This window comes from Oculina patagonica, chromosome 7 (assembly GCF_052425735.1).
Source record: "Oculina patagonica isolate OP01 chromosome 7, crgOcupat, whole genome shotgun sequence".
Lineage (NCBI taxonomy): Eukaryota > Metazoa > Cnidaria > Anthozoa > Scleractinia > Oculinidae > Oculina > Oculina patagonica.
Window position 1 is genome coordinate 11295639 of NC_135764.1, and position 144179 is coordinate 11439817.

General features: G+C 38.3%; 6 protein-coding genes and 3 long non-coding RNA genes across 15 annotated transcripts; 5 read left to right on the top strand and 4 right to left on the bottom strand.

The window, feature by feature from the left end:
• Positions 1-4912: 4912 nt before the first annotated feature.
• On the top strand, positions 4913-49348 carry LOC144660748 (uncharacterized). 3 transcript variants are annotated; one of them, XR_013572137.1, is made up of 3 exons: positions 4913-5015; positions 12803-14710; positions 16179-16673. XR_013572137.1 is itself a non-coding variant. In XM_078521487.1 (2 exons), exons 1-2 carry the CDS (start codon positions 5490-5492, stop codon positions 48879-48881), a joined length of 393 nt encoding a protein of 130 aa, XP_078377613.1. In that variant the 5' UTR covers positions 5475-5489; the 3' UTR covers positions 48882-49348. The 3 variants fall into 3 exon arrangements, 1 of the variants encoding a protein (XP_078377613.1); XR_013572138.1 differs by lacking the exon at positions 12803-14710 and having other exon boundaries at positions 4931-5570; XM_078521487.1 differs by lacking the exons at positions 4913-5015; positions 12803-14710; positions 16179-16673 and adding exons at positions 5475-5570; positions 48570-49348.
• Positions 23585-30290, top strand: LOC144660764 (uncharacterized). Its single transcript, XR_013572148.1, has 3 exons — positions 23585-23718; positions 24267-24732; positions 30074-30290. It is a non-coding gene; the product is annotated as an uncharacterized LOC144660764 (long non-coding RNA).
• Positions 49349-59690: 10342 nt separating the features above from the next.
• Positions 59691-69693, top strand: LOC144660330 (uncharacterized). The gene is made up of 2 exons (XR_013572077.1): positions 59691-60354; positions 69477-69693. It is a non-coding gene; the product is annotated as an uncharacterized LOC144660330 (long non-coding RNA).
• Positions 69694-85941: 16248 nt separating this feature from the next.
• On the top strand, positions 85942-88611 carry LOC144659780 (uncharacterized). The gene is made up of 3 exons (XR_013571960.1): positions 85942-86060; positions 86609-87236; positions 87786-88611. It is a non-coding gene; the product is annotated as an uncharacterized LOC144659780 (long non-coding RNA).
• Positions 88612-99783: 11172 nt separating this feature from the next.
• On the bottom strand, positions 99784-101067 carry LOC144659207 (uncharacterized). The gene is made up of 2 exons (XM_078519642.1): positions 100897-101067; positions 99784-100369 (listed from the first exon to the last, which is right to left on the bottom strand). Exons 1-2 carry the CDS (start codon positions 101031-101033, stop codon positions 99784-99786), a joined length of 723 nt encoding a protein of 240 aa, XP_078375768.1. The 5' UTR covers positions 101034-101067.
• A 4152-nt stretch (positions 101068-105219) lies between these two features.
• Positions 105220-107291, bottom strand: LOC144659781 (guanylate-binding protein 7-like). Its single transcript, XM_078520284.1, has one exon. The coding sequence runs from the start codon at positions 107179-107181 to the stop codon at positions 105610-105612; it is 1572 nt and encodes a 523-aa protein (XP_078376410.1). The 5' UTR covers positions 107182-107291; the 3' UTR covers positions 105220-105609.
• Positions 107292-108944: 1653 nt separating this feature from the next.
• Positions 108945-111055, bottom strand: LOC144659857 (uncharacterized). The gene is made up of 2 exons (XM_078520380.1): positions 109522-111055; positions 108945-109475 (listed from the first exon to the last, which is right to left on the bottom strand). Exons 1-2 carry the CDS (start codon positions 110928-110930, stop codon positions 109178-109180), a joined length of 1707 nt encoding a protein of 568 aa, XP_078376506.1. The 5' UTR covers positions 110931-111055; the 3' UTR covers positions 108945-109177.
• A 1274-nt stretch (positions 111056-112329) lies between these two features.
• On the top strand, positions 112330-115123 carry LOC144660707 (guanylate-binding protein 6-like). Its single transcript, XM_078521428.1, has one exon. The coding sequence runs from the start codon at positions 112379-112381 to the stop codon at positions 114065-114067; it is 1689 nt and encodes a 562-aa protein (XP_078377554.1). The 5' UTR covers positions 112330-112378; the 3' UTR covers positions 114068-115123.
• Positions 115124-116412: 1289 nt separating this feature from the next.
• On the bottom strand, positions 116413-142794 carry LOC144660699 (integrin beta-PS-like). 5 transcript variants are annotated; one of them, XM_078521408.1, is made up of 29 exons: positions 142677-142794; positions 138969-139022; positions 136996-137071; positions 136145-136230; positions 134971-135081; positions 134533-134596; positions 133776-133901; positions 133052-133148; positions 132474-132567; positions 131362-131451; positions 129794-129880; positions 128273-128347; positions 127795-127890; positions 127157-127255; positions 126349-126422; positions 126008-126065; positions 125624-125679; positions 125466-125550; positions 124517-124587; positions 124175-124228; positions 123405-123474; positions 122508-122601; positions 121918-122018; positions 121678-121770; positions 120742-120877; positions 119798-119905; positions 118805-118914; positions 117939-117995; positions 116413-116783 (listed from the first exon to the last, which is right to left on the bottom strand). In XM_078521408.1, the coding sequence occupies exons 3-29, from the start codon at positions 137051-137053 to the stop codon at positions 116715-116717; spliced, it is 2319 nt and encodes a 772-aa protein (XP_078377534.1). In that variant the 5' UTR covers positions 137054-137071; positions 138969-139022; positions 142677-142794; the 3' UTR covers positions 116413-116714. The 5 variants fall into 5 exon arrangements, with proteins under 5 accessions (XP_078377534.1, XP_078377532.1, XP_078377535.1 ...); XM_078521406.1 differs by having other exon boundaries at positions 138965-139022; positions 142677-142793; XM_078521409.1 differs by lacking the exon at positions 142677-142794 and adding an exon at positions 139149-139282.
• Positions 142795-144179: the final 1385 nt, after the last annotated feature.

Genomic DNA, 144179 nt, shown 5'->3' on the forward strand with positions numbered 1-144179 from the left:
CAACAAATAACTAGCTTAGCTTTTCCTTTGAGAATTTCCTTTGAGCTTTTCCTTATTCGAATATGTTGTTCTTGTTTCAAGTTTGGTAGTATTTTGGCTACCTTCTGTTTGAAAACATTCAGCTCTAATGTGGATGATTTGTCCTTTATTCTCGAAGTTTCTCAATGTGTGATATTGCAAGATATCTTGCCAGTGACTTGATATCGAAGGATAACAGGACAATAGATACATCTTATTAAACACGATTGAGCTGCAAAGAATATAAACGTCTCTCCGTATAGTAGAATGGAAGAAAAATCAATTGATGTCTGTTTTCCTGATTCCAACTAAATAAATAGATAGAAATTTTATAAGCCTAGAAAGCCTTACAAACGTAGAAAGAAAGATGTAAATAAATTACAGATGGCTTTCGACACACGTCTCTGCGGGGCATGCAATTTTTCTTTCATTTCAGAGACGTGTGTCTAAAGCCATCTGTAATGTATTTACATCTTTCTTTCTACATAACTAAAAAAAATATTAATGATAATATATATGGCCATTTCAAACCTTGGTATTCTTCTTAAAGCAGTCGTCGTTGCTAAGGAGGTGAAAGTGTTTTCCCATAATATCTCCTGGCTAAAAATAAAAACGCAGAACTGGCAGAAGTCACATGCAATTTCAATGCAACCGACCACTAAACTCTTAACGCCATCCTCGAAAAGTATATTTTTGATGGCCGTATTGAATTTAAATCTAACATTTTAAAATTACACTTGCTAGAAATATATAACGGAACTTGCTGTAGAACATTAATAATAGTAAAATGAAATCTTATCGATCTAACGCTCTACCAAACTGTTTCATAAGCCGACCGGTTGGTAGAGCGCCGGACTACGGTGCGGGAGGTCTCGGGTTCGAGTCGCAGACCGGACCAACACTCAGGGTCTTAAAATAACTGAGGAGAATATGCTGCCTTTGCAATGACATCTCCAAATGGTTAGATATTTTAGTCTTCTCGGATAAGGATGATAAACCGTAGGCCCCGTCTCCTGCATCTTCAGTGTTATGGTCAGCAAAGGACGTTAAAGAACCCACACACTTATCGTAAAGAGTAGGGCATGGAGTTCCCGGTGTTGTGGTCTGGTCTTTGCCCATCGTGCTGTGTACTGCTGAAATGCTCGGAGATATTAGCTGTATAAGCTACTCTGAAATCCGAGGGTAAATAAACGTGATGTGATGTGATGTGTGATGTTAACTAAACTTTCAGTTGCAAAGTAATAGGCAATTGAACACTATTCAATTTACAAAGGCCATAAATTTTCAATTTCAAAGGATACATGACGGCGTCCCGTTAGACCAGTTAAAACGGAATAAATCTTTTAGTTTTTTGTATACTTTAAAAGCTTACAACACCTACTGTGAATAGCACATCACTGTTTTGTGAACTCGTCAATAGAAAACATCGAGATCGAAAGAATTTGCAAGGTTTCATAAAACCGGACCAAGCAAATTTGATCAAATTAAGAGACAACGCAATTTGCATAGTTTTCTTTCAAATCACGCAAAGATCGATACTGAAGAATTCGCAATTTTTTGCCATTTGATCGAAATGTTTTACAAGTTTTATTTGTGTCGCCTGTCTTGTATTGTCGACTTAGAATAGGGAAATCCCCCCAAAACAGTCGAAGTTTGCTTAACAATCTATTTTGCGTAATGTCTGCGTAAATTCGCAGAAGCACGAACAGTATTCCCTTTGGTAAAGCAAGATAAAAAGCGCAAGGTACTTTTATATTTCTATGCTTCTTAACATATGCTCAGTAAGATTCAGTCGGAATTTAGAATGGCCCAGTCTGTACGTGAAAAATAAAGGCCACAGAAGACAGGGTATTTTTGCTTCTTTACAAAAAGATAAGCGATCTAACGGGTGCTAATATTTAAATTTTCACGAACCTATAAGTCAAAACATATCAAAATTAACATACGTTTCCAACATTTGAAGGACCACTTAAGTTAAAAATAATATGTTTCGTGGTTTTTGAGTGGAAAGCTCGTGAACATGCAATTTTTCGTTCTGTCCACGCTCAAAATTAGACCTCTCCAGCATGGACTCTTGCGAGCTCTAAAAGGTATATTTTAACATTTTCCCAAAAACAAAAGTCGTTGCATTCACTTGTAAACTTGGATAGTTCACCTGGCAGAGCTTGAGTGAAAACGTTTTAACGACCCGAAATACGATGGACCATTTTTACAGAGACTGCCACTTAAATGGTTTTCAAACAAAGAAGAGGACTATTTTAGGGCTTCACAAAGGATTGATCAACATCTAGCATCTTGGGGCTCCTAGAAAGGATGATTAAAAGGGGGTTTGAGGTTAAAAGTAACCTCTCGTTGGGGAACAGGCAATAAAGAAAGCTTAAACACATTTGAACAACACAGACAAACTGGTGAAACGAATTTTACAGCAACATTTTAATTCGGTGAAAACACCACATTGTCTTGTTTAAAACATATGGAAATTTTACGCCTTGAGCGTTTTCTTAGTTCTTCAGAAAGGGAGGGCGGTTGTCAACGTTGCCAACTAATATTAGCATATTGTTGGGTTTCAAAAGACCCATGATGTAATCAACAACCATTTAATACAAAGAACACACTTTCAGTATATTCCAGGCCATTTTAACTCAAGCTCAGTGTTTACCACACAAAGTCAGGTAGGATAAATTTGAGGCTAAGTAGTCTTTCAAATTTGTTCTTTCTTCTAAAGCAGAAGCTGCAAATAAAACACGATCATTAATCAATGCGGGAGGGCCGTAACTAGCTAGAGGCAAGACGAGCCACTTGCCTCGTCTAGATTTTAAGCCAACTTAAATGAAAAAAAAAGGTTTAGGTGAGAAAATAATCCCCAGCCGAACCTGATTGATTTTTTTTTGAAGAAATACCTCGTAAAAGAGCTTAAAACGTTGTCCCAGAGCTTCTACCGACATTTAAAAATTTTCTTCCCAGACCCCGCTAATCGCTCGTGCCTTTGACACTCAAAACTTTTGCCTCGTCTATATCAAAAGTCTCGCTACGGCCCTGTGCTGGTTTTGATCACTAGAGATAGGATCCTATGTGTAGGAAACATTAATACACTTATTCAACTAATATCCCAGATCCCAGGTAGGAATACTCTCAGTATCTCCGAAAATACGCCACAAAGACCGCCGTTCACGGTTCAGGTTTTATACCTCTAATTCTTGGCGAATTTGGCATATCACAAGAACTTTCCTAGAAGTATGTTCAGATCTGTTGAAAAGATACATGTTTTTCTTTAGAAAGCGCTTAGTATAAAATTTGTACTTGATTGTGGGGAGCAAATTCAGTTATAAACTTACGCGTCGGAATATTTATCCTCTTGTTCAGCAGGTAGATTAATCATGTTTTAGCGCAATGCTTGAGTTTCTGTGCTAACAGATAGAATACAATCCTGCCTTGATGTTCATTTACAAACCGCGCCTCAACGGCTTTGGTAAAAAAATTATCGACGACGTTGATTCTAAAAATAGAGCGACATCGATTTTCCAATACCAAGGTATGTGTTTTCTGACGCAAACAAATCTAACGAGAAGCCGACACATCCGCGAGTTGGATGCGCGTCCACCATGGTGCAACCTGGGCCCAGTTGTTCAAAGAGTGGATAACGCTATCCACCGGAAAAATCGCTATCCAGTGGATTAATCTTAACAAAACATACTACGCTATCCACTGGATAGTGATTTATTCGGTTGATAGCGCTATCTACCCTTTGAGAACTGTTGTCTGGTGTTGAGCTTAAATACCCATGGCGAGCTGAGTCCAATCGATCAACAATATTTTCCGTCATCATTGTTTTGTAAACTCGTTGATAGAAAACATCGAGATCAAAATAATTTGCAAGGTTTCTAAAACCGAACCAAGCTGATGATGAGACAAGCAATTTGCTTAGTTTACTTAAAAATCACGCAAACTTGAAGATGGATACTAAAGAATTCGCCAATTTTTACCATCTTAAACGTTTTACAATTGCAAGTTTTATTTGTGTCGCCTGTCTTGTGTTGTCGACTTAGAATGGCGAAGTTCGTTGTAGCAAGGAAAGATAAAAGTGCAAGGTATTTTTTATATTTCTATACTTCACAACATCTGTTTAGTAAGATTCAGTCGTAATTTTAGAATGGCCCGCCCGGTCTGTACTTGAGAAATAAAGGTCAGCGAAGACAGGGTAAAGCGATCTAACGGATGCTAATATTTGAATTTTCACTAACCTATAAATCAAAACATATGAAAATTAACTTGCGTTTCAAACCTTTGAAGGATCACTTAACTTAGGAATAATAATAATAATAATAATAATAATAATAATTATAATAATAATAATTATAATAATAATAATAATAATAATAATAATAATAATAATAATAATAATATATTTTCTTGATTTTGGTGGTTTTTGAGCGCCAAGCTTGTCAACGTATTAAATTTCTCGTTCTGACCACACTCAAAATAATGCCTTTTGCAGCATTGAATGTTGCAAGCTTTATTTAAAACGTATTTTTTAACGTTTTTCCAAAAGCTGATAAAGGCGTTGCATTTACTTTTAACCTAAGATAGTTCATTGGGAAAATGAAATGAGATGAACCGTTTTACAGAGACTTCAACGACCTTATCAGCTTGAAAAATATCAGGCGACACTTCACAATTGATTGGGAGGAAATTTGCATTCTTTACACGTGAACAAGATATTTATGTTGTTCTCATATTATTAATGTAGATGCAGTTTCATACTCGCTATTTTAAATGTGTGGAGATTGAAAATAAAAGGTCTGCGGCTAGTATCTTCTTATCATCTTGTGATAAAGGCCCTCTTTCCTTTAATTTGGTGCAATTGTACGAGACGTAAACGGCTTGGTACAGCTACAGAAGCCAGATTTTTGGCGCAACAATTATCTAGCTTTTCCTTGGAAAAAGTCGCACACAATCTGCTTTCATTCGAATATTTTGTTCTTGTTTCAAGTTTGGTAGTATTGTGGCTACGTTCGGCAAATCCAGCAATAATGCACAGGATCTGTCCTTTATTCTTGACGTTTCTCGATGAGTGATATTGTAAGATAAGTTGCCAGTGACTTGATATGGAAGGATAACATGACAATAGATACATCTTAAACACGATTGAGCTGCAAAGAATATAAAAGTTACCAGGTCTCTTGGTAGAATGTAAGTAAAATCAATTGATGACTGTTTTCCTGATTCCAACTAAATAAATATTAATGATAATATATATGTCCATTTCAAACCTTGGCATTCTTGTGAAAGCAATTGTCGTTGCTGAGGAGGTGAAAGTGTTTTCCCATTATATCCCCTGGCTAAAAACGCACAAGTCACATGCAATTTCATTACAACCAATCACCAAACCCGAAACGCCGTCAACAAACATTAGGCAAGTTTGATTGGCTCGTAGGTTATAAGCGGGCCGTCAATCAAAAGTGACCATTTCAATGCAAACGCTCCTCAAGTTATTCATATTCGTAAGAATCAAGATACTAGATCTATCAGTGTGCGATCAACCAACATTAAAGGTAAGTTTTATCTTAGTATTAAATTAAGGCATATTAAACTCACACAGCGCAGATCATGGTTTAACTTTAAATCTATCAATTCCTGGCGAAACTAGCATGCTATAAGTTAAATGCAGAGGTGCATATTTCTTGGCGCATACAAATTACACGACAGGATGATAATCCGTGGGAGACCGCGCAGCTAAGCCTAGTCTTCGAATTTAGAGTGACTACACTTTTGCGGAAATTAATGAATCTGTTTGAAAATTGTTCTGCGGAAGTTATACCCTGCGATGGTCAGATTGGCAATAATTTCAAAATTTCAATATGAAGGAAACAATACAACAGAACATGATACAAAACGTTGCTCTTTAAAAAATAAAATGTTATCAAATTCAGGTCTGCGACCTGATCTATCTAGTCTTCACATTCTTTATGCGCGAACAAGATATTTCTGTTGTTCTCATATCATTAATGTAAATGCAAATTCATACTCGCTATTTCAAATGTTTGGGAATTAAAAATAAAATGTCTCTGGTTAGTATTTTCTTATCATCCTGTTATAAAGGCCCTCCTTCCCTTAATTTGGTGAGATTGTTCAAGACGTGAACGGCTTGGTACCGCTACAGCAGCCAGTTTTTTGGCGCAACAATTATCTACTAGCTCTTCCTTTGAAAAATTCGCATTTAATCAGCTTTTATTCGAATTCTTGGTTTTTATGTTACGTCATAAAATTCTGAAATCAAAATTCACTAGGCCTGCTAAATTTTCGTTGTCATTAGGCGAAAGATAAACTAAAAATATATATTTTTGCAAATTTCCAGATCGATAGTGTCATTCGTTTTTAAAACAGAGCATTTTGAATATTTGAGTTCTCCGTCGTATATGACATCAAGCTGAGTGCCGTGACAAAGCTGTTTTGTTTGAAAAAAGGCCTTTCCTTTTCATTTTGTGCAGAATGAAAATTTCAGATGTAATAAGTGGCGTTTATGTGAAAGTGTACTAGCTCTTAAGGCAAGGATGGCCGCTGTTGTAAACAGAATTGAGTTCCAGATGGCTCCATACTAAGCTTTATAAATTTGCGTGGAAAGGTTCGGAAAATAACTCGCGAACGGTACACCGCACAGACCCGAAACTTGGAGAAATTGTTTATCTATTTATCATCTATAATATTTGAAATTCATAGCTTCTGTAGTTGAATGTTTTCGAATTTATTTTTTGATTGCGTGACAGTTTTTATTTTTTTTTTTTCCTTTTTTTTTTTATTGCAATTACAAAAAAGAACATTAATTACACAGTAAAGTTACATACAATTTAGGAATAGGAAAAAAAGAGAAAAAAAAAATTATAATGAAAAAAAAAATAATAATAAAGTTAATTAATAAATATGATATAATTACAATTCACTATTACAATTCAATGGCGAAACGCAATTGATTGCGTGACAGTGAAAACCAGCAATATTTTGTTCTTGTGTAGGAGCATAGTTTGGGATTATTTTAAAAATATATTTCTTAGTACGTGCTAGAGCGTTCAAATTATATCTCTTAGGTTAGTTTCGCAGAATTCTTATTATATCTACTCATCTGCGGAAGGCAAGGATTTCATTTATGAGTTAAGTGTGAACTCGCGTTTCAACTAGGTGAGAACTCACGTCGCGGATTGCTTTAAGATTATCCTTCAGCTTTATCTACTTTTCCGTAGCCACTGAATGGTTGCTCATATTTAGCTTGTTAAAAGGAATCCTTGTTTCGACCTTTTACTTCATCTTTAACTTTAGAAATAATTTTCGGTTAACCACTATTGTAAACTTTAAGACTTAGGAAACACGAATACTTTAGAAAAGATATTTATCAAGCTTAAAATCTGCCTTTTATTGTAGCTTATTGTAAAACTTATTGCTTTCCGCAAGAGGTGTTTTTAGCTGCGATAACTAATTTTGCCGAAACGAACTATTTGATTAAGTTGCGGAATCGTTCGCACTTTTACAGCTCAACCTCGCATATTGATAAGTTCTGCAGTTCTCATTAAAAACTAAATTCGCTCGCAAGAGTTTACACCTTCGAGTTTTCTTGTTCACAGGTGATTTGCTTTTTGCTGAATTTCATATAGATTTTCGTTAGTAAACTGAAATATTTTAACAACACTAACTTCGTTGAGTTACTAGCTTTCGATCTAGCCGATTGTTTTTCAGTAAGGAGTTTTAGTTCCTAGGATATTTCTTACTATGCAAAAATTTTCACAAACAAAGAAAACATTACATCATTTCGGTTTTCTTTGTTCTCGGAAGTTGGAACATCTGAAAACACCTTACTTTCGCATATGAATAGCACGGAAACTTGTGAAAAGTAATTTATTTTAGTATTTTCCTTTAAATAGAGCTGCCTTGTAGCTCTCGAGGATTCATAATCAGTAACAATCAGAGTCATAACCAGAGATGTAATAAGAAACAACACACGACGAATGACTCTGGACACTCTCAAATACGCTAAAGTGAGAACTTGTAGCAGAAGAACAACCCAGAATTAAACGCTGTTGACCGAAGACCTTTGGCTCTTTCATCTTACTTAATCTGTCCTGCTACAGATCTGGTGGAGAATCCGGGTAGACGACCTCTGGTACCTCCCACAACGAGCAATCCTCCTCTCGACTACAAGCACATCAGCAGATCCACGTCAAGAAAATCGTACAACACTAAAAGATGGTTAGTACCTTTCCCGAAAGGAAACTGCAGGATGCTGTGAGTACAAAACTGAACTGTGTAATCATGGTATAGAAAATTCAAGCCAGAAAAAAAACTTAAAAAAAATAGAAAAAATAAGACAGTATAGATTTTGTTTCGTTAAGTAGTACTACCTTTTCTGCCAAATGTTCGAGTCATGCGTGCGTTTAGCGAGATTAATTAATAACAGAATGCCTACGAAGTTTCATATGATGTTGTTTCAATGCTCTTTTCAACGCCTGCATGCCTGTTTAGTTATCTTTATTTCTTTTCTATTTTCGTCTTTTCTTTCGAGTACCAAACTGTTTTTCAAACAAAAATCCGAAATCGCTTACGAAAGCTGTTAAGTAGTCAAGGAACATTTCGGCTAAGAATTGTTAGATTCGGAAAGCATGGCCGTGAGTTACGAAGAGTTCGAATTAGATGGTATCCCGATACCTTATTTTTCCGGTGACTCGGACGAAGATGTCAAACAATTTTTGTGGCAGTTTAATGGGGTAACAAAATTTTATCAGTATTCCGACGCACAGAAAGCCGAGCTGTTACCGTTATTGTTAATAGGAAATGCGAAAGTTTGGAGAGATTCAACTCCCGACTTAGCCACAATGACTTTCGAACAACTTTGCAAAGCGCTCGTTGAACATTTCCATACAGAGGCAGATATTTTGCTGTTAGAGCAGAAGCTTTCAGATAGGAAACAGTTACCGAGCGAAACTGTAGCGCAGTTTGCATGTGAGATCAGAAAGCTCTGTCTACGTTTGGATATATTAAATGATCGGAGTATGAAGCTTTATTTTGTGAACGGCCTGCGACCAGAATTAAAAAAATATGTCTTTCTACAGCAACCAAAAACCTTTTCAGAGGCAGAATCACTCGCCAGATTAAAAGAGGCGCTGCCCGAAGAAAGGCCAGTAGAAAGTACAATTGAAATTCTTAGGGCAATCGCACAATTACGGCAAAATGTTACACGTAAACAATCAGAAGTAACAGTTTATGATCCAACACCTTACAATGAAAGAAATGATAAAAGAGGACCTATTTTTCAGAATGATAAACCCCTTGGCAGGGAAGAGTTTCGTCAAATAATTGCTCAGGAGATACAAAATATGCGTGAAGAGAGTGGTCAAAACTACAGAAACATAAAATCCTTTAATGACAGGCCGATTTGCAATTATTGTGGGAAACAAGGTCATGTTTCTTCTGCTTGTTGGAAACGTCAATATGACGAGCAAAGTAGCGATTCCAGAACTAGACCATCTCAAAACAGGCAATACTACACAAACACAAACACAAGGCGCTCGCATCCAGTAGAGCGGCACAGGCGTAAGGAAAGGGTAAACGTGGAAATACCGCCAACTCGGCAGATGTTGTCCAATCATACAAAACTAGACAATTCAGCTACAAATTTGTCAAGTGAAACTGAACAAAAGATCGTTGACTTTAATAACGGAACTCAGAGTTCCCTTATCGAAAGTTCTGGCCTAGATAGAACAGAAATGATTATCAATTCTGATGACGCTAACAAAGATATTAGAGTTTCTAAGCTAAATGATGGTTCTGATAAAGATGAACAACAGCAACATAGCCAAACCAATTTGGATAATGAAGGCGCAGTTGAGAACACAAATGAAGGCCAAATACAAGATATAGCAGAGGAAATAACTGATGCTTACATCGAGAAAGAGAAAAACATTTCGGTTATAGACAGAGAAAGACAAGCTTATTCTAATACGATTACAGACAATAATATAGAGGCGAATATAAGAAACAATGAACAAATGAATGGCGTAAACGGCTCCTTTTATCATAAAGTTGAAATTGTGGAAAAGATTAAATCAGAAAACTCAGACACATTTAAGCTTATAGACGATGAACAAAAGGAAATCTGGTTTCTAGAGAATAATGAAAAAAATAAAATAGAGATATCAAAGGAAAATTTTTCAGAAGATTCAACAGATCATGATGAAGTCGAAGCTAACTTAAAAGAGAGCCATGAAGATTACCTACAGATTGAAGAACAGACATTAGATTTCGCAGTGGTACACCCTCTGCAAGTTCAGATTTACGAAACGAGCCAAATATTATATGAAGACCATGAAGTTTATTGTCGACAAATATCACTAGAGACAGCTGACACAGGTAAAAATGAATTTGTTACCGAATGCAACAGTAATCTTAGTATTAAGCAAATTGGTGCCAAAGATGTTTTCTCTCACGATGTAAATGGATTAACGTCGTTATACCTAAATTCCTTGAAATTCATTCATTTCTTTATTTTCTTCATGTTAAAATTCATGAAAGTGTTTCCACCACCTTACGAATTCAAGATACCCAGAAAACGAAAACCGCCTGATAAATTTTATTCAACTGACTTCTCAGTTTGGGCTAAAAGACTTGTTTGATTGACTCCAGGGTGTTCTCTTACTCGAAAGAAATTAGGAAGGCAAGAGATGCACTCTCGGAAACTCTTCATGCTTGCATTGTGACCCGAGCTGGTTGAGACAGAGCATAAGGATAAGCATCATGATAATATGAATTAGCATTCTTATGATGCATGATAATCATGATGACATTTTCCAATATAATTTTTCATATTTTATAATTATTTAGTGAAAGTAGTTACCTTCAGTTTAGCTAGTTCTAAACTTTCAACTGGCTTGATTTTCTCATAACCTTGATATTAAACTCACTTTACCGCCACGGATGTTAGCCAAGTATACTCACACCCTTTCAAGCTAACAAGTGCAAGGCGCAAGACTTATACTCGAAGCACACGTTTCGGACCTATACCACACAGTGGAACACTTAGTGAATTGAATTCAGCTCATTATCCAGGGGCAAAGTGGAAATCATTGGCACATACGCACAAACTAAGTCACAAATCAAGACTGGAAAAACCGCATGCGATGCTGAGGCTCTACATTCCTAGCCTTTTGACGCACATTTTGTCTCAAATAGCGATCTTGGTTGTAACATTATTGATTTGAAAAAAAAGAAGCTTCTCCAATGAATACTAAGAAGCACTTTGGAGCAAAACCAGCGATGAGAGGCTTTCTCAATCAGCAATTTCTTCACGTAAAACAAGCACGTCAACATTGAAGTGCGATAACAGTGCCTGCCTGCCTGCCTGAACGAGAGCGACCAACCACTAATTTTGAGGTGTGCATCTAAATCATCATTGGAGCCATAATGAAGAATCTCATGGACTTTCAAGTGAACAAGAACCTTCCAGCTGAACTTTGTAAAACTTAACTTGTATCTAGTTAACTACCTTAAACTAAATTATTGTATTTATTATCATTTATTTATTATTTCACTATGTGGTAGTTAAGACGTAATCGTATGTTTTTGATTATTCTAGTCGCCGGGAGGCGACTTACTTAAAAAGGGGAATAATATGTAGGAGCATAGTTTGGGATTATTTTAAAAATATATTTCTTAGTACGTGCTAGAGCGTTCAAATTATATCTCTTAGGTTAGTTTCGCAGAATTCTAATTATATCTACTCATCTGCGGAAGGCAAGGATTTCATTTATGAGTTAAGTGTGAACTCGCGTTTCAACTAGGTGAGAACTCACGTCGCGGATTGCTTTTAATAAGATTATCCTTCAGCTTTATCTACTTTTCCGTAGCCACTGAATGGTTGCTCATATTTAGCTTGTTAAAAGGAATCCTTGTTTCGACCTTTTACTTCATCTTTAACTTTAGAAATAATTTTCGGTTAACCACTATTGTAAACTTTAAGACTTAGGAAACACGAATACTTTAGAAAAGATATTTATCAAGCTTAAAATCTGCCTTTTATTGTAGCTTATTGTAAAACTTATTGCTTTCCGCAAGAGGTGTTTTTAGCTGCGATAACTAATTTTGCCGAAACGAACTATTTGATTAAGTTGCGGAATCGTTCGCACTTTTACAGCTCAACCTCGCATATTGATAAGTTCTGCAGTTCTCATTAAAAACTAAATTCGCTCGCAAGAGTTTACACCTTCGAGTTTTCTTGTTCACAGGTGATTTGCTTTTTGCTGAATTTCATATAGATTTTCGTTAGTAAACTGAAATATTTTAACAACACTAACTTCGTTGAGTTACTAGCTTTCGATCTAGCCGATTGTTTTTCAGTAAGGAGTTTTAGTTCCTAGGACATTTCTTACTATGCAAAAATTTTCACAAACAAAGAAAACATTACATCATTTCGGTTTTCTTTGTTCTCGGAAGTTGGAACATCTGAAAACACCTTACTTTCGCATATGAATAGCACGGAAACTTGTGAAAAGTAATTTATTTTAGTATTTTCCTTTAAATAGAGCTGCCTTGTAGCTCTCGAGGATTCATAATCAGTAACAATCAGAGTCATAACCAGAGATGTAATAAGAAACAACACACGACGAATGACTCTGGACACTCTCAAATACGCTAAAGTGAGAACTTGTAGCAGAAGAACAACCCAGAATTAAACGCTGTTGACCGAAGACCTTTGGCTCTTTCATCTTACTTAATCTGTCCTGCTACACTTGTTCCAAGTTTGGAGTATTTTGGCTACGTTCGGCTCGAAAAAGTCCAGCATTCTTGTTACAGCAAACGTTGTTGCTGAGGAGGTAAATGTGTTTACCAATAATTATTCCCTGGCTAGAAAGCAGGAGTCACCAAACACCGATCACCAAACTCGAAACGTCATCAACAAAAAATAGACATGTCGGATTTTCAGCATATTGCAAACGCTCAATAGCTTTGAATCAGCGTCGTCGTTTTCTTCGAAAAGTATTTTTGATGGCTGTATTTAATTTAAATCTAACATTTTAAAATTACGCTTGCAATTAATATATAACGGAACTTTCTGGAGAACGTTATTAGTAAAATAAAATGTTATCGATCTCACGGTCTACCAAACCGTTTCATAAACTGTTTGTTAAACTTCAGTTGCAAACTGAGTAATAGATAGGCAACTGAACGCTATTGAATTTACAAAGGCCATAAATTTTCAATTTCAAAGGATACATGACGGCGTCCCGTTAGACCAGTTAAAACGGAATAAATCGTTTAGTTTTTCCACTTTAAACGCTTACGACACCTACTGTGAATAGCACATCATTGTTACCTTTGTAAACTCGTCAGTAGAAAACATCGAGATCGAAATAATTTGCAAAGTTTCTAAAACCGAACCAAGCTTATAGAGAGACAACGCAATATGCATAGTTTACTTTCAAATCACACAAAGATCGACACTCAAGAAATCTTCAAGTTAAGCCACCTTAAACGTTTTACAAGTTTTATTTGTGTCGCCAGTCTTGCGTTGTCCACTTAGAATTGTGAAGTCTCCCAAAAACAGTCGAAGTTTGCTTAACAATCTTTTTTGCGGCCTGTTTAAAATTCGCAGAAGCACAAAAAGTTCGAATTCGCTCTGGCAAAGAAAGATAAAAAGCGCAAGGTATTTTTATATTTCTATGTTCCTTAACATCTGTTAAGTAGGATTCAGTCGGAATTTAGAATGGCCCCGGTCAGTACTTCAGAAATATAGGCCAGCTAAGACAGGATACTTTTGCTTGTCTACAAAAAGCGATCTAACGATTGCAAATATTTAAATTTTTACGAACCTATAAATCAAAACATATCAAAATTAACATACGATTCCAACCGTTGAAGGATCACTTAAATTAGATATAATACGTTTGGTGGTCTTTGAGTGGCAAGCTCGTCAGCTTATGCAATTTTTCGTTCTGGTCACCCTCAAAATTAAGCCTTTTGCAGCATGGACTCTCGCGAGCTCTAAAGGATATATTTTAACATATTCCCAAAAAACTATTAATTAAAAGTCGTTGCATTCACTCATAACCTAGGATGGTTCACCAGGTTCAAAGTTTGAGTGAAAACTTTTTAACGACTCGAAAAGCGATGGACCATTTTTACAGAGACTGCCACTTAAATGGTCTTCAACCATAGAAGAGTACTATTTTAGGGCTTCACAAAGGATTTACCAACATCTAGCACCTCGTGGCTCTGAGAAAGGATCATTAAAAGAGGTTTTCAGGTTAAGAGCTTTGAATTAGAAATTAGACCGTCGCATTTTATTGGTTTTGAACTGTTTTTATTGGACCGCTGGTTAGGAAACAGGACAATACAGAATTTTTTTACACAATTGAATAGCACAGACGTAAACTAAGTGTAACGATTTTACATCAATACTTTTATTCGGTGAAAACAAAATAATTTTCTTCTATTTTGTCATTTCTTGTTTAAAACATGGAAATTTTACGCCTTGAGCGCGGGAGGTCCGCGGGAGGGCGGTTGTCAACGATGTCAACAAATATTAGCATAAATATTATCGTTGCGTTTTAAAAAGAACCACGATGTAATCAACAACCATTTAATACAAAGAACACATTTTCAGTATATCCCACGCCATTTTAGCTCAAGCTGAGTGTTTACCACACAAAGTCAGGTAAGATAGATTAGAGGCTAAGTAGTTTTTCAAATTTGTTTCTTTCTACTAAAACAGAAACTGACACTGAAAGCAGATCGTTCACAATATGACGATCTACTTGAAGCAAAAGAGAAAAAAATTCTTTAAATTCTTTGTTAGACCACGTATAGGGGTGTTAAGGTAGCGCGTAAACTCTTTCGAGGGGTAGGTAAGGCAATTATCCTTTTGAGGACTAAAGACTGAGGCAAGTATTCCTTTTACCAATCCCCAAAGGTCTCTTGGTTCTCTATTGTGTCTGGCGGGGTAGTAGAAGGGATTTTTTTGTCGTAGTCCTCCGATCATGTGATCACAACAAACATGGCGGATGATGCGGTCCAACTTCTAAATTTTCAAGACGATAATTTTCCGTTTTTACATGCAATCACAATTTCAAAGAGTTCTAAATCGCAAGGAATGATTATAAAGAAGACTCGACTGACGAGAAAGAAACCAGTGATGGCTTAAAAGCATTGAAGACGTTCGTTGTGTGCAGCTTTGACTCCTTCGATGTCGTGTTTTATCTACTCAGTGTTTTTTTCCATCGGACAATTCTTGAGATGCTACAATACTGAATTCTCGTTATCAGGCTACCCTGTTTAAGTAGTAACTTTGGTTTTGTTAATTGTGCGATACTGACTTAAGAGAGGCTCTGCTTACAGGGTGTACTGACTTCATTTTAGAGATCAACAAGCTTTATTATTTTTGATGTGCATTTTCTCTGATATGTGCTCATAATCATTTCGAAGTCACAAAATCATATTTTAATGTAATCCAGCCGCACGATTGTGTTCACAATTTTTATGAATGTTTCCCGCAATTACTTTACTTAATTATTTATCAGTCATTTAAAATATTGGAGTTGCTAACAGCTATAAGCATTTAGTTTTGTTGCTTCAAATTACTGAAGCTCGAGGACTTTGCACTTACCGTTCGGAACCACTCGTTATGTAACGGACTAATAATAGATGGAAACTCATATTTTTGCAATCTTCTGAAAAGCAAACGTGTTAAATGTTTCAAAATGCCTTCTTTTCGAGCGCTTCGAATTCGTATTCTATTCAGAAACTGTTTTTTACTTCAGATTTAAAAGTTTTGTATGTCGTGTTAAGGCTGAGCGAAAACTTTTGCGTCTCGTGCCTTTAAGTTTCAGGTGTACACCCCGCCCTCTTTTAGGAACTCCGGTATTCAACAATTTAGCTTTAAATGACGACATCTTTTTTGCACTTTTGCATTCAGTGAGAGGGGTGTTCTGGCGTTCAACACACTTTAAATGTTAAAACAACAACGGCAACAAAGTAAATTATAAGTGAGGGGGAAATGTATTATCAATTTAGAGAACTAATTATATCAGCCGATAGAAACGTCGAACTTGAGTTTAATTGTTCTGTAGTGATCATCGTTCAGCTTTCATAGTTTGTTGATTACTGACGTTTATTTCGCATTCTAGCCAACCGAAGATGAACAAGTCATCATTTGTCGCCTTGAGTCTTGGGTTACTTGTTGTCAGTTCTTATTTGTGCCCTCTTATCAATGGAAAGCCAGCTCAGCCTGTGCCGAAGGGTTGCCCGTGCCTGCACATTTGCGGTTCGTGCTACTGTTGTCATGCACGCCGAGATCAAGCCGAAGAACTGAAATCGACAATTCTTGAAGAACTCCATGATGCGGGAACTGAAGTAGAACATCCAAAAGCTCTACCTATGGAAGAATACTACACCAGAGATTAATTCTGACCTTCCAATCCTTCAAAATATACGGAAATGTCAGTAATAAGCCGCAGGAGAGGGAACCTGCAATATCGCAATTAACTACTTTTTAAGGAATAAAAACTGCGGAGAGCACGCGATGTAAAACTGTTAAGACTGGGGACAACATTTAGTGTGTTTGATTAGTTGTTAGCGACCAGATTAATAATATTTCAGTTTAATTGAAGTATCAGTTAACGATAAGCTAGGTGGTTTTCTGTCACGCTGGAAAATTAATAAAATTTGGCAAAAATTTAATGGAAATAGAACCAAGTATCGACAATGTACTTTTCCGCACATTAACATTACAAAATATCCTTAAAGTCATTAAGTGGCCGAATATAATAGTGCCTTGCTACAACATGTAATAGCAGAGATACATTGCAAGGAACTGTAGAATACGCCGCGAATTTTGCATCAGCTGTGTAGTTACGTTGTATACGCGATTTGTGGTAGAAATGAATCGATGGAGATATGTATATTAAGGGTGCCGATATAATAAATTTAACACTGGGAAGGAAGTATGAAATGGTGATTTCACGACTTTACCGCCACGTTGTTTGAAAGGTGGTAGTTTGTGAAATTATATTACTTTTTGTAGTTTTACTGGAAAGACAAGAAACTTTGCAGAGATCGAATATATACGTGAACGAACTTTAATGTGGGAGTACGTCAAATGTCTACAAATATAAGGCCCGTGGCAGGATGACACATTTTTGAAAGGTGCGAAATCATATTTCTTGACATATCTTTTATTCTATTTCTTATTCTTTGACGTACTCTCACATAATTCTTGCTTAAAGCGATACATATAAATTTACCAAAGCTTATCGAAGTCCAAGCAATTCTCTTTGAGTTATATCGAAAAAAGTAAAATGTGAAGGTTTCGACCACACCCATAAAAGATCATATTACAGAAATTATTTTCATTCTTTTTGAAAAAAACTATTTTTGAGAGAATCAGCACAAAATTAATAAAAGATTCACCTGTGAAAATTTGATCCCGATTGAACAATTATTTTTACAGATTTTATGCATGTAAATTTGTGCTAAAAATGTTGAAATTAGCCTCCGGTACCATCTTCAATCAAACATGCCAGGATATATCTATCAAAAGTAAGCTACACGATGTTAGCAAGTAGCAGCAATCGGGAAAGGTATATCTTTTGCGCTTTCCACGGTTCAGAAATAATTTTTGGTTGTAGATACGAACGGCAAACACGTCGTTTTCTTAGTGAAGTCTCAAGATATTCTACGAACAACATTAAGACAAAAATGGCGCTCAAAACCGGGGCGACAGAAATTATCACGCGAAAATATATATGAAAGATATAATCGTAGGGCCCGGTAAAAGAAACCGTCAGTCGGAATCAATTTTGGTTGGCCACTTTTTCAAACACAAAATGAATCAACGAATTTAAATTGCTAATGTTTTACTTAAAAATGATTACCGATATGTTAAAGTTTTAAGTACAAAAGAAAGTTAGAATCAGATGCTGTTCTGATTCACGTTTCCTTTTCGTAAACAGTTTATGCCATTTTAGCGAAAAAAAAAATTCACTATCATTAAGATTTGTTCAAAAAATGTATGTCACCAATCAGGATTAAACTCAGTACGTCTTGCATGCTAACATCCCGTTTTCACCACCAGGTAATACAACACCATGTTGATACGCCAAACCCCGAAAAAATAACTAAATGTATATTAAGACGTCTTTCCTATCTGTCACAGCTAAAACGTAAAAACAGCTGATCCTGTTCCCATTCCTAATGTTAGCATGAATCGAACTTTGGTTAAGAGATAACCATATCTTGGACAACTATAAACTGACAATGGAATACTTGCAAACGATCGCAAAGAAAAGTAAAATGATGCCTGATAAATCTTTGCAACCATTTCGAGCCCAAAGCCCTGACCAAACGTTAACGCAAGTGGATGCTAGTAATAGCAAGTTGAAATTACCTATACAGGCGGATTAGTGGAAAACGCGGGGCCGAGGTCACGGGGTCTGTGAAAAATGCGGGCTGTTGGGGTACGGGGTCCCAGGTTCTGTTGAAAACGCGGGCTTCGGAGTTCTGTGGGGAACGCGGAGTCCGGGGTTTGGAAAACCGAAAAAATAATGAAAAAAATATCTTTCTGGCTAAAAAGACAAGTTTAATATTTGTCTATTAAAATGCATCACCAACTAACTCTTGATCTTCGTGAAACGTGCTTCTTTGTATCAAAAGCTTATAACTAAATGTAAACATTTCGTGAAGGAAAGATACTCAAGCGGGTGCTCCGGTACCCGGCCGCGTTTTCCACAAACCCCGGGACCACCCCGGGACCCCGTACCCAGGGACCCCGGCCGTGCGTTTTCCACAACTGATCCCGTACAGACTTAACGTTGGTGGCCAAACAAACGGACTCGCACGTTTACTTGCAAGGGCAAGCAAATTGTCAGAAAATCCATTTCAATGCTACTGCATGCGCTGCAATTCATTACTTGAATCAAACAGCAAGACTTGCGTTGGGTGGCCAAACGGTGAAAAACTTGCGTTACACATTTACGTGCAAATTTGATCCCGATCAAAGTGAACGCAAGTCATTGCAATTCAACGCAAGTGACCGCAAGTCCTGGCGGAACGGAGACTTCAAGTTGAAGCAAGTTAAAAACTTATGTCCACCTGCGTTGTCGACTCAATTTTTGTGATTTATAATTTTTAGGGGAAAATACCGTCTTCAGTTTTCCTTATATCACTCACTTTGTCGGTTATGACCGATAAATCTACCTGGGAAGGTTTCTCTTTTTAAGTGTGTATGGTAAAAATCCAATATTGTATTTATGTATCACAATAGAAAAAACCTGCAAGTAAAAACCTAATTTTTAAGAACCTGTTAGGCTAAAATTTGCCAGTTAGACACCCTCTATATAAGAACCACTTTAGCCTATAATTTAAAATCAGGTTCTTATTTTCTAATTTCGATTAAAATGTTTACTTTTAGGGAATAAGATAAGTCGACTTTCTGGATCGTCTTTGCGAGAAGACACCTAGGAGCCTTGTCACCTCAATTGCAATGTGAATGCCAATGTTGAAAATCATAAAATATTGTAATAGATACAATCACGTAAATATAAATAAAATGGTATGCAAGTTTCATAAAAGAAAAAGGCTGGATACTAGTAAAAATTCGATTAGCAACAATGTCAATTTTTTCTTCAGAAAATAGGAAAGCCTATTAAGAACCTTTATGTAAAAACTTGTTTAATAGGCTAACTTGAGAAAAGGCAGGTTCCTACTCGCGGGTTTTTACTCAATTTTTTAATCAACAGAAACGCCGGGGAGACTGTGCCCCAATGTTCGGCGCTAGGATTTCTGGTGAAGTTTGGCTAACCTCCAGGGGATATCACAAGTAAACGGTTTCACAAGGCAACCAAACTTAACAGCAAAAATGCAAATATCACTGACGAATAATCCATTGTAGTGATCGTTCAGCTTTCATAGCTTGTTGATCTTCAGTCACTGCACGAGTTAACTGTCGTTTAATTCGCAGTCTACTGAGCCAACCGAAGATGAACAAGTCATCACTTGTCGCCTTGAGTCTCGGAATACTTGTTGTCAGTTCTTATTTGTGCCCTGTTATCCATGGGAAGCCAGCGCAGCCTGTGCCGAACAACTGTTGTCGACTGAATTTGGCATGTTGCGAAGCACCCAGAGAGCAAGCCGTAGAACTGAAATCGACAATTCTTGAAGAACTCCATGATGCGGGAACTGAAGTAGAACATCCAAAAGCTTTACATATGGAAGAATACTACACCAGAGATTAATTCTGACCTTCCAATCCTTCGAAATATAGGGAAATGTAATAAGCCGCAGGAGAGGGAACCTGCAATATCGCAATTAACTACGTTTTAAGGAATAAAAACTGTGGAGAGCCCGCGATGTAAAACTGTTCAGTTATAGACTGTGGACAACATTTAGTGTGTTTTAGTTGTTAGCGACCAGATTAATAATATTTCAGTTTAATTGAAGCCTCAGTTAACGATAAGCAATAGAACCAAGTATCATCGACAATGTACTTTTCCGCACATTAACATTACAAAATATCCTTAAAGTCATTAAGTGGCCGAATATTATAGGGCCTTGCTACAACATGTAATAGCAGACATACATTGAGAGGAACTGTAGAATACGCCGCAAATTTTGCATCAGCTGTGTAGTTACGTTGTATACGCGATTCGTGGTAGAAATGAATCGATGGAGATATGTATATTAAGGGTGCTGATATAATAAATTTAACACTGGGAAGGAAGTATGGAATGGTGATTTCACGACTTTACCGCCACGTTATTTAAATCAAGCATGCCAGGATATATCTATCAAAAGTAAGCTACACGATGTTAGCACGTACGCAGCAATCGGGAAACGTATATCTTTTCCGCTTTCCGCGGTTCAGAAATAATTTTTGGTTGTAGATACGAACGGCAAACACGTCATTTTCTTAGTGAAGTCTCAACATATTCTACGAACAACATTAAGACAAAAATGACGCGGGGTGTCACGGGGTGACAGAAATTATCACGCGAAAATTTATATGAAAGATATAATCGTAGGGCCCGGTAAAAGAAACCGTCAGTCGGAAGGAATTTTGGTTGGCCACTTTTTCGAACACAAAATCAACTTGGAGAAGGAATTTGAATTGCTAATGTTTTACTTAAAAGTGATTTCCACAGTTACATGTAAAAATGCTCGAGGGAATGAAATACTGAAGCAGGAACATCAAACTAGAATCTAGCGCTCCCTCTCTGTCGAGTATGGCTCATAAACATTTCTGGAAATAGCTCTGCAAGTTCAGATATGTCCAGGATTGAACGCTACTAAGATTCACGTTCCTCATGACAGGCATCACAAAGTGTCCTCACTTATAATAGTTCACCAAAGCCCACCAAAATTTGTCAAATATGAAGTAATATGGAAATGTCAAATTAAACACAGTCAAACATAAAATACTCATTAAACAATACTTGCGTTCAATCCTGGACATAAGTGTATCATTAGTAAAAGGTTTTTAAAGACAACCATTCTAAACATTAAAAATGCAAGTATCACGTGAAATCCAATGAAGTAATGATTGAGGCACTGTTTACACGGACACGGTTTCATTTGTAACCGCATCGAAAGCGATGCGGTTACGCCTTTCGTTTACACGGCACCGATCGAAACGATACGACCGATCGATCAAAACGATACGGTTTCGTTGTCGTGTAAACGGTCAGAAACGGCGAAACCGCATCGATTTGAAAACGGCCATGTATTTTGGCACGAACTGGCTGGCTTGCGAAGGGTAAACATGGTGAAACAAGCATAGAGATCAGCGCTTGCTTATACAATCAGTTGTATGAGGAATTAAGTCCAGAATAGAAATACAAACTCGGAGGAGGAAGAGGCCTTCTTAAACGTTAAAAATATCATCGCGGCAACAATGTTGACAGATGGTTTTCCATTATAAACACAAATAGTGACACAGTTTTGAAAACAGCAAGTTGTGGATAGGGTAGCGAATTTCGGTGTTTGGCCTAGTAAAGGGTTTCGAAATCATTTGAACATGGTCTGGTATAGGGAAAGGGTTTCAGAGTCCCAGCGGCACACCCCCACCCAAAAATATATAGAGTACCCCCCCCCCCCCCCGGGATCAAAACAGTGCACTGTGATCTTTCTCAGTATAAGAACCTTTCTTTATAAGAACGTCGAGGCTGGAAAAGGCCAAAATTTAAGAAAGTCCTAAGAACGTGCCCAAGGCTAAAATTTGGTGAAGAACGAGTTTTATTTTTTCCCATTTGTTACTAACTAAATGAATAATTCTTTATTCAATCCTGACCTGTAACCAACATTGTCATCACTTATTGGTGAGGTGAGCATGTACATATCGGTTAGGAATGAATTACAGCAATACCACTTTGTTTTTAAAATTTTGAAAAAATAAGAACATTTTTAAAACATTTAGGCTAAAATCTTCGAAGAAGATGAGAACTTTCAGCATTGACAGAAAATAAGAGGTTCTAATATATATAAAGAAGTGTGTCACGTTGCACTTATCTCGATACTTTTGTACAATATTGCATCAATAGCGATACAAGTTGATAAATCCAGAGATAAACACTCAGTCCTTTTCGAAGCGTGCGTGCGACACGCACGTTTTTATCTATTTATTTTTGTCCACAGATTGAACTAGCCTTGAACTAAGAAGTGGTTGCATGAGCAAAAATCGCGAGGTCCCTGGTGGTTTTGTATCTGATATGACACTACCATACTTCAACGGAGTTAATTTATTTTAACTCATAATTTCAGCGCATGACAATGTTCGTAATCTGAGCTAACAGATTTTTACATCTAAAATCTTGTATATCATCACGGAAAGGTTGGCAGGGAATTTGGGTGTGTCCAAACAAACAGCTAACTGTGAACGAAAACGTTATTCCATCACGTATTTTCACACGCATCGCAATATCACAAGTTATTTGCAGACGTCCTTTACAATGGAATCTTACCGTTAATTTCGTTGGACGTCTTGCCAAGTTCTTATATTGACAAGTTATTACTAAATGCTGATAAAAATTAAATGGATCATGATAACAGGTCATTTACAAAGACATAAGCTGAGCAATATAGACGATCCGTTATCAATCAAGAAAAGAAAGTATGATACTCATTAGGGGCATTTGGAATACAAGTCAATCCTTGTAGATTTTACAACCTTGTATTGTATTGAAAGTGTTTCATTCCGTTCTGTTAATAAATTAATCAATAATTTCTTTTAAAACAGATATTGATATAGATGGTCTGGTCCGATTCGAAAGTCGTTTGTTTGATTTTAGTGGTGACAGTTTCCGTTTGTTTTGTATAATGTTTTTAATAAAAGACTTTGTAAGGTTCAAATTGCGTGCAGTAGTATATTGAAAGATAAACATGTAAAGATACTTGCGATAAGGGGTTCCGATCTGACTTCTTGAGGGCTGGAACGTGACATTTTAGAAGCAGCCTTTTAGTCTAATTTCATTCGCATACTCGCTTGATGATAGAAATCTTGATAACTTTGATAAAACACTTAAATTCTCCAGAGCCATTACTAGATTTTTAAAAGTGTCGGAAAACGACTCAGTTATCAGGTATATAAAGGAACAGTTGAAATATTACAAACTACCATTCCAATGCGACAGTGTTGAAAGATAGATTTGAGGCTCTCCAAGGAAGCAAAAATTCAGAGTAAGTAAACCAGTGTCTCTACATACTAGTTTTTATGTAACGGCGTAATAGTAGATGTCATTTCATAGTTAGTTTTTTGCAATCTGCTAAAAAGCAAATGTGTGCATTGTTTTAAAATGCCTTATATTCGAGCGCTTCGCCGAATTCGTGTTCCATTTAAAAACTGTTTTGCTTCAGATTTAAAAGTTTTGTATGGCGTGTTAAGGCTGAGCGAAAACGTTTGCGACTCGTGCCTTTAAATTTCGTGCCTTTAAATTTTACCGCGCTCTTTTTGGAACTCTGGTATTCAACAGTTAAACTTTAAATGGCGACATCCTTTTGCATTTTTTGCATACAGTGTTCTGGCGTACAATACACTTTAAATGTTAAAGCGACAACGGTAACAAAGTAAATTATAAATTAGGGGGCATTGTATAATCAATTAACAGAACTAATTATATCAGCCGATAGAAACTTCGAGCTTGCCGTCTTATTGTTAAGTAGTGATCGTTCAGCTTTCATAACTTGTTGATCTTCAGTCCCTGAGTTTACTGACGTTTAATTCGCAGTCTAGCCAACCGAAGATGAACAAGTCATCATTTGTCGCCTTGAGTCTTGGAATACTTGTTGTCAGTTGTTATTTGTGCCCTCTTATCAATGGAAAGCCAGCTCAGCCTGTGCCGAAGGGTTGCCCGTGCCTGCGCATTTGCGGTTCATGCTACTGTTGTTATGCACGCCAAGATCAAGCCGTTGAACTGAAATCGACAATTCTTGATGAACTCGATGATGTGGGAACTGAAGTAGAACATCCAAAAGCTCTACCTATAGAAGAAGACTTCACCAGAGATTAATTCTGACCTTCCAATCCTTCAAAATATACGGAAATTAAATAATCCGCTGGAGAAGGAACCTGCAATATCGCAATTAACTACTTTTTAAGGAATAAAAACTGTGGAAAGCACGCGATGTAAAACTATTTGTGTTATAGACTGTGGACAATATTTAGTTGTTAGCGACCAGATGAATAATATCTCAGTTTGATTGAAACTTCAGTTAACAAGAAGCAAATAGAAGCGAGTATCGACAATGTACTTTTCCGCACATTATCACTACAAAAGATCCTTTACGGTCGGCATTAAGTAGCCGAACTCAGTAACATGGCCTTACTACGACATCTAATTAACAATTAGATTATGAGCTCGAGATTCGGGCGAACATAGAAATCGAGAGCAAATAATCTAATTGTTTTAGTATAAATCTACTAGACGTTCAAAACTTAACAACAAGACAGGTTCTCGTTTTTATTAAATAATGATGTAAATAAGTCACACAACACGCGGATAATTGACAACTTCACCACATTGCATTGGCTTCTGTGTGCGCGTTTGCATTTCATTCACGATTTATTGAAACCGTTATATGCCTGAAACTGAAGGAAAAGCCAAGTTTTTTATTGTAAAATGACGATTGAAAGGGCCCTTGGAAGTCAAGTTTTTTTAAAATTCGAAAACGTAAAAGATCAAAAAAAGTTAAGCGAGTTGTTCGCAAGGAAGAAACCACATTGCACTGTTTAGCTTCTGTGTGCGCCTTTGCATTTCATTCACGATTTATTTAAACCGTCGTTTGCTCGAAATGGAACTAAAAGCCGGATTTTCATTGTGAAATGACAATTTAAAGATAGACTGACTTACAAAGGCCCTTTGGAAGTCAAGTTGTTTTATATGTAGGAAACTTGAACGGTAAGAAATTTATGAAAAGTTGAACGATTCGCCCGCAACCTTGAATTCGCATTCAATTTTGTTGTTTTATTAAAGTCTTATTGATGCATTAAAAAACTTGCAGGTCGAATCTGTTTAGCCTTTCTTTTACTGCTCCTTGATGGGACGATGAAACTGTGTTAGTTTGCCAGACATTTTAAACTTTATTTCCACAAAATGTCTCGGTGAAACGCATCTCTGAATGTTATAAAATTATAGATTCGCCCGCTTTTAAAAGCGTAAACGAATATTAATTGCTTTTCTTACCGTGTAAAATAGTAAATAATCCAATAGTAAATAATCCAAGTCCTTCTTTACGGTCAAGTTAAAAGCCAGAAAAGCGAAAAAGCGGCGACCATTCTGTTGACAACCGCACGCTGTTTCGCTACTCACCTTCTACAACAGAATAGATAGTGAGTAGCGTAGCCAATCAGAGAACAGCATTCGTGATAGAACGCTAGTAGATTTATACTAATAGCATATAGACATTGAGAGGAAGTGTAGAATACGCCGCGAATTTTGCATCAGCTGTGTAGTTACGCTGTATACGCGTTTCGTGGGAGCACGAGCTACAGGATACGTGGAGTTTTTCTAAGTTAAAAGCTAATATCTTACCACAAAAGTCTTTTCTTTACTACTCTGTTTACTTCTTTCGTTGTTCGATTACAATACATGGGTAACCAGGCTTTTATTCAACCGAGAAGACCTGGATGCTAAACTAATTTGCATTTGGAGTGCCCCTGGCCACTCCCCGAAAAAAAAGAACCATTCCATGCCTTTGGGGGTAGGTATTCTTACATGTGGACCACTAAGCTAATTTGCATTTGGGACTACTGTGTATAATACCATGGGTAGGAAGATAATCCCTTCTTTCGTGTGAAGCTCGTAAGATCCAAAGGTGGCCATTTTCCTTATAAGGAATGTAAAGGTGGCCCACCTGGGGGTTATACAAAGGAAACCATTCATTCACACAGGGAGTGGGATGAGGTGAACGTGGGTTTACCCGAAGTCGTTGGAGTCTTGCTTAATTAAATGGTTGAATTTTGCGACTATGAATTGGAGTTAAGAACTATTAACATCACCTTTGAAGTAAATTGAAATAATACGGGCTCGCCCGCTCTTACTACTTTTCTTTATTTTACTGCCTGACGTTCTAATGTTGAGAGAAGTAGTGAGTGGATCGGAGAAAATAAAGTTTTATCGGCTACATTCCAGAAACAGTAGTGGATTCTCCGACGATAATAAATTGCACGCCGCATGAAAATAATTGTAATATATATACGTGTCGAAAACATTAAACAAAGAAGGTTAAGGATGGATGGATGGATGGATAATCTTTATTTAAAAACACGGTCAAATTCATCAGCTACAATACAACAATCTAATTATGAATATATATACAAGAAAGAGGAGAAATATAAAAATATATGTACAAACTATGATAAAAAGCTGCTTTCCACGAATGCCGTGCCCTAGAGTATTCGTTCAATTAGTTTTTTAAATTGCCCAAGCGCTCTTACAAGCTTAAATTCTATTACAAGCTTAAATTCGTCAAAAAACCTGCATAAAAACTAACTCACCCTATGCGGAAATTTTTCTTATTTATTTTATTTCAAAAACTCAGTCGTAAAAGCCGATTTTTCGAAGCTTAAATATTCACAACAACAATTAGTGAATAGATTTGAATATTCGTATTTGTAAGTTGTGTTCAACGCCTGTGTTTTCCCGTTCATGCTGCACCGGTTAAAAGTCACTCGCTGCTTGTTTAGGCAATTTAAGACAACTCCAGCTTACTCCATAGCGAAAGCCTTCAAAAATAACGACAACGACCACAAAACTATCCGAAATTTACATTTTTTCCCACCGTTGAAAATAAACCATCATTTCCGGTTGCCAAACCTTTCTTCGTCCATGTGGGGAAAGGCTCAAGTTTGTCACCTTTTTCATACCTCACTAGGGGATTGAGAGGCTCGTTGATCTTACGAGCTCAACACGAAATTAAAAAACAATACCCATTGTTTGTTCGGTTTAGTGATTGGCCAAAAACCAAAATCTCCTAGCAACAGTAAACGTTTTTCCTACCCAGTGTTTTTATTATTCGCCGTAACACCAAATGCAAATTAGTTTAGCATCCAGGTCTTCTCGGTTGAATAAAATCCTGGTTACCCATGTGTTGCGATCGAACAACCAAAGTAGTAAACAGAGTAGTAAAGAAGAGAATTTTGTGGTAAGATATTAGCTTTTAACTTAGAAAAACTCCACTTATCCTATAGCTCATGGTGGGAGAAATGAAACGACACAGATATGTATATTAAGGGTGCTGATATAATAAATTTAACACTGGGAAGATAGTATGGAATGGTGATTTCACGCGTAAACCGCCACGTAATTTATTTCAAGCATGCCAGGATATATCTATCAAAAGTAAGTACACGATGTTAGCAAGTTGGCAGCAATCGCAAGCCGTATATGTTTTCAGCAACATAGAAAGAGTTCTGTCTGAAGATACGAAAAGCAAAAGCCGCCTTTTATTTAACAGCCTCAAGGTATTCTACGAACAGCATTGTCGTCTTAGCATTAAAACGTGAAGAGACGCTTAAAGATAAACGGCATAATGAAGCTGGGCCAAGGGTTTTAATGTCGTGTTGACCAGTGGTTATTTGGAATAAATATAACTTAAAGGACTTAGAGTTATAAAAATATAGGTTTCTCTTTTCAAATCTAGGGTGACACAATCGACGAAATTATCATGCAAAAATTTCCATGAAAGATTACCGAAGGGCCCTTTAAAAGAAACCGTCAGTCAGGAACTATTTTGATTGTCCACTTTTTCAAAACGCAACCTCAATTAAAGAATTTGAATTGCTTATATTTCTGATAAGACTGGTAAGGTAGTGTATGGAATGGTGATTTCACGACTATACCGCCACGTAATTTATTTCAAGCATACCAAGATATATCTATCAAAAGTACAGAACCCCGGTAACTCGACCTCTGAAGATAAACGAAAATAAATTCGAGTTAGCGGGGTTTCGAGTTATCGGGAACGATTGAATAAGACTGAAAGGTGGGATCAAGTCCAAGGGAAATGGAAGTTTGTTCGAGTTAGCGGGGTTGTTCGAGTTATCCGAGTTCGAGTTACCGATAACACGATATTAGAAAGCAGGCAGCAATCGGGCACCGTATATCTTTTCCTTAGCAGAGAAAGAGTTTTTGTTTGTAGATCTGAACGGCAAACACTGTCGTTTTCTTACCATATTCTACGACCAGCATTAAGACAAAAAAGGCGCTCAGAGATGAAAGGCAAAATAAAGCTGGGCCAAGGGATTTAATTTCGTGTTGACCAGTTGTAATTTGGAATAAATATAGCTTGAAAATAGATTCAACTAAGGAGAGATCAAGTTATAAAATATGGGTTTGTCTCTTTTCACAGGTGACACAATCAACGAAATTATCATGCAAAAATTCATACCAAAGATTACCGTAGGCGGTAAAAAAACCCCGGTCATTTAGAAACAATTCGGTTGGCCACTTGAACACACAACCTCAACTACGGAATTTAAATTGCTAATATTTTTACTTTTTTATTGATAAAAACAACACAAAAGGACATAACATACAAACTGATAATAGGATTACTTACACCAATAAAATACAGTTTTACGCTTACACAATAATGCTTTACTTTGAAGAAAACACTACACATAACATTGATTGTGCAAAAAATAAAAAAACTATTTGAAAGATATACACTACATTTACAAATTACGATATTACTCACTAACAATACACTACCAGGAGAATGATAACAAAGACCGGCGTCTTATAAATTTAGTTATTTTTTCAGGGTTCGATGGCGGGGTTCAAAAATTGTTGTCTGGACATTACAAATGGCAAACACCAAGCCGTCCTTTCGAGAAACATTGAGACAAAAAAGATAACCACAGATGACAGCATAATAAAAATTTTAATCAACCAGCCTTCGGCGCTAGGATGTCTTGTATGCAAAGTTTGGCCAACCACAGCGGGCTATCAAAGACAACCAATCTAAACAGCAAAAATGCAACTATCACTGATGAATTATATTTTGCAGTGATCGTTCAGCTTTCATAGCTTGTTGATCTTCAGCTGTACCTGAGTTGGTCTGAGCAGTTAGTTTTCGCAGCCCTGCCAACAAAGATGAACAAGTCATCACTTCTCGCCTTGAGTCTTGCAATACTTGTTGTCAATTCTTATTTGTGCCCTGTGATCCAAGGAAAGCCAGCGCAGCCTGTGCCGAACGTCTGTTGTCAACTGCTTTTGCCATGTTGCGAAGAACGTAGAGAGCAAGCCGTAGATCTAAAATCGACAATTCTTGCAATTGGCGAATTTCATGATCCGAGATCTGAAGTGGAACATCCTAAAGCTCGACCTAATGAAGAACAATACACCAGCGATTGATTCCGACCTTCAAACTCTTCAATATATACAGAAATTTAATTAGCGGCTGGAGTGGGAACCTAAAATATCGCAATTAAACTATGGGAATGAAACTGGTGAGAGCACGCGATGTGAAACTAGTTCAGTTATAGACTGAGGACAATATTTATTTGTCAGCAACCAGATGAAAAATATCTCAGTTTGATTGTAGCCTAAATTAACGATTAGCAACAGAAGCAAGTATCGACAATGTATTATTCCGCATATTATCACTACATGTAATAGCATATAGACATTGAGAGGAACTATAGAATACGCCGCGAAATTTGCATCAACTGTGTAGTTACGCTGTATACGCGTTTCGTGGGAGAAATGAAACGACACAGATATGTATATTAAAGGTCAAATGAATAGAAATTTCAAAATGCCAGTTTAACCAACCAAACACTAAAACTATCCATTATTAAGAAAAATTAAGAAAAATGTTTGCTTTCCGAGCCTTAAAGCGTGAAATACAGCAAAAAATTCGAAGATTTCCGAAGGCTTCACGAAAACGTTTTTGAATGACTGCGCACTGAAATGGAAGGAATGGGACGAGTTTGTGACGTCATAATTGGTGTTTTTGAAGACGACCGCAGACCGATTCCTTAGACCGCACCGACGGCAACGTCGAGAATCTCGCAGCTTTCCGGACGCATTCTGCTTATTTTTCGCTTTAAGAACTTGCTCCCGCTGAATATTCAAAGAAAGCGTTTAACCCCAAATAGAAAAACCAAAAATTAGCCGTCGTGGCTGACGTTGTCCAAAATACGCAGAATTTCGTCATTTGACGTTGTTGTTTGGCAGAGAACGGCTTTGAAGTGTACCAAAATTCAAAACGCACGTGCATAGTTAATGCGCGTGCAGAACGGCTTCGAGTGTACCAAAATTCAAAACGCACCTGCATAGTTAACGCGCGTGCAGATAATTCTGCTCATTAACGTTAAATGCTAATGAGAAAGAAAAATAGAGATTCCTGATTTGTTTTCATACCAGCGTACATTCTACCTATGTCTCACATGATATGCAAAAAGACAGCAAACAAAACTTTAAGCTATTTTTTTTGCTTTAGCTATTCTATTTTAAAAAAATGAGCCTCTCTAAACAATAACCAACAATCAATCCACTGAAAAACGGCCGAACAGTACGAAATAACTGCTTGAAATGTCACTAAACACATTTATTTCGATTTTAAGGTGCCGTCTGCGGAATCGGTCTGCGGTCGTCTTTAAAAACACGAATTATGACGTCACAAGTTTTTATTTCCAACAATTTTCCGACAATTTTTCCGAGCACTCTACGATTATGACAGCCTACAAAAAGCATTTTTCAACTTGCAATATCTCTGCGATGTAATGACCGATTGCTTTGAAACTTTGGGATAAGTTTATTTGGCTCTTAATAAACACATGGGCAAAAAATAACAAAAAATCGAAATTTCTGTTCATTTGACCTTTAAGGGTGCTGATAATATAATAAATTTAATACTGGGAAGATAGTATGGAATGGTGATTTCACGACTATACAGCCACGTAATTTACATCAAGCATGGCAGGATATATCTAACAAAAGTAGCTACACGATATTAGCAAGTAGGCAGCAATCGCAAGCCGTATATGTTTTCAGCAACATAGAAAGAGTTCTGTCTGTAGATACGAAAAGCAAAAGGCGCCTTTTATTTAACAGCCTCAAGGTATTCTACGAACAGCATTGTCGTCTTAGCATTAAAACGTGAAGAGACGCTAAAAGATGAACGGCATAACGAAGCTGGGCCAAGGGTTTTAATGTAGTGTTAACCAGTGGTGATTTGGAATAAAATAAAACTTAAAGGACTTGGAGTTATGAATATAGGTTTCTCTTTTCAAATCTAGGGTGACACAATCGACGAAATTATCATGCAAAAGTTTCCATGAAAGATTACCAAAGGGCCCTTTAAAAGAAACCGTCAGTCAGGAACCATTTGGATTGGCCACTTTTTCAAAACGCAAAATCAATTAAAGAATTTGAATTGCTAATATTTCTACTTAAAGGGACACTGTCACCAGTTTTATTTCAAGAACTCAAGAGCCTTAAGACATATGGAAACTACCAATAGTGGTCCAATTTTGTTAAAAATCACCATGCAAATGTACTGAAGCGACAAACAAGTGATATTTTTGTGATGCTATCAGGAACTTTAGATCTCAACTTGAAAAAGTCAGGCTGATTTTGTCAAGTTTTGTCCTTGTGGACTGGATAACCACCCAAAAACTATGTTGGCTCCCGTCTTCCTTTGACAACAATTTACTTTATACCTCCATTTTGATGTACAAGGTGCATGTCATGTACGAGAAGACCTATTCGCCAATTTTAGTACTTTTTACCGTAAAGCATCAAAATCCCCGTGACAGTGTCCCTTTAAGAGTCTTACTACATATGAGTTCTAGTTTTGGGTACTTATGAAAGAAAAATCAGATGCAGTGCGGATGCACGTTTCCTTTTCGTAAACGGTCGATGCTGCAGCATTTTAGCGACACTTTAGAAATGCACATTACAATACATAAACAACGAACCAATTCCTACATGATAACCCGCAGCGGTTAAACGATTCATCAGTCAGAAATCACCAAGAATTGCCTTGCTAATATTTCTGGGTAAAAGCCACATTTTAGAAGGCTTGTTTTTCAAAACCACCGTGAAGCCTTTTCATTGTCGCTGGGGTAGGGTGGAGTGGGGGTGGGGGTAGGGAGGTGAAAAGACAGTTGCGTACTTGAACCATGTAATACAATGTAGCTAAGGTGTAGTTTGTTGATCTTCAGTGCCTGAGCTGAGTTAACTGACCTTTTCGAAGTCAAACTAACGAAGATCAACATAATAAAAAACAAACGTTCACTGGCTAAAAATATTAAAAACAATGAGCTTTCGGCTTTCGCTCTACAGCCTTCGACGGATAAAAAATGGAATACAAAATGGATAAAATATATACAAGAAAGGTGTGATAAAAGGAAATAATGAAAAACAAAAGCGAAGTAAAAATGTGCTAATCGAAGATCAACATGTCATCATGTGCCGCCTTCAGTCCTGGAATACTTGTTGTTGTGCCTTGTTATCAATGGAAAGCCAGCACAGAGGCGCTTAAAGATGAACGGCATAATGAAGCTGGGCCAAGAGTTTTAATGTCGTGTTGACCAGTGGTGATTTGGAATAAATAAAACTTAAAGGACTTAGAGTTATAAAAATATAGGTTTTTTCTCTTTTCAAATCTACTGTGACACAATCAACGAAATTATCATGCATTAATTTCCATGAAAGATTACCGAAGGGCCCTTTAAAAGAAACCGTCAGTCAGGAACTATTTTGATTGGCCACTTTTTCAAAACGCAACCTTAATTAGAGAATTTGAATTGCTTATATTTCTACTTAAGACTGGTAAGGTAGTGTATGGAATGGTGATTTCACGACTATACCGCCACGTAATTTATTTCAAGCATACCAAGAGATATCTATCAAAAGTACAGAACCCCGGTAACTCGACCTCTGAAGATAAACGAAAATAAATTCGAGTTAGCGGGGTTTCGAGTTATCGGGGTCGATTGAATAAGACTGAAAGGTGGGTTCAAATCCAAGGGAAATGGAAGTTTGTTCGAGTTAGCGGGGTTGTTCGAGTTATCCGAGTTCGAGTTACCGATAACACGATATTAGAAAGCAGGCAGCAATCGGGCACCGTATATCTTTCCTTAGCAGAGAAAGAGTTTTTGTTTGTAGATCTGAACGGCAAACACTGTCGTTTTCTTACCATGTTCTACGACCAGCATTAAGACAAAAAAAGGCGCTCAGAGATGAAAGGCAAAATAAAGCTGGGCCAAGGGATTTAATTTCGTGTTGACCAGTTGTAATTTGGAATAAATATAGATGGAAAATAGATTCAACTAAGTAGAGATCAAGTTATAAAATATGGGTTTGTCTCTTTTCACAGGTGACACAATCAACGAAATTATCATGCAAAAATTCATATCAAAGATTACCGTAGGCGGTAAAAAAAAAAACCGGTCATTTAGAAACAATTCGGTTGGCCACTTGAACACACAACCTCAATTACGGAATTTAAATTGCTAATATTTCTACTTTTTTTATTGATAAAAACAACACAAAAGAACATAACATACAAACTGATAATAGGATTACTTACACCAATAAAATAAGGTTTTACGCTTACACAATAATGCTTTACGTTGAAGAAAACACTACACATAACATTGATTGTGCAAAAAATAAAAAACTATTTGATAGATATACACTACATTTACAAATTATGATATTACTCACTAACAATACACTACCAGGAGAATGATAACAAAAACCGGCGTCTTATAAATTTAGTTATTTTTTCAGGGTTCAATGGCGGGGTTCAAAAATTGTTGTCTGGACATTGCAAATGACAAACACCAAGCCGTCCTTTCGAGAAACATTGAGACAAAAAAGATAAACACAGATGACAGCATAATAAAAATTTTAATCAACCAGCCTTCGGCGCTAGGATGTCTTGTATGCAAAGTTTTGGCCAACCACAGCGGGCTATCATAAGTAAACAGGTTTCCAAAGACAACCAATCTAAACAGCAAAAATGCAACTATCACTGATGAATTATCTTTTGTAGTGATAGTTCAGCTTTCATAGCTTGTTGATCTTCAGCCGTGCCTGAGTTGGTCTGAGCAGTTAGTTTTCGCAGCCCTGCCAACAAAGATGAACAAGTCATCACTTCTCGCCTTGAGTCTTGCAATATTTTTTTCTTGCAATTGGCGAACTTCATGATCCGAGATCTGAAGTGGAACATCCTAAAGCTCGACCTAATGAAGAACAATACACCAGCGATTGATTCCGACCTTCAAACTCTTCAATATATACAGAAATTTAATTAGCTGCTGGAGAGGGAACCTAAAATATCGCAATTAAACTATGGAAATAAAACTGGTGAGAGCACGCGATGTGAAACTAGTTCAGTTATGGACTGAGGACAATATTTATTTGTCAGCAACCAGATGAAAAATATCTCAGTTTGATTGTAGCCTCAATTAACGATTAGCAATAGAATCAAATATAGAAGCAAGTATCGACAATGTATTTTTCCGCACATTGTCACTACAAAATATCCTTTAAGTCATTAAGTAGCCGAATATTATGTAGCAGGGGCTTTTTCGGGGATTTAGCTCTATGGCTGAGCGGGAAGTGCCCTACCACCTTCCGGGATCTTTTATATCAAGTGGACCAAAACATCATCAAGGAACATAGTGTTTTTAAAATGAAGATCTTGACTCACGCGCTTACAGGCAGAACTCAAAGTTATCACAAAAAGGACAATTGTCATAAACGAGTTGTAGCCAATAGCGTTTCGACAACTCAGTTTGACTTACGTAAGCTATACAATAGAAAATTCTAAGGATATTACTTTTCACGCCTTTAAAACCTAGAGCTCATTTCTTATTCGAAGGCTTTGTTCTAAGAGCAGGTGTAAAACACCTATACACTAGCTTTACGATAACAGAAAATTGTTTTGTTTCAAAATCTACCGTTTTTACCGAAAAACGTTCCGTAACAATTACACGCCTTCGCTACAACATGTAATAGCATATAGACATTGAGAGGAACTGTAGAATACGCCGCGAAATTTGCATCAACTGTGTAGTTACGCTGTATACGTGTTTCGTGATAGAAATGGCAAAGAGTAGGGCACGAAGTTCCCGGTGTTGTGGTCTGGCCTTTGTGTAGTAAACTACAGTATGTGTACAGCGCATTTGAACATATACATATAACTACATATGAAAAATGCGCTATATAAATTGATTATCATTATCATTATCATTGAATCGATGGATATATGTATATTAAGGGTGCTGATATAATAAATTTAACACTGGGAAGGTTGTGTATGGAATGGTGATTTCACGAGTTTACCGCCACGTAATTTACTTCAAGCATGCCAGGATATATTTATCAAAAGTAGCAACGCGCTGTTAGCAAGTAGGCAGCAATCGCAAGCCGTATATATTTTCAGCAGCACAGCATGATAGAGTTTTTGCCTGTAGATACGAACGGCAAAAGCCGCCTCTTATTTAACAGCCTCAAGGTATTCTACGAACAGCATTTTAATGTTGTTCGTAGCATTAAAACGTGAAGAGGCGCTTAAAGATAAACGGTATAATGAAGCTGGGCCAGGGTTTTAATTTCGTGTTGACCAGTGGTGATTTGGAGTAAATATAACTTGAAGGACTTAAAGTTATCAAAACCAGGGTGACACAATCAACAAAAATTTCCATGAAAGATAACCGTAGGTAAAAGCAACCGTCAGTCAGAAACTATTTTGGTTGGCCACTTTTTCAAAACACGACTTCAATTAAGGAATTTAAATTCTGTATTTTGATTATTTTTCCAGTTTAAGGCTTTTCATAAAGTAAACGCCGTCGTTTTCTTAAGATATTCTACGAAGATAGACCAGCCGCCTCGATTATAGCTCTTGAGGCTAAATTCGGGTTAGTCTGTATATTAAAACTGATATTGTAGGCAAATAAAAGTTGAAGTTAAACAGCAAAAGACAAAAAGGACGGTCAGAGATAAACGGCATAATGACTGAAGCAGGGCCAAGGCGTTAGGGTTTTAGTTTCATGTTGACCAGTGGTGAATTTTGTTAAATGCAACTTGAAAATAGATACAACTAAGGTCTCTTTTCAAAACCAGGATTAGACATTCAACGAAATTATCATGCGAAAATGTCGATCAAAGATATCGGTAGGCCGGTAAAACGAACCGTCGGCAATTTTGGTTGGCCACTTTTTTCAAGACAAAGCTCAATTAAGGAATTTAAATTTTAATTGTTCATTGTCTGTGTATCCATTTATATTGAAAAGTACCACTTGACACTTTGAGTACTTAACAAAGATAACATCAGCCTCAGGGCTGATGGCAATGTTCTTCTTCAAAGCTTAAATTATACGCACGCAATGCATTTAATCTTTTGATTTTTTTGTATGAAAAGCTTTAATTTCTACAGCAAAGAAAAAAGTTGTTGTCTGGTCATTACACCGTCGAAAACACCGTCCTGTTGAGACAAAAAAGATACCCACAGATGACGGCATAATAAAAATTTTAATCAACCAGCCTTAGCTTCGGCGCTAGGATGTCTGGTGTGTAAAGTTTGGCTAACCACAGCGGGTTATCATAAGTATAGATAGGTTTCCAAAGACAACCAATCTAATCAGCAAAAATGCAAGTATCACTGACGAATAATCTTTTGCAGCGATCGTTCAGCTTTCATAGCTTGTTAATCTTCACATCTATCTTCAGCCGTGCCTGAGCTGGTCTGAGTTTACTGAAGTTTTCGCAGTCTAGCCAACCGAAGATGAACAAGTCATCATTTGTCGCCTTGATTCTTGGAATACTTGTTGTCAGTTCTTATTTGTGCCCTCTTATCAATGGAAAGCCAGCTGAGCCTGTGCCGAAGGGTTGCCCGTGCAAGTACATTTGCGGTTCATGCTACTGTTGTTATGCACGCCGAGATCAAGCCGTAGAACTAAAATCGACAATTCTTGGCGAACGTTATGATGCCATAGCTGAAGTGGAACATCCAAGGCCTCGATCTGTTGAAGAACACTACATCAGAAATTAATTCTGACCTTCCAATTCTTTAAAATATACGTAAAATTAATAAGCCGCTGGAGAAGGAATCTATAATATCGCAGGTACACTACTTATGGGGAATGAAACTGCAGAAAGAGCCCGATGCAAAACTAGCTCAGTTATAGACTGAGGACAATATTTAATTGTTAGCGACCAGATGAATAATGTAGAATACGCCGCGAATTTTACATCAACTGTGTAGTTACGCTGTATACCCGTTTAGTGGTAGAAATGAAACGAGTATGTATATTCAGGCTAGGTTGCCGATATAATAAATTTAAGACTGGGAAGGGAGTATATGGAATGGTGATTTCACGACTTCATCGCCACGTAATTTATTTCTAGTATGCCAGGATATATCTATCAGAAGTATCTACACGATGGTTAGCAAGCTGGCAACAATCGGGCACCGTATATCTTATCCTTAGCAGAAAAACAGTTTTTGTTTGTAGATCTAAACATAGTTAGTAGAGGGGACTACTAACTATGATCTAAACGGCAAACACTGTCGTTTTCTTACCATATTCTACGAACAGCATTAAGACAAAAAAGGCGCTCAGCTGGGTCAAGGGTTTAATTTCGTGTTGACCAGTTGTAATTTGGAATAAATATAACTTGAAAATAGATTCAACTAAGGAGAGATCAAGTTATAAAATATGGTTTGTCTCTTTTCAAAACCAAAAATACATAAAATCTTGAAAAACGCGAAAAAAATTGAAAACGCTAAAAATCTTGAAAAACGCGAAAAAACTTGAAAAACGCGGAAAATCTTGAAAAACGCGAAAAAAGCTACATATCTCGAAAAACGCGAAAAAACTTGAAATACGCTAAAATCTTGAAAAACGCGAAAAAACTTGAAATACGCTAAAATCTTGAAAAACGCGAAAAATCTTGAAAAACGCGAAAAAAAACTTGAAAACGCAAAAAAAAAATGAAAAACGGGAAAAATCTTGAAAAACGTGAAAAACGCGAAAAAACTTGAAAAAAAAGTTTTGTTCTCGATAAGTTAAAGTTTAGAGTACTTAAGAAAGATAAAATCAGATGCACGTTTCCTTTTTCGTAAACGGTCAATGCTATTTTAGCGACACAATTTTTTGCACTGTCATCGAAGCATTGAGACTAAAGAGACACTCAGAGATGAAAAGCATGCATAAGCTGGACAATAAGTTTCAATTTAAATTTAATGTTGAACAGTGGCGATTTTAAATAAATATAACTTGAAAATGATACAAGTAAGTAGAGAAGAAAGGTATTAAAATATGGGTTCGCCTTTCAAAACCAAGGTGACACAATGAAAAATAAGTACCACGCAAAAAATTTATATAAAAGATAGCGGTAACTTAAAACAAACCGTTAGTCAAAAAGCAAACTTGCTTGGCCATTTTTATAAAACACAACCTCAATTTTGCCGACTTTTTTGACAAGAAGATAGCATCCATAAGAACCGAGCTATCCAATGAAGTGACTTCTAGTACCCAGTCCTGCGAAGCATACAAACAGCCATGTCATGCCGAATTCACAGAGTTCAGAGTGATGTCAGAAAGAGAGATCGAAAGTTTTGTGGACAAAATCGGTAAAAAATCCTGTGATCTTGATCCTATACCGGCTTCTATTCTTAAGGAATGTAAATCAACTATTCTACCCGTGTTAACTAACATCGTTAACATGTCTCTCCAATCAGCATCTATGCCCACTGCACTGAAAGAAGCAATGATCAAACCGAAGCTGAAGAAGGACAACCTGGACTCTGAGGATTATAAAAATTTCAGACCTATCTCAAATCTGAAGGTTGTATCTAAGATAATTGAAAAGGCAGTATCTTGTCAATTAACTGACTACCTACGTGATAATGATCTAGAGGAATCTCTTCAGTCAGCCTATAAACGCTTTCACAGCACGGAGACTGCTCTCCTGAAGGTGCAAAATGACATTCTCTGTGAAATAGATAATCAGAAATGCGTTATCCTGCTACTGTTGGACATGTCTGCGGCGTTTGATACCGTCGACCATAAATTGCTACTAGAAAGAATGGCAAAACGATACGGCGTGAAAGGAAATGCGCTAAAATGGTTTCGATCCTATCTCCAAGACCGAAAGCAGTTTGTTGTGATTGACGGAACCAAATCAGAGATGAAGGAAATTCGCTATGGTGTTCCCCAGTTTTAGGGCCGATCCTTTACTTGCTATACACATCGCCCATCGGGGACATCATCAAACGGCACGGACTTAATTACCATCTATACGCTGATGACACTCAGCTTTATCTCTCTTTTACGCCAACCCACGCTGAACAACCTGGTTCTATAGCTAAAATAGAAACATGCGTTTCTGAGATCGACTCGTGGATGGTGAGCAATAAGCTGAAACTAAACAGAGGAAAGACGGAGCTTTTGATTTTGAGCGCACGACACCGTCCACACCCATCAATAGAGTACGTCGATGTGTCTGGTGAACAGATTGAGCCATCTCCTTCTGCAAGGAACATTGGAGTTATCTTCGATGAGAACATGTCACTAGAAAGGCATGTTACCAGTACCTGCAAGGCCTGTTTTTTCCACCTTAGAAACATAAGCAAGATAAGAGACTGTCTATCTCTAGCAGACACTGAAAAGTTGGTACACGCATTTATCACATCCAAGCTAGATAACGCCAACTCGCTATTATATGGACTACCTAAATTTCTAATAGATCGCCTACAAAATGTCCAGAATGCTGCGGCTCGCGTTATTACTCGCACAAAGAAATACGATCATATCAAGCCCGTCCTAAGGCAGCTTCACTGGCTCCCAATAAATCAGCGCATTAACTACAAGATACTACTTTTAACCTACAAAGCGCTTAACGGCCAGGCCCCTTGTTATATTACTAAGATGCTAGAGCCCTATACACCAACCAGGAGTTTACGATCCTCGTCTAAAAACTTACTAAAAATACCATCTGTGAAGTTAGTAAGCTATGGCCAAAGGTGCTTCTCTTTTGTAGCACGTAGCCTATGGAACTCTCTCCCGAACTATATAAGAGAGAGCGGCTCGCTATCAGATTTTAAGACTTGTATAAAGACATACCTTTTTAACAAATTTTATAATTAGACTTTTAGTTAGTCAGTTAACCAGTAAATTAGATAGTTCAGTTAGACAGTTAGTTAGTCACTTAGTTAATTAGTTAAGTTAGTTAATGAGTTAGTTTTTCATTTAAAGATTTTAATTATTCTTAGTTTTTATTTCCATTTTTTACAGCTCAGCTATTTTATTTGTTAGTATTTCCTTTTATCACTGATGTAAATTTTTTTAAGTAAATTTCACTTTTTTTAATAATATTTTTACTGTAAAGCGCCATGAGCCATGGATATGGCGCTATATAAATCTTTTATTATTATTATTATTATTAATTAAGGAATTTGAATTGCCATTTTTATGCTGTTTATTTTTTTCTAGAACGCTTTACATAAAGTAAACACAAAAACGAAGAGAGACAGCAAAAAAGTAAATAAAAGTTAATTTTAAACACAACAGGAAAAGTTACAAGTATCAAGTTTACAGATTGAACATACTTTTATTACGTGTAACCAGCATTTTTCTTACGAAATCGGCCTAAAATATCCAGAAAGCTATCAAAGCTACCAAAGCTATCCAGTCTTTTCTCGATAATCCAGACTTTAATACGAATATACCTACTAGTTACAAATACGAGTCCAAATAACAACCGTTTGCAAATAACTAAAGTAGTGCCGATCCCGAAGGATAAATTTAGTTTATAATCAAGGAAAGCACCAATTTACATCAAGATCACTCGAATTACGAATCTAAACAATGTGTTTGCCTATCTGTTAGTCAGATATATGCCTACGCCGACTTCAAGTTTTTGTTGCGAGCAACGCTAACCATCTGACGCAACATGTCGTATTGCACCCTTAGGTAGCCATCCTTGCCCCTGATCACAGCCCACGGATACAGCATCTTGACTTTCTGTGCAATCACTCCACAGCCCTCCCCTGTCAGTCCAAAGGATTTCTTCGCGTCTTCATTCCATTCCCAGCAGACCCCTCTGAGGCCAATATCGTCGAACTCAGAGCGAGGCAGAATTGTTACATTTGTTTTGAGATCCTCGTCACTAAACATGAACCCACCTAAAACAAAAGTGCCAATATATTTAGCAATTGACGTAAGAGTTTCCCACGTACTATTCTCCTCTTCCCTTCTTTTCTTTTCTTCTTCTTCCCTTCTCCTTTTCTCTTCTTCTTGTCTTCTTCTCTTGTCTTCTTGTCTCCTTTTTTCTTCCTCTTCTTGTTCCCATTTTTCGTTAAGCATGTCTTTTAAATCTTCCCTTGCAGTGTCAATCTCGTTTTCTAGAACACATTCCTTCTTAAATTCATCCAATGCTTCGACCATTTTCTGTCCTATTCCCCTCGACGTCTCCATCAAGACTGGCTTTATGTGCTTTTCGTAACTTCGTCTGCAAATGTCTCTTTCTATAGTTGCATAAACATCCCCGAAATCTTTCCACTCGTCATCGGCATTCATAGCTTCCACAACCTTTTCAGCGAGCTGTACAAGTGCCGTACCATCGATGGAACTCCCTTCGAAACTTCTTTTCTCCTGAGAATTCATTAGCCTATCTGCTAAACTCTCAAATGCTTTCCAGTCAGGCTTGCTCAATTTCATCACATCTTTGAGTAACTTGCGATCATTGACAGTTGGAACATGGCTGACTTCAATGCTATCCCTTGGGAAGTATTTTTGGATGATTTGACCTTTTTCTTGTGATTTGATGATTTCATCACGAATATAATCATCCGAGGGAATGTCCAGTTCAGTTCTTATGGCAATTCGAAGTTTGGGAAAATTTTGCAGTATATTTTTATCTTTAAACACCAGGTCGCTCAAGCGTGCTATGCGATAAAGAAAGCCAATGTCACCATTTCCCACGATGTGTAATGCAAAAACATTAAATGAGGAAAACATCATAGCAGCTGTGAACTACTGAGGCGGTCTGTTACCGATATCATCACCTAAATCAGTGCCTTTCACGTCTAGTAACAAAATGCTTCCGTCTTCGTTCTGGGGTTGAATAATGTGTGCCCATACATTGCTGGTAACTGGTTCGAATGAATCTCCGATCTTGAAAATCTCTTCCACTGAATTTTCGCTCCTTCCGCTCCTTCCGCTCCTTCCACTCAAAATGTGGTTGATCAAGTTTAAAGGTGTAGATTTTCCAACTCTTGCATTTCCATCGCGGCAATAACTCGAATAGGTCCCTGGAGCTGTGATATTTCCTCTAGAACATCTGTGTTCAACTTGTACGACGTTTTGTTATCGACAGACTCGAGTAAAATCTTTGCTTCACTGCCTTTAGTCATAGAAATAAAGTACACGACGAACAAAAACGTTCCAAGAGCGATTAACAATAAACTTTTCATTGTTAAACCTTTTACTCGCTGAAACTAGCCGTAATGCCGTGCTAGATAGTACAACTGTAGTTTCAACCGCTCAATGATATGATGCTCGGGTAATTGGGAAAACACCTTTTCAATATTCAGATCAGCCGGTTCGAAATACTGATTTGCATTTACTTCCTTGCGGGGGTCTAATGCTCATAAATTATGCCATTTCAGTGAAATATAGTTGAAAATATTTTTATGCCATCAGGTATATTTTGTGTTCTTATTTGCTGAATGCCAAGCGCCACTAAATAAATTCCTTACTGGCCGACTTATTAATCGTTTAGCGAAACCGAAACACTTTATTAGGTGGGTTTTTTCAAAAAAATAAAGTTAGGGGTTTCGGTTTCGTTTGAAGAATAACATCATCGCTATATATTTTCGCGCGCTAAGGGATTCCTTAGGGAGCGATCATTAATTACTGGGGGGGGGGGGGGGGAGCCAGTCAATTTCTGAAAAAGTGTAGAACTATTTCTAAAGAAGTGGAGAACTAAGTAAAGAATGAAAATTTTCAGAATGACTGCATGAAACAAAGGTCGTTATAATCCCTAGTTTGTCAGATTATGTTTGTCGGCGTATTCCGTACACTTCAGTATTTGAGAAGTGGACAACTAAGTAAAGAATAACAAGGGTAGAATGACTGGGGAAAAGGTCGTTACAATCATTAGTCTGTCAGGGTATTCTACACTTCCACACTTGACAGAATCACTTAGTTACCTGAGAATTGAAGTGTGAAACTAAATAAAAGATGAAAGAGTAGAATATTATAATTGGGGAAATCTCTAGTTTGTCAGAGTATTCTAAGTAGAATAACAATCCCTAGTTTGTGAGAGATTTCTATACTTCTATATATTAAAAAACATTGTAACTAAGTAAAGAATAGAAAGATTAAAATTGAAGGCGGCAAGGTAGTTATATTCCCTAGTTTATCATAGTTTCCTATACTTCGATACTTTAAAAAGTGCGGTACTCATGTGTAGCATGAAGTGTAAAACCCGGGATTTCATGGCCAGTGCTTGTGTGAAGGGGTAGAGAGGTGGTAAGACAGTGGCGTTGTTGAACTATCTAGTAGCACATCTTTCTGGAGTAAGCAGTAGTAAAAGGATGGATGATTGGCTCCTTTTTTTTGTGCAGCCATCCACTAAAAGTGTGCAGCCAGAATAAATTAATTTTGGATGACGTCATAATCGAGGGGTGGCTTATGTCTAAAATGCGCGGGAATCTTTGGTGAGGTGAAATAAATTAAAATAAAATGCGCGCTCGGGAATTTATGCAGCATAATTTATGCCTTGACGTCACGACACGATAAGTCTACTTGATTGATAGATTGACAGAGTAGGGAATATAGTCTACTTGAGTGCACATGTTCCACTGTTTGCGTTCAAACTTTATTTCTGATTGGACGTTCACGGGTGTATTGTTCATTGGAATATAAACGCGCAAACTTGGCAAGCGTTCACTCTACTTGTTGATATCAAACAAGACAAATTTACGACAGTGCAAAGGATCTGCCCTGGTATTTTTACTTCAGTGTCAAGATGAGTTACTCAAAGTGTGGACTCTGCCTTAAAAACCTTGAAGTGATCAACCCTGCCAACGGAATACGTTACATTCGGTGCGTGGACTGGAAGCAATGCCCCTTCTTTTGCCGCGAGGATAGCGTACACAAATATCAACAGTGCCTTAGAGACTATATTATACCTGACTTCAAAGTATGTGAAGGTGGACAATCGCTTTACTGTAGGCATATGGATGTTGCAACATTGAAAGTCTCAAGATCTCAAAAGAATCCGCTCCGACCCTATTCTACCGGCAGAAGAAGTAAGGAAACGTGTAGATATTTCCAGTGGGGCGATGAGATGCCTTTTATTGACGAGAGTAAAAGACTATCTCCATTGTACTATCCTGAAGAAAAAACGGTATCAGAAGAGAGCATAGCATCTTATACTCCCACGCCCGAGCTGCAAAGACAGTTTGCAAGATTAGAGAGCCCAAAGTGGGTAAAAGAATGTCTACATTAGAACGCAAATTCCAGTGAACACTTGTCGCTATATTGACTGTATCAGTAAGCATTCAGTTGTGTAAGAAACTAGCACTGTAGAAAATGAACACAATGAGTTGCACATACGATGTATTTTATTTTTGAGTCCTAATAAACCGTTGTTATGTTTCGTAAACCTATATGTATTTTCAGGTCTCTGTTTTTATCTAAACATCTATAAGCGTTTATCTAGACAAGTTACGCACCGCGATACACAAGAAGGAATAAAAAGCTTTTCTCTTTTAAAACACGTTTATTGATAATAAAAACATTGAGGTGTTTCTATAAAAGATGAACCGACACAGTTCACTAATTCTTCGGGAACAGTTCAGTGTTTGACAAACAACCGATTGAGTAAGAATTTTCGCTTATCGATAGCGAGTTCTGTTGATTCCAGCCAATCATATCCCTCTGTATCTTTCAATTCATGTTTGGTCTCCATCACTTTACGGAAGGTGGAATCTTTCTTCATAGCATGCATCCACTGTAAATAATCCAAAAGGACTTTTCTTAGCTCCTTTCTGTATACTGGTAGCAGAGCATTTTCAGCTTTAACACGGACCACTTCAGGCGAATCTCCATGTTGTTTGTACTCGTTTATCAGAGTTTCGAGTTGGGCTTCGTGACGACTAGTAACTTCATCTTGAATGCGCGACCAGGGATCTATATCTTCCTCTTCTTCTTGGGAAGAGTCTATTTCTTCACTCGATTGAGAATCTTGAGATGACTGTTCGCTTTCCTGTGAGCTCTCATCATCGCTATCATCTCCACTATCATCGGGTAATATAATATTTCCAAAACCCTCTTGAAAGAATTGATTATAATTGCTGTACATTGTGATCTGAACTGTGTTAACTCTGAGAATAGACTAAACTACAAGCAGCAGCACGCTTCTTTTATAGCTATTGGTGAAGGCGAGGTTACCAAGTACAGGAGTCGTAGTTAAGAAACTGATACACCTCACATCGGCCCTGCATCGGCCTGACATCGGCCCCACATCGGCCACATATCGGCCTGACATCGGCCCCACATCGGCCCCACATCGGCCCTACATCGGCCCCACATCAGCCTCATATCGGCCAGACATCGGCCCCACATCGGCCTGACATCGGCCCCACATCGGCCCTACATCGGCCCCACATCGGCCTCACATCGGTCCTACATCGGCCCCACATCGGGCAAACATCTGTGTTACGGAAACGACTGATTTCTGTGAAGGAAACTCCGACATCCACTGCAAAGAGACAAAAATTGGCCCATTGTGTTACCTTAACAACAGAAGCTTATCCAGATTTTAGGTTTCGTCATAAGTTTTCGCTTCTTGTGGTTGGCCCAAGCCAGTCTGGTAAAACCTATTTTGTGGAGAAGATGCTAACAAGTGGTCGTATTCTATATGAAGTCAAGAAACCGAGGCGCATTTCATGGTATTATAGTCAATGGCAAGATAGTTACGAAGCCCTGAAGACGACACTCGGAAAAGAAATTCAGTTTTTCCGCGGGCTTCCAATGTTTCAAGACGACCTTCGAGAAATTGACCCAAAATATAACAATATTCTGATTTTTGACGATCTCATGTCAGAAGCAATTCAGAGTCCCATCGTTTCCCGCCTATTTACTCAAGGCCGTCATAGAAATGCCAGCGTCATACTCCTGCTCCAAAGCATGTTCCCCAAAGGAAAATTCAACACCGATATCAGTCGGAACGCTCAATACATGGCTCTCTTTCGCAGCCCCAGGGATCGAAAACAAATCGGTATTATTGCCGAACGAATGTTTGACAAGAATCGCCTACGATTCATGGCAGCGTTTTATCAAGAGACGGAAAGGCCGTACGGATATTTGTTTGTGGATAACCAGCCAGCCACGCCAGGAAATAAATAGGTCTTGAGCGATATCTTTGATTCGTGTCGCGTTTATCCGAGTATTAACAAATCCTCAAAACCAGAGGAAAGCGTGCAAACCAGTCTTCCAACAAATCTTGAGGAAACTGCTGCTACTAGGTATTCTCGTCGAGAGCACAAATATTTTGATCTGACGTGGTCTGATGCAGGCTGGCCTGCTGTGCGAAATTTTATGCAAGGTGCGCCCTATCTCAAAACTCTTCCAGAAGGGTTTGGTGTTGCCGAAATGTACACGAGTGCTCGAAATCAGTTCAGTCCATATATTCCTACAGTCTCATTTGCACTAGAAAATTACTGGCCTGTCAAAATAAGGCATTATTCAAATGGTAAGACCAAGTGGATCTATATACACGAAGACGAACCAAGTGTCAAGAAATTTGTTGAAGAAACCCGAGCCAGTGAAAAGAGCTAGAGATAGCGAACTCTAGGCTGTAAACATTATGATAAAGTTATCGAATTGTTAAAAAATGGTATATTTTAATACACATGTTTGTTAATTCTGTTTGTTTTATTAAATTGAGTTTAATCGGACTAAAGCATTGTTCTTGTCTGCGGTGGAAGAAATATTGCATAATTATAATTATAATAGTACAGTGAAGCTTTAAAAAATGACGAGTAAAGAAAAAAGATCAAAAACACGAAGACCTAAAATTGGCTTAGCAAATTGTTTTCACACAATCGGTTCACAGCCGGTCGTACCATTTTTTTTTACTCGTAACTGTTCGATATTCGCCGATTTATGGAATTTTTTTTTCTATACAGAAGCGACTCGTTCCGCTAAAATCCTAATGTTTATATCCGTGGTCACTCAAGCGCGTTCGCCGGCTTAGTATGAGAACAATGCATGGTTAAGCCTCTGTCTGCTCGATCGTGAATATTTATTCAATCTATTTGAGCTTCAAAAATCTCTAGTAAGCTAAAGGAAATATATCTTAAGTAATTTAAAAACGAAGCTTCTTATAAAATTCTCTCATTTCGATCCGCAGTGGAACAAGTGCTCTCACGTAAGTAGACTTATCGTGTCGTGACGTCAAGGCATAAATTATGCTGCATAAATTCCCGCGCGCGCATTTTATTTTAATTTATTTCACCTCACCAAAGATTCCCGCGAATTTTAGACATAAGCCACCTCTCCATTATGACGTCATCCAAAATTAATTTATTCTGGCTGCACACTTTTAGTGGATGGCTGCACAAAAAAAAGGAGTCAATCATCCATCCTTTTACTACTGTAAGCCTACAAGTTTCGCTCTTGAAATTTGATGTTTCCAACTCTTTTTTAAAAAATCTAATTTTGATAAGCGGGCTTTCTATCACTAGAATTCTTAAAAATGCTCACAGAAGCGAAATAAATAAATCAAATAAAATGAAATACTGAAGCAGGAACACTGATCAGAGTAGAATCTAGCGTTTTTTCTATGTCGGGTAAAAAACCCTGCAAGTTTCTCTATTCAAATTTGATACGACTCGTAGCGCTAGGATTTCTGGTAATGTTTGGCTAACCACCGGGAGCTATCATTAATAAAAGGTTTCCAAGGACAACCATTCTAAACATTAAAAATGCAAGTATCACTGACGAATAATCTTTTGCAGTGATCGCTCAGCTTTCATAGCTTGTTGATCTTCAGCCGTGCCTGAGTTGTTCTGAGTTTACTGAAGTTCTCGCAGCCCTGCCAACAAAGATGGACAAGTCATCATTTGTCGCATTGAGTCTTGCAATACTTGTTGTCAGTTCTTGTTTGTGCCCTGTGATCCAAGGAAAGCCAGCGCAGCCTGTGCCGAATCTCTGTTGTCGACTGAAATTGGCTCAGTGTTGTGAAGCACGCAGAGAGAAAGCCGTAGATCTGAAATCGACAATTCTTGGCGAACTTCATGATCCGAAATCTGAAGTGGAACATCCAAAAGCTCGACCTAATGAAGAACAATACACCAGCGATTGATTCCGACCTTCAAACTCTTCAATATATACAGAAATTTAATTAGCTGCTGGGGTGGGAACCTAAAATATCGCAATTAAACTATGGGAATGAAACTGCTGAGAGCACGCGATGTGAAACTAGTTCAGTTATAGACTGAGGACAATATTTATTTGTCAGCAACCAGATGAAAAATATCTCAGTTTGATTGTAGCCTCAATTAACGATTAGCAACAGAAACAAGTATCGACAATGTATCATTCCGTATATTATCACTACAAAATATTCTTAAAGTCATTAAGTTTCCGAATATTACACGCCTTCGCTACAACATGTAATAGCATATAGACATTGAGAGGAACTGTAGAATACGCCGCGAAATTTGCATCAACTGTGTAGTTACGCTGTATACGCGTTTCGTGGGAGAAATGAAACGACACAGATATGTATATTAAGGGTGCTGATATAATAAATTTAACACTGGGAAGGTAGTATGGAATGGTGATTTCACGACTATACCGCCACGTAATTTACATCAAGCATGGCAGGATATATCTATCAAAAGTAGCTACACGATATTAACAAGTAGGCAGCAATCGCAAGCCGTATATGTTTTCAGCAACATAGAAAGAGTTCTGTCTGTAGATACGAAAAGCAAAAGCCGCCTTTTATTTAACAGCCTCAAGGTATTCTACGAATAGCATTTTAATGTTGTTCATAGCATTAAAACGTGAAGAGACGCTTAAAGATAAACGGCATAATGAAGCTGGGCCAAGGGTTTTAAGAGGCTCCGACTGAGAATATGAAGAATCGTTGCACAGGCTGGGGAAATCGAAAATCTTGAAACTTTGCCTGAATAACACCTTTGGGGAACTATGTTCGAAAATATTATTCTCATCTTCTAGGAATTTATGGTTTTCGAGAAATTAAGAAAAAACGAAAATAACGGTTTTAGCTCATTAAATATGCAAAAAAAATGCGTAAAAATGGCAAAGTTCTCGATATTCCTATAAGAGCAATTTTCAATGCTTTGAATCGAAATAAACTTAGAATAATAGCTTGACCTTTCTTCTTTCAGGCAACATACAACTTTAATTTTTTCCGGCTATTTTGAGGTTTCCTTCGCCTTTTAAAATATTGCTTTATCAAGCACTTCAGGAAAGGGCAAAAATTGAGAAACTTTGGAGGCCGAAAAAGCACCTTGATATGTCCGATATCAAGTCAAACTAAACACTGTGCAAAAGCTCAATGTCTCTTCTGTTATAATATCAAATAAAAAATCTGGGTACTCAAGATTCACACAAATGAGAAACGAAAGTTTACGACCTCCTTGTGTCTAATTTGCATAAAGCTAATTTTTGAATTCGTTCTCCGCTAAGTGATCTGGTCCGCTAAATTTAAATTTGGGAGCTATGATTTGCACAAAGAAAGCAATTTTAAACTTTATTTGATTTTGTTGACGTCTTATGCCTATCAACAGGTTATATAAATGCGAAGTTATCATTCACTTACCTGAAATTGGGAATGATTTGTACCTTTTATTTACTCTGGCGGGTAACTCACGTCAAAGCCGTAGTATTATTAATTTGGAAGTTGACTTCAGTTATAAACATAAACGTTCATAAATATTATGAACATATATCGCTGTTAGTTTCCGTTCGGTTGTCATTTATAATGGAAATAAAATACGAAAAGTTTCTCATCTTGTTTTAAAACAACTATATAAAAGGTTTCGATCGTGCAAAAACCATTCATTCATTTATTCAGATGCACATCACAAAATTAAATTAATTTATAATTCAATTTAAAGAGACCGAACACGTACACAGCGACAGAACTCGGCGCCAGGACATTTAACACAAAGCACAAAATTATTCGGCTGAAATTTAAAAATAGAATGACCCTTTACAGTTGTGCCTCTCTTGTCCAGAATTTGTCCAGTTTGTAAATTACCATGCAAAACTGAGCACACTTCAAATTTTGTTACATCTTGTCTGACAGATACTGAAAGCATCGATAGCGAAGGAAAATTGTTAGTTGCCCGTACAGGTAAGGTAATTTTGTTTTCTTTGAACCACATCTATGTTTGGGTAACTGAATTAATGCAAGCTTAACTATCCAATACCTTGGGATTTTTGTAGCGCAAGAATGCCAAGAACATATGACAGTTTGTCATAAATACAAGAACACGCTCTTTCGCTGGCGGACTGGAGAGCAAGATGTTCTATACCAATGGAAATTGCGAGCCATAAGCCTTCTTTCACTCGGGAGGATCGCGGAATAGCAAGCAACCCTGCTCTGTTTTACAAGAGACGGGTATAGTTTGAGCTAGATCACATAAGCATTAACTTTCATTTAATTAATTTAGGTTTAAGCCCACAGTAACAACTTCCAAGTAAAAATTTAATGAATAATAGCCTACATGATTACTATAGTATTTCCTAGACTTTTAAGTTAAAACACTTTCTTTAATATTGTTAATTTAATATTGGTTTTAAGTTATAAAATGACAGTTGACCTTACCCTACTAGCCTTCAGAACAAGCGCTTGCTGTTGGGCACTTTTAAAAAAGCTCAATAATACCGCAGGCTAATCAAAGTTTTGCGGTTTCGCGACGTCTCGGGTTTCAAGTTACAAGCAAATAAGTAAAATTTTATCACAAGTATTAAATGCGCCTTCAAAGGCAGAGTATTAGTTTTTATTGACTGTTCTACTAACTATGCTTTAACTTAACACGCATTCTACAACCCAAGATTTCACTTGTTTTGATTTTAATGAGCACAGGCGATGGAAAAATCACACGCAAAATTTAACTCATGTCTGCTGAAAATTTTGTGACACACTGGACAAATTCTGGATTTTCTGGGCTTGGACCAAGGCCCACCAACAAGAGAGGCACAACTGTAAAGGGTCATTCTATTTTTAAATTTCAGCCGAATAATTTCGTGCTTTGTGTTAAATGTCCTGGCGCCGGGTCCTGTAGCTGTGTACATGTTCGGTCTCTTTAATCTAATTTTGTGATGTACATCTGAATGAATGAATGGATTTTGCAGGATCGAAACCTTTTATATACACGTAGTTGTTTTAAAACAAGATGAGAAACTTTTCGTATTTTATTTCCATTAATGACAACTGAACGGATCTAACAGCGATATATGTCCATCATAGTTTTAATAATTATTTACGTTTATGTTTGTAAAAAGTAAACTTCCAAATTAATAATAACTACACGATTTATATTTTTGACGTAAGTTATGCGAGTAAATAAAATATACAAATCATTCCTAATCATTCCTAAGTGAATGATATTATTATCTTAATCTTTAATCTTAAATTTGAAATGTAAGAGTCCTAACAAACAAATCTTTCCTCCGATCTTTTTAATTCAATTATTGACAAGAAAATTCATACCGTGACGCAGGTCACGCAATGAGCTCAGTCGATAATTTTACTGTTTTTTCTTCTTTCTTCGCGTCTACATAACCTGTTGATAGGCATAAGACGTCAACAAAATCAAATAAAGTTTAAACTTGCTTTCTTTGTGCAAATCATAGCTCCCAATTTAAATTTAGCGGACCAGATCACTTAGCGGAGAACGAATTCAAAAATTAGCTTTATGCAAATTAGACACGAGGAGGTCGTAAACTTTCGTTTCTCATTTGTGTGAATCTTGAGTACCCAGATTTTTTATTTAATATTATAACAGAACAGACATCGAGCTTTTGCACAGTGTTTAGTTTGACTCGATATCGGACATATCAAGGTGCTTTTTCGGCCTCCAAAGTTTCTCAATTTTTGCCCTTTCCCGAAGTGCTTGATAAAGCAATATTTTAAAAGGCGAAGAAAACCTCAAAATAGCCGGAAAAAATTGAAAGTTTACGTTGCCTGGTAGAAGAATGGTCAAGCTATTATTTTAAGTTTATTTCGATTCAAAGCATTGAAAATTGCTCTTATAGGAATATCGAGAACTTTGCCATTTTTACGCATATTTTTTGCATATTTAATGAGCTAAAACCGTTATTTTCGTTTTTTCTTAATTTCTCGAAAACCATAAATTCCTAGAAGATGAGAATAATATTTTCGAACATAGTTCCCCAAAGGTGTTATTCAGGCAAAGTTTCAAGATTTTCGATTTCCCCAGCCTGTCCAACGATTCTTCATATTCTCAGTCGGAGCCTCTTAATGTCGTGTTGACCAGTGGTGAATTGGAATAAATATAACTTAAAGGACTCAGAGTTATAAAAATATAGGTTTTTTTTTTTCAAATCTAGGGTGACACAATCAACGAAATTATCATGCAAAAATTTCCATGAAAGATTACCGAAGGGCCCTTTAAAAGAAATTAAACCGTCAGACAGAAACTATTTTGATTGGCCACTTTTTCAAAACGCAAAATCAATTAAAGAATTTGAATTGCTAATATTTCTACTTAAAGGGACACTGTCACCAGTTTTACTTCAAGAACTCAAGAGCCTTAAGACATATGGAAACTACCAATAGTGGTCCAGTTTTGTTTAAAATCACCATGCAAATGTACTGAAGCGACAAACAAGTGATATTTTTGTGATGCTATCAGGAACTTTAGATCTCAACTTGAAAAAGTCAGGCTGATTTTGTCAAGTTTTGTCCTTGTGGACTGGATAACCACCCAAAAACTATGTTGGCTCCCGTCTTCCTTTGACAACAATTTACTTTATACCTCCATTTTGATGTACAAGGTGCATGTCATGTACGAGAAGACCTATTCAGCAATTTTAGTACTTTTTACCGTAAAGCATCAAAATCCCCGTGACGGTGTCCCTTTAAGAGTCTTACTACATATGAGTTCTAGTTTTGGGTACTTATGAAAGAAAAATCAGATGCAGTGCGGATGCACGTTTCCTTTTCGTAAACGGTCGATGCTGCGGCATTTTAGTGACACTTTAGAAATGCACATTACCATACATAAACAACGAACCAATTCCTACATGATAACCCGCAGCGGTTTAACGATTCATCAGTCAGAAATCACCAAGAATTGCCTTGCTAATATTTCTGGGTAAAAGCCACATTTCAGAAGGCTTGTTTTTCAAAACCACCGTGAAGCCTTTTCATTGTCGCTGGGGTAGGGTGGAGTGGGGGTGGGGGTAGGGAGGTGAAAAGACAGTTGCGTACTTGAACCATGTAATACAATGTAGCTAAGGTGTAGTTTGTTGATCTTTAGTGCCTGAGCTGAGTTAACTGACCTTTTCGAAGTCAAACTAAGAAGATCAACATAATAAAAAACAAAGTTACTGGTAAAAATAATAAAAAAACGAGCTTTCGGCGGCGCCTCAACCCGACGGAAAAAAAAAAAAAAAAAAAAAAAAAAAAAAAAAAAAAAAAAAGAGGAAAAAAAAAAAAAAAAAAAAAAAAAAACGAAGATCAACATGTCATCATGTACCGCCTTGATTCCTGGAATACTTGTTGTTGTGCCTTGTTATCAATGGAAAGCCAGCACAGAGGCGCTTAATTGAGATGAACGGCATAATGAAGCTGGGCCAAGAGTTTTAATGTCGTGTTGACCAGTGGTGATTTGGAATAAATAAAACTTAAAGGACTTAGAGTTATCATGAAAAATAAAGTTTTTTTCTCTTTTCAAATCTACTGTGACACAATCAACGAAATTATCATGCATTAATTTCCATGAAAGATTACCGAAGGGCCCTTTAAAAGAAACCGTCAGTCAAGAACTATTTTGATTGGCTACTTTTTCAAAACGCAACCTCAATTAAAGAATTTGAATTGCTTATATTTCTACTAAGACTGGTAAGGTAGTGTATGGAATGGTGATTTCACGACTATACCGCCACGTAATTTATTTCAAGCATACCAAGATATATCTATCAAAAGTACAGAACCCCGGTAACTCGACCTTTGAAGATAAACGAAAATAAATTCGAGTTAGCGGGGTTTCGAGTTATCGGAGTCGATTGAATAAGACTGAAAGGTGGGTTCAAATCCAAGGGAAATGGAAGTTTGTTCGAGTTAGCGGGGTTGTTCGAGTTATCCGAGTTCGAGTTACCGATAACACGATATTAGAAAGCAGGCAGCAATCGGGCACCGTATATCTTTTCCTTAGCAGAGAAAGAGTTTTTGTTTGTAGATCTGAACGGCAAACACTGTCGTTTTCTTACCATATTCTACGACCAGCATTAAGACAAAAAAAGGCGCTCAGAGATGAAAGGCAAAATAAAGCTGGGCCAAGGGATTTAATTTCGTGTTGACCAGTTGTAATTTGGAATAAATATAGCTTGAAATCAGATTCAACTAAGTAGAGATCAAGTTATAAAATATGGGTTTGTCTCTTTTCACAGGTGACACAATCAACGAAATTATCATGCAAAAATTCATATCAAAGATTACCGTAGGCGGTAAAAAAAAACCCGGTCATTTAGAAACAATTCGGTTGGCCACTTGAACACACAACCTCAATTACGGAATTTAAATTGCTAATATTTCTACTTTTTTTATTGATAAAAACAACACAAAAGAACATAACATACAAACTGATAATAGGATTACTTACACCAATAAAATAAGGTTTTACGCTTACACAATAATGCTTTACGTTGAAGAAAACACTACACATAACATCATGATTGATTGTGCAAAAAATAAAAAACTATTTGATAGATATACACTACATTTACAAATTACGATATTACTCACTAACAATACACTACCAGGATAATGATAACAAAAACCGGCGTCTTATAAATTTAGTTATTTTTTCAGGGTTCGATGGCGGGGTTCAAAAATTGTTGTCTGGACATTGCAAATGACAAACACCAAGCCGTCCTTTCGAGAAACATTGAGACAAAAAAGATAAACACAGGTGACAGCATAATAAAAATTTTAATCAACCAGCCTTCGGCGCTAGGATGTCTTGTATGCAAAGTTTTGGCCAACCACAGCGGGCTATCATAAGTAAACAGGTTTCCAAAGACAACCAATCTAAACAGAAAAAATGCAACTATCACTGATCAGAGTTAATAGAGGGAGACTGGTTATGAAAATCGGCACACTTCAAAAGATTAAAACAATAGGAGCGCTCTGAGGTTGAAGGTACCCGTCACGTGATCGCGAAGGTGCACACATTCAAACCAATATGGCGGATGAATTGGAAGAACTCTTCCTATGGGAAGATGATTTGGACGTTATTCTAGACATTTTAGAAGGTGATGAAGCAGTGGAGCAGCAGTTTGTAGCAACAGCTAATAATGTAAGTTCTAACTGTGATAATTTACGATTCTAATTTCTTGCCACCGACCTAAACGTTCGCTTGTTACCGAGAACTTCGAGTTCGCAGCACTCGAGTCAAAAACACAAAGCAAACGGTAAAATTTAGCTTCAATTCGCATCTCTTATCCTTTACATATACCTCAGAAAACAGATCAGTGTTTCTTTAGATGCTAAGAACGTGTTTTTAACTGAATAGCTCTTGTAAGATGAAAAACTACCTTGAATATCTTGTTGGAAACCGCCATGAATTCATAGTTTCAAATCGAATTTTAGCTGGTTTTAGTCATATGTTGTTGCGTGAATCATCATTGTTTTTATTCTGTTGTAGGTCCAGCAACAAGAAATCATCTGCAAAGACTGTGGGAAAAATATAAAACCAAAGGAGGTTATGAACGACACAGAATTTCGAAACACAGCAGTCTTCACGAAGGATCTAGTCAGCCTTTGAGTGCCAGCATTCTTGCTGAAGTAGTGGCTTCTGCGATCAGGAAAATAAATGCAGCTGAAGTGTTTACAAAGAGCTTGAGGAGTGAACTAAGGAACTATTCCTTTCAACAGCCAGAGGAAGGAAGTCTTGAATTCGCTACCATAAAATCGATCTATGATGGGTTCTTAAAGAAGGGAGACCTGGAGAAATTTTATCAGAAATATTATTCTACAGTTCCTGTGAAGTCAACACAGTTTTTCAGCGGATTATCAAGGAATGCTGCCACACTGTTGTCAACAAAAGTTGCAGATTGTCTAATTGCACACAGTAAACAAAACAAAAACTCTGGTGACAATAGCCCCACCACTACAGTACTATCTGAGAGGGAAAAGGCTGGCTTACAATACCTAGGAGGTTATGTCTTCCATAATTTGTACAAAAAACATGCAAGAATCAACACAGTGGAGAGCCAGCAAGCTATGGCAATACTTAAAGCTGGCAAACTTGATGGTAACAATGACTCAAGACAAAAGCTGATTTCAAGTTTGAACCGTGGCGGGCTATGGTCACTTACAGAACCAGCACAGAAAATATTTTTGAGCGCAGAACATTACTTCCGCCAGCTTTCTCCAAAAGTGGCTTCTCGAGGAATTGACATAGTCACAATAACTCTTAAGGCTACTAGTGACAATGATGTTCTTTCTCACTATGGATTGATTGTAACTGATGCAGAAATCAAGCCAGCTGGTCATGTGATCAAGGATGTATTGTATGGCATTATGACTCTATATGTACGGGTTCGATCATGCTCCTTTGCAAAGGATGTGATTGAAAATTACAAGATCAGAATTAAGCAAACAAAGGGGAAGTCTCTTCGCAAGGACATTAGTCGGAGTTGCCAAGAAAATGAACAAGGGAGGCAAAATTAACACTCTCCATTTATATTTATTTTGCTTTCGTGAACATCACACAGCAATTAAGTTATTTACGACATTTTTTTCAACTTGGTTTCAAATGTTTAGTTCCAAACAATGTGCTACATTGACAATACTAAAGGCATACACTGTATGTAGAACTTGTAAAGAAGATCATAGCGGATTTTTACTCCGATAGTATCAACATGGCGAACGGTAGGGGCGAAAAAGGCTCTGCGACTAAACGCGGATTTGATAATGTCACCGCAACTCCTAGAAAGTCCACCCATAGTCCACTTAAGAAACAGGGTAGAAAGGCACCTGAAGAAGAAGAAGAAATAGTTCCAATAACTATTCCAGCTGATATTAAATCGGAAATCATGATCTCCATCAACGCCGCACTGGATTCTAAACTAGATGAGATGACGGCGCGACTTGAAGCAGCTATGACCACAAAGTTGACTGAATTGGAAACAAAGTTTCAAAAAATTCTGGAAGGAGAAATTCAAAAAATGAAAGATGAATTCAACGAAAGCATTGGCCATGTAGAGCACGTTCTCAAGCAAGACATTGACGACACGTGGGAATACGCAGTGCGTAACGAACAGTACTCTAGAAAAAACAACCTGTCACAGCTAAAACGTAAAAACAGCTGATCCTGTTCCCATTCCTAATGTTAGCATGAATCGAACTTTGGTTAAGAGATAACCATATCTTGGACAACTATAAACTGACAATGGAATACTTGCAAACGATCGCAAAGAAAAGTAAAATGATGCCTGATAAATCTTTGCAACCATTTCGAGCCCAAAGCCCTGACCAAACGTTAACGCAAGTGGATGCTAGTAATAGCAAGTTGAAATTACCTATACAGGCGGATTAGTGGAAAACGCGGGGCCGAGGTCACGGGGTCTGTGAAAAACGCGGGCTGTTGGGGTACGGGGTCCCAGGTTCTGTTGAAAACGCGGGCTTCGGAGTTCTGTGGGGAACGCGGAGTCCGGGGTTTGGAAAACCGAAAAAATAATGAAAAAATATCTTTCTGGCTAAAAAGACAAGTTTAATATTTGTCTTTTAAAATGCATCACCAACTAACTCTTGATCTTCGTGAAACGTGCTTCTTTGTATCAAAAGCTTATAACTAAATGTAAACATTTCGTGAAGGAAAGATACTCAAGCGGGTGCTCCGGTACCCCGCGTTTTCTACAAACCCCGGGACCACCCCGGGACCCCGTACCCAGGGACTCCGGCCGTGCGTTTTCCACAACTGATCCCGTACAGACTTAACGTTGGTGGCCAAACGGACTCGCATGTTTACTTGCAAGGGCAAGCAAATTGTCAGAAAATCCATTTCAATGCTACTGCATGCGCTGCAATTCATTACTTGAATCAAACAGCAAGACTTGCGTTGGGTGGCCAAACGGTGAAAAACTTGCGTTACACATTTACGTGCAAATTTGATCCCGATCAAAGTGAACGCAAGTCATTGCAATTCAACGCAAGTGACCGCAAGTCCTGGCGGAACGGAGACTTCAAGTTGAAGCAAATTAAAAACTTATGTCCACTTGCGTTGTCGACTCAATCTTTGTGATTTATAATTTTTAGGGGAAAATACCGTCTTCAGTTTTCCTTATATCACTCACTTTGTCGGTTATGACCGATAAATCTACCTGGGAAGGTTTCTCTTTTTAAGTGTGTATGGGAAAAATCCAATATTGTATTTATGTATCGCAATAGAAAAAATCTGCAAGTAAGAACCTAATTTTTAAGAACCTGTTAGGCTAAAATTTGCCAGTTAGACACCCTCTATATAAGAACCACTTTAGCCTATAATTTAAAATCAGGTTCTTATTTTCTAATTTCGATTAAAATGTTTACTTTTAGGGAATAAGATAAGTCGACTTTCTGGATCGTCTTTGCAGACACCTAGGAGCCTTGTCACCTCAATTGCAATGTGAATGCCAATGTTGAAAATCATAAAATATTGTAATAGATACAATCACGTAAATATAAATAAAATGGTATGCAAGTTTCATAAAAGAAAAAGGCTGGATACTAGTAAAAATTCGATTAGCAACAATGTCAATTTTTTCTTCAGAAAATAGGAAAGCCTATTAAGAACCTTTATGTAAAAACTTGTTTAATAGGCTAACTTGAGAAAAGGCAGGTTCCTACTCGCGGGTTTTTACTCAATTTTTTAATCAACAGAAACGCCGGGGAGACTGTGCCCCAATGTTCGGCGCTAGGATTTCTGGTGAAGTTTGGCTAACCTCCAGGGGATATCACAAGTAAACGGTTTCACAAGGCAACCAAACTTAACAGCAAAAATGCAAATATCACTGACGAATAATCCATTGTAGTGATCGTTCAGCTTTCATAGCTTGTTGATCTTCAGTCACTGCACGAGTTAACTGTCGTTTAATTCGCAGTCTACTGAGCCAACCGAAGATGAACAAGTCATCACTTGTCGCCTTGAGTCTCGGAATACTTGTTGTCAGTTCTTATTTGTGCCCTGTTATCCATGGGAAGCCAGCGCAGCCTGTGCCGAACAACTGTTGTCGACTGAATTTGGCATGTTGCGAAGCACCCAGAGAGCAAGCCGTAGAACTGAAATCGACAATTCTTGAAGAACTCCATGATGCGGGAACTGAAGTAGAACATCCAAAAGCTTTACATATGGAAGAATACTACACCAGAGATTAATTCTGACCTTCCAATCCTTCGAAATATACGGAAATGTAATAAGCCGCAGGAGAGGGAACCTGCAATATCGCAATTAACTACGTTTTAAGGAATAAAAACTGTGGAGAGCCCGCGATGTAAAACTGTTCAGTTATAGACTGTGGACAACATTTAGTGTGTTTTAGTTGTTAGCGACCAGATTAATAATATTTCAGTTTAATTGAAGCCTCAGTTAACGATAAGCAATAGAACCAAGTATCATCGACAATGTACTTTTCCGCACATTAACATTACAAAATATCCTTAAAGTCATTAAGTGGCCGAATATTATAGGGCCTTGCTACAACATGTAATAGCAGACATACATTGAGAGGAACTGTAGAATACGCCGCGAATTTTGCATCAGCTGTGTAGTTACGTTGTATACGCGATTCGTGGTAGAAATGAATCGATGGAGATATGTATATTAAGGGTGCTGATATAATAAATTTAACACTGGGAAGGAAGTATGGAATGGTGATTTCACGACTTTACCGCCACGTTATTTAAATCAAGCATGCCAGGATATATCTATCAAAAGTAAGCTACACGATGTTAGCACGTACGCAGCAATCGGGAAACGTATATCTTTTCCGCTTTCCGCGGTTCAGAAATATTTTTTGGTTGTAGATACGAACGGCAAACACGTCATTTTCTTAGTGAAGTCTCAACATATTCTACGAACAACATTAAGACAAAAATGACGCGGGGTGTCACGGGGTGACAGAAATTATCACGCGAAAATTTATATGAAAGATATAATCGTAGGGCCCGGTAAAAGAAACCGTCAGTCGGAAGGAATTTTGGTTGGCCACTTTTTCGAACACAAAATCAACTTGGAGAAGGAATTTGAATTGCTAATGTTTTACTTAAAAGTGATTTCCACAGTTACATGTAAAAATGCTCGAGGGAATGAAATACTGAAGCAGGAACATCAAACTAGAATCTAGCGCTCCCTCTCTGTCGAGTATGGCTCATAAACATTTCTGGAAATAGCTCTGCAAGTTCAGATATGTCCAGGATTGAACGCTACTAAGATTCACGTTACTCATGACAGGCATCACAAAGTGTCCTCACTTATAATAGTTCACCAAAGCCCACCAAAATTTGTCAAATATGAAGTAATATGGAAATGTCAAATACTATGAACACAGTCAAACATGAAATACTCATTAAACAATACTTGCGTTCAATCCTGGACATAAGTGTATCATTAGTAAAAGGTTTTTAAAGACAACCATTCTAAACATTAAAAATGCAAGTATCACGTGAAATCCAATGAAGTAATGATTGAGGCACTGTTTACACGGACACGGTTTCATTTGTAACCGCATCGAAAGCGATGCGGTTACGCCTTTCGTTTACACGGCACCGATCGAAACGATACGACCGATCGATCAAAACGATACGGTTTCGTTGTCGTGTAAACGGTCAGAAACGGCGAAACCGCATCGATTTGAAAACGGCCATGTATTTTGGCACGAACTGGCTGGCTTGCGAAGGGTAAACATGGTGAAACAAGCATAGAGATCAGCGCTTGCTTATACAATCAGTTGTATGAGGAATTAAGTCCAGAATAGAAATACAAACTCGGAGGAGGAAGAGGCCTTCTTAAACGTTAAAAATATCATCGCGGCAACAATGTTGACAGATGGTTTTCCATTATAAACACAAATAGTGACACAGTTTTGAAAACAGCAAGTTGTGGATAGGGTAGCGAATTTCGGTGTTTGGCCTAGTAAAGGGTTTCGAAATCATTTGAACATGGTCTGGTATAGGGAAAGGGTTTCAGAGTCCCAGCGGCACACCCCCACCCAAAAATATATAGAGTACCCCCCCCCCTTCCCGGGATCAAAACAGTGCACTGTGATCTTTCTCAGTATAAGAACCTTTCTTTATAAGAACGTCGAGGCTGGAAAAGGCCAAAATTTAAGAAAGTCCTAAGAACGTGCCCAAGGCTAAAATTTGGTGAAGAACGAGTTTTATTTTTTCCCATTTGTTACTAACTAAATGAATAATTCTTTATTCAATCCTGACCTGTAACCAACATTGTCATCACTTATTGGTGAGGTGAGCATGTACATATCGGTTAGGAATGAATTACAGCAATACCACTTTGTTTTTAAAATTTTGAAAAAATAAGAACATTTTTAAAACATTTAGGCTAAAATCTTCGAAGAAGATGAGAACTTTCAGCATTGGCAGAAAATAAGAGGTTCTAATATATATAAAGAAGTGTGTCACGTGGCACTTATCTCGATACTTTTGTACAATATTGCATCAATAGCGATACAAGTTGATAAATCCAGAGATAAACACTCAGTCCTTTTCGTAGCGTGCGTGCGACACGCACGTTTTTATCTATTTATTTTTGTCCACAGATTAAACTAGCCTTGAACTTAGAAGTGGTTGCATGAGCAAAAATCGCGAGGTCCCTGGTGGTTTTGTATCTGATATGACACTACCATACTTCAACGGAGTTAATTTATTTTAACTCATAATTTCAGCGCATGACAATGTTCGTAATCTGAGCTAACAGATTTTTACATCTAAAATCTTGTATATCATCACGGAAAGGTTGGCAGGGAATTTGGGTGTGTCCAAACAAACAGCTAACTGTGAACGAAAACGTTATTCCATCACGTATTTTCACACGCATCGCAATATCACAAGTTATTTGCAGACGTCCTTTACAATGGAATCTTACCGTTAATTTCGTTGGACGTCTTGCCAAGTTCTTATATTGACAAGTTATTACTAAATGCTGATAAAAATTAAATGGATCATGATAACAGGTCATTTACAAAGACATAACTGAGGAATATAGACGATCCGTTATCAATCAAGAAAAGAAAGTATGATACTCATTAGGGGCATTTGGAATACAAGTCAATCCTTGTAGATTTTACAACCTTGTATTGTATTGAAAGTGTTTCATTCCGTTCTGTTAATAAATTAATCAATAATTTCTTTTAAAACAGATATTGATATAGATGGTCTGGTCCGATTCGAAAGTCGTTTGTTTGATTTTAGTGGTGACAGTTTCCGTTTGTTTTGTATAATGTTTTTAATAAAAGACTTTGTAAGGTTCAAATTGCGTGCAGTAGTATATTGAAAGATAAACATGTAAAGATACTTGCGATAAGGGGTTCCGATCTGACTTCTTGAGGGCTGGAACGTGACATTTTAGAAGCAGCCTTTTAGTCTAATTTCATTCGCATACTCGCTTGATGATAGAAATCTTGATAACTTTGATAAAACACTTAAATTCTCCAGAGCCATTACTAGATTTTTAAAAGTGTCGGAAAACGACTCAGTTATCAGGTATATAAAGGAACAGTTGAAATATTACAAACTACCATTCCAATGCGACAGTGTTGAAAGATAGATTTGAGGCTCTCCAAGGAAGCAAAAATTCAGAGTAAGTAAACCAGTGTCTCTACATACTACTTTTTATGTAACGGCGTAATAGTAGATGTCATTTCATAGTTAGTTTTTTGCAATCTGCTAAAAAGCAAATGTGTGCATTGTTTTAAAATGCCTTATATTCGAGCGCTTCGCCGAATTCGTGTTCCATTTAAAAACTGTTTTGCTTCAGATTTAAAAGTTTTGTATGGCGTGTTAAGGCTGAGCGAAAACGTTTGCGACTCGTGCCTTTAAATTTCGTGCCTTTAAATTTTACCGCGCTCTTTTTGGAACTCTGGTATTCAACAGTTAAACTTTAAATGGCGACATCCTTTTGCATTTTTTGCATACAGTGTTCTGGCGTACAATACACTTTAAATGTTAAAGCGGCAACGGTAACAAAGTAAATTATAAATTAGGGGGCATTGTATAATCAATTAACAGAACTAATTATATCAGCCGATAGAAACTTCGAGCTTGCCGTCTTATTGTTAAGTAGTGATCGTTCAGCTTTCATAACTTGTTGATCTTCAGTCCCTGAGTTTACTGACGTTTAATTCGCAGTCTAGCCAACCGAAGATGAACAAGTCATCATTTGTCGCCTTGAGTCTTGGAATACTTGTTGTCAGTTGTTATTTGTGCCCTCTTATCAATGGAAAGCCAGCTCAGCCTGTGCCGAAGGGTTGCCCGTGCCTGCGCATTTGCGGTTCATGCTACTGTTGTTATGCACGCCGAGATCAAGCCGTTGAACTGAAATCGACAATTCTTGATGAACTCGATGATGTGGGAACTGAAGTAGAACATCCAAAAGCTCTACCTATAGAAGAAGACTTCACCAGAGATCCTTCAAAATATACGGAAATTAAATAATCCGCTGGAGAAGGAACCTGCAATATCGCAATTAACTACTTTTTAAGGAATAAAAACTGTGGAAAGCACGCGATGTAAAACTATTTGTGTTATAGACTGTGGACAATATTTAGTTGTTAGCGACCAGATGAATAATATCTCAGTTTGATTGAAACTTCAGTTAACAAGAAGCAAATAGAAGCGAGTATCGACAATGTACTTTTCCGCACATTATCACTACAAAAGATCCTTTACGGTCGGCATTAAGTAGCCGAACTCAGTAACATGGCCTTACTACGACATCTAATAGCATATAGACATCAGTGTTCTCCCTAGGATTTTGGGAAGGCCAGGTGGTATTCTGACTCTGATTTTTAAATGCCGTTAAAACCTGATTTGCGGAACTTGTTCCCCCCACGTTACTATCACTTTTCTGTCTTTTTTTCCAGAGTAAAATTTACTAATTTTAGTTTCTTTTCTGAGCAACCCAAATCGGCTGAGTTCCCAATTCTTTATACGAACACAAGAACTTCATTTAGTATTCCATGTACGACACCTTGAAGTGCTGTTGTGTTTCTGTAGCAATTCGATAAAGCTAAGGTAGCTGCTGCTCAACAAAACGAATGCATCACACTCACAGATTTAAACACATTAATGCAAGGGTAAATGACTTTTATAAAGATATTAAAGGTGCGAAAACACAGTGAAAATGTGATTTCGTCTTTGCTTATGGAAAGGAATTCTCGTTCCAGATCTCAAACAGTAGGGTTGTGTTACATCTTCAATTTTTAAGCCAGGCGGCAACGATTTTCCTGTGAATCAAGCTAGGCGGCCCGCCTGGCCTTAGATACCTAGGGAGAACACTGGACATTGAGAGGAACTGTAGAATACGCCGCGAATTTTGCATCAGCTGTGTAGTTACGCTGTATACGCGTTTCGTGGGAGCACGAGCTATAGGATAAGTGGAGTTTTTCTAAGTTAAAAGCTAATATCTTACCACAAAAGTCTTTTCTTTACTACTCTGTTTACTTCTTTCGTTGTTCGATCACAATACATCGGTAACCAGGCTTTTATTCAACCGAGAAGACCTGGATGCTAAACTAATTTGCATTTGGAGTGCCCCTGGCCACTTCCCGAAAAAAAAGAACCATTTCATGCCTTTGGGGGTAGGTATTCTTACATGTGGACCGCTAAGCTAATTTGCATTTGGGACTACTGTGTATAATACCATGGGTAGGAAGATAATCCCTTCTTTCGTGTGAAGCTCGTAAGATCCAAAGGTGACCATTTTCCTTATAAGGAATGTAAAGGTGGCCCACCTGGGGGTTATACAAAGGAAACCATTCATTCACACAGGGAGTGGGATGAGGTGAACGTGGGTTTACCCGAAGTCGTTGGAGTCTTGCTTAATTAAATGGTTGAATTTTGCGACTATGAATTGGAGTTAAGAACTATTAACATCACCTTTGAAGTAAATTGAAATAATACGGGCTCGCCCGCTCTTACTACTTTTCTTTATTTTACTGCCTGACGTTCTAATGTTGAGAGAAGTAGTGAGTGGATCGGAGAAAATAAAGTTTTATCGGCTACATTCCAGAAACAGTAGTGGATTCTCCGACGATAATAAATTGCACGCCGCATGTAAATAATTGTAATATATATACGTGTCGAAAACATTAAACAAGGAAGGATGGATGGATGGATGGATAATCTTTATTTAAAAACACGGTCAAATTCATCAGCTACAATACAACAATCTAATTATGAATATATATACAAGAAAGAGGAGAAATATAAAAATATATGTACAAAAATAAAAAGCTGCTTTCCACGAATGCCGTGCCCTAGAGTGTTCGTTCAATTAGTTTTTTAAATTGCCCAAGCGCTCTTACAAGCTTAAATTCTCTTACAAGCTTAAATTCGTCAAAAAACCTGCATAAAAACTAACTCACCCTATGCGGAAATTTTTCTTATTTATTTTATTTCAAAAACTCAGTCGTAAAAGCCGATTTTTCGAAGCTTAAATATTCACAACAACAATTAGTGAATAGATTTGAATATTCGTATTTGTAAGTTGTGATCACAAAACACACGCATAGAGTTCAACGCCTGTGTTTTCTCGTTCATGCTGCACCGGTTAAAAGTCACTCGTTGCTTGTTTAGGCAATTTAAGACAACTCCAGCTTACTCCATAGCGAAAGCCTTCAAAAATAACGACAACGACCACAAAACTATCCGAAATTTACATTTTTTCCCACCGTTGAAAATAAACCAAAATTCATTTCCGGTTGCCAAACCTTTCTTCGTCCATGTGGGGAAAGGCTCAAGTTTGTCACCTTTTTCATACCTCACTAGGGGATTGAGAGGCTCGTTGATCTTACGAGCTCAACACGAAATTAAAAAACAATACCCATTGTTTGTTCGGTTTAGTGATTGGCCAAAAACCAAAATCTCCTAGCAACAGTAAAAGTTTTTCCTACCCAGTGTTTTTATTATTCGCCGTAACACCAAATGCAAATTAGTTTAGCATCCAGGTCTTCCCGGTTGAATAAAAGCCTGGTTACCCATGTGTTGCGATCGAACAACCAAAGTAGTAAACAGAGTAGTAAAGAAGAGAATTTTGTGGTAAGATATTAGCTTTTAACTTAGAAAAACTCCACTTATCCTATAGCTCATGGTGGGAGAAATGAAACGACACAGATATGTATATTAAGGGTGCTGATATAATAAATTTAACACTGGGAAGATAGTATGGAATGGTGATTTCACGCATAAACCGCCACGTAATTTATTTCAAGCATGCCAGGATATATCTATCAAAAGTAAGTGCACGATGTTAGCAAGTTGGCAGCAATCGCAAGCCGTATATGTTTTCAGCAACATAGAAAGAGTTCTGTCTGTAGAACGACCGGCAAAAGCCTCCTTTTATTTAACAGCCTAAAGGTATTCTACGAACAGCATTGTCGTCTTAGCATTAAAACGTGAAGAGGCGCTTAAAGATAAACGGCATAATGAAGCTGGGCCAAGGGTTTTAATGTCGTGTTGACCAGTGGTGATTTGGAATAAATATAACTTAAAGCATAGACTTAGAGTTATAAAAATATAGGTTTCTCTTTTCAAATCTAGGGTGACACAATCAACGAAATTATCATGCAAAAATTTCCATGAAAGATTACCGAAGGGCCCTTTAAAAGAAACCGTCAGTCAGGAACTATTTCGATTGTCCACTTTTTCAAAACGCAATCTCAATTAAAGAATTTGAATTGCTTATATTTCTACTTAAGACTGGTAAGGTAGTGTATGGAATGGTGATTTCACGACTATACCGCCACGTAATTTATTTCAAGCATACCAAGATATATCTATCAAAAGTACAGAACCCCGGTAACTCGACCTCTGAAGATAAACGAAAATAAATTCGAGTTAGCGGGGTTTCGAGTTATCGGGGTCGATTGAATAAGACTGAAAGGTGGGATCAAGTCCAAGGGAAATGGAAGTTTGTTCGAGTTAGCGGGGTTGTTCGAGTTATCCGAGTTCGAGTTACCGATAACACGATATTAGAAAGCAGGCAGCAATCGGACACCGTATATCTTTTCCTTAGCAGAGAAAGAGTTTTTGTTTGTAGATCTGAATGGCAAACACTGTCGTTTTCTTACCATATTCTACGACCAGCATTAAGACAAAAAAAGGGCGCTCAGAGATGAAAGGCAAAATAAAGCTGGGCCAAGGGATTTAATTTCGTGTTGACCAGTTGTAATTTGGAATAAATATAGCTTGAAAATAGATTCAACTAAGGAGAGATCAAGTTATAAAATATGGGTTTGTCTCTTTTCACAGGTGACACAATCAACGAAATTATCATGCAAAAATTCATATCTAAGATTACCGTAGGCGGTAAAAGAAACGGTCATTTAGAAACAATTTGGTTGGCCACTTGAACACACAACCTCAATAACTTTATTACGGAATTTGAATTGCTAATATTTCTACGTTTTTATTGATAACAACACAAAAGGACATTACATACAAACTGATAATAGGATTACTTACACTAATAAAATGCAATTTTACGCTTACACAATAATGCTTTACGTTGAAGAAAACACTACACATAACATTGATTGTGCAAAAAATAAAAAACTATTTGAAAGATATACACTACATTTACAAATTACGATATTACTCACTAACAATACACTACCAGGAGAATGATAACAAAGATCGGCGTCTTATAAATTTAGTTATTTTTTCAGGGTTCGATGGCGGGGTTCAAAAATTGTTGTCTGGACATTACAAATGGCAAACACCAAGCCGTCCTTTCGAGAAACATTGAGACAAAAAAGATAAACACAGATGACAGCATAATAAAAATTTTAATCAACCAGCCTTCGGCGCTAGGATGTCTTGTATGCAAAGTTTTGGCCAACCACAGCGGGCTATCATAAGTAAACAGGTTTCCAAAGACAACCAATCTAAACAGCAAAAATGCAACTATCACTGACGAATTATATTTTGCAGTGATCGTTCAGCTTTCATAGCTTGTTGATCTTCAGCCGTGCCTGAGTTGGTCTGAGCAGTTAGTTTTCGCAGCCCTGCCAACGAAGATGAACAAGTCATCACTTCTCGCCTTGAGTCTTGCAATACTTGTTGTCAATTCTTATTTGTGCCCTGTGATCCAAGGAAAGCCAGCGCAGAGTGTGCCGAACGTCTGTTGTCGACTGCTTTTTCATGTTGTGAAGAACGTAGAGAGCTAGCCGTAGATGTGAAATCGACAATTCTTGCAATCGGCGAACTTCATGATCCGAGATCTGAAGTGGAACATCCTAAAGCTCGACTTAATGAAGAACAATACACCAGCGATTGATTCCGACCTTCAAACTCTTCAATATATACAGAAATTTAATTAGCTGCTGGAGTGGGAACCTAAAATATCGCAATTAAACTATGGGAATGAAACTGGTGAGAGCACGCGATGTGAAACTAGTTCAGTTATAGACTGAGGACAATATTTATTTGTCAGCAACCAGATGAAAAATATCTCAGTTTGATTGTAGCCTCAATTAACGATTAGCAACAGAAGCAAGTATCGACAATGTATTATTCCGCATATTATCACTACATGTAATAGCATATAGACATTGAGAGGAAGTGTAGAATACGCCGCGAAATTTGCATCAACTGTGTAGTTACGCTGTATACGCGTTTCGTGGGAGAAATGAAACGACACAGATATGTATATTAAAGGTCAAATGAACAGAAATTTCAAAATGCCAGTTTAACCAACCAAACACTAAAACTATCCATTATAAAGAAAAATTAAGAAAAATGTTTGCTTTCCGAGCCTTAAAGCGTGAAATACAGCAAAAAATTCGAAGATTTCCGAAGGCTTCACGAAAACGTTTTTGAATGACTGCGCACTGAAATGGAAGGAATGGGACGAGTTTGTGACGTCATAATTGGTGTTTTTGAAGACGACCGCAGACCGATTCCTTAGACCGTACCGACGGCAACGTCGAGAATCTCGCAGCTTTCCGGACGCATTCTGCTTATTTTTCGCTTTAAGAACTTGCTCCCGCTGAATATTCAAAGAAAGCGTTTAACCCCAAATAGAAAAACCAAAAATTAGCCGTCGTGGCTGACGTTGTCCAAAATACGCAGAATTTCGTCATTTGACGTTGTTGTTTGGCAGAGAACGGCTTTGAAGTGTACCACAATTCAAAACGCACGTGCATAGTTAATGCGCGTGCAGAACGGCTTCGAGTGTACCAAAATTCAAAACGCACGTGCATAGTTAACGCGCGTGCAGATAATTCTGCTCATTAACGTTAAATGCTAATGAGAAAGAAAAATAGAGATTCCTGATTTGTTTTCATACCAGCGTACATTCTACCTATGTCTCACATGATATGCAAAATGACAGCAAACAAAACTTTTAGCTATTTTTGTGCTTTAGCTATTCTATTTAAAAAAAATGAGCCTCTCTAAACAATAACCAACAATCAATCCACTGAAAAACGGCCGAACAGTACGAAATAACTGCTTGAAATGTCACTAAACACATTTATTTCGATTTTAAGGTGCCGTCTGCGGAATCGGTCTGCGGTCGTCTTCAAAAACACCAATTATGACGTCACAAGTTTTTATTTCCAACAATTTTCCGACAATTTTTCCGAGCACTCTACGATTATGACAGCCTACAAAAAGCATTTTTCAACTTGCAATATCTCTGCGATGTAATGACCGATTGCTTTGAAACTTTGGGATAAGTTTATTTGGCTCTTAATAAACACATGGGCAAAAAATAACAAAAAAAATCGAAATTTCTGTTCATTTGACCTTTAAGGGTGCTGATAATATAATAAATTTAATACTGGGAAGATAGTATGGAATGGTGATTTCACGACTATACAGCCACGTAATTTACATCAAGCATGGCAGGATATATCTAACAAAAGTAGCTACACGATATTAGCAAGTAGGCAGCAATCGCAAGCCGTATATGTTTTCAGCAACATAGAAAGAGTTCTGTCTGTAGATACGAAAAGCAAAAGCCTCCTTTTCTTTAACAGCCTCAAGGTATTCTACGAACAGCATTGTCGTCTTAGCATTAAAACGTGAAGAGGCGCTTAAAGATGAACGGCATAACGAAGCTGGGCCAAGGGTTTTAATGTCGTGTTAACCAGTGGTGATTTGGAATAAATAAAACTTTAAGGACTTGGAGTTATGAATATAGGTTTCTCTTTTCAAATCTAGGGTGACACAATCGACGAAATTATCATGCAAAAGTTTGCATGAAAGATTACCAAAGGGCCCTTTAAAAGAAACCGTCAGTCAGGAACCATTTGGATTGGCCACTCTTTCAAAACGCAAAATCAATTAAAGAATTTGAATTGCTAATATTTCTACTTAAAGGGACACTGTCACCAGTTTTACTTCAGAACTCAAGAGCCTTAAGACATATGGAAACTACCAATAGTGGTCCAGTTTTGTTAAAAATCACCATGCAAATGTACTGAAGCGACAAACAAGTGATATTTTTGTGATGCTATCAGGAACTTTAGATCTCAACTTGAAAAAGTCAGGCTGATTTTGTTAAGTTTTGTCCTTGAGGACTGGATAACCACCCAAAAACTATGTTGGCTCCCGTCTTCCTTTGACAACAATTTACTTTATACCTCCATTTTGATGTACAAGGTGCATGTCATGTACGAGAAGACCTATTCAGCAATTTTAGTACTTTTTACCGTAAAGCATCAAAATCCCCGTGACGGTGTCCCTTTAAGAGTCTTACTACATATGAGTTCTAGTTTTGGGTACTTATGAAAGAAAAATCAGATGCAGTGCGGATGCACGTTTCCTTTTCGTAAACGGTCGATGCTGCAGCATTTTAGCGACACTTTAGAAATGCACATTACCATACATAAACAACGAACCAATTCCTACATGATAACCCGCAGCGGTTTAACGATTCATCAGTCAGAAATCACCAAGAATTGCCTTGCTAATATTTCTGGGTAAAAGCCACATTTCAGAAGGCTTGTTTTTTAAAACCACCGTGAAGCCTTTTCATTGTCGCTGGGGTAGGGTGGAGTGGGGGTGGGGGTAGGGAGGTGAAAAGACAGTTGCGTACTTGAACCATGTAATACAATGTAGCTAAGGTGTAGTTTGTTGATCTTCAGTGCCTGAGCTGAGTTAACTAACCTTTTCGAAGTCAAACTAACGAAGATCAACATGTCATCATGTACCGCCTTGATTCCTGGAATACTTGTTGTTGTGCCTTGTTATCAATGGAAAGCCAGCACAGAGGCGCTTAATTGAGATGAACGGCATAATGAAGCTGGGCCAAGAGTTTTAATGTCGTGTTGACCAGTGGTGATTTGGAATAAATAAAACTTAAAGGACTTAGAGTTATCATGAAAAATAAAGTTTTTTTCTCTTTTCAAATCTACTGTGACACAATCAACGAAATTATCATGCAAAAATTTCCATGAAAGATTACCGAAGGGCCCTTTAAAAGAAACCGTCAGTCAAGAACTATTTTGATTGGCTACTTTTTCAAAACGCAACCTCAATTAAAGAATTTGAATTGCTTATATTTCTACTAAGACTGGTAAGGTAGTGTATGGAATGGTGATTTCACGACTATACCGCCACGTAATTTATTTCAAGCATACCAAGATATATCTATCAAAAGTACAGAACCCCGGTAACTCGACCTTTGAAGATAAACGAAAATAAATTCGAGTTAGCGGGGTTTCGAGTTATCGGAGTCGATTGAATAAGACTGAAAGGTGGGTTCAAATCCAAGGGAAATGGAAGTTTGTTCGAGTTAGCGGGGTTGTTCGAGTTATCCGAGTTCGAGTTACCGATAACACGATATTAGAAAGCAGGCAGCAATCGGGCACCGTATATCTTTTCCTTAGCAGAGAAAGAGTTTTTGTTTGTAGATCTGAACGGCAAACACTGTCGTTTTCTTACCATATTCTACGACCAGCATTAAGACAAAAAAAGGCGCTCAGAGATGAAAGGCAAAATAAAGCTGGGCCAAGGGATTTAATTTCGTGTTGACCAGTTGTAATTTGGAATAAATATAGCTTGAAATCAGATTCAACTAAGTAGAGATCAAGTTATAAAATATGGGTTTGTCTCTTTTCACAGGTGACACAATCAACGAAATTATCATGCAAAAATTCATATCAAAGATTACCGTAGGCGGTAAAAAAAAAAAAACCCGGTCATTTAGAAACAATTCGGTTGGCCACTTGAACACACAACCTCAATTACGGAATTTAAATTGCTAATATTTCTACTTTTTTTATTGATAAAAACAACACAAAAGAACATAACATACAAACTGATAATAGGATTACTTACACCAATAAAATAAGGTTTTACGCTTACACAATAATGCTTTACGTTGAAGAAAACACTACACATAACATCATGATTGATTGTGCAAAAAATAAAAAACTATTTGATAGATATACACTACATTTACAAATTACGATATTACTCACTAACAATACACTACCAGGAGAATGATAACAAAAACCGGCGTCTTATAAATTTAGTTATTTTTTCAGGGTTCGATGGCGGGGTTCAAAAATTGTTGTCTGGACATTGCAAATGACAAACACCAAGCCGTCCTTTCGAGAAACATTGAGACAAAAAAGATAAACACAGGTGACAGCATAATAAAAATTTTAATCAACCAGCCTTCGGCGCTAGGATGTCTTGTATGCAAAGTTTTGGCCAACCACAGCGGGCTATCATAAGTAAACAGGTTTCCAAAGACAACCAATCTAAACAGAAAAAATGCAACTATCACTGATCAGAGTTAATAGAGGGAGACTGGTTATGAAAATCGGCACACTTCAAAAGATTAAAACAATAGGAGCGCTCTGAGGTTGAAGGTACCCGTCACGTGATCGCGAAGGTGCACACATTCAAACCAATATGGCGGATGAATTGGAAGAACTCTTCCTATGGGAAGATGATTTGGACGTTATTCTAGACATTTTAGAAGGTGATGAAGCAGTGGAGCAGCAGTTTGTAGCAACAGCTAATAATGTAAGTTCTAACTGTGATAATTTACGATTCTAATTTCTTGCTACCGACCTAAACGTTCGCTTGTTACCGAGAACTTCGAGTTCGCAGCACTCGAGTCAAAAACACAAAGCAAACGGTAAAATTTAGCTTCAATTCGCATCTCTTATCCTTTACATATACCTCAGAAAACAGATCAGTGTTTCTTTAGATGCTAAGAACGTGTTTTTAACTGAATAGCTCTTGTAAGATGAAAAACTACCTTGAATATCTTGTTGGAAACCGCCATGAATTCATAGTTTCAAATCGAATTTTAGCTGGTTTTAGTCATATGTTGTTGCGTGAATCATCATTGTTTTTATTCTGTTGTAGGTCCAGCAACAAGAAATCATCTGCAAAGACTGTGGGAAAAATATAAAACCAAAGGAGGTTATGAACGACACAGAATTTCGAAACACAGCAGTCTTCACGAAGGATCTAGTCAGCCTTTGAGTGCCAGCATTCTTGCTGAAGTAGTGGCTTCTGCGATCAGGAAAATAAATGCAGCTGAAGTGTTTACAAAGAGCTTGAGGAGTGAACTAAGGAACTATTCCTTTCAACAGCCAGAGGAAGGAAGTCTTGAATTCGCTACCATAAAATCGATCTATGATGGGTTCTTAAAGAAGGGAGATCTGGAGAAATTTTATCAGAAATATTATTCTACAGTTCCTGTGAAGTCAACACAGTTTTTCAGCGGATTATCAAGGAATGCTGCCACACTGTTGTCAACAAAAGTTGCAGATTGTCTAATTGCACACAGTAAACAAAACAAAAACTCTGGTGACAATAGCCCCACCACTACAGTACTATCTGAGAGGGAAAAGGCTGGCTTACAATACCTAGGAGGTTATGTCTTCCATAATTTGTACAAAAAACATGCAAGAATCAACACAGTGGAGAGCCAGCAAGCTATGGCAATACTTAAAGCTGGCAAACTTGATGGTAACAATGACTCAAGACAAAAGCTGATTTCAAGTTTGAACCGTGGCGGGCTATGGTCACTTACAGAACCAGCACAGAAAATATTTTTGAGCGCAGAACATTACTTCCGCCAGCTTTCTCCAAAAGTGGCTTCTCGAGGAATTGACATAGTCACAATAACTCTTAAGGCTACTAGTGACAATGATGTTCTTTCTCACTATGGATTGATTGTAACTGATGCAGAAATCAAGCCAGCTGGTCATGTGATCAAGGATGTATTGTATGGCATTATGACTCTATATGTACGGGTTCGATCATGCTCCTTTGCAAAGGATGTGATTGAAAATTACAAGATCAGAATTAAGCAAACAAAGGGGAAGTCTCTTCGCAAGGACATTAGTCGGAGTTGCCAAGAAAATGAACAAGGGAGGCAAAATTAACACTCTCCATTTATATTTATTTTGCTTTCGTGAACATCACACAGCAATTAAGTTATTTACGACATTTTTTTCAACTTGGTTTCAAATGTTTAGTTCCAAACAATGTGCTACATTGACAATACTAAAGGCATACACTGTATGTAGAACTTGTAAAGAAGATCATAGCGGATTTTTACTCCGATAGTATCAACATGGCGAACGGTAGGGGCGAAAAAGGCTCTGCGACTAAACGCGGATTTGATAATGTCACCGCAACTCCTAGAAAGTCCACCCATAGTCCACTTAAGAAACAGGGTAGAAAGGCACCTGAAGAAGAAGAAGAAATAGTTCCAATAACTATTCCAGCTGATATTAAATCGGAAATCATGATCTCCATCAACGCCGCACTGGATTCTAAACTAGATGAGATGACGGCGCGACTTGAAGCAGCTATGACCACAAAGTTGACTGAATTGGAAACAAAGTTTCAAAAAATTCTGGAAGGAGAAATTCAAAAAATGAAAGATGAATTCAACGAAAGCATTGGCCATGTAGAGCACGTTCTCAAGCAAGACATTGACGACACGTGGGAATACGCAGTGCGTAACGAACAGTACTCTAGAAAAAACAACCTGTCACAGCTAAAACGTAAAAACAGCTGATCCTGTTCCCATTCCTAATGTTAGCATGAATCGAACTTTGGTTAAGAGATAACCATATCTTGGACAACTATAAACTGACAATGGAATACTTGCAAACGATCGCAAAGAAAAGTAAAATGATGCCTGATAAATCTTTGCAACCATTTCGAGCCCAAAGCCCTGACCAAACGTTAACGCAAGTGGATGCTAGTAATAGCAAGTTGAAATTACCTATACAGGCGGATTAGTGGAAAACGCGGGGCCGAGGTCACGGGGTCTGTGAAAAATGCGGGCTGTTGGGGTACGGGGTCCCAGGTTCTGTTGAAAACGCGGGCTTCGGAGTTCTGTGGGGAACGCGGAGTCCGGGGTTTGGAAAACCGAAAAAATAATGAAAAAATATCTTTCTGGCTAAAAAGACAAGTTTAATATTTGTCTTTTAAAATGCATCACCAACTAACTCTTGATCTTCGTGAAACGTGCTTCTTTGTATCAAAAGCTTATAACTAAATGTAAACATTTCGTGAAGGAAAGATACTCAAGCGGGTGCTCCGGTACCCCGCGTTTTCTACAAACCCCGGGACCACCCCGGGACCCCGTACCCAGGGACTCCGGCCGTGCGTTTTCCACAACTGATCCCGTACAGACTTAACGTTGGTGGCCAAACGGACTAGCATGTTTACTTGCAAGGGCAAGCAAATTGTCAGAAAATCCATTTCAATGCTACTGCATGCGCTGCAATTCATTACTTGAATCAAACAGCAAGACTTGCGTTGGGTGGCCAAACGGTGAAAAACTTGCGTTACACATTTACGTGCAAATTTGATCCCGATCAAAGTGAACGCAAGTCATTGCAATTCAACGCAAGTGACCGCAAGTCCTGGCGGAACGGAGACTTCAAGTTGAAGCAAATTAAAAACTTATGTCCACTTGCGTTGTCGACTCAATCTTTGTGATTTATAATTTTTAGGGGAAAATACCGTCTTCAGTTTTCCTTATATCACTCACTTTGTCGGTTATGACCGATAAATCTACCTGGGAAGGTTTCTCTTTTTAAGTGTGTATGGGAAAAATCCAATATTGTATTTATGTATCGCAATAGAAAAAATCTGCAAGTAAGAACCTAATTTTTAAGAACCTGTTAGGCTAAAATTTGCCAGTTAGACACCCTCTATATAAGAACCACTTTAGCCTATAATTTAAAATCAGGTTCTTATTTTCTAATTTCGATTAAAATGTTTACTTTTAGGGAATAAGATAAGTCGACTTTCTGGATCGTCTTTGCAGACACCTAGGAGCCTTGTCACCTCAATTGCAATGTGAATGCCAATGTTGAAAATCATAAAATATTGTAATAGATACAATCACGTAAATATAAATAAAATGGTATGCAAGTTTCATAAAAGAAAAAGGCTGGATACTAGTAAAAATTCGATTAGCAACAATGTCAATTTTTTCTTCAGAAAATAGGAAAGCCTATTAAGAACCTAAATACCCATTTATGTAAAAACTTGTTTAATAGGCTAACTTGAGAAAAGGCAGGTTCCTACTCGCGGGTTTTTACTCAATTTTTTAATCAACAGAAACGCCAGGGAGACTGTGCCCCAATGTTCGGCGCTAGGATTTCTGGTGAAGTTTGGCTAACCTCCAGGGGATATCACAAGTAAACGGTTTCACAAGGCAACCAAACTTAACAGCAAAAATGCAAATATCACTGACGAATAATCCATTGTAGTGATCGTTCAGCTTTCATAGCTTGTTGATCTTCAGTCACTGCACGAGTTAACTGTCGTTTAATTCGCAGTCTACTGAGCCAACCGAAGATGAACAAGTCATCACTTGTCGCCTTGAGTCTCGGAATACTTGTTGTCAGTTCTTATTTGTGCCCTGTTATCCATGGGAAGCCAGCGCAGCCTGTGCCGAACAACTGTTGTCGACTGAATTTGGCATGTTGCGAAGCACACAGAGAGCAAGCCGTAGAACTGAAATCGACAATTCTTGAAGAACTCCATGATGCGGGAACTGAAGTAGAACATCCAAAAGCTTTACATATGGAAGAATACTACACCAGAGATTAATTCTGACCTTCCAATCCTTCGAAATATACGGAAATGTAATAAGCCGCAGGAGAGGGAACCTGCAATATCGCAATTAACTACGTTTTAAGGAATAAAAACTGTGGAGAGCCCGCGATGTAAAACTGTTCAGTTATAGACTGTGGACAACATTTAGTGTGTTTTAGTTGTTAGCGACCAGATTAATAATATTTCAGTTTAATTGAAGCCTCAGTTAACGATAAGCAATAGAACCAAGTATCGACAATGTACTTTAATTTTCCGCACATTAACATTACAAAATATCCTTAAAGTCATTATATTAAGTGGCCGAATATAATAGTGCCTTGCTACAACATGTAATAGCAGACATACATTGAGAGGAACTGTAGAATACGCCGCGAATTTTGCATCAGCTGTGTAGTTACGTTGTATACGCGATTCGTGGTAGAAATAAATCGATGGAGATATGTATATTAAGGATGCCGATATAATAAATTTAACACTGGGAAGGAAGTATGAAATGGTGATTTCACGACTTTACCGCCACGTTATTTGAAAGGTGGTAGTTTGTGAAATTATATTACTTTTTGTAGTTTTACTGGAAAGACACGAAACTTTGCAGAGATCGAATATATACGTGAACGAACTTTAATGTGGGAGTACGTCAAATGTCTACAAATATAAGGCCCGTGGCAGGATGACACATTTTTGAAAGGTGCGAAATCATATTTCTTGACATATCTGTTATTCTTTCTCTTATTCTTTGACGTACTCTCACATAATTCCTGCTTAAAGTGATACATATAAATTTACCAAAGCTTATCGAAGTCCAAGCAATTCTCTTTGAGTTATATCGAAAAAAGTAAAATGTGAAGGTTTCGACCACACCCATAAAAGATCATATTACAGAAATTCTTTTAATTCTTTTTGAAAAAAACTATTTTTGAGAGAATCAGCACAAATAAAAGATTCACCTGTGAAAATATGATCCCGATAACAATTATTTTTACAGATTTTATGCATGTAAATTTGTGCTATAAATGTTGAAATTAGCCTCCGGTACCACCAATCAAACATGCCAGGATATATCTATCAAAAGTAAGCTACACGATGTTAGCAAGTATGCAGCAATCGGGAAACGTATATCTTTTCCGCTTTCCGCGGTTCAGAAATAATTTTTGGTTGTAGATACGAACGGCAAACACGTCATTTTCTTAGTGAAGTCTCAACATATTCTACGAACAACATTAAGACAAAAATGACGCGGGGTGTCACGGGGTGACAGAAATTATCACGCGAAAATTTATATGAAAGATATAATCGTAGGGCCCGGTAAAAGAAACCGTTGGCCACTTTTTCGAACACAAAATCAACTTGGAGAAGGAATTTGAATTGCTAATGTTTTACTTAAAAGTGATTTCCACAGTTACATGTAAAAATGCTCGAGGGAATGAAATACTGAAGCAGGAACATCAAACTAGAATCTAGCGCTCCCTCTCTGTCGAGTATGGCTCATAAACATTTCTGGAAATAGCTCTGCAAGTTCAGATATGTCCAGGATTGAACGCTAATGAGATTCACGTTCCTCATGACAGGCATCACAAAGTGTCCTCACTTATAATAGTTCACCAAAGCACACCAAAATTTGTCAAATATGAAGTAATATGGAAATGTCAAATAACACAGTCAAACATGAAATACTCATTAAACAATACTTGCGTTCAATCCTGGACATAAGTGTATCATTAGTAAAAGGTTTTTAAAGACAACCATTCTAAACATTAAAAATGCAAGTATCACGTGAAATCCAATGAAGTAATGATTGAGGCACTGTTTACACGGACACGGTTTCATTTGTAACCGCATCGAAAGCGATGCGGTTACGCCTTTCGTTTACACGGCACCGATCGAGACCACCACTGTAACCGGATCGTTTTGAAAACGCTGTCAAAGTGGAGCGTTTTCAAAACGATACGGTTTCGTTGTCGTGTAAACGGTCAGAAACGGCGAAACCGCATCGATTTGAAAACGGCCATGTATTTTGGCACGAACTGGCTGGCTTGCGAAGGGTAAACATGGTGAAACAAGCATAGAGATCAGCGCTTGCTTATACAATCACACATTCAACATTCAAAAACAGTCGGAAAATCGTTAAATAGGCTCCGTGTAAACACTTCGAAGCCGTGTCGTTTTCGATGCGGTTTCGAGGTCATAAAACCATGTCGATTGATAACCGTGTCCGTGTAAACGTAGCCTGAGCTTGTTGATCTTCATTGCCTGGGTTTAGGTAACTGAAAACTTCGCAGTCTAGCTACCGTAATGATTCGATTTAGCGCCCGGGCGCTTATTTACTGTTGGGAGGGTGCTAATTCGAGAAAGGGCGCTTATTTTATTTTTTTGAGAAACAACCAAATGTTCAAAACAAACTTAAATAAATATTAAAATAACTAACAATAACAGAAACTGTAACAGTAGAAAGTTTAGTTAATTTTAAAAGAATTGTTCATTTTAGCAGTAAATATATGGCACGGTAAATGTTAATGAGTATGATCCAACGTCAATGACTTCAGTAGCGGATAGTTATCCCCAATAAGGGCGCTTATTAAAATAGGGGCGTTTATAGGAATGAGGAAAATTTGTAAAAATTTGTAACAACTGCGTAGCGTCTTGTACGAGATGAAATATCATAATTTTAAGTGTTATTGACGCTAACAGTTTCGGTACGATTTGACCGACGTTTCGGCAATACTGCCTTCTTCAGGGTGAGCAAAAAGACTAAACAGCACCGTTCGTTATTTGCACTCGTATGCAAACAGTACAAATACTGTTCGCGCGCGCCTTAAGGACGGTGCCTCCTATTGTTACTGCGCACTTGTTCTGCGCACACGCAATGCATCGAACACACTGGACGCGCGCGCTTTTGATTAATTTGCTCGCGCAAAATGACGAGTTCAACTACGCGACCAAGCGCGCGACTAGAAATCAAGAAAGATTTCTGGTGCGACGAAATCCAGTTTATGGGCATATACTAAGCCAGGTACAGCGGAAAAGCAACATTTTAGTTACCATTGACCTCTAAAAATGGCTCACATTAATAGTTTAAAACAAATCGCTAAGCGCTTAAACGTAACTCGCAAACTGCTAGCTACATATGGCGCGCGCGAGAGAGATGCAAATATTTAACTCGCTAGGGAGGGGAAAGGAAAAATGTAACAGACCCCAAAAACGATTCGATAGAGCTTGAAAAGAACTCGTATAACTTTTAAAAACGCCCGGTGACCCCTACTTTTTATTTTATAAAATGGAAGTGGTAAGTCTATAGAGCACATGTTTAGTTTGTCATTAAGTGAAAAAAAATTAGGCCGATTTTATGGCCGTGCACGAGAGAGCTGTTAGAGTCAAAAACTGCTCAAACACAATTATTTTGTTAATAAAATCGTAGATCACGCAGTTTCAAAGACATTATTTGTTAGTTATTTTAAAGATTGTTATATTTAATGTTGATTTTCTTCATGAAAAACCAATTTCAAATGGAATTTGCAAGGAATTTTATTTTCTTTTACGTTTTCTTTAAAATGCCACGTCAGCAGTTTTTTTCCAGTTTTCAAACCAAATTATCTCGAAAATTTGCGTGGCTACCCCCAATTTTCTTTTTGGATTTTAATAGCCCTTGGTAACATCTATAGTCTTGCACAGTCTTCGGCCAGGCAAAATTACTTCGTTATTAGTAGGCACCGTCCTTAAATTAATGTGCACGCGCGCGTGAAGCTTGAACGATTTCCGGGACGATTAAAGAAACGAGAAATCGCGATTGATCCCGTGAGGAGCGAGGGTTCTAAACTTGAACATCTCCTCGCGCTGACGGATTTCCTTGTTGACCAAGCCTGATTTTAATACCGCGACATGCATGTCTTGGACTGAATGGCCTGGGCGATTAAAGTGTTGCGCCACAGGCTTCACAATACGGGAGACTTGCCTTGCAAGTTTAGAACCCTCGCTCCTCACGGGATCAATCGCGAACATTTGGTGCCCCTTCCTACCCCAATTAACGTTACTAAACTCGAGGAAGAAGTAAGGGAGCACCCCGATCCTGTTTTTGTGGCCAGACTGTGCCCCTTTCATATACCTACACCACACGACATATACTTAAAAACAGGACGTTTTCTTGACATTTTATGTAGTGCTTAATAAATGAAGACAAGAGAAAATATTTTCTTTTGATGAAGACGATACAGCCATAAGTTGCGTCTGTTCGAAATATTTAATTTAAAATCATTTAAAGGCCTTTTTAAATATCTTAATGACAGAATTTTCTACCCATTCATATACCTAAACTTGTGAAATCACAACCCTTTTATATGCCTGAAGCCTGAAAAAGGTACCCCTTTCGGGCGGAGCCTCCCCGTATAGGCCAACGCCTTCCCTCTATCAAATATTGCAATTATTCGGGTGTTTTCAATAAAACAATTATTCCACTCGCGCTTGTTGCATATGAGATCGTAATAGCCAACTCGGTGCTACGCGCCTCGTAGTCCAGTCCCTGAACTCTCTCTTCAGCGCGCGTTTTATAGGGGCTGAACCCAGGCGCAAGAAGAGGGAAGGCCAGGATAACTTGCATGCGCATGCGCCAGTTTTTTCCCCAAAATTGGGGGAAAAACCATATTTGGCAGCACTATTGAAAATGCGCGCGCACAGATGACGAGTTCAACTACGCGACCGTGTACTAAAGCAGGATCACCGGAATAACTTTATAAAGCCTAGCTTTGCAGTCAGTGTCTGCTAAAAGCTAACGGCCAAAACAAAAATCGCTTTCCGTCAACTATATTTTGTAGCTGTTTATTGAACTGGTTTTTGATGCAATTGAGCACAGTTTTTGTCTTGCATTTATTCGCGCACTCGGTCACGTAGTTGAATTCGTCATTTGAGCGAGCAAGTTTTAGCCTAGCGCCCGCGTCCCAAGCAAGTGACGCCACACTCCTCGCTTCTGATTGATTCGTTCTGAGCATGCGCATGCAAGTTATCCTGGACTCTTTCTTTGCGTGCTTGGGTTCAACCCCTATAAAGGGCGCGTGGAAGAGAGAGTTCAGGGATTGGACTACGCGCCTCGTTGACTATCTACCATGCCAAACATTTGCTTTGCTACTAAATTCAAAGCAGCGACGAAAGTGTTGTTTTCTGTAAATACGAGTGGTAAAAACCGACTTCTTCTAAAGATATTATATGAATATAGACTAGCCGCCTCAATTTGATGCGGCTTAGCCTGTATATTAAAACTGATATTGTATTGTAATAAAAGTTGAAGTTGAATTTAAACAGCAAGAGACAATAAGGACAGTCGAGGTGGGCGCTTATTCGAGGTTGGGCGATTATTAAATTTTCACCATTTTTAACAAGTAGTAAGTTTATTGTAATGAATAATGAAAAAAACGTGAAGACGTACCAAAGCAAAGCTTCAACTGTTCATTGAAAGTTTTTGTAAAATACGGTCGGTCTTCAAGGAAGACTCTTAGTAGTACTAAGTCAATTTCAATCGTAATTTCAAAAATAATCAATACTCCTCTTGTGCACTTCAGGGATGTTTTGAGGGAGGTTGGGGGTGGGCACTTATTCGAGGCTGGGCGCTTATTAACTTTTGCTACCTACAGGGTGAGCGCTTATTTTTTCAAGGTGGGCGGTAATTCGAGGTTGGGCCTTAATCGAATAATCGAAAATGTCACGGCGGAAAGACTTATGCCGATTTCATGCCGAAGATAGTTAGTCCATTGTAAAGAGGGAAATTACCAGACGAACAGTTTAAGAATTGGGACAGCGAGGTGTTGTGGTTATCAAAACAGTATTGCGCGGCACAGTCGACACGAGCAAAATATATATTGCATCCAAAGCGACACGATTTGATAACTGCCAGAGATAACCATTGCACAAATTGGTAGTATTGAATGAGTAAGTCGATTGTAAATGAATAGCAGAAACCATTTCGCAATTCAAAAATCAGACACGCCAAATGCATTGGTTATCAAAAACCCCGGGGGGGGGGGCACTCCCATATATGAGCTATATAGGTATGTGCCACTGTGAAGGGTATGATTTTCAAGCAGTTTAGTAGAATAGGGTATCATTTGCCAGAAAACTGATCAGTTGTATGAGGAATTAAGTCCAGAATAGAAATACAAACTCGGAGGAGGAAGAGGCCTTCTTAAACGTTAAAAATATCATCGCGGCAGCAATGTTGACAGATGGTTTTCCATTATAAACACAAATAGTGACACAGTTTTGAAAACAGCAAGTTGTGGATAGGGTAGCGAATTTTGGTGTTTGGCCTAGTAAAGGGTTTCGAAATCATTTGAACATGGTCTGGTATAGGGCAAGGGTTTCAGAGTCCCAGCGGCACACCCCCACCCAAAAATATATAGAGTACCCCCCCCCCCCCCCGGCCGGGATCAAAACAGTGCACTGTGATCTTTCTCAGTATAAGAACCTTTCTTTATAAGAACGTCGAGGCTGGAAAAGGCCAAAATTTAAGAAAGTCCTAAGAACGTGCCCAAGGCTAAAATTTGGTGAAGAACGAGTTTTATTTTTTCCCATTTGTTACTAACTAAATGAATAATTCTTTATTCAATCCTGACCTGTAACCAACATTGTCATCACTTATTGGTGAGGTGGGCATGTACATATCGGTTAGGAATAAATTACAGCAATACCACTTTGTTTTTAAAATTTTGAAAAAATAAGAACATTTTTAAAACATTTAGGCTAAAATCTTCGAAGAAGATGAGAACTTTCAGCCTTGGCAGAAAATAAGAGGTTCTAATATATATAAAGAAGTGTGTCACGTGGCACTTATCTCGATACTTTTGTACAATATTGCATCAATAGCGATACAAGTTGATAAATCCAGAGATAAACACTCAGTCCTTTTCGTAGCGTGCGTGCGACACGCATGTTTTTATCTATTTATTTTTGTCCACAGATTAAACTAGCCTTGAACTTAGAAGTGGTTGCATGATCAAAAATCGCGAGGTCCCTGGTGGTTTTGTATCTGATATGACACTACCATACTTCAACGGAGTTAATTTATTTTAACTCATAATTTCAGCGCATGACAATGTTCGTAATCTGAGCTAACAGATTTTTACATCTAAAATCTTGTGTATCATCACGGAAAGGTTGGCAGGAAATTTGGGTGTGTCCAAACAAACAGCTAACTGTGAACGAAAACGTTATTCCATCACGTATTTTCACACGCATCGCAATATCACAAGTTATTTTCAGACGTCCTTTACAATGGAATCTTACCGTTAATTTCGTTGGACGTCTTGCCAAGTTCTTATATTGACAAGTTATTACTAAATGCTGATAAAAATTAAATGGATCATGATAACAGGTCATTTACAAAGACTTAACTGAGCAATATAGACGATCCGTTATCAATCAAGAAAAGAAAGTATGATACTCATTAGGGGCATTTGGAATACAAGTCAATCCTTGTAGATTTTACAACCTTGTATTGTATTGAAAGTGTTTCATTCCGTTCTGTTAATAAATTAATCAATAATTTCCTTTAAAACAGATATTGATATAGATGGTCGTCCGATTCGAAAGTCGTTTGTTTGATTTTAGTGGTGACAGTTTCCGTTTGTTTTGTATAATGTTTTTAATAAAAGACTTTGTAAGGTTCAAATTGCGTGCAGTAGTATATAATGAAAGATAAACATGTAAAGATACTTGCGATAAGGGGTTCCGATCTGACTTCTTGAGGGCTGGAACGTGACATTTTAGAAGCAGCCTTTTAGTCTAATTTCATTCGCATACTCGCTTGATGATAGAAATCTTGATAACTTTGATAAAACACTTAAATTCTCCAGAGCCATTACTAGATTTTTAAAAGTGTCGTAAAACGACTCTGTTATCAGGTATATAAAGGAACAGTTGAAATATTACAAACTACCATTCCAATGCGACAGTGTTGAAAGATAGATTTGAGGCTCTCCAAGGAAGCAAAAATTCAGAGTAAGTAAACCAGTGTCTCTACATACTAGTTTTTATGTAACGGCGTAATAGTAGATGTCATTTCATAGTTAGTTTTTTGCAATCTGCTAAAAAGCAAATGTGTGCATTGTTTTAAAATGCCTTATATTCGAGCGCTTCGCCGAATTCGTGTTCCATTTAAAAACTGTTTTGCTTCGGATTTAAAAGTTTTGTATGGCGTGTTAAGGCTGAGCGAAAACGTTTGCGACTCGTGCCTTTAAATTTCGTGCCTTTAAATTTTACCGCGCTCTTTTTGAAACTCTGGTATTCAACAGTTAAACTTTAAATGGCGACAACCTTTTGCACTTTTTGCATGCAGTGTTCTGGCGTACAATACACTTTAAATGTTAAAGCGACAACGGTAACAAAGTAAATTATAAATTAGGGGGCATTGTATAATCAATTAACAGAACTAATTATATCAGCCGATAGAAACTTCGAGCTTGGCGTCTTATTGTTAAGTAGTGATCGTTCAGCTTTCATAACTTGTTGATCTTCAGTCCCTGAGTTTACTGACGTTTAATTCGCAGTCTAGCCAACCGAAGATGAACAAGTCATCATTTGTCGCCTTGAGTCTTGGAATACTTGTTGTCAGTTGTTATTTGTGCCCTCTTATCAATGGAAAGCCAGCTCAGCCTGTGCCGAAGGGTTGCCCGTGCCTGCGCATTTGCGGTTCATGCTACTGTTGTTATGCACGCCGAGATCAAGCCGTTGAACTGAAATCGACAATTCTTGATGAACTCGATGATGTGGGAACTGAAGTAGAACATCCAAAAGCTCTACCTATAGAAGAAGACTTCACCAGAGATTAATTCTGACCTTCCAATCCTTCAAAATATACGGAAATTAAATAATCCGCTGGAGAAGGAACCTGCAATATCGCAATTAACTACTTTTTAAGGAATAAAAACTGTGGAAAGCACGCGATGTAAAACTAGTTGTGTTATAGACTGTGGACAATATTTAGTTGTTAGCGACCAGATGAATAATATCTCAGTTTGATTGAAACTTCAGTTAACAAGAAGCAAATAGAAGCGAGTATCGACAATGTACTTTTCCGCACATTATCACTACAAAAGATCCTTTACGGTCGGCATTAAGTAGCCGAACTCAGTAACATGGCCTTACTACGACATCTAATAGCATATAGACATCAGTGTTCTCCCTAGGATTTTGGGAAGGCCAGGTGGTATTCTGACTCTGATTTTTAAATGCCGTTAAAACCTGATTTGCGGAACTTGTTCCCCCCACGTTACTATCACTTTTCTGTCTTTTTTCCAGAGTAAAATTTACTAATTTTAGTTTCTTTTCTGAGCAACCCAAATCGGCTGAGTTCCCAATTCTTTATACGAACACAAGAACTTCATTTAGTATTCCATGTACGACACCTTGAAGTGCTGTTGTGTTTCTGTAGCAATTCGATAAAGCTAAGGTAGCTGCTGCTCAACAAAACGAATGCATCACACTCACAGATTTAAACACATTAATGCAAGGGTAAATGACTTTTATAAAGATATTAAAGGTGCGAAAACACAGTGAAAATGTGATTTCGTCTTTGCTTATGGAAAGGAATTCTCGTTCCAGATCTCAAACAGTAGGGTTGTGTTACATCTTCAATTTTTAAGCCAGGCGGCAACGATTTTCCTGTGAATCAAGCTAGGCGGCCCGCCTGGCCTTAGATACCTAGGGAGAACACTGGACATTGAGAGGAACTGTAGAATACGCCGCGAATTTTGCATCAGCTGTGTAGTTACGCTGTATACGCGTTTCGTGGGAGCACGAGCTATAGGATAAGTGGAGTTTTTCTAAGTTAAAAGCTAATATCTTACCACAAAAGTCTTTTCTTTACTACTCTGTTTACTTCTTTCGTTGTTCGATCACAATACATCGGTAACCAGGCTTTTATTCAACCGAGAAGACCTGGATGCTAAACTAATTTGCATTTGGAGTGCCCCTGGCCACTTCCCGAAAAAAAAAAGAACCATTTCATGCCTTTGGGGGTAGGTATTCTTACATGTGGACCGCTAAGCTAATTTGCATTTGGGACTACTGTGTATAATACCATGGGTAGGAAGATAATCCCTTCTTTCGTGTGAAGCTCGTAAGATCCAAAGGTGGTCATTTTCCTTATAAGGAATGTAAAGGTGGCCCACCTGGGGGTTATACAAAGGAAACCATTCATTCACACAGGGAGTGGGATGAGGTGAACGTGGGTTTACCCGAAGTCGTTGGAGTCTTGCTTAATTAAATGGTTGAATTTTGCGACTATGAATTGGAGTTAAGAACTATTAACATCACCTTTGAAGTAAATTGAAATAATACGGGCTCGCCCGCTCTTACTACTTTTCTTTATTTTACTGCCTGACGTTTTAATGTTGAGAGAAGTAGTGAGTGGATCGGAGAAAATAAAGTTTTATCGGCTACATTCCAGAAACAGTAGTGGATTCTCCGACGATAATAAATTGCACGCCGCATGTAAATAATTGTAATATATATACGTGTCGAAAACATTAAACAAAGAAGGATGGATGGATGGATGGATAATCTTTATTTAAAAACACGGTCAAATTCATCAGCTACAATACAACAATCTAATTATGAATATATATACAAGAAAGAGGAGAAATATAAAAATATATGTACAAAAATAAAAAGCTGCTTTCCACGAATGCCGTGCCCTAGAGTATTCGTTCAATTAGTTTTTTAAATTGCCCAAGCGCTCTTACAAGCTTAAATTCTCTTACAAGCTTAAATTCGTCAAAAAACCTGCATAAAAACTAACTCACCCTATGCGGAAATTTTTCTTATTTATTTTATTTCAAAAACTCAGTCGTAAAAGCCGATTTTTCGAAGCTTAAATATTCACAACAACAATTAGTGAATAGATTTGAATATTCGTATTTGTAAGTTGTGATCACAAAACACACGCATAGAGTTCAACGCCTGTGTTTTCCCGTTTATGCTGCACCGGTTAAAAGTCACTCGTTGCTTGTTTAGGCAATTTAAGACAACTCCAGCTTACTCCATAGCGAAAGCCTTCAAAAATAACGACAACGACCACAAAACTATCCGAAATTTACATTTTTTCCCACCGTTGAAAATAAACCAAAATTCATTTCCGGTTGCCAAACCTTTCTTCGTCCATGTGGGGAAAGGCTCAAGTTTGTCACCTTTTTCATACCTCACTAGGGGATTGAGAGGCTCGTTGATCTTACGAGCTCAACACGAAATTAAAAAACAATACCCATTGTTTGTTCGGTTTAGTGATTGGCCAAAAACCAAAATCTCCTAGCAACAGTAAAAGTTTTTCCTACCCAGTGTTTTTATTATTCGCCGTAACACCAAATGCAAATTAGTTTAGCATCCAGGTCTTCTCGGTTGAATAAAAGCCTGGTTACCCATGTGTTGCGATCGAACAACCAAAGTAGTAAACAGAGTAGTAAAGAAGAGAATTTTGTGGTAAGATATTAGCTTTTAACTTAGAAAAACTCCACTTATCCTATAGCTCATGGTGGGAGAAATGAAACGACACAGATATGTACCGTATTTATTCGATTAAGCGCCCAACCTCAAATAAGCGCCCACCTCGAATAAGCGCCCACCCTGTAGGTAGGAAAAGTTAATAAGCGCCCAGCCTCGAATAAGCGCCCACCCCCACCCTCCGAAAATGAGGGCACAAGAGGAATTTTGATTATTGTTGAAGTTGAAATTAAAATTGACTAAGTACTACTGAGAGACTATCCCGAAGACAGAGAATTTTGATTTTTTTTACTGAACTTTCAATGAACATTTAAAATTCAGCTTTGGTACACCTTCACGTTTAATTATTGTACATTGTTTTCTTGAAAAATAAACGTTCTTCTTGCTAAAAAATGGTGAAAATTTAATAAGCGCCCAACCTCGAATAAGCGCCCACCTCGAATAAGCGCCCACCCTCTAGGTCCAAAAATTTAATAAGCGCCCAGGGCGCTTAATCGAATAAATACGGTATATTAAGGGTGCTGATATAATAAATTTAACACTGGGAAGATAGTATGGAATGGTGATTTCACGCGTAAACCGCCACGTAATTTATTTCAAGCATGCCAGGATATATCTATCAAAAGTAAGTACACGATGTTAGCAAGTTGGCAGCAATCGCAAGCCGTATATGTTTTCAGCAACATAGAAAGAGTTCTGTCTGTAGATACGAAAAGCAAAAGGCGCCTTTTATTTAACAGCCTCAAGGTATTCTACGAACAGCATTGTCGTCTTAGCATTAAAACGTGAAGAGGCGCTTAAAGATAAACGGCATAATGAAGCTGGGCCAAGGGTTTTAATGTCGTGTTGACCAGTGGTGATTTGGAATAAATAAAACTTAAAGGACTTAGAGTTATAAAAATATTGGTTTCTCTTTTCAAATCTAGGGTGACACAATCAACGAAATTATCATGCAAAAATTTCCATGAAAGATTACCGAAGGGCCCTTTAAAAGAAACCGTCAGTCAGAAACTATTTTGATTGTCCACTTTTTCAAAACGCAACCTCAATTAAAGAATTTGAATTGCTTATATTTCTACTTAAGACTGGTAAGGTAGTGTATGGAATGGTGATTTCACGACTATACCGCCACGTAATTTATTTCAAGCATACCAAGATATATCTATCAAAAGTACAGAACCCCGGTAACTCGACCTCTGAAGATAAACGAAAATAATTTCGAGTTAGCGGGGTTTCGAGTTATCGGGGTCGATTGAATAAGACTGAAAGGTGGGATCAAGTCCAAGGGAAATGGAAGTTTGTTCGAGTTAGCGGGGTTGTTCGAGTTATCCGAGTTCGAGTTACCGATAACACGATATTAGAAAGCAGGCAGCAATCGGGCACCGTATATCTTTTCCTTAGCAGAGAAAGAGTTTTTGTTTGTAGATCTGAACGGCAAACACTGTCGTTTTCTTACCATATTCTACGACCAGCATTAAGACAAAAAAAGGCGCTCAGAGATGAAAGGCAAAATAAAGCTGGGCCAAGGGATTTAATTTCGTGTTGACAAGTTGTAATTTGGAATAAATATAGCTTGAAAATAGATTCAACTAAGGAGAGATCAAGTTATAAAATATGGGTTTGTCTCTTTTCACAGGTGACACAATCAACGAAATTATCATGCAAAAATTCATATCTAAGATTACCGTAGGCGGTAAAAGAAACGGTCATTTAGAAACAATTTGGTTGGCCACTTGAACACACAACTCCAATAACTTTATTACGGAATTTGAATTGCTAATATTTCTACTTTTTTATTGATAACAACACAAAAGGACATTACATACAAACTGATAATAGGATTACTTACACTAATAAAATACAATTTTACGCTTACACAATAATGCTTTACGTTGAAGAAAACACTACACATAACATTGATTGTGCAAAAAATAAAAAACTATTTGATAGATATACACTACATTTACAAATTACGATATTACTCACTAACAATACACTACCAGGAGAATGATAACAAAAACCGGCGTCTTATAAATTTAGTTATTTTTTCAGGGTTCGATGGCGGGGTTCAAAAATTGTTGTCTGGACATTGCAAATGACAAACACCAAGCCTTCCTTTCGAGAAACATTGAGACAAAAAAGATAAACACAGATGACAGCATAATAAAAATTTTAATCAACCAGCCTTCGGCGCTAGGCTGTCTTGTATGCAAAGTTTTGGCCAACCACAGCGGGCTATCATAAGTAAACAGGCTTCCAAAGACAACCAATCTAAACAGCAAAAATGCAACTATCACTGACGAATTATCTTTTGCAGTGATAGTTCAGCTTTCATAGCTTGTTGATCTTCAGCCGTGCCTGAGTTGGTCTGAGCAGTTAGTTTTCGCAGCCCTGCCAACAAAGATGAACAAGTCATCACTTCTCGCCTTGAGTCTTGCAATACTTGTTGTCAATTCTTATTTGTGCCCTGTGATCCAAGGAAAGCCAGCGCAGCCTGTGCCGAACGTCTGTTGTCAACTGCTTTTGCCATGTTGCGAAGAACGTAGAGAGCAAGCCGTAGATCTGAAATCGACAATTCTTGCAATTGGCGAATTTCATGATCCGAGATCTGAAGTGGAACATCCTAAAGCTCGACCTAATGAAGAACAATACACCAGCGATTGATTCCGACCTTCAAACTCTTCAATATATACAGAAATTTAATTAGCTGCTGGAGTGGGAACCTAAAATATCGCAATTAAACTATGGGAATGAAACTGGTGAGAGCACGCGATGTGAAACTAGTTCAGTTAGAGACTGAGGACAATATTTATTTGTCAGCAACCAGATGAAAAATATCTCAGTTTGATTGTAGCCTCAATCATAGTTAATATAGGGAAATGGTTAGGAAGCCCGGCAAACATCAAAGGAGCAAACAAAGAGGCCAAGATTTATGTTGGAAGGTCCACGACCCTGCACATCTTTTGTTTTGCGCTCATACACTATGCATGAATTACGTAATCGCAATGTTTTTTTTGGTTAGTTACATGAACACACGTAACCACATATTGTATTTTGTCAGGTTTTGTGCAGGGTCAACCCCCAAAATAGCGAACAAAAACATACAACAAAGAACTTTGTCGGAATTCCTAACCATTTCCCTCTATTAACTATGCCTCAATTAACGATTAGCAACAGAAGCAAGTATCGACAATGTATTATTCCGCATATTATCACTACATGTAATAGCATATAGGCATTGAGAGGAACTGTAGAATACGCCGCGAAATTTGCATCAACTGTGTAGTTACGCTGTATACGCGTTTCGTGAGAGAAATGAAACGACACAGATATGTATATTAAAGGTCAAATGAACAGAAATTTCAGAATGCCATTTTAACCAACCAAACACTAAAACTATCCATTATTAAGAAAAATTAAGAAAAATGTTTGCTTTCCGAGCCTTAAAGCGTGAAATACAGCAAAAAATTCGAAGATTTCCGAAGGCTTCACGAAAACGTTTTTGAATGACTGCGCACTGAAATGGAAGGAATGGGACGAGTTTCTGACGTCATAATTGGTGTTTTTGAAGACGACCGCAGACCGATTCCTTAGACCGCACCGACGGCAACGTCAACGACAACGTCTGGTGCAAAATGAATTTATATTTTACTCGAGAATCTCGCAGCTTTCCGGACGCATTCTTCTTATTTTTCGCTTTAAGAACTTGCTCCCGCTGAATATTCAAAGAAAGCGTTTAACCCCAAATAGAAAAACCAAAAATTAGCCGTCGTGGCTGACGTTGTCCAAAATACGCAGAATTTCGTCATTTGACGTTGTTGTTTGGCAGAGAACGGCTTTGAAGTGTACCAAAATTCAAAACGCACGTGCATAGTTAATGCGCGTGCAGAACGGCTTCGAGTGTACCAAAATTCAAAACGCACGTGCATATATAGTTAACGCGCGTGCAGATAATTCTGCTCATTAACGTTAAATGCTAATGAGAAAGAACAATAGAGATTCCTGATTTGTTTTCATACCAGCGTGCGTTCTACCTATGTCTCACATGATATGCAAAATGACAGCAAACAAAACTTTAAGCTATTTTTGTGCTTTAGCTATTCTATTTTAAAAAAATGAGCCTCTCTAAACAATAACCAACAATCAATCCACTGAAAAACGGCCGAACAGTACGAAATAACTGCTTGAAATGTCACTAAACACATTTATTTCGATTTTAAGGTGCCGTCTGCGGAATCGGTCTGCGGTCGTCTTCAAAAACACCAATTATGACGTCACAAGTTTTTATTTCCAATAATTTTCCGACAATTTTTCCGAGCACTCTACAATTATGACAGCCTACAAAAAGCATTTTTCAACTTGCAATATCTCTGCGATGTAATGACCGATTGCTTTGAAACTTTGGGATAAGTTTATTTGGCTCTTAATAAACACATGGGCAAAAAATAACAAAAATCGAAATTTCTGTTCATTTGACCTTTAAGGCTGCTGATAATATAATACTGAATTTAATACTGGGAAGGTAGTATATGGAATGGTGATTTCACGATTATACCGCCACGTAATTTACTTTAAGCATCATGATATATTTATCAAAAGTAGCTACACGATATTAAGCAATTATTGGATGAGGTTGAGCAAGATATCGTGAATTATCAAAACCGAGGTCTGTGTTAGCTGAGGCAGATAACACAGACACGAGGTTTTGATAATTCAAGATATCATGCGAAAACCGAATTTAATAATTGTTTTATTATACGTTTTCAAACAATTTGCCATCACTTTTTCTAGCGCCGGCTTAAAACTTCGTCAGAACATGGGCCAAAGCTGTTTTATCTTGTGGTTCCTCCAGGTTCTTCTTCCTCAAATAATCATTCAGAATTTTTACACTTGTTTTTGTTGTTTGTTGTTTTTAGAATCTTTGTTCTCGATCAAAACTTTCAATTCCTCTTCGGAAACGGAGGCGAATCGCTCAGCCATATTTTCAAAAGTTTGACAGCACTACACGGACGAGGGGCTTGGAAACTAGACGGACTTTGAACTCGACATGATAACCCAATATCTGCTGCAGATATTGGGTTATCATGTCAAGTTCACATGCTATTGCATATTGACTGAATGCTCTCGACCAATCACATGTTTCAAAGTAATTCTAATGTATAATAATAACAGGTAGGCAGCAATCGCAAGCCGTATATGTTTTCAGCAACATAGAAAGGGTTCTGTCTGTAGATACGAAAAGCAAAAGCCGCCTTTTATTTAACAGCCTCAAGGTATTCTACGAACAGCATTGTCGTCTTAGCATTAAAACGTGAAGAGACGCTTAAAGATAAACGGCATAATGAAGCTGGGCCAAGGGTTTTAATGTCGTGTTGACCAGTGGTGATTTGGAATAAATAAAACTTAAAGGACTTAGAGTTATAAAAATATAGGTTTTTTCTCTTTTCAAATCTACTGTGACACAATCAACGAAATTATCATGCAAAAATTTCCATGAAAGATTACCGAAGGGCCCTTTAAAAGAAACCGTCAGTCAGGAACTATTTTGATTGGCCACTTTTTCAAAACGCAACCTCAATTAGAGAATTTGAATTGCTTATATTTCTACTTAAGAGGCCGTCTGGCTTATTTCCGACCAACGATTTTGATTCAAGAATTCGAATTGTCTCATTTGCTGCGATTTTAAAGCCTTTACCTAGTTAATCTTTAAAATGGGTCTCATTTGATTAAAAATTCTAATTTGTGTCTTTTTCGGATTTATCGAAGTTTGGTCCGATCCAGAGCAATTACCCGCCTTCCGAAACGGTTAAAATAGCACATATTGCAATTGCTCTCAAAAAATAAATATTCGCTAAAAAGATCCAGTTCTTTTTGTAAACTATATACTCATCATTGTAGTTTATTTAGCAATGTTTCAATTATGATTCATTCTTGTTTCTTCATAGGCCAAAACAAGATTTCCGACCCGCCTAATCCTGCTTTGAACGAAACACGGAAATAGCCCAACTTTGAAGGCAAATTTTAAAAATGTGGCACCTGCTTGAGACCACTTAATTACATGAACAGAATCTATAAATGACCTTTTCTTGAAAACAAGAATAAAATTTGTCAGCGCACCAAGTCTGCAAAGCTGACAACCGCTTAAAATTCAGGAAATTTTCAAAATTTATAGGTAACGAACATCTTCGTCTTTACAAATTCTTCTGATAAATTCGCATACTATAACCCCTTAAGCTCTCTTACCTGGCTTTAGAATGTCTGTTCCAGCCTTTACAGTCATCTCTGAATTCTAGGTATCCACAGAATTAATAGCTTTTTCCTCCAGCTGTAAGTTTGTACACGTTCCCGGCGAACCAGATGCATCTTAGTAGCGTGACTGTCACATCGCAACATATGTATAAAAGAAGCGTGGATGTTCTTTGCATCGCTGACTGTAGTTTTGCTCAAAGCCACTCTTGATCGAACAAAATCCTCTTAAAACGTTTGCAGGGACGTATTTGGGACTGTGTTACCACATATAAACGTTGTAAACGGCGAGTCGGAGATTGTAAAATCCTGCGGCCATCTTGTGTTTACAACTGGTGTATTCGTTCCCAGTCCCCTACGAGCTTTACATTTCAGTCAGCCTGACAGTAAGTGAAATATCTAAGATCTGTTTGCAGTATTCATAATAAAACAGTTTATAGCAGCCAGCCGGCCAGCCAGATCATAATAAAAGGAAGGGAAGAAAACTAAGGGAAGAAATGGAAGAGTCTGAACTCTTAAAAGAAAACTGAATTTTTTTTTAAAACAAACTGACAAGAGTTATATTTCAAAAAACATGTGTGTATAATTTTAACAAAGTAGATTTCTTTTAGCTTTCAAGAGTTGTGTTTGCCTTGCTGGAATGATTTCCTTCTCCATTTACATCTTTTTAGCGAGTTTTCTTACCATTTTTTCGCATCGAAGCGATTTTACAAGCAAGCAAAGTCGCAAAAGGTTTCCCCTGGTCACTTTACCAAGGGCAAAAAATTTCCACGCACGTTGGTGAGCAAAACAACGCATATCTGTTCTTTCCTGTAAATTCGTGGCCTGTCAACTTTAAATTTCAATCACTGTTCGTTTTATACGAACTATACTTTTTCTCGGAAATATAACTCAAGGTAAGTTGAGGAAAAAATATTTTGCCAAAATATCAAGGAAAAACAGTGGTTTAATAACTTAATTGGCAGCTGTATAAAGCTGCTCAGAATCACGGAAATCACGTCTAAGAGGCTTCAACTTTTCAAAACTTTCTGAGGGGGGCATGCCCCCAGACCCCTCCCCCCCCCCAGGAGGATGGAACCTACGGCTCCATGAAATATGGGCCTCGTAACCAAATTAATTTGAACTCCCACTTTCACAAAAATGCCTAAAAGCCTGAAACCCCCTCCTCCCTTAAAAAAAACTTGGGCTTGAACAATAAAGTAAACAAAAATATTGGTAAAGAGCTTCCCCACTTTGAAAAATCCTGGATCCCCCCTGACTGTATACTGTTTACGGGTAAAGAACTTCGATACTCAACCACTGGGTATGTGTTCAGTCTTGTAGGTTTGAAGCCCTTAATTTTTACAAGTCCAGATAGGACCCGACCAAAATATATTATTCGACACTGAATATTGAATATTGCTACTGCTGTATGTTTTTCTTGGCAGACTTAATGCGTTAGTCTCTACGCAATTTACAGTATGCACAGAGAGATTAACATGCTGTTGTTCGTTCTAAGTGTTTACTGGTGATGAGAATTGTTTTCGATCATGAAACTAACAAGTCAATACCTTCAGCCAAAACAAATCTATTTATAGAGAGTAGCATCGCATGTACACGCTGCAATAACCACGCTCAGTTTGCTAAGGAGAATGCCCTTTTTGTCTTTGGACTAGAAAGGTACTTCAAGATGCGAAAGAATGCTTTTAAGCATTTTAACATTAAAAGCTGACAGGTTGCCTTGGTGATAATATTCACAGAGGTCGTAAACATCAAAAGTAATGGGATGCTTCAGCCCAACTTGATCAGTTATTTCTTCAAGTAACTCCTGTCGTTCTGTATCTTCCACAAGACATGCAACATCTTCTTCTTTATCGACTGACATTCCAAGTAAGCCCTTGTCTTTGCGTCGTGACGCTGCAAGACGGGAGAAGAAGCCCTGGATCTGTGTTTTTGTCAACCATTCTGTACTACTAAACTGGCGCTCGTTTGATGGATTTCTTGCAGTTCTCATATCCTGCTCTACTTGAACAGGATCAGCCTTACGGCCAGTTTTTTCACCGATATCGAATTTATCCGTGAGATAATCTTTAACTTTCGGTGAAAAGCGAGTTGAGCCTGTGTTGGTCTTGCTGATAGCCCATCCCATTTTCAGAGATTGTCTGCTGGGTGTTCCAGAAGACGTGGGCAATGTAACGCAAGGTGTTTTTTCAGCTACATCCATCGTTGCAAATTTTGCTGCCCAGTCTCTCCTTATCCGGTCGTAAATACTTTCACTCTGTGTTCGCTTCTTGGCGTGTTGACCGACATCAAGGTGCATCTCCAGATCTGTAAATGAATCAAACACTTCAGTACATCCTGGCACAGAGCACTCAAAAAGAGGATTTATATCAGTTAAAGGCTCCTCCTGTTCCTGTGAAGGCTTTTTTCTAGGCTTCAGCTCCCGTTCTTTAATTGTGTCTGGAAACCCCTCGTCAGTTTGAAGCAAGGTTGGTCCCTGGTTTTGAACATACACTGTGTCGTATGGAAAAAGCTTCCCTCGACCAATACCATAAGCTTTCCAGGCTTGGATTCCTGACTCTTCAAAACGGAAATTATGGAAACCGCCAAAGTGGTCGAGCTTATTGATCAGAAGAGTTTTCTTTGATTCATCCACAACACTTACTGAGGCAGACGTTCCCTTAACAGGATGTTGTTGGAGTGCCTCTCGCATATCCGTTGCCTTCAGGATATCGTGGCCTTCTGAGCAATAAGTTCGAATTGATGATTTCAGAGGACAAAGAATCCGGTCACAGATGTCTTTGCCACTTTGCGGTTCCGAGAAGTCATAGGCTTCAACTTTGATCCCAACTCTTTCTCCGATGTTTTTCACTGCAGATATCAAGAAGTTACTATGATAGCATCCTGCCTCGTCTGATCTGAGGTAAACACTTTTAACATCATTTGCTTTCAAGTAGTTAAGCAAATGCTCAATTATTGATGCTACTGCGAACCAATCCTGTGTGCATTGGTCAAACAAATGTGCAAAAGAAGTAACCTTAAGCTCTCCTGTTGACCCATCACGTGATATCACGCTACTAACGTGCCAACTAAGGCCTCTCTTGCCATACCAATCGCTCTGTTTCTCACGAAAACGGATTTGCAGAAATTTCATGGCCCAGTCCATGACAATTAAATTTGAGCTGGAATCTAATTTCTCAAGAATTTCTTGCTTTGCACGTTCTTGGTTTGTCGATCTCATGATATGTGCTTTCCACTGATTGATGACCTTTGTAGCTCGCTCGAAATCATAGATGATGTCTTCTTGTTGCTCCTTGCTATAAAATTTGTCGTCTTTACTTTTGATCACGTCCCCTATCTTGTCAAGGCAAATGGATATGTCGTCGCACTGGCTACAGGAAATTTGATGTTCATGTCCACATTGTTCTTTTAGGTCTGAATCACTGGCATCACTAAGTGCGAACTTTAGACAATGATCGGGACATCCGCTGTCATCTTGCTGGCAATGATTGCGATATTCGGTTTTGAAATAGCGTTTACCAGCTTGGATAGACTTCTTCATTTCTTCTGCCCAACTCTTTTCTTCACCCATCCGTTGAAGATCATCAACTATTTTACAAATTCTTTCAAAACCGGCCGACCCTTCAGCAGCAGTATTGTCAAGACCACACAACGACCTTTGTTGGGAGGCTTCCCGCACTTCAAGAATGCGAAACAACGTCGCACGGCTAAGAGGTACAACCTTTTCTTCTTCACAGAACATTAGATACTGGCTTATCATGGTTGAACGAGTAACTGTCCGAACCACATTTGGCATGGTTATTTCTTCACCGTTGTCCAACTTCAGTTTTCGGGTTCCAAACGCGACATCTTGATAAAAGTACGATCGATTAATAAAATCAACGAAATGGTCTACAAGATTTGTATCCAGGCGAACGCGATGTGATGACGGCTTCTCAACGATTAAACCAGGTCCACATTCTCGAGCATGAGCTCTTGCTCACTTTATTTTCCAAGTAGTTATGCTTTCGTAAGGTTCATGCAGCTTTTGCAGTTTTGTCATTGAATAACGGTAAGCATAAATACTAAGGATTTGTGTTTTTAAGTTTTTTGTTGGTGCATTTTTGTATGCTTGCATAAGAGCCACCAAGTCACCGGAAACATGTTCGGTTTCTTCATCTGATAACTGGACACATGACTGCAAAATTTTGTCTCCAGCGTTTGGTGCGATTATTTCACATACAATGCTGCATCCTTCCATTGCTTTTTCAATGCATATTTGTTTTTCACTCTCTGTCGCTTCATCCCAAGTAGATTTCAACTGAAACGTCAAAGGACTAACTTTTCCGACATTTGTTTTCTCTGATAAAGTGGCCATTGCTTCATTATATGAGGCAATCAAAGACTCTACCTTTTCTGTCCGTTCTTCCTCTTCTTGGGAGTCTTCATTATCATCTTCCGTCCATTGCTCGGGCATCCACTCCACCTGTTTTTCGATCTCAGATTTTAGAAGTCTAGACGTCACTGGTGTACATTCCAAGCTTGTTGTGCTTTTTAAATTTATTGCTGCCATCTGTTTGGCAAATCTACAAAATAAACAAGATATAAAGGTATTTGCACCGAGACTGAGTGAACTGTTTACACCTGATTGAAGAAACGTTGACCCATGAAAGCAAAAACCATAAACAATGCAACCCAAACGTTTACTAGAAAATGTATCTGTTACTTTATAATAAGACAGGTTGAATAGCTAAATGAAATATCACTTAGCTTACCAATTATACTTACCCAGAATCCCATTAGGCCTTATCGTTCGTGGCTTACCCATTTCACAGGGTCAATGTTTCTTCAATTTCCTGTATACATTATGCCTTTATTTAATACATTTATCTGTTACATTCTGTCCTTCATCTTTGATATAGATATATAAAAACGTGAGCCATGTAAAATATTATTCGTGTAATTAAGGACAGTTTTCTTGAAAAGTGAGGAATGTGTTAGGATGTGTTAATCCTAGTAGGTATTTTTTTGGTACAACAAACTTTCTTCTATAACTGGCTCAATTGATGAAAAATATGCAACATATAACAGCAAACAGTTTTTGTCTGCAAACCTCAAATCCTGGTTTTCTGTCTTTTCTTTATCCTTTTCGTAGCATGGCGGCTCCATCAATCCGAAATGTTCTTCGGATTTTTTCTTTTGTTTCTTCAGACAGGAAGTACAAATCGCTGGGCAAATAAACGAAAACATGTTAGTTATAGATATCGTTAAACATTTGGCCTTGTTAACAAATAATTTTAAGGAAACGGTCCTGAAAAGTCTTTATACTTTATTAGGTACATCCAAACTCAGATGTGACTGCCGTTATCATTTTTATTAATATGCCTTCTCTAAGTTAAAAAAGGACTGGGCACGAATTTAAAAATATGAGAAGTATCCCATTACTAGAACAACACATTTACGCTGCTGCGTAGGAACAAACTAATGGGAAACACTTAACATAGCAGCACAACTTTCTGGAAACAGTCATCTTCATTTCAGCGAGGATTGATATTTATAATAATTTGAGAGTTTGAAATATTTATAAATGTCGTTCTCTTACCTGAACCAATTGGAACAGATACCCCAAAAATAGTTTGAATGTTTTTAGACATCTGCACGTTTACCACATCTCTGTTCTTGAGTTTTTTCCTTGCTCCTGAATGGAGAGGGTATTGGCATGTCCTTAAAGGACGCCAATTACGTCCCAGATTGTATCTGTGTTTTGGGCAAATCGAATAGCACTCCTGCTGGTGTGTTGACAAGTCGAATTTGCCAGCTCTCATAAGTATGAGATCGTGTTCTTCGACATTTCCTATTAGTTTGGAAAGATAGCAACTCCTCAAGTGACTGTCTATGTCATCTTTGCACTCCAGTAAGTTTTTCACGGCAAACAAACAACCGCGGAAATCACCACAACTAGATTTTCGCAACTCCGCGAAAGAACATTTCGCCTCCATTGCAAGTTGTCGATTTCACCTTTGAATTACACTCACAAGGAAACTGGGAACGAAAACACCTGTTGTAAACACAAGATGGCCGCAGGATTTTACAATCTCCGACTCGCCGTTTACAACGTTTATATGTGGTAACACAGTCCCAAATATGTCCCTGCAAACGTTTTAAGAGGATTTTGTTCGATCAAGAGTGGCTTTGAGCAAAACTACAGTCAGCGATGCAAAGAACATCCACGCTTCTTTTATACATATGTTGCGATGTGACAGTCACGCTACTAAGATGCATCTGGTTCGCCGGGAACGTGTACAAACTTACAGCTGGAGGAAAAAGCTATTAATTCGGAGGATACTTTGAATTCAGAGATGACTGTAAAGGCTGGAACAGACATTCTAAAGCCAGGTAAGAGAGCTTAAGGGGTTATAGTATGCGAATTTATCAGAAGAATTTGTAAAGACGAAGATGTTCGTTACCTATAAATTTTGAAAATTTCCTGAATTTTAAGCGGTTGTCAGCTTTGCAGACTTGGTGTGCTGACAAATTTTATTCTTGTTTTCAAGAAAAGGTCATTTATAGATTCTGTTCATGTAATTAAGTAGTCTCAAGCAGGTGCCACATTTTTAAAATTTGCCTTCAAAGTTGGGCTATTTCCGTGTTTCGTTCAAAGCTGGATTAGGCGGGTCGGAAATCTTGTTTTGGCCTATGAAGAAACAAGAATGAATCATAATTGAAACATTGCTAAATAAACTACAATGATGAGTATATAGTTTACAAAAAGAACTGGATCTTTTTAGCGAATATTTATTTTTTGAGAGCAATTGCAATATGTGCTATTTTAACCGTTTCGGAAGGCGGGTAATTGCTCTGGATCGGACCAAACTTCGATAAATCCGAAAAAACACAAATTAGAATTTTTAATCAAATGAGACCCATTTTAAAGATTAACTAGGTAAAGGCTTTAAAATCGCAGCAAATGAGACAATTCGAATTCTTAAATCAAAATCGTTGGTCGGAAATAAGCCAGACGGCCTCTTAAGACTGGTAAGGTAGTGTATGGAATGGTGATTTCACGACTATACCGCCACGTAATTTATTTCAAGCATATCAAGATATATCTATCAAAAGTACAGAACCCCGGTAACTCGACCTCTGAAGATAAACGAAAATAAATTCGAGTTAGCAGGGTTTCGAGTTATCGGGGTCGATTGAATAAGACTGAAAAATGGGTTCAAATCCAAGGGAAATGGAAGTTTGTTCGAGTTAGCGGGGTTGTTCGAGTTATCCGAGTTCGAGTTACCGATAACACGATATTAGAAAGCAGGCAGCAATCGGGCACCGTATATCTTTTCCTTAGCAGAGAAAGAGTTTTTGTTTGTAGATCTGAACGGCAAACGCTGTCGTTTTCTTACCATATTCTACGAACAGCATTAAGACAAAAAAAGGCGCTCAGAGATGAAAGGCAAAATAAAGCTTGGCCAAGGGATTTAATTTCGTGTTGACCAGTTGTAATTTGGAATAAATATAGCTTTAAAAATAGATTCAACTAAGGAGAGATCAAGTTATAAAATATGGGTTTGTCTCTTTTCGCAGGTGACACAATCAACGAAAATATCATGCAAAAATTCATATCTAAGATTACCGTAGGCGGTAAAAAAAAACCGGTCATTTAGAAACAATTCGGTTGGCCACTTGAACACACAACCTCAACTACGGAATTTAAATTGCTAATATTTCTTCTTTTTTTATTGATAACAACACAAAAGGACATAACATACAAACTGATAATAGGATTACTTACACTAATAAAATACAATTTACGCTTACACAATAATGCTTTACGTTGAAGAAAACACTACACGTAACATTGATTGTGCAAAAAAATAAAAAACTATTTGAAAGATATACACTACATTACACATTACGATATTACTCACTAACATACACTTCAATATGCTATTTACAAGCAGTTCTCATTGTTAGATATTACTCAGTTATTTCTACTTAAAAGTTTTATTCTCGATAAGTTAAAGCTTAGAGTACTTAAGAAAGATAAAATCAGATGCACGTTTCCTTTTCGTAAACGGTCAATGCTATTTTAGCGACACTTAGAATTTTTTGCACTGTCATAAAGCATTGAGACTAAAAAGACACTCAGAGATGAAAAGCATGCATAAGCTGGACCATAAGTTTCAATTTAAATTTAATGTTAAACAGTGGTGATTTTAAATAAATATAACTTGAAATTGAAAACCAAATTAAGTACCACGCAAAAATTTTTATAAAAGATAGAGGTGACTTAAAACAAACCGTTAGTCAAAAAACAATTTTGCTTGGCCATTTTTACTCGTGAATGTAATGAAACGAGTATTGTTATGGTTATGGAAAGTGATATGCAAATTTTCCGTCGGTCGGTCGGTCGGTCGATGGGCTGTTAACTTTAATTTATGAATAATAATTTATGCATTAAATTATAAATTAATTTTCCTTGTTTTTTTGAAACTTTTTGTTTCACACTTCTGAGGTTTGAACCGGCGACTCGTAACAACAACTATGTTTTTGAAGACCAAACCCCTAACCGCTTGACAACTTCGGCGTACTAATCATTTGGGTTGAAAGTTAGCATATAGGTTTATTTGTGTTGTTGTTAGTACGATGACTGATACCGTAGGTTCAAAGTTAAATGGCTTGTATGTAAAGCTTCTTCGAATGGCTCGATTTATAGCTCTTAAGAGTTTCACATGACAAATAAAAGAAATAATCTTAGAGAAAATATGAAAATCTTCGAAAAACTGAACTGACATTCCGTGTTTTGATCGAATTTTTAGATTTTCCAGGCACGAACTGTGGACTGCGACTGTGTTGGGTATAAAAAGGTTGATTTCAGGACAATTGTATGAATAAAGTCCAATTTTAGCAGTCTCTGAATGTTTTATAGTTCCAAGCGTATTGTATGATAATCGATAGTCATGATACGTAAAAAATTTATCGTAAAAAAGCTCGCCAAACTGACGAATTTTGTTGCCTTTTAAAAATATACTGTATAGTACTTGATTTGCATCTCTAATAGATTCATAAAAAACGGAGAAAGAAAAAAAAGACGTCGTATAAAATTGTAAAATAGATTGTCGTAAAAAAAAAAAATTAATCGTCCCTGCTGAGAATCGAACCCGGGCCGCTGGACTGGAGGGCCAACGCATTGCCACTATACACGCGTTAGCAAGCTTGCACTTTATGGTAGAAATTAGTGTTATATAACAAAGGCTTTTGAATGGATTACCCGCGTCCGCTGTAAACACAAAGAACCAACGTGATCATATCTCCCTTCAAACAACTTCTATACTAACATGCCACTCACAAAAAGACAGAATCATTTCATAGCTCTACACCATACATTTAGTATTCTCATTCACGAGTGGGCTAACAAAGCGCCTTTGTTTTTTTTTTCTATAAGGCTTTACATAAAGTAAACACTAAAACGAAAAGAGACATCAAAAAAGTAAATAAAAGTTAATTTAAAGACGAAAGGAAAAGTTACAAGTATCAAGTTTAAAGATGAACATACTTTTATTATGTGATTACCAGCATTTTTCTTACGAAATCGGCCTAAAATATAGAGAAACCAAAGCTATCCAGTCTTTTCTCGACAATCCAGACTTAACCAACGAATACACCTACTAGTTACAAATACGAGTCAAAATAACAACTTGCAAATAACTAAAGTAGTACCGAAGGAAAAATTTAGTTTATAATCAAGGGAAGCACCAATTCATATCTAGATCGCTAGAATTATAAATCAACAATGCGTATGCCTGTAGGTTAGTCGGCTATATGCCTACGCCGACTTCAAGTTTTTGTTGCGAGCAACGCTAATCATCTGACGTAACGTGTCGTATTGCACCCTCAGGTAGCCATCCTTGCCCCTTATCACAGCCCATGGATACAGCATCTCGACTTCCTGTGCTATCACTCCGCAGCTCTCCCCTGTCAGTCCAAAGGATTTCTTCGCGTCTTCATTCCATTCCCAGCAGACTCCTCTGAGGCCAATATCGTCGAACTCAGAGCGAGGTAGAATTGTAACATTGGTTTTGAGATCTTCATCACTAAACATGTACCCACCAATTACAAAAGCGCCAAGATATTTTGCATACGACTTAACAGTCTCCCACGTACTATTCTCTTCTTCTCTTCTTTTCTTTTCTTCTTCTTCCTTTCTTCTTCTCTCTTCTTCTTGTCTTCTTCTCTCTTCTTCTTGTCTTCTTCTTTCTTCTTCTTGTCTCCTTTTTTCTTCCTCTTCTTGTTCGCTTTTCTCGTTAAATGTGTCGTTTAAATCTTCCCTTGCAGTGGCAATCTCGTTTTCTAGAACACATTCCTTCTTAAATTCATCCAATGCTTCGACCATTTTCTGTCCTATTCCCCTCGACGTCTCCATCAAGACTGGCTTTATGTGCTTTTCGTAACTTCGTCTGCAAATGTCTCTTTCTATAGTTGCATAAACATCCCCGAAATCTTTCCACTGGCCATCGGCATTCATAGCTTCCACAACCTTTTCAGCGAGCTGTACAAGTGCCGTACCATCGATGGAACTCCCTTCGAAACTTCTTTTCTCCTGAGAATTCATTAGCCTATCTGCTAAACTCTCAAATGCTTTCCAGTCAGGCTTGCTCAATTTCATCACATCTTTGAGTAGCTTGCCATTAACAGTTGGAATATGGCTGACTTCAATGCTATCCTTTGGAAAGTACTTTTGGATGATTTGACCTTTTTCTTGTGTTTTGAAGATTTCATCACGAATATAATCATCCGAGGGAATATCCAGTTCAGTTCTTATGGCAATTCGAAGTTTGGGAAAATTTTCCAGTATATTTTTATTTTTAAACACCAGGTCGCTCAAGCGTGCTATGCGATAAAGAAAGCCAATGTCACCATTTCCCACGATGTGTAATGCAAAGACATTCAATGAGGAAGACATCATGGCAGTGAACATACTGAGACGGTCCGTTACGGTATCATCACCTAAATTAGTGCCTTCCACGTCTAGTAACAAAATGCTTCCGTCTTCGTTCTGGGGTTGAATAATGTGCGCCCAAACATTGCGGGTAACTGGTTCGAATGAATCACCGGTCTTGAAAATCTCTTCCACTGAATTTTCGCTCCTTCCGCTCAAAATGTGGCTGATTAAGTTTAAGGTTGTAGATTTTCCAACTCTTGCATTTCCAACCGCGGCAATAACTCGAATAGGTCCCTGGAGCTGTGATATTTCCTCTAGAACATCTGGGTTCAAGGTGTACGACGTTTTGTTATCGACAGACTCGAGTAGAATCTTTGCTTCACTGCCTTCAGCTACAGGAATAAAGTACACGACGAACAAAAACGTTCCAAGAGCGATTAACAATAAACTTTTCATTGTCAAACCTTTTACTCGCTCAAACTAGCTCGTAATGCCGTGCTAGATAGTACAACTGTAGTTTCAACCGCTCAATGATATGATGCTCTGGTAAATGGGAAAAACACCTTTTAATATTCATGATCAGCCTTTTCGAAATGCTGATTTCCATTTACTTCCCTGTGGGGGTTTTATGCTTACCTATTTCATTTTGGAATTAAGTTGAAAATATTTTAAACCATCAGGTATGTTGTGTTTTAAATCCTAATGCCTGCCTCCACTGAATAAATTCCTCACAGACCGGCTTTTTAGCAAACCCGAAACACTTTATTAGGTGCTTTTTGTTTTAAATTTAGGAGTTTCGGTTTCGTTTAAAGAATGACGTCATTGTTATATAATGTCGCCCGCGCCGGTCGCTTGTTTCGAAAGTGTAAAATAAACAATTCCGATCTTTGTTTCTCTTTGAATAGCTGAATAACTAAAAAAAGCTGCATTAAAGTCTTGAAAGAAGGAAGCATTTTTTTTTAAAAAAAAACGTAAAACAGACTGCAGACTTGCAGATTTCTTCTACCGTACGCGGTTAGCATGAATAGCGCTACGATTAGCCCGAGAAACACTCAGGTTAAGACTTTTTTTTACGGTTTTACTGTTTGAACTTTTAAGAGGTGCATGCATACATAATAAAGTATGAGGTGATACGGAAATCTTGCTTACTCCAAAAAACTGTAACTACCAAAATGTGATTTGCTTTCTTCAGAAGCCTAGCCTGTTCAGTGGATTCCTTGAACTTTTCAACTCAAAGAAAACAATTTCAGACAGTAGATGGCAGCGGCCTACCAACGTGTATTATGCGTGGACGAATTTCCGCCTGCTTAGGATGCAATGATTTAACATTTATCGCAGACAGATGTTATGCGAACGGGGGGAGGGGGTGGGGGAGGAGGAGGAGGGGGTTACCCCACAGACAAAAATGATAATGATATTTATGCACATTTCCCAAAGCTCAATGCGCTTCACAAACAGAATAATGGGATGGGAAATGACATCAGCATATCAGGCGCCCATGGTAACATCTATTCGCTCATGTATATGGTCTCACTTCACCCCCATAGATACATGTGAATGGACAGACTACAATACCGGAAACTTTCGTGTCATTCTCTTAACCATGTTAGTGATAAGTGTGTGGGCTCTTTATCTCCCCTGCTGACCATAACGCTGATGATGCAGGAGAAAATCATCGGATTATACCGTTAACATAGTTACATGTACATTCGCGTTGGTCGTTCCTAATTTGAAATTGTTAGCAGTCTATTTGTTCAAACTGCACCTCTCTCTCAACCTCCGTCTTAGATTCTCTTTGAGAATGTTGATTTACCCTAAAAAGATGATAGATCGATGATTTGGCACCCATGTGAGACATCATCAAGGAAAAAGGATAAGACTGATAAGAATAAAACTTTTGCTGTGTACTCGCTTTAGTAACTTACGAGGTGTCATATCTAGGTCTGTTTAGGTTTTCCTTTGTTTTTTCATTCAAATCCGAGGGTAAACAAAGTGATGATGATGACGGTACACAAGAAATTCATGAAAACACAAATCAGTATTCACAATGTAAATATTTACTAGCAAAGTGTTAATCACATATTTTAGATTCAATTTAATCTGGCTAGTCACAAATGCAAGACGTCACTATCTACTGATCTAAGTGAAAAAGAGAAAATAAGAAAATAAAATGAAATAAAATCGGCAACCAGCAGATGCCAAACGCAGGAAACCGTGTATAAGCTAAATTGCATTTGATTTTATTTCAATTCGCTCCAGATTCCTTGAGAAAAAAAGCATTTGTTTCTTAAAAGTTACAGCATTATACGAGGGTTTCGGACCATGCAAGTAAGGCAATTATAAAAAAATTATATAAAGAGCTTCTTAGTACAAAAAAACAATAAGTCAACACATTATTCATTTTAAATTCAAAATCTGCGTAAATAATGATCTCGTTTGAAAAGTTTTTTTTTCACCTTGCTCTGCCACACTTCTTGCCACTTAAATTGCAATTGTTTATAATCTCGTGTAACATGCCATATCGCACCAGCAAGTAGCCGTAGTTTCCTCTGGTAACGGCGCTTGGATACAATTTCTGAACGTCCTGTGCAATAACGCCGCAGTCCTCCCCGGTCAGTCCAAAGGTTTTCTCGGCGATTGCATTCCATTCCCAGCAAACGCCCTCAAGTCCAATTACGTTGTAAGGAGAGTGGGGTACAGTGGTTACGTTTTGCTTCAAATTCTTGTCACTCACATGGCAGCAATCACAGCTGCTCCACCTACTACAGCGCACGATAACATCGCCGAGCCACCCACCACGTCTTCGTCGTCTTACTTAGTTCTTGCTGCAGCAACGCAATGGTTTTCATTTGTTCCTCGTGCAGTGTTTTCAAATTATTTACCTTTATCTCAGCTTCTTCCTTTTCTCTTTTTGCTTTTACTATTTCAACATCTTTGATGGATATGTCATGTTGAAATTTCTTTTCCTGCTCCTTGTTTCTCTGTTCTGCTGCTATTCTCTCGCGCTCAGCTTCCTTTGCCTTTCGTTCCAGCTCCTCCGCTTTCTTCTTCTCTGCAATGATGCGCCTTAGGTCTTCCCGAGCAGCGGCAATCTCACTCTCCAACTCACACTCCATTTTAAACTCCCCCAGAGCGTCTTCCATTTTTGCTTCAATCTCGTCTGCTTTCGTTGACGCAAAAAGCGGTTCAATTAGTTTCACATGGCTTCTCTTGCAAATATTTCTTTCCACCGCATCGTAAACATTAGCAAAGTCTGGCCAGGAGTCTGCATTCATTGTCTCCGCAAGTCTTACGGCCAATTCCACTAATCCTTGGCCATCTATAGGACTTCCTCGCAAAGTCTTTTTTATTGGAAATTCTTTGAATTTGCCGACTAGCTGCTGCATTTCAGTCCAGTAGTCACTTTTGCGTAGTTTCTCGAAATCTTTGAACAGTTGGCGGCTCACCTGCGGAATCTGACTCACTGCGATTCGATTCCTCGGGAAGTGCTTTGCGATTGTTTTTCTCTCCTCTTGCATGGATTCCTGGAAGGAAGGTTCCACTATGGAATCTCTAGTGTGATCCTCGATCGTTCTACCTCCAGGATCTCTTAGTGCGCCACGGATGACAACTTGCAGGCTGGGAAAGTTTTCTAGAGTAATGTTAGGGAAGACAAGATCACTTAGCCGTGACATGTGAAACAAAAAGTGCAAGTTGTTATTCTGAAATACCTCGCGAACAAAAACGTTTAAACCGGACGAAACCAGCGCTGTAAACATGCTGAGGTGAGTCGTGAGAGCGTCGTCACCTAAGTTTGTGCCTTCAACATCAAGTAACACAACGTTTCCTGTTTGCTCTTGAATGATGTGACACCACACGTCACGCGTGACAGCTTCGAGTGTATCGCCCGTCTTGAAAATTTCTTCGACGTAGTTTTGATTCACTCCAGTCCAGATGTGACTGATTACGTTCAGTGTGGTCGATTTTCCAATTCGGGCATCTCCTACGACAGCTATTACTCGTATCGGTCGCTGTAGACGCGATAGCTCTTCCAAAGCATCTTGATTCAACTTGAAGGTTTTCAGCGTGGAGCTGTACTTCATGAGGAGTCGCGCTTGTTTTTCTTGTTTTTCTCGCGGTTCTCCTTGAGCATTAGAAGAAATATAAATAGCCAAAAGCATGGCTACGAGAATGCAAGAGTTTAGCAAACTCATTTTGCTGTGCATTTTGATTCGAAACTCACTGAGCAAAAATGTGTTTAAGTAGAAACCCGTTTTGTGGGAAAACAGATTTTGACACGTCACAAGGTCGGGGTTTTCCCGCTTTCGGTTCTTATTCAATAATAGGGATAAATCCCAACTTCCCATTTTTCACGGAATATTAATAAAGATGTATTTTTCAACAATGACACGAGCATGAGACAAAGAAAAATTCTGAGTCCCCAACGGGAGTCGAACCCATGGCCCCAGATACCGGTGGGCGCCTAACCAACTAAGCTACGAGAGACCGTGGTGAGCTGGGGCGCTGGGCCATTTACAAGGTTGCCCGATATATATTCTATTTTTTTTTTTTACGAAAAAAGAAGGAAATGTACGTAGTGCGTTTCTCATATTAGCAGAACTGAAATCGCTTTCTCCAGATGTGATTATCCATGTTTTGTTAAAAGTTTCATACATTTTATGCCTAGACATGAACTGACATAGAAGCTAGGCTTGTAATCTAGAAAACCTTTTCTCCATTCATTAATTCAGTTGGCGCAAATTTTTTGTGAACAACCAAGTATCCAATAAATTGTAGCTAGATATTGAAATTCAAACAGCTTTGGAGTATTTTATATTTTGCAATGTTTTTAAAATCAAAAGAAGGGAATCCGAAAGTTATACGTTAATTAATTATTATTCCAATTCATTGGTTAATTCAACTTTCTTATATATTATTAGTATATCTTGGTTGTTTTTTTTTAAGATTTTTTTATTGTATATCTTAGGGCCTTTTTTAGATTTTTTTAAATAATTGTAAATAGGAGGGCCACAGGTTTGTTAGCTCTGTGAAGCTATTAAGCGTAACCCTCGATGAACAAAGACATTACTTAAGAATTGTTTTCTTCTGAAATATAGAAAAACAAATTCCCACAGCGAAGACCGGAAGTGAGGTTTCCCGGAAAAAGGGAAAACCCCCTTTACTGATACGTGGCATCAAAACAACCTTTCAATTTCATCTGCTCGTCTTAAAGCTCACAGACACCAAAAGGAAATAATTTTTACCGTATTTTCCCTCCTGGTCTTTCATTGAAAATGATTAACCACCCTTTTATAAAGTCGCATTACCTTTCTTCACAGTGCAAACACTCTCAAATCTCATGGTAAATTAGTCACGCAATTTTGATCGTGACCTGACGGGAGTTTTCCCTTGAAATGACTCATTTCCGGTATTCTGCGATTTGCAGCTTGCAGTGAAGCGAAACTTGCTGCGGGTTTTTTCCCAGAATAAAAGACAATTATAATCATGATAAATTCAAAAATAAAACATGATACGGGGGCAAAGTACATGTAAGCTGGGTTTCTGTGTGAGCCACACGATATAAAAGCCGTCGCAACATAGAACTCAATTAGTCTGACCGGCTACCGTGGAAGACATTGAATGAGTCTTTGCCGTCGTTTTCGTCCGCGTCAGAATGAAACTGAAATTTGCTGTCTTTGTTCAGCTGTTTTCCGTGACTCTTTGGAGCACAGTTTGTTGCAGTAACCCAGCAGCTAAACCACTGCTGAAGTACGACGAACAAAGCAAGAAATTTATCCTCGGCGACGATGCTCTACGCGAGATCGAAGCATTGTCTGCACCAGTGAAGATCATAGGGGCGATTGGAGACGCACGCGTTGGTAAGTCCACAAACTTGAACTTTATCAGACACTTTCTCGATGGAAATAGAGATCAGAGAATTCAGAAGGTGTTTAACACGAGCGACACTGCAGAACCGTGTACCACTGGTGTGTGGACCACTGTGTTGCGTGACCCAAAAGGCGCCGGAAGTACAATTTTAATCGACACGGAGGGAACGAACCTGGGCGACAACGAGAACACGGATTTACTCAGCATTTTCACGGTACTCTTATCATCTGGTTTAGCGTTGTTTGCCAGGGAAGGAGTACAGAATCACAATGTACAGTTTTTGTACCGCGTGTCGCGTTTAAGCGAGCAAATCTGGAAGCAAGATGCTGATGGCACAAAATCATTCCCAGAACTGTTGGTGATCCTACGAGAAGCGCTTTCTCCTTCGCCGGGAAAAACTCTACAAGAGCAAATTCAAGATTTTATTCTTAACGGCAAGTACGGACAAACCATTGCGAGGCATTTTACTCGCGATCGTATTAAGATCAGAGACATTCCGTTCGTCGGAGATTCGAAACGATTGAGTGATTCGCAAGACGATTATGCAAACGTGGCATCTTCTCTTGCGGCAGATTTTAAACGTTTCCCCGCTAAGAAGACTGTTGGTGGAGCAAACATGGACGGAAAGATGACCGCTGACCTCGCTAGGAAGCTTCAAGCCGCGATCAATCAGAATTCCTGGAGTGGATTTTCAGACGCGTATACCAACCTCGAAACTAAATTGTGTGACCGCAGTTTCCAAGAAATCGTGGAACCGTTTCTGAGAAAGGACTTGGATCAGATTAAGTACTCTAGCAATGCAGTTATGGAAAGGTTTGCGGAGAAATGCGCTCTGCAAGCGGAAAGGAAGAAAACGGAAGAAAAGATATTCCAAGCCATTGCCCAGAAAGAGGAAGTAATAGAAAAACAAAGACGTCTTGAGGAGGAACGCAGACGCAAAGCAGAAGAGGAGAGAAGAGAAAGAGAACGGGAAGAGAAACGTCGCCGGGAAGCGCACGAGCGAGAAGAAAGACTGAAAGAAGAGCAAAGGGCGAGAGAGAGAGCAGAAGAACAAAGAAGAATTCAAGAAGAAAAGGTTCGAAGAGCTGAAGAAGAGAGAAGAAGATTAGAAGCCGAAGCAGCTGCTAGGAGGTCAAGAGAAAGGGAGAGAAGAGACGTGGTTAGGACCGTTCTTGGCGGTGCGGCCCTGTTTGCAATTTTCAGCGATTCGCGCCTGAAAGAAAACATCACAGCTGTGCCGCATTCCGAGTTCGAGGAGGTTGGTCTCCAGGGTTACAGCTGGGTGTGGTCCAAAAAGGCCGTCGAAGAACTGGGGAAGAGTGGAATTGAGCAAGGCGTTATTGCCCAGGAAGTGGAGAATCTGTACCCGTGGGCGGTAATGACGGGCGAAGATGGATACAAAAGGGTGAACTATGCAGCCTTGAGACAGCTTATCGTGGAAAAAAGGAATACAGAGACACCTAAGAAAACCTGAACTGCATTTATTAAACCTCTATAAGCTTTATTAGTATGTAGGTACGTTTTTATAATTGCTTTGCTATGTTCTTTTTAGAAATGTTTTTACCATAGAGAACGTAAGACCTTTTACGACTAGGGCTTTCCACAAGTTGCTTGGCAACTTTTCATATTTAGAGCAACTTTTTCCCTTTCGAGCAACTTTTTTCCTCTCGAGCAACTTCTTGTATTTTGAGCAATTTCTAGACCGAAGATCGAGTGTTGTTCGAAGGCCATACGAACGTTTCCGAAGATAAATATAGTTTACCAATTATTTTCAAGGAACATCCGAAGACGTTTCCACTTTCGGCTCATTCCGCATTAAAACTTTCAGCAAACATGACGTCATCGATATCTCCACGATTTTTCTCAGTGAAAGACATCCTTGTTAATTAACAAATTTTTATCTAAAATGTTCGTTAGATACTATTTTTGCAGTGAAATTGTATGAAACGGCTTAGATATCTTTCCTTCAAAGGGAAATTAGCATATATTTGCAATTGGAGAAATTTTCTTGACAAAAAGCAGCGTTTTGGATTTTTTTGTGGCAACTTTCGAGCAACTTTTATTAATCAAAAGCACCGTTTTGGATTTTTGGAGCAATTTTTGAGCAACGTTTTGAGAAATTACGGGCAACTTTTTGGGAAATCTCGAACAACTTGTGGAAAGTCCTATAATGGTCCTACAATGGGCTAGTCCTACAATGGGCTAGTCAGCACTATTTGGTTTAGTTTCAGAAATTAAAGGTTCTTCATAACACTCAGCCTCAACAAGACATCAAAACATTAATCACTCGATAAGAGAAGGAAAAGGAACAAATTCATATTATACCAAATGTAATTTGCAGTCGACCACTGTTCTGAAACGAACAAAAGCTACGAGTAATGATCAGTAATTAACTAATTTTAGGCTAACTAATTTTAAGTATTATTTTAAGCCTTCTTTCAGCCTGAAGACAACTTTTAAAAATCAGGTACAAAATTGTAGCTATCTTATCGTTTAATGGGTAGACTTGAGTAAAAATAAAAATCACGTATTGTTTACCTCCGGGTTTTACTGTGTTTCTTTAGGAGCGGGTCATGCAAGGGGGAGGGGGTATGAATCCTAATTTTAATAGCCTGTGTACAGCACCCCTCCCGGGAAGGGGTGGTTGTACACAGGCTATGAAAATTAGGATTTCAGTCCAGATTTTCCTTCAATCCCCAATTTCTAGCCCACTTATTGCCCAAATTTCAGTTCTAATCCCATATAATATTGTTTATCATTCCTAGAACCATTGACCCAAATCCCATCTTGTCAGTGAAAAAATAGTCAAATTCTAGTTCGCATTTTACCCCTTCAGGCCCCTCTTAGACGAAGAAATGGGAGAAATTTATGGAGCTCGCAGTCCGCGATTCGCTAAGCTCAGAAAAAAAAAATTAAATCGCGAAATGATACGGTACAAAATTAAGAGAAATAATTTGTCTTTTAATTAAAAATCTGAAAAACCTGTAGGCACTCTGACTTACGACAAGAGGATATCACTTAGACCTAGTTATGTCATTGGAAAACATGCCACTGTTTGTTAAGTTTTGAAATCTAAATGTCTTTTACGTAATTACACTTGTGAAAGATTTCGTTGCAAAGTTAAAGGAATAATTGTTACAAACTCGTCTTGTGTGCTTTTCTCTTCAATGTGGGAGGGGAGGGAAACAGCGTCCCACATTGAAGGAAAAAGCGCCCTGCATGGGGACGAGGTTATAACTGTTAAATGGCAGCGAGGCCTATGTCACGTACCAACTGAAAATGTACAAGAGGTTCTTTTGTATTAAAAAAAACAAAACAAACAAAACAAACAAGAAAGAAAAAAGGAACAACAACAACAAAAAAATTGTGTTAACCATGTAAGCCCTTAGACGAATGGCCATTTTTTCATTAAATAATAGATATTAACTGGATGCCAATGTATACTACACCACTTAGTGCTTTTTCAAGTTTTAAAATTCACGCAAAAAATAATAAAGCAAGAAAAGAAAACTCTGCGACACCCTTTTTTAGACCAATATATGTAGATCAAATTCCACATATAAGTTAAGGCGCTCGTGTGAACGTGTTCTCAAATCAACCTTATGTTGCGCAACATCATAATTGCAAACAAAATTCTAACGTTGCTTATTACAGTCTTTATGATCAAACAAACTCCAAAATTACAATCTATATTCAATAAGCTTTCAGAAAAATACTTTTTCGGGGTTAGCAGTGATGGTTTGCACACAATTTCAGCTGGAACGCAAACGCCAATTTTCCTTCCGCGATACCTTGAGCTGCGAATATTGAATTGACGCATTTAAAGTGTATAAAAACATTTATTTCTATTTGAAGTTTCAACAACATCGATTTTCATCCAACTCTATAATATAACTATGCATATCGCGCGGGGAGAAAGAAAGGAAGTCGAATGCCCAGGAAGGGGACACTTAAGAAGAGCGCCTAATTGTCCCCTTAGGGGAGGTGTGTGTCCCCTTTTTACTGGAGGCTACAGATGTCTGTGTGTGGCTTGGGCGACAACTCGGTGTCAGCGTACGTAAGGTGTCCCTTGAGAGGCAGAATCCCATTGAAGATTTTCTTCTACATCTATGATTTGCCCTTCATGTCTTGACTCCGTACATGGGATTTTGAAAGGTTGTGGTTGTTGGCTGGAAGATGGGGTTTTCAGCCTGTTGTCAAGAAGAAAACGAAAGGAATTGTTAGCATAGCGACAACATCTACTACTACATTCCACAGTTTACATAATGTGTCTGATTCCTTACTGTAAAGATTAATTACAAGAGAACTGGGAATTCGAGATATCGCGTTGGAATCCTTACTTCGGCTCAAGGAACTGCACGTCACACTTGGATTTCATACACAGTACATTTTAGAGTTCCGTGGTGGGGATGTTCTTGACGGCTGACAGTTACAACTTAAACGTGGCCCATTTTATGACTGACCGTCATAGTCTTTCCAAATTTTTTTGAACCAAATTTTTCGGCATTAACGATTGAACCTCTCTATTAAACACTTTCGAGTCCATTCGCCTAGATTCGATGACCACCAACTATGCCATACTGTGGACAATGTCCTCGCTGATAGCCGCAGAGCAATCACGGTGGCATCATAAGGAAACGAACGAACGAACGAACGAACAAACGGCTGACTGACTGACTGACTCACTGACTGACTGACTGACTGACTGACTGACTGACTGACCGACTGACTGACTGACTGACTGACTGACTGACCGACTGACTGACTGACTGACTGACTGACTGACCGACTGACTGACTGACTGACTGACTGACTGACTGACTGACTCACTGACTCACTGACTGACTGACTGACTGACTGACTGACTGACCGAATATCCCACTCAGTTAACCAACTAACTCAGAATTAATTAGGTGATAGTTCAACTGCTTTATTGTCAAGAATATATTCGGTCATTTTCATTTCAAACAGTAACTGCGCAACAAAATCGAATGAGTAAAACAATCCAACTGTTAAGTCATTTTCCACAAAGAATCGTTAGAGAGATTAGCCACGTTAATTCGTTGTTCGAACGGCCAAAAAAAAAAAACAAATAAAAAAAGCATGTGATAATAAGCGAAATAAACCGACTCGGACGTTTCGGTGTCTTCATGACGCCTTGTCAAGGTAAGTTTATAAAGATAACAAAATTCTGCGAGTTCAAAAAGCCGTTAGGCTTAATTTACATAATAAGGCATGCGAGGCAAATTACAGAAACGTCGGTTTATTTCGCTTATTTTCACATGTTTGTGTTTAACAAAATCATTATTGATAAGAAATAAAAAAAGCATGTTTGAAAATCATACCATGACACATTTTGCATTCTGTTGTTCCTTTTCAAACTTGGCAAATGCTCGCCGGTCCTGATGATAAGAAGAAAAATAGCATGAAAAACGTCCTTATAAATGGCATCCCATGACAGTGAGGCTAATCCCAAATCTTGAAGTTTCTACAATCATTGACAAAAGTGTTGACAAATTATCAATTTAGGTCCTATTTTATTGTTATTTGGACTAATTTCATCCTTTTGCGCCACGTTTCCAACCCCCCTTCCCCCTATCAATGTTGTAGTTTGTTTCTAGGAGCCCTTTGCTACCATTTTACAACATTGGATGAGGGAGGGAGGGGGTATTTTAGCAGACAGTGGTGAAATTTAAAAACTAGTGGTAAATTTGCCATAAAAACAGCAAAACGAAGTCAATGTGTCAACTACTTTTGTCAAAGATTGTAGTCCAATCCAAATGTAAATTTAGGAACTCGAGGTCTTTTATCCTAAGCTTTCTAATACAGAGAAAACGAGGTGCTAAGAGACTGAAAGGGGGTTAGTTGTACTTGGAATCTTTTCCAATACATTTTACTGCAAGTAACTTTGACAGGGATGAAGAATATCGTTATACCAGGGCTTTGTTATAAAGGGTTTGGTATATCGGGGTTCAACTCGTGATGAAGAAGGTTTGATCTAAGGAATCACTTGCGATTAACTACAATCACTAGAATACGTTTGGCTTCTACGTTATGTAATAGTTATGTAGTTAAATTCAATTAAAAATTGTGACATAAACAAAAGAAACCATGAGGCAGTCGGGGAAAAACTAACTAAAGAGCATGCGGTTGTCAAGTGGTATGGTGCCGGACTGGTGATGTGAAGGCTGTACGACCAATATTTACTCACCTGTATCGTCGCTAAAACTCTCCATATTAGTAAAAGGGCTAATGCAACAGCTAAGACTGCTCCTATTACGCTGAGAATCACTAATAACGCCTTCATTTCTGACGGACAATCTGTAAGGAGGAAAAGGAAAAACCAGCTAAGCTAATCCGGAAAATGAATTGCGGGGTGTCATAATGAGGTATTCCATTTTCTCGATATCATTCCAATTTTCATTTCATTTTTCGGATCTCAAAATTTCGGTTCATTACGATGTCTGATACCTAAAAACTTTAAAGATCCTGTAAGAAGAAAAACATGACTACGTTTTGATCTGGAGTTCGGCTCTGATCCGTGATCCTACAGTACTGTGATCCCTCATCTCACATACCTCGGTGATTAAGACAATTCACCAAAATTAATCAATCAAAAACTTTCTTAACGCGTCCAAAACAACCCTAACCGTGGGGAAACATCCCTCTCTTAGAGGGGGAACACCCCTAATCTAATAAAGCTTATCTCAGTTTTGCTTCTATTAATACAGGATCCATTGCAGCGATATTCTCTTCTCTGATCACTAATGCACTTGCCAAATATGACTGGCATGAATGAAGACAATCATGATCACCAGCAATAAAAAATTGTCTTGATGAACCACTAAAAAGTTAGGAGAAATGTACAGCAATTGGCCGTTCCCAGGTTGCGCAGGGAACTGGAGCGAGTGTAACTTTTAACAAATCGATAAACTGACACCACCAAAAGTCAAGATTGGTCATTTGACCAAGTTTAATGCCTTAAAGCTTAACCGAGACCAAGTTATGGACCTTGTAACATGGTTCACAATCCATACAAACGACTTTAATTTTGAAACAGCGTTCCCCAAAACCATATAAACTCTTAAAATTTCTAATTGCGATGGTAAAATTAAGTACCTAGACCCGCAAATGAAAAATCCCGGTCAAGGGATGGGTGAAAATCAGTTTTGAAATTTTTATCATTCACGTTTGAAGAGCCAACCTTTGGTCCTCTGTGTAGAAATCTCCAACTGTCCATCTGGTCTTACTATGTAAGCGAAACCAAAGTAACAGTCGTCTTCGTCTAGAAAGCGACACTGTTTACCCATGGCTAAAAATACAAACGAATAAAGCTTTATAATACAAGAAGGCAATAGGCTCTTGCTGTACTAAGTCCATCTTGGATGACAACGATGCATTTGTTACTAAACGCTAAGTAAGCAATCACTACACTACTTAATCTTTGTTTATATGACGCGATATATGGCACAATGTCTCACTCGAATGGCTGGCTACGCTTCGAGAGAACGATAGAACAAACAACAGGAACAACGCCCCTTGCCCTAAAAACCAATGCATGTGCAACTGCTACACTTGAGGTAAACAAGGTAGAGCTTGCTGTCGAGCCAAGTGGTTCATGATACCGGAGCTTATCCCCTTTTCTGTAGCATTAAGCGGCTAGGAGTTTTGCTACTCCCCCCTGGATGGGATGCTTGTCCAACGCAGGGTTACCCCCAGCAGTAAATTCGCCGGTACCCATTTATTCACTTTAGTGAAGAGGGGCACTATGAGGGTAAAGTGTCTTGTCCAAGAACACAATGCACTTCCTCGGCCATGGATGGCTCAAACCCGGACCGCTCGCCGGAGTCCGGCGCACTAACCATTAGGCCACCTCGCCTCCCATAACTGCTACACTAGAGAACCAGTAAAATTACATGCTTTACGAGAGCTCCTACACTGTTGGATATATCAAGTCCTTTAAGTGATGAACGAAATTGCCTTCAAATTGTAAAGCGGTGGAAGCGTCAAAATAGTAAATAAATGAAAACGGTACGAGAGTTCTGCAAACGGCCTTGCGGCACGAGATGGACATGTGCGTTCTTCCAGTTCACGAAAAGTAAATGCTACTATAACTACTCAAGCTAATTTAGCATGACGATTGCTTACCAGGTGTTAACTTGTCTACAGCCGTGATTTTGAAATCTTTGCATTTTCTTGAGCATTCCTCCCCTACAAGTTCTCCAGTACCAAACATACGGCATTGTACGCATGCTCTATTAGCTTCACAGGTTCCTATACAGCTCTGGAATAAAAAACAAGAAATTAGGTCCGTAATGCGTGCTAACCCCTTCTGTCTTGCCTTTTAGTTGACGCGACTTTTTAAAATACACAAAGCTCGTAGTCCCGGTACATATTGTAGACTTTGCACTCACAATAAGTCTTATAAAATTGATCCAAAAAAGTAGGAAGGGCAATTCACAACATATACACGGAGCACGCTGTGTATGACATCCTCAAAACAGTAGATATACAAACGCTTGTGATGTCGGAAATGCAGTAAAAACCCGCGAGTAAGAACCTAACATTTAAGAACCTGTTAGGCTAAAATTTGCAAATTAGACCCCATTTTTATAAGAACCTATTTGGCCTTAAATTTGGAAACCGACACATAATTTCTTAAATTGATTAAACATGTTTACTTTTGGGAAAATATGTTTGGACAAGGCATTACTGTACATGTATACAATGTCATGTTCTGAATGATTAGTGCTTCAATTTTACATAAACACTTGGTATGGATTTTATACGAGAAATAGCTTCAATGTCTTAAAAAGTTCTTTAGCGACAATTTAATTTGCCTTAACTGTCTTTTATGTAAGAACCTGTTAAGGCTAAGCTGGAAAAATTAGGTTCTTACTCGCGGGTCTACTTCGCAGCTGAAACTCCTATGCTTATTTCAGGCGTATTAGACAACATACCAATGATGAAATTGTGTGTGTATGAGTGTTTTCGTATTGTATTATAACTCTGATTGAGTAAAACTAGAAAGACCAACGGAAACTTTAAATAATAGCTTTGACGGCAAAGAAATAGATCCCTTACCGGGCATTCATCGCAGTATGGTCCCCTGTAGGGCAAGGAAGCGTTACACACGCACGCCCCACATCTACAGGTCCCTCGGCCGCTGCATAGGACCTAAAAAAATACAATTTGTGTTTGTTGCTCATCGATTTGTATAAAAAAAAAATTCAGCAAATGTAAAAGTCAATTTACTAGTATGTTGATCGCCATTCAGTCCTTTAGGATGCTCATAGCAATTCCGTATTGAAATATAAGCCTTACCCCATCTTTTGTACATCCCTCTAGATCTCTGCTGCAGCTACACGAAGGCCCGCTCCAGTTCTCTGTGCATTTACATTGGCCACAGTCACAAAATCCGCGCTCTGTTAGCACAGGAAAAAGTTAACATTTTCAGTTTTTCGGTTATAACAATCCCGAGGTTTTAAAACTCTCGGGCCAGATAGAACAAGGAATGAGCAATGACATGCAAATATTTTTCCGCCCTCGGCTTTCCAAGGAATTGCTCCAGGATCTGAAAACTGTAGGCTTGCTATGTATTTAAATCAGTGTGAAGCTTGCCATCGATTGGGGAAACACCGAATGGATATTCAAAGTTCCTAGTTTTAGTTTCAGTCAGTTTGCCCAAAGAACCTTAAATTTTTTTGAGGTAGTTTGATGTTTTCAATTCTTTTGCGTATCGTACAGGCAGAAATTAAAGACGCCTAATTGCATGCTTAATGAAAATTAATCAACCAAGTTTTCAAGTTTTCTTGGCTGAGATGCATGATGATGTTATTCTAGTTTTTAATCTTGCAAGCCCAAGGCGAAACGCAAAGAGGACGTTTTTTTTTATATTTAAGTATCCTGCGTACCTGAGCCTCCACATATCTCATCATTTTCAGGGTCTTTTAGACAACTGAGACTGTCGCACTCACAGGAATCACCATAAATTATTCCTTTTGGATCCTAATAAAAAAGAGAATGATTGTAAAACAATAATATGAGACGGGCGCTCGCTCAACTGAGTTGACAATGCTTATGCGTGGCTCTTATAAATGCTACAGCGACTGTATTGAAAGGTCATATTTTATGAGGGTCTGAATGGGGTTAAGTGTTTAGTGTTATTTGCCCATAATTTTTTGTGTTTGCTGTTAAATTGGCCGATTTTTTAATGTTTACTGTTTCCAAAGAAAGTACTGTTAAGTGTTTGGAGGGTTTTTCGTGAAAAAGCATAGTTTTTAATTTTAGCATTGTAAATTCCTATCTGCTGTCGATTAAAATCACTCCTGAACATTGAGCTTGTGCTGTGTGTTTTCCTCGAAAATCTTCGGTAGTCTTCGGGAATCTTCGGTAGTCTTCAGAAATCTTCAGAAATGATCGGAAATTGTCGGAAAATGACGAAAACGTCTTGATATTCTAAATAAAATAATATTGGCCTTTTTGTAACTGTTTTTGTTTCTTTGTGGATTAAATTTACTGATACAGTGAATTTTTTACTGTTAGTGTTAAAATGCCTAAAATTTAACTGATTCATGTTACAGAGCCAAAAAATTAAGTGTTTATTGTTACCAAGGTACCCCCCCATTTAGACCCTCTTTTATGGTTAGAGAACAGGAACAAGGCTGTGAATGATACGGAAGCGGATGCTTTAACTTGTTTCAATCTACGTGGACTTTCTCGCCAATAAGGTATGTGCGAGGATCGCCTATCCTAGGGACCAAAAGCCTTAAAGTTTTGAAACGATGCCCCAAAAAGGTCCGATGTTTTACCTTGGTGTCTTTGCAGTAACACTTGCCACAGCTACAAGATCCTTGCCCACTGCACGTACCTCCATTGTTACTATCAACAATAAAACATAGAATTGTACTAATAATAATAATAACTTTATTTAACGAGCTCGAGGGTAAAAACACTTTACAGTTAAAAACTGAGAAACTAGTGGCCCTCATGCACTAAGTACATGCCGGTACCAGCTGAAGATAGCAGACGTAAGAGAAGCGGACAACGATCGACCCTAGCCTGAGTACATCTTGCTGGGATGGCGACTTTACCTTATTACATGAAATTTTCGCGACACGTAAATTTCGCGATTCTGAAGTGCACATATTTCGCGATTTTGCGAAAATTTTGTAATTTGAATCACTTTAAATTCGCGTTTTTGTGTAAGACACAATTTACATTTCCTTGGTAATATTATGTAACAAAACAATAACGTAACAAAACAATAACGTCAAAATTAACAAAATGAGTTATTGTTTTTGAATCAATTGACCACAACATCCATTTACACTGAAATTCCTTCCTTCAGTGGTACTAAACTTATTTATTTTATTGTTGATATAATGTGAGTCATTTAATTTTCGCGCCATGTTATGTTCGCGACACTTCTTGTTCGCGTCACTTTAATTTCGCGATTTTTTTTGGAATCGCGAAATTCGCGAAATTAACGTGTCGCGAAAATTTCATGTAATAAGGTACATACAAAGTAGTTACTGTACATTATACATTACATCAGACTGCCGTTTAAGTGAGACATTACCTTGGACAACCTTTCTTTTCATCCTCCTTCGGACAAGAACAATATTCACCTGCCCTGAATTAAAAGAAACGGAGTTGGAAACCAAAACTGGCGTTAAACAGGGTACCGTGTCTTTATAAATTATAACAACCTTGGTAACTAGAGAGGAAGGTTAAAAAGATAATATGTGCACGAATCGCAAGAGGATAGTCAGTGACTTAAACTAAGTCATCTTTGATGATTTTCTTTATTCTCATTACCCTTCCACTTGGTAAGGAATTGATACTGTTAGGAGAAATGAAATGTTGATCTGTCTTGGTACTGTTATGTTTCCAATGTGATTGCATTTATTCTTAGACTTACCATGGATCATGGCAAGAACATATTCCACACTTCAAAGAGCCTCTGTTGTTGCAACTGGTACTGTTAACTTCCTACAAAAAATAGTGTTTTAACCGCTAAGAGCGCTTTCTAAAACTAAAATCACTCGAATTGGCCAATCAAAAGGAAAGAAAAACAAAACATTTTACTGTCATTAACCAGAGTGTTGATCGCTCGAAAACACGCTTCACGTGTATCGAGACAGGTATTTTTCCCGTACAATCCATTACATTTTCTATCAGCTTTTTAGCAGTTCTTTCTTAATCCGCGGGAACAATATGATAATTACACAAGCTATTGCTCTTAAATTGAAGTTTGGTATAATGTCTTTTTAGTGAAATCGACGTCAAGTATGTTCCATGAAAAAAAAAAAAAAACAGTAAAAAACTGTTTCGACGGTACCAAAGACACAGCGATTTTCTTGTGCGCCCTCCCTCTTAATGTACCAAAATAATGAAAGAACCACTTGTACAAACAACAGCGAAGTGAAGCCGGATCTTGGTGTAGATCAGGATCAGCAATATAAAGTAAAACGATAAACTAAATGCAAGGCTGATCGGACAGCTAAAATAGCTAAATAAATTTTATTGCCCAATATTTCGGTTAGACAAAACTAACCTTCTTCAGGGGCTGAAAAAGCCAAGTAAAATTTTTACTTTTTCAGCCCCTGAAGAAGGTTAGTTTTGTCTAACCGAAACATTGGGCAATAAAATTTGTTTAGCTATTTTAGCCGTCCGATCAGCCTTGCATTTAGTTTATCGTTCTCCCTGTTAATGGTGGTGCTTTGTGTGGTAACTGTCATCAAAGTGCGACTTTTGCGTCGAAAGTGAAATTAAGGGGACCTGCTTTAATTCCAATTTCGTGGCAAAAGTTATTTAAGGGACGATCATCTCTGACACGTTGAACAGTTGATAAAGTTAAAGAACATTACCATATTTTCTTTCTTTTCGCATTCACAACCACAAATGTAGGAAAGCTTCAGAAAAACTTGTCCATATGGAGTCTTGATGGAGAAGCTGTCAAAATAGAAACATGCCATTTTTGTCATTTTCAAGAATACTAGGGCATTTAAACCTGGACAGTATTTACCTTGTCGGTAGGTCATCTGAGCAGTTGGTCATTGATACAGACACCCTAAAAGAAACCTGAAGTAAAAAAAATACCAAGTTAGTGTTTTGAAAGTAAAGTCAGTGTTTTTTTTTTCTGAACAACCAGGAAATACAGTCGGAACTAGTCGGTCATTTTATAATTTAAAGAACGTCTTTAAACGGCTTGGTGAGTGGATTAACTGGGCCCACTGTATACATTTGAAAAGAATATACTTGAGTAATTTACTTATTGCCTGCCTGCCTGCCTGCAATGAAGGATGGATGGATGGGTGGATTGAATGATTAATTGATTGGTGGACTGATATGGATTGATAGATTGAAAGATTGATTGAAAAACGTCTTAGTATCTAACAGGTCAGTTTACCGTATCTCCTAATTCAACACCAGTGCAGGTTCTTGTGTTTTCGTAGACTTTTCCTTTTCTGAAATAAAACAATACAGCATGAAGTAAGAAGTAAGAAGCCCCACTTTCATTTCCAAATGTTGAAATTAATAATAAGAAGCAGAAGCAGCAGTTAGGCTGTGTTAAGTAAAACTGACCAAAGCCCGGGGGAGTAGCTCTGTGGTGGCAATACTACATGAAGATGAGATTGTTATTCATCGAAACTTTTTCATCAAGGCTAGATTAATAGTTCGTTTTGCTCTTAGAAAAATCAAGGGGCTTTTCATTGGTAGTCACATAAAACATCCAACCAAGGTACTTACGGGCAGACTGCAGTATAACGCACGTTCAGTCCTGCAGAGCTATCGTCTCGTATTGTCACTGTTCGGGCTATTTTCTGATGATAACAAAGTGGAATAATTAAAATAAATGATAATTGAATTTTTCGTATTAAGTCAATCAATCAAAAAAACGCTCGATTTTATTTTAGCGATTTCCAGTTCAGAGATAATGACTGCGCATTATGGCATAAATCGATTTTTGTCGACCCAACAAATTACGTTTAGCTCATTGCAATCAGTTTTAATATTTTCCAGGTTTAAACATCTGTATTATCTCCCTTTTCCGGGATCTGATGCAGAGAGCTTTCTCTTTTAATTTACAAAATCCTTTAAACTATAATAATAAATAAATTAAAATTTGTGTAAGATCTTGGTAGCACGTGGTATGAAGGGGACTGAGTCTTGATGAGATTTCTATGGCGTGCATTATTACGACATGCCGCTCTTAAATGACGTTATACGTAAAATGCATTACGGTACGCAGTAGATCTTCCATTTTTAGGTTTCGCCATCTTGATGTCGAGAGTTTTGTGTAATGATATGGTTTTATCATAATGTTATCTTATGACGTCATGCTACGACGTTGTCATACTTATGACGTTATCTACGACGTCATACTAAGGTTATCTTATGACGTCATAGTACGCTGAGAGAGCTCGCATGTGCGTGTTCAATTTTTTTTATTTTATTCTAAGAATCGGATTTCTTTGATTGTTTCTACAAAGGACAGTTCTCCGAAATGAGTTTTACACACGGATAGTAAATTGTTCTATTTTGAAATATTACACACCTTGTATGCTTCTCCAATAACCCGCACAATGTTTGACGAGTCCTGTTTCAGCTCGCCTGTCTCAGCGTAAGTTTCGTTACCTAGAAACTTCGCTAGTTGCTAAATTGACAGGGCATAAAATAAAAAAATAGTAAATATACTACGATCAAAGTATATTTAAATTTGACGCAGATTACTTACTGAAGCGAACAGAAAAATTTCTTGTGGACAGTTTTATTTCCTAATTTCAGTCAGTAGAATTCAGCTAACGTGTGAAACGGGTTCAAATTAATGTCCCAAGATATCTGTTTTATAGCGAGCTTTTTTATCGATACTCGACGTCCGGGTAAAAAAAAGTGACCTTGTTTAATAAATCTCTTATTGACCGCTAACACCATAACTTTCTTATAGACCCTTTCTTGAGGATTTCCAATAGTAAATGGTAAGGGTGATGAAGGGTTTGATGCAAGAGGATTGATTGTTTTTCTTTTCAGTTTTCCCATAAAAATAGGTTATATCGGAAATATACCATATTGGTGACATTTGTTTTCATTCTGACCAATCTTTTGCTAAGGAACGTTCTTCTCAGTTAGGTCGCGAAGTCCTCGGTTTTTTTTTTTCATGTAAGCACGTAGAACTACTGTAGGTCTAGTACGTACCTCATATATCGGCTTTTCCTTAGAAGTGACAGCAAAGATTGGAACAACATTAGATTCAAGCAGAATCTCGCGAATCAGTCCTGGAGATGGATAATCCTGTAATGTAAACAGACACGTGAAACATGCAAGAAGTAAGAAAGATGCGATGTTCACCAACGTGGGACAAAGAAAACACGGCATCCCCGAGATAATAACATAAGTGAGTATAACACTGTTTCGATTCCAGTTCAAGTTCATCATCAGTCATATAAACAAATCATGAGATACTTTCAAAAAACGCTGACTACTGAAAAAGAAATTCGGTGCCTCTGGTTCTCTGGCGAACCTTGTTCGTTTCTAACTACCAGGTTCTTCTTACGAGTCCTGAAAGGCTTACCTGAGAAAATGGGATCTGAACGAGACTTTGTTTTACAACAAAAAACAATGTCATTACACCAGTCTCTGGTGATAAGAGCCCGGTGGATTTTTTAAGACTTACCATAGTTAATGAAGCAGAGTATTCCTGGCCTTTCAGATGACACAATCCATCATTAGGGATGACAACCCCGCCAAGCTGCGGACGAGTAAATTAAACTTTAGTCAATAACATCTCCGGATTGAGCGGTCTGATTTCGAGACCTTGCCAGGGCACTGCGTTGTGTTTTTGGGAAAGAAAGACTTTCATAGTGCCTCCCTTCACCCAGGTGTGGGAACTAGGTCAGTAACTCACTTTGGAAGGAGGTTTTAAAAGATACACTGACACGTAAACAATTTTTACTAAGAACGATCCGTTTTTTGACCCTTGTATAGTATACAAAGCTGAGCAGTCGTGAAGGATTTCTCATAATGAGAGGATTATTTTTGGTGAAGTTGAAAAGAAAGACTTCATAAAAACCTCCTGACACCGTTTGCGTGAAATAATTTGGACCGCAGCCGCTAGGAAAGAGAATTACATATACACGTACACAGGCATGCGCCAATGTGAAGTGAATAATCGAAAGCAAAACATTAACCCTTTAACTGGCAATCGTTACATATTAGCATAGCAGTGATTAAAAAACTCTAGCTTTTACATATCTGGGCACATGATAGTAATGACTGTTTGTTATGGCAAAGTGATAATTTTTATAGCTTTAAAAGCCAACTAACTGACTACAACTCTTGATTTCTGTTGCATATGGTTGTTTGTTCAGCAGCAAATCTGAAAATGCCCGTTTTCTACCTAACAGGACAACAACAAAAACACACATCTTTGCCTCCAATTTTAATGAAAAAATAATTCTGACTTCAAAAATATACATTTGCAGCAAACTTCAACCCTATTCCTTTCCGTTCACCAAGGAAATTTCCCATCAATCATTCAGCAGACTCAGCAATTACTATTCGATTAGGTATGCTTAGGGTTTCCTTTTTAGCTATGCTTGCAAACCTGTAATTTCCTCATTGGCGACCGAAAGGGATGCCTGGGAAAAACAGTCATGGCGGCATGAAAGGCTTCCTACCTGTCGAGCCACCCAATCCTGCCGGCAAAATGTTGCACCGATTGCATTCTTTCGAAGTCAGAACTCGTCCAAAATGCCTGGCAGGTCTTGGAATCCACCCACAGAACGGCCAGAGAGACAACTTTGAACCGCCATCTTTCGATTCGAATATTTTTGGCGTTCCAATCAAGACAAAATCATCTCTCACCTCTGGTTGCTTTCAGATGCTGGCCTCTACCCACCATTCTAGCTTAATGATGCCAGCCTGGGGGCTTCTCCAGTGAAAAATGACTCGAAAAATCACTTATAAATACAAAACGTGCCAAATCCAAGCCCAACAGCTCGCCTACGAAAGAAGCAACTGCCGACTACTGACGTCACAATAAAAAATTGAGCCCTCGGTGTTTCGAAACAGCACACATTTTTACTTGAACTTCTTATATGCAATCACGAAGTTCTACAGAATGTCTAAGCCCAGAAAAAAACCTTTAGAAAGTCACAGAAATTTGACAGTTTAAGGGTTAATGTGTAGCTCGTACCAGTCCATCTCCAGCGAAGTGATAAGCTGCGTCAGTTGTTAGCACAACAACTCTTCTTGCGTCTTCTTTGCTTTTCCAGCCGATTTCCTGCCAAGAAAAAGGGGCTTTGTCACGGATTTTACCAAATTTTTGAACAGCTAAAATTTATTTTAGTGTGGTAGGAAACCTGAAAATAATGGTCCACTTTTATCAAATAATTGCCATATTAAAGCACTGAAACTGTTAACAAGCGTCTTTGGCTGCGGATGGCTCGGGATGGAAATGGATTACAATTTGAAAAATTAAGGCTTAACTTCTCAAGTTTTTTTTTTGCACGTCTTTACAAAATCGACATTTTACTGAGCCTTAGCTTGATTTCTATCCGCAAATTGAGGTTATATTTTCCTTTAAATGTTTAAAGATAATGTTTTTCATAGGTAAGGTTGCCTACCACTTATTTCAGAACAGTTTAGATCAAAAATCTGGAAATCCCCGTGACCTAGCCCCTTTAAAAATCTCTTCAAAGATCCACGATCAAATCACTCTTTCTCTTTGCTAGCTATTTCTTCATCTACTGGCATTTGGTCATTAAGTTAGTTCTTAAAATTGAGGAACCATTTTCTACAGTATTTGCAAGTAATGCAACGAATCGACGAATCCGCTCGACCGAAGATGCGCGACGCGACCGATCAGCACGACACCATTTGGAACGGCGCGAGTCGAGGAGCCCCCGACAAATCGTTGCGATCATCGCGGATAGTCCACCCGACCGCGGACTCGCGCGAACTCGCCCCCGACACGCCGACCGCGCGACACCCCGACCCTGCGACCCGCGGCCCACCCGACACGCTGCGAACCGCGGACCCACGGCCGGCAACACCACCGGCGAGAACGGGCGACCAACCAGGACACTCACCGGCAGTCCGCAGAACACCAGCCACCACCAAAGCCCCACAACAACAGGACCCGAAGCCCACGGAACGGACACCGATGCAGTAGCCCCGTCCCCCACAGGCCGTGGCCCAAGCAACAGCAGCGAGGCGCCGAGGACGCCCGCGGACGAGGACCAAGATCCCACGCAGGCCGCCCAGCTGACCCGGACCGCAGGCGGCGGACGAGCGACCGCACCGGACGACCGCCCGGCGGACGCGGAGGGGGCGGAGTGAGAGCGGGGGGGCGGACTGAGACGGAAACCGGCGGGGTGACGCCGAATGCGGGACCAACTAGTGATGGGGGAGGAGGGGCGACCGGGGTAGAAACCCTGCCCAAATGGGCCCGCGAAAGGAAGAGAGCCCGAACCGCCGCCCGCCGCGACCGACGGCGACGGCGACAGACAGCCCGCGACGCACCGCCGCGTCGCGAGGACGCGGCGAGCTTATACGAGATCGGGCAGACGCAGCGGCCGAAAGGAGGAACGAAACGGGAGACGCGCCTTGCATTACTTTTGCACAATACTGTAGTTGATGATTTTCGTTATTCTCTTGCAAGTCTATTTGACAATGTATTAAAACTGTAAAGGAGAAAATGCACATGGATCAGTAAAGATTACAGCGTTCAGTTGTTAGCGCTGCTTAAATATATTTACCAACCTTTTCACAGGCGGCCACTTGAATAAGAGCGTCCAGGCCTCCCTCGGGGTTGTCGATATTTCCAGAGGCCATCAATCGTTCAATGGCATCCTGGAAACAAATTTCTGATTATTTATTGGCATAAATGTTACATCAGAGCCAATTTCTAATTTTTGAAATTTTGAGGTTTGAATTATCGGGGATTGGAGTTATCGAGGGTAAAATTAGTAAGGGAATGACCAGAAGGAGGATCAAAGAAGGTTCGAATTAGCGGGAGGTTCGAGTTATTGGAATTCAACTGTACCAGTTGGCATTCCCCTCTAAAGCGCTCGGTCGCCCCTTATTGGCTGTTTATTAGCATTTTTATAATTCAAATGTCGCATATGGCGGTTGTACGCTGACAACAGTAATTAGAGGAAGATAAAACACTCGTGAAGTTGGGCCCATTTCCCCCACTCAAAACTGTAATAAGCCATCGTAAGACGGTCGATCCCAAACAACAAGACCTAAGAAGTGGCTTGCGTGGGAATGTCGGCCGGTTTTTATTTTGCACGAAAGGAAAAGTAGCTAAATACAAATGTAAATAGCCTAATTAATTGTAAATATTTTTAACTTTAAATACTTTTAATTTACACGACCCCACAAGCTGTAAGCTTTTATCCAAATCGTGTTTTTAAATAAAGGCAACTTACTTAGCTGAGTAGACACATGAGTAGAGAATACATGTTCGATATGATTTATCACGGTTCTTTACCAATTGTTACAAACGAGATCACTTTACCGGGCTCTGTAAACTTGAAAGAAAGGTAAACAACTTGTCCGGAAATCACGCTAAGAACCTAGTAGTCTGCAATGCAAGCGTTTTACGTGGGCGCGCGAGAGCATAAGCTCACGATCGAGTAGATTCGCCGCCATGTTGGATGGGGGCGGGGAGTCTCCTATCCCCAATCCCCGCTCCCCCCGCCCGAGTACGAATCCAAGATGGCGCTCGCCCGATCAAGATGCGTTCAAATTCGCTTTATCTAACTCGCTAAAATACGCCTGCATTGTATGCTAAGAACCAAGCTAAGCTCATGTATACGTATAATCCGTACTAATACGTACTATTACGGTCTAATACGTACAGCACGTACCTGGAAATTAGATGCATTCTTGTCTAGGGACAGTACATTACGGTAACCAAACGTTGGAGTAGAGTTTTTATCTTTTGGATCAGGATGAGCAACCCTTTAAAAAAATAAACACAGAAAAGTGAGAGCACTGAATAACTCGATATCACAGCGTCGGCCGGAAACAATAACTTGTGAAAAATAACCAAAGATGGTTGCGAGAGAAGTGTATTTAGCAGCTCCATTATGCCTTTAAATTGCATGGCTGAAAGGTATAAATGAGGATTTTTTAGGACCATCATTACCGAGAGCCATCCAACACTTACCGACAACTAACCGATGTGTCATTAACTGTCGGCCGATTGTCGTTGATAGTCGGCCGTTATAACCGACTTTTGGCCGACTGTTGGTCGCCAGCCGAATGAAGGTCGACTGTCAGCCGACTGTTGGCCAAAAGTGCGCAGACCGTTTCTTATTTCTTTTTTTTTTTTTCAGGGTTAAGGGATTGTTCTTCATTTTTATGCCAATGGAAGTGATCGTGTTAAGTAGTGGCCAAAACTCATTACAATTAAGTGACTGGCATGGCTATAAAGTGGACTTACATCAAAGGGTGTGTGTCCATATAAGGAGCGGCGGGCTTATCGACGAATACACCGAGTCCAAGGCGAAACCGAGACGTCAGATTTGAAATCTCGTCCGCTGAAAACAAATTGGTAAAAAATGTTATCAATCAGAATTGTAATTTACAAATTAATAAGGAAGCACACTACAAGATCATGATGCATATCTCTTGTCGACGTAAAGGTAAACAATAGTTGAGTCTTAAAAAATGTTTATGATGCCATCACAAAGGGAACTCGAATTGTTTCTGGTTTTGGTCCATAATTGCCGTTCTGATTGAAAGCACTGTAAACTCATGATGGAGGGAAAACATCACGATTCGTCAAGGACCGCGATTAACGTAGAGCTAGAATGATGTGAGAAAGGACCTCGGATAAAAAATGACCGGGTGCATAAGTTGAAAAGCCGTTAGCTGGGTCATAACACAGCCCTTCTCCGCAACGCTTCTCCAATGCGCGACGTCTCGAATAACTTAACGGAAGCCTACGAACAGGCTCCTCATGGTAATGGGTGAAAAAAAAGCTGAAAAAAATCGGAAAGACGAGACGCGTTCTCGACGAAGGGGCAGAAATGTCCCTACCCATATACCGCCTCGGCTCGCTCCGCTCCCCGATACCTCGTTCTACACTCCACTAGAGAGCCTGTTGGGAGGCTAGAATATCGGCAGCGAAGGATATTACTTATTGCTTTTATTTTGTCGTTTACCTAACAGCTGTCCAAGCGACTTGATAGATTCCTTCTTGATTGATCTGGACACATCCGTCAGATAATACAAGTCAACTGGAAAGTCCTTGGGAGTGAGAACATTTACAGTGATGGTCGTTTGAACGCCTGAAAGATGAAAAGTAGATCGTCAAAATATTTCTGGCACATTAGCAACGACACAAGATAGGTGACTTGGATGAGACAGGCGTGTTGGATGTCACTGGTTCACTGAAGCTGCAGTAAAGTATTCATCATGGCATGTATCCGCAAAGTACAATTTACGACATTTCAAGCTGGATGGTACATTTTCTAACGTTTTAAGAGTTGTATAAATAGTCTACGACAAACGTTTTGGTAGACCAGGATAAGATTCTGAGGTATTCCTGAATGGACATCCCGTCCAAGGGGAATACTTCTCTTAATCACTTAATGTTATGAAAATCGATCGGGTGCATCGGAGCAACAGTGGCTTGTAAACTGAGTTTTAGTAATAGCTATCTTGTTAGTATTGTCCATAAATTTCAACTCTTTCTTCTTATTCCCTTAGTTAGATAAATAACCCGAATTGTTCCGTTATTTTTACGGACTCGGTACATGTAACGATTTCACTGTGTTTGCACTTTTGGACACTTTTTTCTCGCCCTTGTTTACTCGCTCCTTGTCCAATCTGAGTTCGAAAAAAAGCCATGACGATAGTAAGCACTGTAACATTTACGCTTAACATTTAACATTTACGATTTGGTGTAATCTGACCTACCTGGTCTGAGGTGGAGAGTGAGGTTTTGAGGAGACACTTTAACATCACCGTCCGGCAATTCACTCTGCAAACGGTGATCAAGCAAATGTTGAATAAACTTTAAGCAGAGTCCTAAATGTACTACGTATGCTGTTACTTGAAGAAAGTCTAAGTTACACCCAAATATGGTTAAAAAAAGTCCCTTACGCTGAAGTTGAGATTTTTTCTGCTATACACACACGGCTCTATGATTCTGCCGCCGGGTCAGCCTCGCCTCTTGGCTCCAGTTGGCTATTTACACCGTATTTACAAAGCGTGGAGGAGTTGAATTCGGTACGACCAAACACAAATCCGTCTGGACTAAATATTCTCTTCGTCATATTCCCCTTGCCTTATTATCCTAGTAAAGAGGAAATAAAGTAAATTTCTGACGACAGCACCTTCAGCACAGTAGCTTACCGAGTGAATAGTGGATCCCGAGCCTGGATTGGAGATCTGTTGGCATTTGTTCTTTTGGTGGTTCTTGTGCAGATCGCATCTTTTCCTCGGTTGATCTAATATGTGATAATCCTAGATTCATATCAATGAAAACAAAACAAAAATAAAAAAAAACAGCAGTTAGTGGTACATGTAATCAAAAGACGGAAGTGTTCGGGCCAACTTCGGAAACTTTCGGAAGTGTTTGGGTCAACTTCGGAAGACTTCAAAAATCTTCGTCTTCGGAAGACTTCGGGTCAACTTCGGAAAGAAAAGTAATTGGTATTCCGAGGTAGTACAATTCGGGATTATTTGTACTGCTCTCGTCCAATCAGAATCTAGTAATTTTGTTAAGTGCATATCCTCTCAAGTTATTTCTTGTCAAAAATTCAAAAAAAAAATTTTTAACTGGCCAAAACATAGCTCTTAACCTTTGGAAAAAATAAACAGGAGATCTTTTCCACAAGAATGGGAGTCACTACTCACCGTACTTTAAAACTAGGTTTTCTATAACGCTTTTAGGCAATTGTTTTTTCGCTTAGATGGAATGCTAGTCCTTTGCGAGTTGCCAACAATATTTTGCTTGCTTTACCCGCTATCAATTTTCGAGGGTACCCACTTATACACTTGGGTGGAGAAAGAGAGGCACCGTAAGGGTAAAGTGTTTTGTCGGCAGAGGAGACAAACACAATAATCCGCCAACCAAGTTAAAGGTTGTACTAATTGACCTAGACTGAGTCTGATTTTAGCCTCATGCGTTTAGTTCACCATGAAAGAGCAGATCGATTTTAAAGCAAATGTCGAAGATCTACAAGAACCAATTAGGAAGTGAGCATGATTGAGCAACAATGACGAGGCAGGGCTGTAACCAGGCCTTTGCATAGACGAGGCAAGATCTTGCTAGTGGGTTCTGGGGGCATGCCCTCCAGAAAATTTTGAAATCTAGAAGCTATGAGACATTTTTTATGAGATATTTCTTGAGAAAAATCAATCGTCTTCAACTGGGGATTATTTTCCCAACAAAACATATTTTGTTTTTAATTTTGGGTAAAAGTTTAGACGAGGCAAGTGCCTCGTCTTGCCTCTTGCTAGCTATGGCCCTGCGAAGATGAAAACGGAGATAAACAAACTTCTCATAAATTAAAGTGAGGCTTACACTGTCTTCGCACCAGCTACATTCTGGGTCGGCGACGATACACTCTCCACATGTCTTGTACGTTCTGCAGTCAGGCGCGGCAAAGCCTGATTAAAAGGGACACGGCACAATTTAAAAAATACAGTAGTTGATCAAGTATTTTGTTTTGAGGAAAGAAAAGGGTGCAACTTCTTTGCAGTTAATATTTTAAGATACCAACCGAAGCTAATAATACATGCACTTTAAAAAATGCTTATCTTGAACGCTAAACTGTTGGGGATTGGGTGAGTCAAAGAAAACCAACAATAAATTTATTTCTTCCCATAGTCCTTGAAAATAGAGGGCCCAGTAGTTAATAACCAGCTTAGCAGTCTCCGTCTTTGAAAACGAAGCTCAATTTTTAATCTGTTGTCTCGGTTTCATTTGCGGCATGCAGTCGATATCGGAAATTACTTAATATATCTAGCGAGGGTTGATAACGATTTTATTCCATCAAGGCTGGTTTTTACTGGACATAAGCACCAGCATGAACAAAAGCATAGGACACAGCGCATCAGAAGAACGAACACACTCCTTCTTCTTATGCTGTCTTCACTTGGTATAAGCATAACAAAACAAAATTGTTCGTTTTCGTTGTGCTTACATGATTGCATAAGAATGAATGTGTTCAATTCGTTCTTTTTATGCACTTGGTGCTTATGCTTGTGCTTATAAACGACCTTGTTTTATTGCCCAGTGAATGCCAGGTACGACAAGAGACAGGACAGAATTGGATAAATACACAGAAGATAGACCTCCGTGGCACGTGGTACGTCAGTACGTGCACGTGTCATTGCCGGGTATAAATAACGCATTTTTTTTAATACACTTACCTCCATGTAAAGAGCCACATAAAAGTAAAACAAGGAAGATTGCTGCTTTTGACATCATCTTTATGAATGGTGTACTCTGTAGTGAAAGATACAAGGATAAAGTCTTAGTAACAGGCTTAGAAGATCCATATTTCGGCTCTCGAGATGCAATGTCCCTCAACCTGTGGGGGCGAGGGCCTGAGCAGTACCGAGCAGGAAATAGTAATGCCAAAAAGCATAAGATGAGTATACGGTATTTGCATAAAGACCGAACAAGTCCATTACACCCTGGTATACAAGGAGGGTCTTGCGATTACACCACCGCGCCTCGCACTGACTAGAGACAAGTTTGGAGTAGGAAAAATTCATTCAGGAGTAAAATGGTACATTTAAACAAAGGAGTCATGGGTTGGGGGAAGCGTCGATTTGTCATGTTTATTAAAAATAATTTTTTTCGCACATACCATAGGACGACAACCACTGTAATTGACAGTTGCTAATGGGCCACCATTCTTACGTTTATATTAGCAGCGGAGAACGTGGTTAGTTCCGATCCGAGCTCAAATCATTTGTTGTGTTTGTTTGTTTGACTTTTGCATGAATTGTTTCGACAGATACTGATCGCCAGACGTTTTGACGTGCTACTGTTTATGCGGTCTGTCAATAATCTACGGCCGTACAAATATTTAGTGATTTTCTTGTTATGACTAAACAATGGCCGATAGTTAGTGGCCAAACATAATACACGGGCCGGCTATTGTTTTCTTAATGCTTTGTACGTTTCAGCTACTGTCACAGTGCCAGTTTTCAAACTAGAAGACGGACAAATCGTCTGACGATTAATTTATTCGTCTAGTGTGAATTTAATTAAGACGGCTTTTAGACGACTTGTCCGTCCAGACGACAAAGTCGTCCTCATAAAATCGTCTTCCCAGACGGCTAAATCTACAGACAAATTCAGACGACTCCGTCCCGTGTTACACGAAAACTACATCGTTGAAAAAAAAAAATTTCTGCGAAATATAGATCATCCTTTTATTTTCTATTTCTCTTCTTTTAAAAGAAATATCATCAATTCGAAACGCCTGTTGTTATTAGCCTCCTTCGTAGACGTTCTTTGGGCTCGTCACGCGTTTCTTCCTACAATCCCAAAGAACGACGGCGAAGGAGGCTATGTTTTTCTGTATTGTCACCTTCTCAAATGGAGAAGGACGGTTTCCACGCCACAGTCAGGATAACAAAACATGTTATCTCTAGTCTGAGATAATATTTATTCTTTATACAACACCAATTTGTCAAAAACAACGGAGTATCTTTTTTCGCGTGATTTCTATGGGCGGGTCAGTTAGCTAGACAAATAAATAACAAAGTTAGTCAATCCGGACCACCCTTACTGCATAAATTATCCGCAAACAAGGGAGTTAAAAAGGTTTGTTTTAATTGAATCAATGTCCATATTATGTAACAGGCCTATAAACGCACTGAAGTGTATACTGGGACACACCGCGGCGTAATTCAAGAAATCAAAACATCTCCACCGGATTATTTTCAGGATCAAAGGTGGACAATTTTTTTTATTGTCTCACGTCTACTGAAACAAGTCGTGCTATTCAAGGTATCTAGAATATTCCCCATGATAATTTTTCAAAATCTAAATTACTAAACCACCTAATAGCAAGGAAAAGGGCTGTTTCCTGAAAGAAAATCAATCAAGTTACTTACTAATGAAAGTGAACATAAATCAGTTACCCCACCCTTGTTGCTATGTCTATAATCTACTTCGTTACAGTGACACTCTCACGGCGGAAACGTGATCTGACGAAATAACGACGCGCAAGATACGTTTGCTTGAGTTGTTTTTAAGGAAATCTTCTGAAAATTTCGCCAGGTCGATAGCTATTTCGTTCATGTCCGTAAAAAAAGGGTGTCCGTAACAGCGAGGTGCTCGGGAATTAACAATACGATAAAAAGTAGTATTTCACCGGCTTACCTACCCACAGTTATTGATAGCCCAGTCCACTCCTCGGCTCCAGGACACTGTGTTGAAACTGTCAAAACAAGTACGTTTAGAAATGAGAAATCCACGAGCGTACAAAGCAAGATAGTAACGCTAAGATAATTCAGCTTTCCCAAGCGAAATTATTTGCAAAGAAATAAGAGAAATATCGCAGTACTTTCGTTCGCGTTTTTAGGCTGACTCTTCAAGCTGTGCATATCATCAAACCCAAACTTTACAGCAGCGTCTTCTTAACCGCGAAACCTGATATGTATCAGGCAAAAAGTTTAAAAGAAAATCAACTTTGATGCAATCAGTCACGAGTGTCTCAACACTTTAGCTGTGTTGATTTCACGAGGCGAAGGTTCTTTTATCTCGTGGCGTACGATCATGGAAAACAGTCACTCTGTCTGACCTCTGTGCTTTTGCCGAGGAATCTCGAAAACATATGTTTTAAATTAGTTCCTCTCGTGGCATCGCGTCTCTTTTTTTCATTTTTTCCACTTTTACGGGGTAATTTTCATGAGGATGATTTTTCAAGGCTGTCATAGCAACATCAGTTTTGTTGTCACGCGGGGAGATACATTTCGGACGGTCTCTCTTTCGAGGCTACGTCCTAATAAGATGGGGGAAGGCAAAAAACACGCGCTTCCTTTTCACCTCACTTCATTTCCCAGACCCGTTCCCGGAAAAATAACGGACCTCTGCGGCCTGCGGAACAAGAGAGCCATGAGAAGAAACAATTTTAATGGCAACTAACGTACGAGGTCTCAGACGTAAATAGTATTGGCAATGTCGTAAATGCTCATTTGTACGAAAGAAACGCAAATAAGTTCTTTCCTTATTTGTATCATCTATGATTTTCATTAACACTTTCTAAGCTTCAAGAGCGAACAAGAATTTCACTAAGAAGCAACAAGGATCGGGCTATAAATAAGCACGACAATCGAGAAAGGCTACATTTTTCAAGCTGTGGCATTTGTGACATTGCCCCTTTAATTTCAAACCGTTTTTCGGTATGAAACCAAACCCGACCGAAATTTCCAGTGGTACAAACTTTTAAGCGTCTGAAAAAAGTTCATGTACAGAGCCCCAAGCTGACTAAGAATAATGGGTTATCGACTCCAAACAAGCCAAGATGGTCTATTTACTGGTTCGATCGAAACGAGAGAGAAAGAGTTTGCCTCAGCTGGAAGCTAAGGAAAAAAGCTGTCAATACAAAAAATATTTGCCAAATGACCTTTTTTACAGATCTTAGATTAACCCCAAGGGACCGTTTATTATTACTTTTAATTAAAATACTTGATACTTTAAAGTAAGCCCCTTGCATTGACCCGTATTATCAGTTAGTTGGGAATCTTTTATTTATCTCAGATCAACTATCTATATGTTAGTTTTGAACACCGCGTCAGGCATTATTATTGTTTGAAATTGATCCCAAACTTATAGCTCCAAAAAAGTAAGAAATTAAAAAAAATCCAAAGATCCGAAATCACACACGTTCGGAGAGGTCAGGGTTTCGATGTGTTTAGTTCGAATTCAATTTCGATAATATAAAGTCCGGCAAATTCTTGTTTTTATTATCGCACGGGTTAAACCGTTAAGCATTTCAAAAGGCAATAACAAGTTTAGAAGACAAATGTCCTTGACACAGAAAAATTATCGCTGACAAAAGCAGCAGACACCACTACACCGTGAATAATGTAAGCGTAATGATTGGATTAGCACTCCATTCGATACGCACTATCTAAACGAAAAAATGCCCCCCCCCCCCTTCCACATTTGAAATTTCTTTCAAAATAAGCACCCCTATTGCAATAAGCGCCCTTCTATTAATAATTGCTTGCGCATAGAGTTAATACCAAGTGTTTTCTTTAAGGGACACTGTCACGGGGATTCTTCTGCTTTTCAGTAAAAAATGCTAATTGTGGCAAAGTAATCTCTGCTCGTGAAATGGGCCTAGAACATCAATATGAAGATAATAAAGTAAATAGTTGTTGAAGGAAGAGGGAAACGTTATTAGTTTTCAGCTGTTTTTTCAGGTCACAAGGGCAGAACTTGAAAAAGTCAGCCTAACTTTTTCAAGTTGAGATCTAAAGATCCTGATGGCATTACAATATGAATAATATAATAATAATAATCTTCGCAATCTTTGTACGACTTGTTTATAGCTTTAGTACACTAGCATATATATATAGTAGCTGGCAACCCTTTTTTGGGCGCAAAATTACCTTTTGATTGGAGCACGAATCGCAAGAGAAAAATTAAATCGAGTCAAAACTGATCGATATCATTGAAAATTAGACACTTTTTGAGTGCATAAGCACCCTTGAGATGTTAATGTTAATCGCACATAAAACTTGAGAAAACAGGCAATTACGTGACTTGCAACATTCGATATTGCCACAGGAATCAGGAAACTATTTTGTTATCTTAACTGTGGTGTAACAAAGCTGGCAGAGTAGAAAAATAGTAAAAAAAAAAAACAATAATAATTTCTTATTGATAACAAGTCATTCAAACGCTTCTGCTTGTTGCGAGCTCCGGATACGTGCGCGTACGCTTATACACGAGTTCAAAAGTCAATCTTTAAACTCTCCCGTATTCGTCTGTGTACATTTCTTACGATAAGAGTTGGAGAATGTGAGCATATACTGTATATTAGCACAGTTGTTTTATGGTAAATAGTTACTATATAATTAATTCTTTGTAGTGAACACCTTTTGGGACGAGTTCCGATGTCGTCTTTTCAAATCTCTTTTCTTCTCTTGTTTTGGAACCTTGGGACGAGTCCAGGTTCGTGTGCTGACATCAGGCATGCATGCGATATTTCTGTGTTCCCTAAGCCGGCTTGCTTCAGTTTGCTTGCGTTTCTACACATTTGATTCGCGCACTTTTTTGTTTTGTTTTTGTCTTTGCTTGTCTTTTTTTGTCAATATATTAATCGTATATAAACGTTGGCGTGGCGTGGGTTGTTGAGCGAAGTCAGACGAATTCCTGTTGAAACAGGCAGCGGTTGGAAACAGAAAGGCTAGGCAAAGCAACTGCAATGCACAAACTCGGCTATCACAAAAATCACTAATTTGATCATTACGGCCGGATGGATGAAAGGCTAACCAAAACAATGCCTCTTTAATGAATTAAACCTTTCTTTCTTCTTTGATTAATTGTACGTGAGCGCTGCACATACCGAACGTATCGAGCACGACTTTGGTATGTTAAAAACTTGACTGAACTGCATGAGAAAAACTTCTGGTTTGCAATAGCAACACTGCTATTTACTCTGCCGGTTGGAGTAAAATAATTTTGCAGCAAATAGACGTCAATGAAGTTTGTTTGAAATGGAGACACTTAATTTGCAAACGCTAGAGATGCACATAGGTTATACACGGCCTCGCTCTCTCGTGCACCGTTTACAGTGAGGTTATCGTCAGCTGGCCGAAAGAATGGTGGTAAAGGTCGACAAGATGACGAAAGAATCTACAAGCTTAAGCTGTAATCCCTCTCTATACCAGTAAGACTGTGTTTTGACTGCTTAATAGTCGCGATTTTCGATGCAAACTTCAAAACTAAAGCTATTCAGGGTATTGTTTACGCGTAACGCAATTAAGTGTGCAACTCAACAGTTCATAAAAAGTTCGGTGTAAAGTCATCTACACATGTAAAGCATTAGAACTAAGTTGCTTAGATCTTAGATTTTACTTACCCCACTTTTTGTACTGAATTCTGAATCATTTGATTCCTCCAGAATGAGCTTGTAGCATCCAAATTAAACTTGCGTTGTGTTAATCTATTTAATCTCAGATTTAACACTATTTTGAAAGTACCTTGAATGCTTTTGTTGATGGTCGTGACGTCATTTCCTTTTCTTTTCAGATAATACAAGTACATTTACAACAGAAATAAAGAACGTTTAGAGACGGAAGCCAAAAGAATGATAACTGATGATAGTTGACACGAGTTTGTGAGATAAGTAAAAAGGTTGATATTGACATTGGCTCCGGAAACTACAAAGCGTAACATCTGTGACAACTCTCCCAATCAGATGTTAGAAGAGCATAAGATTTCTCTCATGATATAATTTCTCGTCTGAAATTTTTAATTATACACTAACGGTTAAAATATCCAACTTTTTCTTTGGAGAAAACTCTCCTCTGTTTTCACTTTAATAATGAAAAGGGACTAATCTGGTATTCACTGTGGCTTGTAAACTGATAGAGCCGGGGGAGCTTGGAGGGGGGGGGACTTTAGCCCCCCAATGATTGCAGAAAAAAATTAGAGACCTTCTAAAGGAAGGGTCTACCTTTGTTGAAGGTTATACTGACCATCAGTTAGTGCCTTTACAACCTATAGCATGCATTGCCCCTACTTCAAGTCACTAGTCAGCCATTTGGCTTTATTAATTTTTTCCGCGTATTTGATTGCTTCTATCTCCAGCTTACTGAAAAAAAAATGTGTATTATACGTGTTTTATCAAAAAAAAAACCTTCGGCTCCCCGTTTGGGATCGAAAAACAAAACTACGCGTTTGTATTCAGAGATTGAGATCACCCATCTGTTTGATGGCATGGGTCACGAGTGTGGTGTTTATTTCAAGTTTTGAAAGAAAAGTCACCCATAGATAAGAACATACCAAATTTTACATGGTTCCTTAGTCAGTAGTAATTACTTAAATAGATTCTACAAGAAATGTCCTTAGTCTCCTTTAAATAACTTTGGTAACGGTACAACTAAGGCATGAACTGCAGACAGGATAGAAATGTCAACACTTTCTTCTGTTTCCATGTTATTGTTTTCTTTCTGCTTGGTAGCTGAGTTATTGAAACTTGATAAGCAACGGTCGTGACCTTGATGATTCGCGTGTATGTCTTGAAGTTGCGATCGTGAGCATAAGTTTCCTCCATATGCATCGCGGCTAATAGCCAGATGTTATACAGTAAAATTCCGGTTATAAGCCCCTCCGCTTATAAGCCCCCCCCCCCCCCGGTTATAGGCCAATCTACCTGCAAACAAAAGATTGCATTCGATTATAAGCCCCCCCCCCCCGGATACAAGCCCCCATCTGCCGGATGACAGTACTGAACAGGGCTAAATGTTGCTTTATTATGCGTTTTTAACTTAAAAACGTATTTCGATCAACACTCCCGTGGCCCGTTTCGGAACGTTTTTTTTTTAATTCCGCTTATAAGCCCTCCCGGATATAAGCCCCT

What these genes read in the sequence shown, in the direction of transcription:
- LOC144659207 (XM_078519642.1), bottom strand. Translation starts at nt 101,033, where the DNA reads ATGTTTTCGTTTATTTGCCCAGCGATTTGTACTTCCTGTCTGAAGAAA. An exon ending in ACAGAAAACCAGGATTTGAG is followed by an intron (nt 100,370 to 100,896) that starts GTTTGCAGACAA and finishes TTTATTTTGTAG; the next exon opens with ATTTGCCAAACAGATGGCAG.
- LOC144660707 (XM_078521428.1), top strand. Translation starts at nt 112,379, where the DNA reads ATGAAACTGAAATTTGCTGTCTTTGTTCAGCTGTTTTCCGTGACTCTT.
- LOC144659781 (XM_078520284.1), bottom strand. Translation starts at nt 107,181, where the DNA reads ATGAAAAGTTTATTGTTAATCGCTCTTGGAACGTTTTTGTTCGTCGTG.
- LOC144659857 (XM_078520380.1), bottom strand. Translation starts at nt 110,930, where the DNA reads ATGCACAGCAAAATGAGTTTGCTAAACTCTTGCATTCTCGTAGCCATG. An exon ending in AGTAAGACGACGAAGACGTG is followed by an intron (nt 109,476 to 109,521) that starts GTGGGTGGCTCG and finishes TAGGTGGAGCAG; the next exon opens with CTGTGATTGCTGCCATGTGA.
- LOC144660699 (XM_078521408.1), bottom strand. Translation starts at nt 137,053, where the DNA reads ATGATGTCAAAAGCAGCAATCTTCCTTGTTTTACTTTTATGTGGCTCT. An exon ending in AGGGATGTACAAAAGATGGG is followed by an intron (nt 121,771 to 121,917) that starts GTAAGGCTTATA and finishes GTATTTTTTTAG; the next exon opens with GTCCTATGCAGCGGCCGAGG. An exon ending in AGAATGCAAAATGTGTCATG is followed by an intron (nt 116,784 to 117,938) that starts GTATGATTTTCA and finishes TCTTGACAACAG; the next exon opens with GCTGAAAACCCCATCTTCCA.
- LOC144660748 (XM_078521487.1), top strand. Translation starts at nt 5,490, where the DNA reads ATGCAAACGCTCCTCAAGTTATTCATATTCGTAAGAATCAAGATACTA. An exon ending in GCGATCAACCAACATTAAAG is followed by an intron (nt 5,571 to 48,569) that starts GTAAGTTTTATC and finishes GTTGATCTTCAG; the next exon opens with CCGTGCCTGAGTTGTTCTGA.